At 46.2% G+C, this 121,896-nt stretch overlaps 2 protein-coding genes across 3 annotated transcripts; one reads left to right on the top strand and one right to left on the bottom strand.

Annotated features, from left to right (window-relative positions):
• Positions 1-3,671: 3,671 nt before the first annotated feature.
• cfap100 (cilia and flagella associated protein 100) lies at positions 3,672-71,814 on the bottom strand. The gene is made up of 17 exons (XM_072581757.1): positions 71,743-71,814; positions 66,159-66,210; positions 51,570-51,658; positions 39,789-39,854; positions 33,063-33,163; positions 31,120-31,312; positions 30,592-30,659; positions 21,269-21,432; positions 19,769-19,849; positions 18,715-18,896; positions 17,090-17,174; positions 16,063-16,120; positions 9,886-10,037; positions 8,694-8,829; positions 7,530-7,732; positions 4,911-5,004; positions 3,672-4,045 (listed from the first exon to the last, which is right to left on the bottom strand). The coding sequence occupies exons 2-17, from the start codon at positions 66,200-66,202 to the stop codon at positions 3,929-3,931; spliced, it is 1,833 nt and encodes a 610-aa protein (XP_072437858.1). The 5' UTR covers positions 66,203-66,210; positions 71,743-71,814; the 3' UTR covers positions 3,672-3,928.
• Positions 71,815-100,362: 28,548 nt separating this feature from the next.
• Positions 100,363-112,587, top strand: klf15 (Kruppel like factor 15). 2 transcript variants are annotated; one of them, XM_072581755.1, is made up of 3 exons: positions 100,363-100,477; positions 106,738-107,819; positions 110,451-112,587. In XM_072581755.1, the coding sequence occupies exons 2-3, from the start codon at positions 106,831-106,833 to the stop codon at positions 110,617-110,619; spliced, it is 1,158 nt and encodes a 385-aa protein (XP_072437856.1). In that variant the 5' UTR covers positions 100,363-100,477; positions 106,738-106,830; the 3' UTR covers positions 110,620-112,587. The 2 variants fall into 2 exon arrangements, with proteins under 2 accessions (XP_072437856.1, XP_072437857.1); XM_072581756.1 differs by lacking the exon at positions 100,363-100,477 and adding an exon at positions 105,082-105,138.
• The last annotated feature ends 9,309 nt before the right edge of the window (positions 112,588-121,896 follow it).

Below are 121,896 nucleotides of genomic sequence, written 5' to 3'. Positions count from 1 at the left end.
TCCATACAGTCCCATTTGCCCCATGTGGGGATTGTGAGAAAGAATTCTATTATCCATTCCAGGTGGAAATCCTTTGCTGCAGTCACATTGGGGAGAGACCATTCACCTGCTCCATACGTGGGATGAGATTTTGTCTACCTCTTTTTTTTTTATTAAACAGTGGCTTTATATTTGCTGTTTTCCAATTTGCTGGAACTGTCCCGGAGTCCAGCAAAGTTTTGGAAAATTACCCCAAGTGAAGTATAACTCAGGTGCAGGCCATGGAATCAAGGGCGTCCTGGAGATAAAAAGGGGATACAGGAGTTTACTGAAGAACGAAGTCAGGAGGGTGAAATGGAGGCATGAAATAGCTTTGGTTAAGAAGATTTGGGTGAATTCAAAAAGATTCTTTAATATACTTAAAGTAAAAAGAGCAGCTAGAGAGAGAATAGGACCTGGGGTGACACGGATTAGCACTGCTGTCTCACAGCACCAGGGACACAGGCTCAGTTCCAACTTTGGGTAACTGTGGAGTTTGTATATTCTCCCTGTGTCTACGTGGGTTTCCTCTGGTTACCTCCCATAATCTGAAGATGTGCAGGTTGGTTAAATCAGTCATGCTAAATTGACCATAGTGTTCAGTGATGTGTAGGTTAGGTGCAATAGTCAGGGGTAAATATAAGATAATGGGGAGAGGGATAGGCCTGGGTGGGTTACTCTTCAGAGGGTCGGTGTGGACATGTTGGGTTGAAGGGCCTGTTTCTACACTGTAGGGATTCTATGATTCTAAAAGAATGCTTCAGGTAGTTACGACTTCATGCTGATAGTGCCAATCTAAGATAAAATGACTAGAACAGCATACTGGGTGACTCAGTAGAGATGTTTGGAAACACTAATACAAAGAATAGCATTATAAGCAGTACATGTTAGACCACAATTATTTCAAATCTACAGATCCTTGTGAAAGATTATGGATCTATGGAAAGTAAATGGAGTTTGCATCTTTCAATAGTAGAACATTATCAAGGGCTTGAGTAGTAACTATAGGCTAGTGAGTCTCACTTCTGTTGTGGGCAAAGTCTTAGAGAGAATTGTAAGGGATAGGATTTATGCACATCTGGATAAGAATAATGTGATCAAGGATAGTCAGCATGGTTTTGTGAAGGGCAGGTCATGCCTCACAAACCTTATTGAATTCTTTGAGAAGGTGACTAAGGAGGTGGACGAGGGGAAAGCGGTAGATGTGGTATATATGGATTTTAGTAAGGCGTTTGATAAGGTCCCCCATGGTAGGCTACTGCAGAAAATACAGAGATATGGCATTGAGGGTGAGTTGGAGGTTTGGATTAGGAATTGGCTGGCTGGAAGAAGACAGAGGGTAGTAGTTGATGGCAAAGGTTCATCTTGGAGTGCCGTCACTAGCGGTGTTCCGCAAGGATCTGTTTTGGGACCATTGCTGTTTGTCATTTTTATAAATGATCTGGAGGAAGGGTTAGAAGGTTGGGTGAGCAAGTTTGCGGATGATACGAAAGTCGGAGGAGTTGTAGACAGTGAGGAAGGATGTGGCAGGTTACAGCGGGATATAGTGAAGCTGCAGAGCTGGGCAGAAGGGTGGCAAATGGAGTTCAATGTAGCTAAGTGTGAGGTGATTCACTTTGGTAAGAGTAACAAAAAGATGGGGTACTGGGCTAATGGTCGGATACTTGGTAGTGTGGAAGAGCAGAGGGATCTTGGTGTCCATGTACACAGATCTCTGAAAGTTGCCACCCAGGTAAATAGTGCAGTGAAGAAGGCATATGGCGTACTGGCTTTTATTGGTAGAGTGAATTGAGTTCCGGAGTCCTGAGGTCATGCTGCAGTTGTATAAGACTCTGGTGCGGCCGCATCTGGAATATTGTGTGCAGTTTTGGTCGCCATACTATAGGAAGGATGTGGAGGCACTGGAACGGGTGCAGAGGAGGTTTACCAGGATGTTGCCTGGTATGGTAGGAAGATCCTATGAGGAAAGGCTGAGGCACTTGGGGTTGTTTTCATTGGAGAAAAGAAGGTTTAGGGGTGACTTGATAGAGGTGTACAAGATGATTAGGGGGTTAGATAGGGTTGACAGTGAGAACCTTTTTCCACGTATGGAGTCAGCTATTACAAGGGGGCATAGCTTTAAATTAAGGGGGGGGTAGATATAGGACTGATGTTAGGGGTAGGTTCTTCACTCAGCGAGTCGTAAGTTCATGGAATGCCCTGCCAGTAGCAGTAGTGGACTCTCCCTCTTTATGGGTATTTAAGCGGGCATTGGATAGGTATATGGAGGATAGTGGGTTAGTGTAGGTTAGGTGGGCATTGATCGGCGCAACATCGAGGGCCGAAGGGCCTGTACTGCGCTGTATTCTTCTATGTTCTATGTAGTCCACTCTTTCTCCTAAATATCTCCTGGTCAAGGCATATACCTTTTGAGTCCCTTCCTTCCCCCCCATCCCCCTAATAAAATAGATTCTATTTTGATTTTTGATCGTGCAGAAAGGCTGTGCTTGTCACTGGCCACTCGGGGTGTTTCCTTTCTCCCTGATGGTGGAATATGAATAAAGATTTCTGTGCTCGTTCTTCACTGTGTCCTGCAACTGCACCTGCACATAACATAGGTGCTGGGGAAAAATAAGCCCTACCGCTGTTAGGCAGGAACCCCCCCCCCCCCCCCCCCCCCCCCAAAAAAAACTGCATTCAAGTGGTTAGAGCTGCAGTCACTGGTGATCATATTGTTGATGGAGGGAGTACATAAGAGACCTCTTCACCTTCCAGAGGATTTTTTTTTGCTGGTAAATACAGACTGGTTTGAGCATTCTGAATCATTCCAAAGCAGCAGAGATGAAACGAGCCTGTGCTGAAAAAAAAACCAATTGAACCTACATCTCCACAGAAAGTAGGAAAACATCTGGTTTTGAAACAAGGGACAGTTAATGATGTCACTATATTCCAATACTAGGATGGTGAGTGGCTTGGAGGGGAACTTGCAGGAGGTGCTCCTAGATGGAAGTGGTCATGGATTTGGAAGGTTTTGTCTGAGGATCTGTGGTGAATTTCTGCAGTGCATCTTGTAGATAGTACACAGTGCTGCGAGTGAGCGTTGGTGGTGGAAGGAGTGGATATGGAAATGTTGACTGCAGTTTCAGCATAACATCCCTGCTCTCGTATTCTATGCCCTGGCTAATAAAGGCAAGTATCCTACGTGCCTTTTTACCTATCTTATCTACCTCTGTTGCTGCCTTTAGCAATCTGTCCATATGCACAAGGCCCTTCTGAATTTCAGTACTTTCCAGGGTCCTGCCATTCATCATTTGGTTCATAAAGTCAATGAAAAGTATTTTGACTTGAGTATGTATGAAAGAATGGGATTCAATGTTGACCATGGTATTGAGTGGGATTTTCAAACTCACCTGCACAAAATCTCAATTGATCTTAAATCAGTAGCACATGCACAATCTCACTGATATTGGGATGAATCATTCCTGCAAATTGTTTTTGAATATGCTCTACAATGACATTGATGCCAATCTAAATATAGCAACTCCTGATCCTTCTGCAGCTGATCGTGCTGTGGCCTGTTGTAATGCAGAGTCCTCCTTGTTTGTAGTGATTAAAGCTGGTTTGAAATTGATCTTCTCTGACTCCTCACAAAGAGACAGGAAAATAGTCACATTTATTTCAATCATTTATACTATCTGTGAACACATACTACAAACTCACACTGCTCCATAAACAAGAAAACTAAAACTGCTCAGACTTTATAAAACATTTTGGATGCTTGCAGCTGAGATTGTGCCTGGGGGTTGCAGAGATTTGAAAAGAAACATCATTGGAAACTGTTTGAACTAAAACTCCATTGCAAGCCGTGAGCAGTGGGGAAAGTACACAATGCAGTGATTCCAGTGAGATGCAGAACTTCATAAGCATGGATTTACATGCTGAAGTAATACTCGTTCTCCTCCTTTTCCTTGTCAGTGGTGATCTGGTTCTGTTTCTCCAACTCCTTCATTAAAGGTGGCTTTGATCGATACACAAGTTTCCTCCCGGTCTGTAAAGATGAGCAGAAATTAGTGTCAGAATGCTTAAAGCACTTCAGCCACCTGGCAGTGCCTGCGGTCAGCAGAAATATCAATAACTCCCAGTTTGAGTTTAGATTAGATTACTTACAGTGTGGAAACAGGCCCTACAGCCCAACAAGTCCATACCGACCCGCTGAAGCGCAATCCACCCAGACACATTCCCCTACATTTACCCCTGCCTCTAACACTACGGACAATTTAGCATAGCCAATTCACCTAACCTGCACATTTTTGGACTGTGGGAGGAAACCGGAGCATCCAGAGGAAACCCACGCAGACACGGGGAGAATGTAAACTCCACACAGTCGCCTGAGGCGGGAATTGAACCCGTGTCTCTGGCACTGTGAGGCAGCTGTGTTATGGCTTTGAGACAAATGCCAGGAATTTGAGCAGAATATATCTCAACTGCCACTTGCAGTGTCAGCCTGTCAGAGGGCCAGCTCTGGAGGGATCAGTGACCAAGCTTCACAGATTTAAGGGAAGGTGTAGGAGGTTTAGACAGGATGTGAGGATAATATTTTCACCCAGAGGTTGGTGGGATTCTGGAACTCTGCCTGTTAACGATGGTAGAGGAAGAAACTCTCATTACATTTACCAAGTATTGAAATGTGTACTTGCAATGCCAAGGCATTCAAGACTATGGCTAAATGCTGGAAAATTGGATTAGAATGGTTAGCGAGCTGTTTTTTGACACACCGGCCAGAAGGATTCTTTTCTGTGCTGCAGACCTCTCTGACTCTGAAGTGGGTGTATAACAGGGAACAGAGCTTTAATCAGCTCAGTGGTGAGCATGGGGAGATTGGGGCAAGAAAAGTTCTCTGACATAAACCTGACCTTTTTCTGGTGCTCAGCCTGAGATCTGATCATTGCTCGGTGGATTCGCTCTTCCTGGTGAAGCTTCTCTTCCATCAGTCTCTCCTCCCTTACCCTGTGAGTGAAACAGAATCAGAAAGAACTCAGGATGTGGAGATACCAGTGTTGGACTGGGGTGTACGGGGTGGACAAAGTTACAAATCACACAACACCAGGTTATAGTCCAATAGGTTTAATCGGATGCACACTAGCTTTCGGAGTGCCATTCCTTCAACCACCTGATGAAGGAGTGGCACTCTGAAAGCTAGTGCTTCCAATTAAACCTGTTGGATTATAACCTGGTGTTATGTGATTTTTAATAAAGAACTCAATGTGTGATTCAGACACAGCTGGGGTTGAGCCTGAGGCTGGGCCCTCCTGCTGGTGAGAACAGTCACAGTCCTGCTGAAGGGCTCCATAAGCTTGTGTAATGCCTTCTCCAGGTGTGTATATCACTGGCTCGGCCAGTAATCCCTACTAACCCCTGAGAGGGTGGTGGAGAGCCACCTTCTTGCTCAGCCATTGTAGCAGGCAGTTAAGAGGCAATCCCATTGCTGTGGGACTGGGGTCACAGACTGCAGGCTGGCAACCTGTTGCCAAAAGGAGCAGGATGAATGAGTGAACCAGATGGGCTTTCACAACAAGCCAGCAGCTTCATGGTTAACACCTACTGAAACTAGATGAAAGTGAGGACTGCAGATGCTGGAGATCACAGTCAAGGCTAGAGTGGTGCTGGAAAAGCAGAGCAGATCAGGCAGCATCCAAGGAGCAGGAAAATCAACGTTCCGGGCAAAAGCCCTTCATCAGCCCTCCACAACCATTCATTCCTGATGAAGAGCTCCTGCCCAAAACGTCGATTTTCCTGCTCCTCGGATGCTGCCTGACCTGCTGTGCTTTTCCAGCACCACTCTAATTGAGAATCTGGTTTCCAGCATCTGCAGTCCTCACTTTCTCCTAGTTGATTTTAACCTTACTGCGAATCCTCTTGCAAGGATGTCTACCTTGAGGAAGTTCTCCTCCTCTCTCTATAAAGATCTCAGTGAGTCGCTCTTTCACTGCAACTCCCAGGTCATCTCATTCTTAGTGAAACCAGTCTAGTGTTCCTAGCTCTATACCAGGAGGCCCAGTATAAAATCCCACCAGAACCAGAGGTGTTTCATAATGTCTCTGAATGGGTTGATTAGAAAAGAAAGTGGAAATTTTAATTCCTCAGGTTCAGGGACTTCAAAGACCTTCTTTGGAATTACAAGTCCATGTTAATCCATGTTCCCGGATTGAAAGCCAATAGAGCACAGACCAGGAACTATCCAGAGGTACTCAGTGATTTTCAGATTGCACAGGAGAGCACTCCCTTGGTGATCTCTCTTACCACTCACACTCCTCATCGATATCAACACACAAATTAGAAGCAGAGGATGCCACTGGTCTCTAGAGCCTGATAACTCGGGCATTACTGCCTCTTGGTTGAAGGCTGCAGGTAGTCTCTGTTGGAGGTGACAATACAACCATTATTCAGGCCTCTAGATCTAGACTCCACAACCAGGCAGGAGACTTAAACTCGTCCATGAGATGTTGGTCAGGCATTTATTGCCCATCCATAGTTGCCCCTCAGAGGGTGGGGGGTGAGCTGCCTTCTTGAAACCACTGCAGTCCATGTGCACTTGGTAGACCCACAATGCCCTTGGGGAAGAATTTCTTGGATTTTGACCCAATGATGTGTAGGAATGGTGATATATTTCCAAGTCAGGATGGTGAGTGGTTTGCAGGGGGTGGTGTTCCCATGTAGCTGTTGCCCTTGCCCTTCCAGATGGAAGTGGTTGTGAGTTTGGAAGGTGCTGTCTGAGGATCTTTGGTGAGCTTCTGCAGTGCATCTTGTAGATGGTACACACTGCTGTTACTGAGCATCGGTGGGGGAGGGAGGGGATGCTTGTGAACATGGTGCCAATCAAGTGGGGACTGCTTTATCCTGGATGGTGTCAAACGTCTTGAGTGTTATTGGAGCTGCCCCCATCCAGGCAAGTGGGGAGGATTCGTCACACTCCTGACTTCTGCCTTGTAGATAGTGGACAGGCTTTGGGGAGTCTAAACTCCAGAGAAATTGACCTGTTGACTCAATATGTTCTTGTAAGCAGGGGGTGGGGGGTGGGGGGGGGGGTGTGATAGCTAAATGGTATTAGCCCAGATTATTAATCCAGGGAGCCTAGTTCAAATCCTACCATAACAGATTGAGGAAATTGGACTCAATTAAAAAAAAAATCCAGAATTAAGAGACTAACAATAGCAGTAAAACCATTGTTCTCAGTAAATAACCCACCTGGGTCACTAACGTCCTTTAGGGAAGGAAACTGCCATCCTTGCACAGTCTGGCCTACAGGTAACCTCAGACTCACAGACTCATAATTGTTCTCTGGGTAGTTAGGGATGGGCAATAAATGCCGGTCTAGCCAGTGAGGCTGACATCCCGCAAACCAACACGGAAAAAAAAAATTCCCTGACACCTCAATAATTAACTAGTGAACTTTCACTATTGCAAGTCTATCCTTCCTTTGTTAAAGAGAATAAGACACCATGTTATTGCGTCCTCTTTTCAGGTGTCTCTACCTCATCCTTCTCTCCTTTTCTTTGTTCCTTTGCGCCAATTCCACCTTCTCTCGAGGAAGCTTCTCCAGATTCTCAAACAAATCTTCCAGGTAGTTCTCAATACTGGTCAGCATCTGTAATGTACTCATATTGGCCTCATTCTCACCAATACAGGCTCTGTAAACCTCTCCCACTTTCTGGTCCAGAGCTTCCAGCATTTTATCCTAGGGTAAAGGATGTTTGGGGGTAAATAAACAGCAATGGTCAAGAACATAACAAACAGGAGCCAGATTTTGACCATCCATCCCTTCGAACCCACTCTGCCATGACTGATTTTCTCCCTCAACTCCATCTTTCTATCGCCATATCCCTTGAATCCTTGTGTCAAACATGCAGCCTCTGAATTGAATATACACATTGGTGGAGCATCACTACCCTCTAGGGAGGAAAATGTTAAAGATTCACATGCCTCTGAGTCAAGAGGTTTCTCCTCACTTAGTCCAAAATGGCCACTCCCTTGTTCTGTGACCCAGCGCCAGTGAAGGAATGGTGATATATTTCCAAGTCAGGATGGGGAAGAGCTTGCGGGGGGGTGGGGATGGTGTTCCCATGTATCTGCTGCCCTTGTCCTTCTAGATGGAAGTGGTCATGGGTTTGAAAGGTGCTGTCTGAGGACCTTTTCAAGTTCTTGCAGTAGACAGTACACACTGTGTTACTGAACTTCAGTGGTGGAGGGAGCAGATGTTGAAGATGTTGAATGGCATTCCTTTTTAGACAAACTACCTTGTCCTGGAAGCATTATTCTCACTGATTTGTGGGAATTTTTCGCCCAAGACCATCCCAACTGGAGTGGAATTATCTGCATTTCCCTCAGGTCCAGATGTGTAAACTGTGGAAGGAGCATGTGATAACCTGAATATCCCAGCTCCTGTTCAGTCACCTCAGACCCACAACTCCAGAATGGAAGAGTCATCCTCAATCCTGAGGGACTGTCGAAGGTGTAGGTGGATGACGTGAGCTTCTTGAGCGTTGCTGGCGCAACACTCATTGAAGTGAGTGAGGAGTGTTCCATCCCATTGATGGTTATGGTTGGGGTGAGAGTAGGTGTTTAAGGTGGGGAGAGGGAGGGCTGTGTGCGATGGACGTTTCCCTTGGAAGGCCTGCTCCCAGGGCAAAAGCTCATACCTGATCTTCAATTGTGCTCTGGCTAAAGGAGAACATCTTGGCTTTGAGTTCAAGTTCTGCAGCCCTGCTCTCCTCCTTGGCTACAGCTTCATTCAGCATGTTCAACTGCTGCTTCAGAAAATCTGTCTCACAGTTCCTGCCAAACACAAACAGCAAAATTATCCATCATAGTTCCACAATAAAGCAAAACAGAAAGACTTACCAAACACCTCTCCTCCCAGTAAAACAATTAACAAAGGCCCTACAGGAAACTCCAAAGACAAATTCTGTGTGCGCTGGAGGAATAGCAAGATCCTGGGATGGGTTCAGATGCTTGCTCACTAAATGACAGGGAACAGGGTTCAGAGAGCCCTCAGCTCTTAAACTTTATTGTTGAAGAACAGGAAGGGGCCATTAACTCCTTATACATTTACTGCCATCAATTATATCAAATCACATAGGAGACCGAAACGGGCCATTAGTCCCAATGCTGGTATCAAAGGTTGAGCTTCTTGCTTTGTCTAAATCAACCATCATAACTCTCTATCTCCTTCTCCCTCTAAACTCCCCCTTAAATATCCCTGGAATTCATTTCGACCACTCCCTGTGGGAGAAAGTTCCACATTCCTGGTTAATTTATCTCCTGAATTCACTGTTGGATTTCTTGGTGTCTGCCTTAGATGAACAACTAAAAGAAACGAAATGGAGAAGTCTGCATTGTACAATGCAGTTAGTTAACGAAAGGCTTACCTAACCTAATGAGATAAGTTCCAGCCATCAGGATTAAAAGGCCTGTTGCTAGGAGTGAGCCAGTGTATGGGTGTTCCAGTGTTACAGTAGCAGTGATAGTGTTAACATTAATATAACTTACAGTAATGGGGATTGAGCCTGATAGTTTCACACCAGAACATGGTGTATCTCTGATGTCATGTCAATAACTGCGTAATAAACCCTGTTTCCTTCTAAAGGCTGTGTGTTACACCGCTCCCATTTTCATATCAGTAATGGAGACTGATAACAATAAGAAGGATTGGTGACTGTGCCAGTCTACCCAAGGCAACTCTGATGGTTCTGGTGAATATGACCACAGCACATAACGTGCAGGCTGATGGGTGGAATTCACCAGTGTGTAGGATTGTTTTTGATTCTTCAGTTCTATGTTGCTTCTATAACAGGACGGATGGGGGTTTGAGTGAATGATTGAAACTCTTACATTTTAAGCTGAGCAGTAGCCATGGCCTGTTTGATCTCCTCCACCGCCTCCTCAGTCTCCTGTGAGTTGAGAATGAGCGACAAGTTTTGTTCCTCCAGTTCGGTGTAGATATCCAGGAGCTGCTTGGGTTCCGTGAAGTAAAGTTCCTGTTCCTGCAGCCATCAAATCAGACACACAATGCTGACCCCAGTGAAAGCAAGTCAACACCACAGCATTCACACTTAACACCGAAACATCTTCGAGAAACTCAGCCCATCTGGCAGTGTCTGTAGACAGAAACGGAGTTCACACTTCCGGACAGCATCGTGGCTCAGTGGTTAACACTGCTGCCTCATAGTGCCAGGGACCTGGGTTTGATTCCTGCCGAGGGTGACAGACTGTATGGAGTTTGCATGTTTTTGTCATGTCTGCTCTGGTTTCCTCCCACAATCCAAAGATGTGCAGGTGAATTGGCTATGTGTTAGGTGCATTAGTCAGGAGTAAATATAGGGTAGGCGTCTGGGTGGGTTACTCTTCGGATGGTTGGTGTGGATCCCTTGGGCTGAATCTATTTCTGAACTTTGGTCAGCACGGTGGCGCAGTGGTTAGCATGGCTGCCTCACAGCACCAGGGACCCAGGTTCAATTCCAGCCTCGGGTGACTGTCTGTGTGGAGTTTGCACATTCTCCCCGTGTCTGCATGGGTTTCCTCCGGGTGCACGAGTTTCCCTCCCATGCTCCAAAGATGTGTAGGTTAGGTGCATTAGATAGGGGCAAATAAAGGATAATAGGGTAGGGGAATAGGCTTGGGTGGATTACTTTTCAGAGGGTCAGTGTGGACTTTTTGGGCTGAAGGGCTTGTGTCCACTCTGTAGGGATTCTAAGTATCGACTAAAACACAGCAGCTACAAGAGCAGGTCAAAGGCTGGGAATACTGCAGTGAGTGACTCCCCAAAGCCTGTCCACCATCTACAGGCACCAGTCAGGAGTGTGATAGAATACTCCCCACTTGCCTGGATGGGGGCAGCTCCAACAACACTCAAGAAGCTCGACACCATCCAGGGACAAAGCAGCCGCTTGATTGGCACCACATCCACTCCCTCCACCACCGACGCTCAGTAACAGCAGTGTGTACTGTCTACAAGATGCACTGCAGATATTCACCAAAGATCCTCAGACAGTACCTTCCAAACTCACAATCACTTCCATCTCGAAGGACAAGGGCAGCAGATACATGGGAACACCACCCCCTGCAAGTTCCCCTCCAAGCCACTCATCATCCCAACTTGGAAATATATCACCATTTTTTCAGTATCGCTGGGTCAGAATCCTAGGGCATTGTGGGTCTACCCACAGCACATGGACTGCAGCAGTTCAAGAAGGCAGCTCACCCCCACCTTCTCAAGGGGAAGCTAGGGACGGGCAATAAATGCTGGGCCCAACCAGCAACACCCACATCCCACAGACATGAATAAAAAAATTGCTGTGGAATTCCCTCTCCCAGACGGCGATGCCCGCTGGGACATTGTATAATTTTATGGAGGAAGACAGGCAGATCATTCATCAGTAAATGATTGAAGGGTTATGGAGAACAGGCAGGAAAATGAGATCAGCCATCATCTTATTGAGAGGCAGAGCAGGCTGGAGGGGCTGAATGGCCTCCTCCTGCTCCTAGTGCTTATGTTCTTATGAAACATGAGACTAGACCATTTGGTTCCTCAAGCTTGCTGCATTGTGTTTGTGGCTAAACTGTTACTCTGTCCACTTTTCACTCTATCACCTTACCTATTGATTCTCTGTTAACATATGAAATTATAGGGTAGAGGTGGACAGGATGTTTCCACTGGGGAGAATCTAGTATGAGGGCGCAGTATTTAAAAATCCATTTAAAACAGTTAGGAGGCCATTTTTTTCCCTCTTTGTGACAAAGCTCTTTGGGACTGTCTTCCTGATTGGATGGTGGGAGCAGCAAAGTCCTTGAATATTTTTAAGGGAACAGATGAAAAGATTCTTGTTAAGCACGGAGGTGAAAGGTTATCAGGAATAGAGTCATAGAGACGTACAGCATGGAAACAGACCCTTCGGTCCAACCCATCCATACCGACCAGATATCCCAACCCAATCTAGTCCCACCCGCCAGCACCCGGCCCATATCCCTCCAAACCCTTCCTATTCATAAACCCATCCAGATGCCTTTTAAATGATGCAATTGTACCAGCCTCCACCACTTTCTCTCGCAGCTCATTCCATATCCTTACCACCCTCTGCGTGAAAACGTTGCCTCTTAGGGGTCTTTTGTATCTTTCCCCTCTCACCCTAAGCTACGCCCTCTAATTCTGGACCCCCCCCCCGGCCCCCACCCCAGGGAAAAGACCTTGTCTATTTACCCTATCTATGCCCACATGATAAGGTCACCCCTCAGCATCCTACACTCCAGGGAAAACAGCCCCTGCCTATTCAGCCTTTCCCAATAGCTCAAATCCTCCAACCCTGGCAACATCCTTGTAAATCTATCCTGAGGGATAGGATGTACATGTATTTGGAAAGGGAAGGATTGATTAGGAATAGTCAGCATGGCTTGTATGTGGGAAATCATGTCTCACGAATGTGATTGAGTTTTTTTAAAGATTAACAAAAAGGATTGATGAGGGCAGAGCAGTAGATGTGATCTATATGGACTTCAGTAAGGCGTTTGACAAGGTTCTCCACGGGAGACTGGTTAGCAAGGTTAGATTTTATGGAATACAGAGAGAACTAGCCATTTGGATACAGAACTGGCTCAAAGATAGAAGACAGAGGGTGGTGGTGGAGGGTTGTTTTTTCAGACTGGAGGCCTGTGATCAGTGGAGTGCCACAAAGATCGGTTTTGGGTCCACTACTTTTCATCATTTATATAAATGATTTGGATGTGAGCATAAGAGGTGTAGTTAGTAGGTTTGCAGATGACACCAAAATTGAAGGTGTAGTGGACAGCGAAGAGGGTTACCTCAGATTACAACAGGATCTTGATCAGATGGGCCAATGGGCTGAGAAGTGGCAGATGGAGTTTAATTCAGATAAATGAGGTGCTGCATTTTGGGAAAGCAAATCTTAGTAGGACTTATACACTTAATGGTAAGGTCCGAGGGAGTGTTGCTGAACAAAGAGACCTTGGAGTGCAGGTTCATAGCTCCTTGAAAGTGGAGTCGCAGGTCGATAGGATAGTGAAGAAGGTGTTTGATATGCTTTCCTTTATTGGTCAGAGTGTTGAGTACAGGACTTGGGAGGTCATGTTACGGCTGTACAGGACATTGGTTAGCCACTGTTGGAATATTGCGAGCAATTCTGGTCTCCTTCCTACCTGAAGGATGTTGTGAAACTTGAAAGGGTTCAGAAAAGATTTACAAGAATGTTACCAGGGTTGGAGGATTTGAGCTATGGGGAGAGGCTGAACAGGCTGGGGCTGTTTTCCCTGGAGCGTCGGAGGCTGAGAGGTGACCTCATAGAGGTTTATAAAAATTATGAGGGGCATGGATAGGGTAAATAGACAAAGTCTTTTCCCTGGGGTGGGGGAGTCCAGAACTAGAGGGCATAGGTTTAGGGTGAGAGGGGAAAGATACAAAAGAGACCTAAGGGGCAACTTTTTCACACAGAGGGTGGTACGTGTATGGAATGAGCAGCCAGAGGAAGTGGTGGAGGCTGGTACAATTGCAACATTTAAGAGGCATTTGGATGGGTATGTGAATAGGAAGGGTTTGGAGGGATATGGGTCAGGTGCTGGCAGGTGGGACTAGATTGGGTTGGGATATCTGGTCGGCATGGACAGGTTGGACTGAAGGGTCTGTACAACTCTATGACTCTATGACTTGCCCACCACCGATATCAGGCTCACTGGTCTATAGTTCCCTGGCTTGTCCTTACCACCCTTCTTAAACAGTGGCACCACGTTAGCCAACCTCCAGTCTTCCAGCACCTCACCTGTGACTATCAATGATATAAATATCTCAGCAAGAGGTCAGCAATCACTTCCTTAGCTTCCCACAGAATTCTAGGATACACTTGATCAGGTCCTGGGGATTTATCCACTTTATACGTTTCAAGACATCCAGCACTTTCTCCTCTGTAATATGGTCATCTTTCAAGATGTCACCGTCTATTCCCTACATTCTACATCTTCCATGTCCTTTCCCATAGTAAATACTGATGCAAAATACTCATTTAGTATCTCTCCCATTTCCTGCAGCTCCACACAAAGGCCGCCTTGCTGATCTATGAGGGGGCCTATTCTCTCCCTAGTTACCCTTTTGTCCTTAATATATTTATATAAATCCTTTGGATTCTCCTTAACCCTATTTGCCAAAGCTATCTCATGTCCCCTTTTTGCCCTCCTGATTTCTCTCTTAAGTATACTCCTACTGCCTTTACACTCATCTAAGGATTCACTCAATCTATCCTGTCTATACCTTACATATGCTTCTGTCTTTTTCGCAGGCAGGAATGTGGATTTAAGGTTGCAATCAGGTCAGCCACCATCTTATTGAATGGCAGAGCAGACTGAAGAGCTGACCCTTGCTCCTGATTTGTATGTTCCCATGTGAAAGGGCAAACCAGATTGGGTCCAACTGACCAGCTCTTAAAGGGCTACACTGCACAATATGGGTAGAATGTCCTCCTTCTGTGTTGCATAATTTTATAAAAACACTTGAAGTTGTGTTCCTATATCCGAGGCGCACTGTGTAAAGGCATATTATTGCAGGCTTAATCTGATGGCTGCTCTATGTGATTTCAACTTACTTATAGGTCTGATATCATCAGAAGCCAGGAATGAGTTGAAAGGTTCTGGAATGTGGGCAGGACAGTGGACCTGAAGCCAGGATGAGATCAGTCACAGTTGTAACAAATAGTGCAGCAGACTGGAGGAACTGAATATCTTCTGCCTGTTCCCAGTTCTTACACTCATTATGACTTTCCCTTTCCGTTCTCTATCTCTCTCTCTCTCTCCCTCTCCCTCTCTCTCCCTGCCTCCCTCCTGCCTCTCTATCCTTTTTGATGTATGGAAACCAGAACCATAATCCACAAATCTGACTAAACACAGATTTGATTAAAATTTAGCAGCACATCCTGATTTTTCAATTCTCTCCCTGTAGAAATAAAGCCTAGGGACTGGTTTGATGTTATTACAATATTGTTCCCAGGGTTAGAAGGATCAGTGACCAAAGGGGAGCACAGATTCAAGATAATTCGCCAAAGAGAAGGAAAGAATCACACAACTCTTACAGCATAAAAGGAGGCCATTCAGCCCACTATGTCCATGCTGGTTCTCTGTAAGAGCAACTGACCCAGTCCACCTCTGTCACCTATACCCTGTTGATCCCTAATGCTCTAGTTCACTTTGGAATCAGCCTCCATTACATTCTCAGGCAGTGTACTCCAGTTCCTAAGCACGTTTGTGTGAAAATGTTTTTCCTCGCGTCACCGTTGCTTTTTTTGTGAATTTAGCAAACTCCATTCTGCAGAGAGTAGTGTTCTGGAACACACTGCTTGAAAGAGTAGTGGGGGTAAATTCAAAAGGAACGTTCAAAAGGGAATCGGAGAATTAATTGAATGGAAGAATTTTTAAAAATTCATTCACAGGATCATAGTGTTACTGACTGGCCCCAGGATTTATTGCCCATCCTAATTACCCAGAGGGCAGTTAAGAGTCAACCACATCGCTGTGGGTCTGGAGTCACATGGAGGCCAGACCAGGAAAGAATGGCAGTTTCCTTCCCTAAAGGGAATTAGTGAACTAGTTGGGTTTTTCAAACAAATGATAATGGATTCATGGTCATCATCAGACTCTTACACCCAGATTTTTTATTAAATTAAAATTTCACCATCTGCTGGGGTGGGATTTGAACCCAGGTCCCTCGAACACTAACTGGATTAATAGTATGGTAATCATACCACTAGGCCATGGCTTTCTGGAAGTGATGGTCCAAGTGGCCTCCTTCTTGATTCGCAAGAGGGTGAAAGGTTATTGAGGTGTAATCAGGTCAGCCATGCTCCTATTGATTGGCAGAGCAGGACTGAGCAAACCAGTAGCCAGAGTTCCTGGATCCAATCCAGGGACAAAAAGGAAGCTGACATGAAGGAGATTCCAATGGTGTGGAACAGCCATATTTGGGACTGGTCCTGGGTCGAGAAGGACAGTTTTTGTAGAGGAGTACAGGCTACGTACCTCATCGCTGTCAGACCATTCGGGCTCAGACTCTCTTGTTGGAGGGTGTGCAGAACTCCTTTAGAAGGAACAGAAACAAAGGGTTAACAGCGACACTAACACAAATGGACAAAATCTGCTAACTCCCCCTCAAGTCATCTGTCCATTGTTCTGTAGAAAGTACCACTCCTATGAGTACATAGTTTCTTGAAAGCTGCGTCACAGGTAGACAAGGCGGTGAAGAAGGCATTTATATTGCTGGCTTTCATTGGTCAAGGTATTGAATACAGGAGTTAGGACGATATGTTACAGTTGTATAAGTGACTGGTGAGGCCGCACTCGGAGTATTGTGTACAGTTTGGGCCACCATGTTATAGGAAAGACATGGTTAAACTGGAAAGAGTGCAAAGAAGATTTACAAGAATGTTGCCAGCACTAGTCAGCCTGAGATATAGGGAGAGGTTGGCCAGGATAGGACTTCATCCCTTGGGATGTAGGAGAATGAGGGGTGACCTTATTGAGGTGTATAGAATCACAAAGGACATAGTTAGGACCAATGCAGATAGTCTTTTCCCTAGGATTGGGGAATTGAAAACTAGAGGGCACAGGTTTAAGGTGAGTGGGAAAAGAGTTCGGAAGCTCCTGAGAGGCAACTTCTTCACCCTGAGAGTGGTGTGTATGTGGAATGGGCTGCCAGAGGAAGTGTTTGAGGCAGGTACAACAGCAACAAAAACATTTGGATAGGGACATGGTTGGGAAGGGTTTAGAGGGATATGGACCAAATGCGGGAAATTGGAACCAGCTGAGTGGGCACTGTGGTCAGCATGGACCAGTTTGGGCCGAAGGGCCTGTTTCCATGCTGTATTACTCTGTGATACCTCACTGCTCCTGCCAACAGTATCCATGAACTCTTCACTCCCTACTCAATGCCTACACCTTCTGTTCCAGTTCCTCCTGTAACATTTGGGTGAATTCTTACAATAACAATCCTGCTTCTGTCTGTTTCCCCCAAAGGTATCAATGCTGTCGCCTCGAATAGGAAACTTACTTCCTCCTGTCGAGTAAGGACTTCACGCCCAGTGTCACTGTTCGGATCTCCTGGCTTGACTGGATGTTGGACTTGCTACCATGCCCTAGTCATGACAAGGACCACATGTTAAAAACCCTTCAGAGAGAATCAGAGATCCACACAGCCAAGTAAAGGCCATTTGGCCCAACAACCGTATGAGGTTCAATGTCTTCTCTGGAGGCCACCACAGCAGGTGAAATGTTTCTCTCGAAGCATAATCTGCTTGCTCAGTTCCCTGACCCATCCTGACACCTTTCACAAGGCTGTGACACTTTAGTCCAGTGCTGTAGTTTATTTGAGCAATAAAGCTCAGATGAGGGGTGAGGACAAAGCCCAGGCTGGGCTGTGTGAACATTTGTTAAAAATAAAGCTGGAAATTAAAAAAAGGCAGCTCTCAGGAGAAGTGCCCATGAAACTAACTAACCCTTTTTTTTAAGTCCTGTAAGGATTCTTACCAAACTGCTGCATATCTTCTTATGCCACAGACAGAGTGCCGCACTGTCGGAGGGTTAGTGCCGAGGGAGTGCCGCACTGTCGGAGGGTTAGTGCCGAGGGAGTGCCGCACTGTCGGAGGGTCAGTGCTGAGGGAGTGCCGCACTGTCGGAGTGTCAGTGCTGAGGGAGTGCCGCACTGTCGGAGGGTTAGTGCTGAGGGAGTGCCGCACTGTCGGAGGGTCAGTGCTGAGGGAGTGCCGCACTGTCGGAGGGTCAGTGCTGAGGGAGTGCCGCACTGTCGGAGGGTCAGTGCTGAGGGAGTGCCGCACTGTCGGAGGGTCAGTGCTGAGGGAGTGCCGCACTGTCGGAGGGTCAGTGCTGAGGGAGTGCCGCACTGTCGGAGGGTCAGTGCTGAGGGAGTGCCGCACTGTCGGAAGGCCAGTGCTGAGGGAGTGCCGCACTGTCGGAGGGTCAGTGCTGAGGGAGTGCCGCACTGTCGGAAGGCCAGTGCTGAGGGAGTGCCGCACTGTCGGAGGGTCAGTGCTGAGGGAGTGCCGCACTGTCGGAGGGTCAGTGCTGAGGGAGTGCCACACTGTCTGAGGGAGTGCCGCACTGTCGGAGGGTCAGTGCTGAGGGAGCGCTGCACTGTCGGAGGGTCAGTGCTGAGGAAGTCTGCACTGTCAGAAGGTCAATGCTGAGGGAATGCCACGCTGTTGGAGAGTCAGTGCTGAGTGAGTGACATTGTAAACGTTGTAAAAACCCTATCTGGTTCACTCTTGCCTTGAGGGAAGGAAACTGCCATCTTTACTCCAGATCCACAGCAATGTGGTTGACACTCAGTTCAGGGTAATTAGGGATGGGTGTACTTACCCACATCCCATGCAAGATTAAAAAAAACTGTTTTTGAAAATACAATTTCACTGATTCCCCTGTAATCACTCTCCTACTGACATTCTCCAAAGGGTTTACAAATTCAACCAAAACAGTCTCCCTCCCTCAGAGCAAATCACTGCAGATGCTGGAATTTGTACTGAAACAAAAAATGCTGTAGATCACAGTGGGTCAGACAGCGTCCTTGGAGAGAGAGAAAACTAACGTTTTGAGTCTGGATGACTCTTCATCAGAGCTATCCCATCATTATACTGTTACTGTTCCCATGTGGATACTCACTTCGTAAGGTCGCTGAAGGAATGGATGGTTTCGGAGGGGGTTCCTCAAATTTATCCTGTGACATCTTTGATTCCTTCTTTTTTCTCTCCCTCTCCTCCTTCCATTCTTTGGGAGATACTTTGATCAGAAAGTCCCTGTACACCTGGTAATCCTTCAGTGTCTCTTCAAATTTGACAATATCACTGCCAGATTCAGCAAGAACAAGATCAATACAAACTCAAAGCTTTATACTGGTTCCAGTTCCTACTTCTCAGATGGGATAATGGGAAGATGAACCTAGACAGAAACTTTCTGCCTTTTGGCAGAAGACATCTGCACTCCGCAGTTCAATCCTGCTCCCAATCAGTGCCTTGGTCTCAGGATTCACTGTGAGCTGGTGACTATGTGGCACAACCTAATCCTCGGGTCAATGTTGTAAACCCTTTCCTCAAACACCTTTAGCCAGAACAGCAGAAATGAGGAATTAAAAATCTCACAGCCACAGAGAACAAAACTCAATAAACTCGCAAATGAGGAGAGGAGTAAATTACCTTCAATTTGTAATTAATTTTAAACCAAACCTCAACTCTTTAGCAGATGAAGTTCTCAAGTGAGATTCTGTTAACTGGTGAAGCTCTTTCAAGAAAGGAGGCCATTTAGTCCTTTGTGCGTGTGCTGGCTCTTTGATTGAGCTCCTGAGTTAGTCCCTCACTGAGTTCTTTCCCTGTTGACCTCTGGATGACTTTTTTCAAAATTCTGTATGTTAGTTACAGTGACATCTGCTTAGGCAGCATGTTACAGGTCACGGTTCAGATCAGAGTGTTGCTGGAAAAGCACAGCAGTTCAGGCAGCATCCGAGGAGCAGGAAAATCGGCGTTTCGGGCAAAAGCCCTTCATCAGGAATAGGCGTCACAACAACTCATTGTGCAGATATCCTTTCCCTAAAGGCCCCAATGCACCATTTAAACCCCTCCCCCTGAGATCTTTGACCAATTATCTTCAGCTTATATCCAAATCTGATCCCATACCAATTCAGTGGAAACAGCTTCTCTAGCCAAACTCGACATTGCCTCACTTTTTCACTGCCATCATTTGTGTTGTCACTTTCTTGATTTCAGCTACTTTCTCCAGCTTCAGTTTGGTCTCCTGTTCAGCTCTGAAAACAGAAAACAGAAACCACATTAACCAGAACCTGATAGGACAGCAGAGAGACAGAGAGAGAGAGAGAGAGAGATCCCACCCTCTCAGCCAAATCGGTCTGAAGAAAGAATTTTTCAGACAATAGGATCTCACAGTAACACCGAATCTAGGAGCAGGAGTAGGCCATTCAGCCCTTCAAGTCTGCTCCACCACTTAATACGATCACAGCTGATCATTCAACTCAGTCCCCTGTTCCCACTTAGTTAAAAATCACACAACACTCGGATTGTTTGTTAAGTCTCTCATCTTTCAGAAAGACCATGTTGGTTTTAGTTTGTCCATATGTAAATCGCAAAACTTGTTTTAAAAGTTACATTCTCAAGTGCACTTTAACAATTGGTATCATGTCGGCCCAGATAATGTATTGAAGGTGTTAACTCCCTGTGAGGTTGTCCGTGTCAGGCTGATTCTAATCTAAAAATCAGATTTACCAAATCTTACATGGATTCATGCAGTTTTACAGCAAAGTAAAATGTAATTCTGCAAGTCCAAATTCAGCCCACAAATGTGTATGTGCATGTGGCTGTGTGTTGGGGGGGGGGGGTATGAGTGTCTGTGAGAGGGTGTGTGTGCATGTGAGTGTGAGTGTAAAGGGATTTAAGTCTGTGAGAGTGTTTATGTGTGATTGTATGAGAGAGTCTGAGTGTGTGTGTGTGTGTGTGTGTGGGGGGGGGGGGTGGTGGTGTTAGGAGAGGTGTGTGTGTGTGTCTGTGGTGCACTGGGGTCCTCTGTAGTGTGACATGAACCCAAGGTCCTGGTTGAGGCCCTCCTCATGGGTATCAAACTGAATGGGGATAGCTTGAGAATGTAACTTTTAAAACAGGTTTTGCCATTTTTATATGAAAGAACTGAAACCAACATCGTCATTCTAAAAGATGACAAACAATCGGCTCTTTTTCAATATATGATTTCAGTTACATCACATGGGAAACTTTTGCTACAAATTCTATGTCTTACAATCTTCTCTCCACAATCACCTGATGAAGGAGCAGCGCTCCGAAAGCTACTGCTTCCAAATAAACTTGTTGGACTATAACCTGATGTTGTATGATTTTTAACTTTGTCCAGCCCAGTCCAACACCGGCATCTCCAAATCATGTTCCTACATACTCTTTGATCCCTATAGCCCTAATGACTACTTTTAACTCCTTCTTGAAAACTGCAGCAGTTCAAGAAGGCAGCTCACCCCCCACCTTCTCAAGGGGCAACTAGGGACGGGCAATAAATACTGACCCAGCCAGAGACACCAATATCCCACAGACTTCTAATTTATCGGGAATACTTCTATCACAAACCACCCCTTTGGAGAAAACTTCAGTTTCACTTGAACATGTTGTAAATATTTTATCAGGGGACTATAAGATTACATTCTCACATCCGCATTGCTTCCACAGAGTTCTTGTCATTTTCTTTCAGGAACTCGTCAAACATGGCCGCGTCTTCCTCAAGATACTGCTCAGCCTTCTCCAGTTTCATCTCCTCTGCTGCAGCCACTTCATCCAATTTCCGCATTTCGTCCTTCTTCATGGTCAGTGAGTACTGGACGGGAGTAACCACCCAAGATTCGTTAGGAAACCAGCAAAAGTGGACATCTTCCCAGCCAACACACCCATTTCCATGTGTCTGCTCCTCACTCCTGGTCTTCCCATTGGCATGACCCATTGTGAAGTGGGTGCTGCTCATTGAGTCCCACAACTTCACAATTTGTCCCTTAACTGAACTGAACCAATGAAATCAACTGACCTGATCGACTGCAATTCAGACGCAAAATTAACACACATCAGACTGACAAACAAACTTACAAAGAAGCTGGATTATGAATTACACAACTATTATGAACAAATTTAAACTTTTATCTCATTCACAAATAATCCAAACAAAAACATACAGGTTAACACAAATAGTATAGGTGAGAAATTATATTGCCAGGGAAACTCAGATCTGTCTGACTAGCCCAGATGGCATGAGTAGTGTGCGCTATTCACTCAATTATGCAGTGCCGCACTGTCAGAACGTCAGTACTGAGGGAGTGCCGCACTGTTAGAAGGTCAGTACTGAGGGAGTGCCGCACTGTCAGAACGTCAGTGCTGAGGGAGTGCTGCACTGTTAGAAGGTCAGTACTGAGGGAGTGCCGCACTGTCAGAACGTCAGTACTGAGGGAGTGCCGCACTGTCAGAACGTCAGTACTGAGGGAGTGCCGCACTGTCAGAACGTCAGTGCTGAGGGAGTGCCGCACTGTCAGAACGTCAGTGCTGAGGGAGTGCCGCACTGTCAGAACGTCAGTACTGAGGGAGTGCCGCACTGTCAGAACGTCAGTACTGAGGGAGTGCCGCACTGTCAGAACGTCAGTGCTGAGGGAGTGCCGCACTGTCAGAACGTCAGTGCTGAGGGAGTGCCGCACTGTCAGAACGTCAGTGCTGAGGGAGTGCCGCACTGTCAGAACGTCAGTACTGAGGGAGTGCCGCACTGTTAGAAGGTCAGTACTGAGGGAGTGCCGCACTGTCAGATCGTCAGTACTGAGGGAGTGCTGCACTGTTAGAAGGTCAGTACTGAGGGAGTGCCGCACTGTCAGAACGTCAGTGCTGAGGGAGTGCTGCACTGTTAGAACGTCAGTACTGAGGGAGTGCTGCACTGTTAGAAGGTCAGTACTGAGGGAGTGCCGCACTGTCAGAACGTCAGTACTGAGGGAGTGCTGCACTGTTAGAAGGTCAGTACTGAGGGAGTGCCGCACTGTCAGAACGTCAGTGCTGAGGGAGTGCCGCACTGTCAGAACGTCAGTACTGAGGGAGTGCCGCACTGTCAGAACGTCAGTGCTGAGGGAGTGCCGCACTGTCAGAACGTCAGTACTGAGGGAGTGCCGCACTGTCAGAACGTCAGTGCTGAGGGAGTGCCGCACTGTCAGAACGTCAGTGCTGAGGGAGTGCCGCACTGTCAGAACGTCAGTGCTGAGGGAGTGCCGCACTGTCAGAACGTCAGTACTGAGGGAGTGCCGCACTGTTAGAAGGTCAGTACTGAGGGAGTGCCGCACTGTTAGAAGGTCAGTACTGAGGGAGTGCCGCACTGTCAGAACGTCAGTGCTGAGGGAGTGCTGCACTGTTAGAACGTCAGTACTGAGGGAGTGCTGCACTGTTAGAAGGTCAGTACTGAGGGAGTGCCGCACTGTCAGAACGTCAGTGCTGAGGGAGTGCTGCACTATTAGAAGGTCAGTACTGAGGGAGTGCCGCACTGTCAGAACGTCAGTGCTGAGGGAGTGCTGCACTGTTAGAAGGTCAGTACTGAGGGAGTGCCGCACTGTCAGAACGTCAGTACTGAGGGAGTGCCGCACTGTCAGAACGTCAGTACTGAGGGAGTGCCGCACTGTCAGAACGTCAGTGCTGAGGGAGTGCCGCACTGTCAGAACGTCAGTGCTGAGGGAGTGCCGCACTGTCAGAACGTCAGTACTGAGGGAGTGCCGCACTGTTAGAAGGTCAGTACTGAGGGAGTGCCGCACTGTCAGAACGTCAGTACTGAGGGAGTGCCGCACTGTTAGAAGGTCAGTACTGAGGGAGTGCCGCACTGTCAGAACGTCAGTGCTGAGGGAGTGCTGCACTGTTAGAAGGTCAGTACTGAGGGAGTGCCGCACTGTCAGAACGTCAGTGCTGAGGGAGTGCCGCACTGTTAGAAGGTCAGTACTGAGGGAGTGCCGCACTGTCAGAACGTCAGTACTGAGGGAGTGCCGCACTGTCAGAACGTCAGTACTGAGGGAGTGCCGCACTGTCAGAACGTCAGTGCTGAGGGAGTGCCGCACTGTCAGAACGTCAGTGCTGAGGGAGTGCCGCACTGTCAGAACGTCAGTACTGAGGGAGTGCCGCACTGTTAGAAGGTCAGTACTGAGGGAGTGCCGCACTGTCAGAACGTCAGTACTGAGGGAGTGCTGCACTGTTAGAAGGTCAGTACTGAGGGAGTGCCGCACTGTCAGAACGTCAGTGCTGAGGGAGTGCTGCACTGTTAGAACGTCAGTACTGAGGGAGTGCTGCACTGTTAGAAGGTCAGTACTGAGGGAGTGCCGCACTGTCAGAACGTCAGTACTGAGGGAGTGCTGCACTGTTAGAAGGTTAGTACTGAGGGAGTGCCGCACTGTCAGAACGTCAGTGCTGAGGGAGTGCCGCACTGTCAGAACGTCAGTGCTGAGGGAGTGCCGCACTGTCAGAACGTCAGTACTGAGGGAGTGCCGCACTGTCAGAACGTCAGTACTGAGGGAGTGCTGCACTGTCAGAACGTCAGTGCTGAGGGAGTGCCGCACTGTCAGAACGTCAGTACTGAGGGAGTGCCGCACTGTTAGAAGGTCAGTACTGAGGGAGTGCCGCACCGTCAGAACGTCAGTACTGAGGGAGTGCTGCACTGTTAGAAGGTCAGTACTGAGGGAGTGCCGCACTGTCAGAACGTCAGTGCTGAGGGAGTGCTGCACTGTTAGAACGTCAGTACTGTGGGAGTGCTGCACTGTTAGAAGGTCAGTACTGAGGGAGTGCCGCACTGTCAGAACGTCAGTACTGAGGGAGTGCTGCACTGTTAGAAGGTCAGTACTGAGGGAGTGCCGCACTGTCAGAACGTCAGTGCTGAGGGAGTGCTGCACTGTTAGCAGGTCAGTACTGAGGGAGTGCCGCACTGTCAGAACGTCAGTGCTGAGGGAGTGCTGCACTGTTAGAAGGTCAGTACTGAGGGAGTGCCGCACTGTCAGAACGTCAGTGCTGAGGGAGTGCTGCACTGTTAGAAGGTCAGTACTGAGGGAGTGCCGCACGGTCAGAACGTCAGTGCTGAGGGAGTGCTGCACTGTTAGAAGGTCAGTACTGAGGGAGTGCCGCCCTGTCAGAACGTCAGTGCTGAGGGAGTGCTGCACTGTTAGAAGGTCAGTACTGAGGGAGTGCCGCCCTGTCGGAGGGTCAGTACTGAGGGAGTGCTGCACTGTTAGAAGGTCAGTACTGAGGGAGTGCCGCCCTGTCGGAGGGTCAGTATTGAGGGAGTGCTGCACTGTTAGAAGGTCAGTACTGAGGGAGTGCCGCCCTGTCGGAGGGTCAGTACTGAGGGAGTGCTGCACTGTTAGAAGGTCAGTACTGAGGGAGTGCCGCACTGTCAGAACGTCAGTGCTGAGGGAGTGCCGCACTGTCAGAACGTCAGTACTGAGGGATTGCCGCACTGTCAGAACGTCAGTGCTGAGGGAGTGCCGCACTGTCAGAACGTCAGTGCTGAGGGAGTGCCGCACTGTCAGAACGTCAGTGCTGAGGGAGTGCCGCACTGTCAGAACGTCAGTACTGAGGGAGTGCCGCACTGTCAGAACGTCAGTACTGAGGGAGTGCCGCACTGTCAGAACGTCAGTGCTGAGGGAGTGCTGCACTGTCAGAGGGTTAGTGCTGAGGGAGCACCGTACTGTCGGAGGGTTATTGCTGAGGGAGTGCCACACTGTCAGAACGTCAGTACTGAGGGAGTGCCGCACTGTCAGAACGTCAGTGCTGAGGGAGTGCCGCACTGTCAGAACGTCAGTGCTGAGGGAGTGCCGCACTGTCAGAACGTCAGTGCTGAGGGAGTGCCGCACTGTCAGAACGTCAGTACTGAGGGAGTGCTGCACTGTTAGAAGGTCAGTACTGAGGGAGTGCCGCACTGTCAGAACGTCAGTACTGAGGGAGTGCTGCACTGTTAGAAGGTCAGTACTGAGGGAGTGCCGCACTGTCAGAACGTCAGTGCTGAGGGAGTGCTGCACTGTTAGAACGTCAGTACTGAGGGAGTGCTGCACTGTTAGAAGGTCAGTACTGAGGGAGTGCCGCACTGTCAGAACGTCAGTACTGAGGGAGTGCTGCACTGTTAGAAGGTCAGTACTGAGGGAGCGCCGCACTGTCAGAACGTCAGTGCTGAGGGAGTGCTGCACTGTTAGAAGGTCAGTACTGAGGGAGCGCCGCACTGTCAGAACGTCAGTGCTGAGGGAGTGCTGCACTGTTAGAAGGTCAGTACTGAGGGAGTGCCGCACTGTCAGAACGTCAGTGCTGAGGGAGTGCTGCACTGTTAGAAGGTCAGTGCTGAGGGAGTGCCGCACTGTCAGAACGTCAGTGCTGAGGGAGTGCTGCACTGTTAGAAGGTCAGTACTGAGGGAGTGCCGCACTGTCAGAACGTCAGTGCTGAGGGAGTGCTGCACTGTTAGAAGGTCAGTACTGAGGGAGTGCCGCACTGTCAGAACGTCAGTGCTGAGGGAGTGCTGCACTGTTAGAAGGTCAGTACTGAGGGAGTGCCGCCCTGTCGGAGGGTCAGTACTGAGGGAGTGCTGCACTGTTAGAAGGTCAGTACTGAGGGAGTGCCGCCCTGTCGGAGGGTCAGTACTGAGGGAGTGCTGCACTGTTAGAAGGTCAGTACTGAGGGAGTGCCGCCCTGTCAGAACGTCAGTACTGAGGGAGTGCTGCACTGTTAGAAGGTCAGTACTGAGGGAGTGCCGCCCTGTCGGAGGGTCAGTACTGAGGGAGTGCCGCACTGTCAGAACGTCAGTGCTGAGGGAGTGCTGCACTGTTAGGAGGTCAGTACTGAGGGAGTGCCGCCCTGTCGGAGGGTCAGTACTGAGGGAGCGCTGCACTGTTAGAGGGTCAGTGCTGAGGGAGTGCCACACTGTCAGAGGATCAGTACTGAGGGAGTGCTGCACTGTCAGAGGGTTAGTGCTGAGGGAGCACCGTACTGTCGGAGGGTTATTGCTGAGGGAGTGCCACACTGTCAGAGGGTCAATACTGAGGGAGTGCCACACTGTCAGAGGGTCAATACTGAGGGAGCGCCACACTGTTGGAGGTTCAGTGGTGAGAGAGTGCCGCAATGGCGGAGGATCTGTACTGAAGGAACACTGCACTGTCGGAGGGTCAGTGCTGAGGGAGTGCTGCACTGTCAGACAGTCAGTATTGAGGAAGCGCTTTACTGTCAGAGGGTCAGTGCTGAAGATGTGCTGCACTGTCGGAGGGTCGGTGCTGAGGGAGTGCCGCACTGTCGGAGGGTCAGTGCTGAGGGAGTGCTGCACTGTCAGAGGGTCAGTACTGAGGGAGTGCTGCACTGTCAGAGGGTCAGTACTGACGGAGTGCTGCACTGTCAGAGGGTCAGTACTGATGGAGTGCCGCACTTTCAGAGGGTCAGTGCTGAGGGAGTGCTGCACTGTCAGAGGGTCAGTGCTGAGGGAGTGCTGCACTGTCAGAGGGTCAGTGCTGAGGGAGTGCTGCACTGTCAGAGGGTCAATGCTGAGGGAGTGCTGCAATGTCAGAGGGTCAGTACTGAGTGATTGCACTGTCACAGGGTCAGTGCTGAGGGAGTGGGCACTGTCGGACGGTCAGTACTGAGGGAGTGCCGCACTGTCAGAGAGTCAGTACTGATGGAGTGCTGCACTGTCAGAGGGTCAGTACTGACGGAGTGCTGCACTGTCAGAGGGTCAGTACTGACAGAGTGCAGCACTGTCAGAGGCTCAGTACTGATGGAGTGCTGCACTGTCAGAGGGTCAATGCTGAGGGAGTGCCGCACTGTCAGAGAGTCAGTGCTGAGGGAGTGGCGCAATGTCGGAGGGTTATTTATGAGGGAGTGCAGCACTGTCAGAGGGTCAGTGCTGAGGGAGTGCTGCACTATTAGAGGTTCAGTGGTGAGGGAGTGCCGCACTGTCAGAGGATCAGTACTGAGGGAGTGCTGCACTGTCAGAGGGTCAGTACTGAGGGAGTGCTGCACTGTCAGAGGGTCAGTACTGACGGAGTGCTGCACTGTCAGAGGGTCAGTGCTGATGGAGTGCCGCACTGTCAGAGGGTCAGTGCTGAGGGAGTGCTGCACTGTCAGAGGGTCAGTGCTGAGGGAGTGCTGCACTGTCAGAGGGTCAATGCTGAGGGAGTGCTGCAATGTCAGAGGGTCAGTACTGAGTGATTGCACTGTCACAGGGTCAGTGCTGAGGGAGTGGGCACTGTCGGAGGGTCAGTACTGATGGAGTGCTGCACTGTCAGAGGGTCAGTACTGACGTAGTGCTGCACTGTCAGAGGGTCAGTACTGACAGTGTGCAGCACTGTCAGAGGCTCAGTACTGATGGAGTGCTGCACTGTCAGAGGGTCAATGCTGAGGGAGTGCCGCACTGTCAGAGGGTCAGTGCTGAGGGAGCCCCGCACTGTCAGAGGGTCAGTGCTGAGGGAGCCCCGCACTGTCAGAGGTTCAGTGCTGAGGGAGCCCCGCACTGTCAGAGGGTCAGTACTGTGGGACATTAGTGAACCATATGGACGTTTACAAATCAGCAATTGTTACATTGTCACTTTTAGACTGGCATTTTATTCCAGGTCTCTATTGAATTTAAATTTCACCAACTGATTTGAGCCCATGTTTGTAGAAGGTTAGCCTGGATTCTGGGTGACTGGTGCAGTCCATGTGCCACTGTCCCCTCTTTATCCCTCAATCAACACAAGGTTATCAGTCACTGTGTCATTGCTGTACCTGGGACCTTGCTGGGCATGATTTGGCTTCTTTTCTTAAAGTATTTCACTGTTTGGAACATCTGCAAGTCATGAATGGCCCTATATAAATGCAAACCTTTCACTCATCATGGTCAGTCACAATTGAGTCCAGTCAATGCTGTACGTTTCCTCTAAAGGTGACGAATGCAAGTTGAAGGATCAAAGTCTCCACTGTGTGGCAGTGTTAAGGTTGGAATGGTCTAAAATGGCACAAGGGTAACTTGATTTGCGACATTAAGTTTGATTTTGAAGAGGCAATGTGACAGACGTGGAGGACTGAGTGAGGAGATGGCCCTGCAACTTTTCGCATTGGGACAGAATGAGCTGAATAAAAAAAATGTTTCCAGTGACATGAACGGGTGGCACGGTGGCACAGTGGTTAGCACTGCGGCCTCACAGCGCCAGAGTCCCAGGTTCAATTCCTGCCTCAGGCAACTGTCTGTGTGGAGTTTGCACATTCTCCCCTTGTCTGCATGGGTTTGCTCCGGGTGCTCCGGTTTCCTCCCACGGTCCAAAAATGTGCAGGTCAGGTGAATTGGCCATGCTAAATTGCCCGTAGTATTAGGTAAATGTAGGGGAATGGGTCTGGGTGGGTTGCTCTTTGGAGGGTCGGTGTGCACTTGTTGGGCCGAACAGCCTGTTTCCACACTGTAAGTAATCTAATCTAAGAGGGCAAAGATTGATGGTAATTTGTAAAAAGAAAACAGGAAAAGAGGGAGCAGTGGAAGAAGATGCAAATGATACCTCTCAAAATGAAATTGAGTAAATAATTGTTAAAAAAGGGAAGGAAAATGGTGCATCAGTAAGGAGAGGGCAGAGGGAGTGAAAGCCAGGAGATAGAGGCTGGCACAAGCATAATGGGCCAAATGGCCTCCTGTGCTTTGACAGTCTATGGAAGTATGACAAGTGTTGTTCGAATACAATGTAGATACTCGGAAGAAGACACTGAGGGACAAGGAGTTTTGTACTTTGATAGGAACCAAGAGCAAAATAGGATTAAATAAATATGAGTGTGTGTGTGAGCAAGAGAGAGAGACAGAGACAGAGACAGAGAGAAAGGGGGAGGGAAGGAGACAGACAGAAACAAGAAATGGAAATGGAGAAAGTGTCGCAACTGGTGACAAAGGGAAAGGGTTCAACAGTGAGAGAAGAAACAAATGTAACTGGCAAAACAAAGACAGAAAAGGAAACTTCTCAAGTAAAATAAACCTCAGGGTTTTGAGAAGGTTTGTAGCACTGGTTGTGGATATGATTATTGGTTTGCCCACTGAGTTGATAGGTTTGTATGCAGACGTTTGGTCACCCTGCTGGGTAACACCATTAGTGCACCTTCCGGTGAAATTTGTTGTACTATTCCGCTCATTATTTATCTGACCCAGTCTGTTGTGGTGGTTGTGTCATTTCTGGTCCTGCTCCTCAGTGGCTCGTACAGAGGATCCGTCTCTAAATGTCTGTTGATAGTGTTCTGGGTTGAGAACCAGGCCTCTAGAAATCCCTGCGTGTGTCTTTAGTTAGTTTGTCCCAAGATGGTTACGTTATCCCAGTCGAATTGATGGCCCTCCTTGTCTGAGTGTATGGAGATGAGTGAGAATTGGTCATGTCGTTTACTGCCAGTTGGTGTTTGTATCTAGTCTCCTTCCAGTCTGTCTGATGTAGTGTTTGTGGCAGTCACTGCATGGAGTTTTGTACATGACGTTGGATCTGTACATTACGGGTATAGGGTCTTTCGTCCCTGACAGCAGTTGGCATAGTGTGGCTCTGGGTTTGTGTGCTACCATAATCCCGAGTGGTCGTGGGAATCTCGTTGTCATTTCCGAGATGTTCTTCCTGTGAGGTAGGGTGACCAGTGTCTTGGGCTGTACTGTGTCTTCTTGACCTTGTTTGTTCCATAGACATTGGCAGCCGAAGCTGATTGAGTATCTGTCTTTTGCAAAAACTTTGTGGAGCTGTTCCAAGCCAAGGTATACAGGAAGACAACCCACACAGACCAAATCCTTAATTTCAAGAGCAACCATCCCAGTTGCCCACAAACAGAGCTGTGTCAGAACACTATTCCAACAAGTAATAACACACTGCAGCATCCCGGAAATATGCAAAAATGAAGAACACCTCCACAAAGCTTTTGCAAACAACAGATACCGAATCAGTTTTGGCAGCCAATGCCTATCGGCGGGCAAACCAACAATAGCAAAATAAATCTTATTTCCAGACTAATTAGTGTTACCTGTAAGATAAACATCTCTCTTTTCTTGTTGATATAATCATTCAATGTTTCTTTCTCAATCTGACGATCTGAAATGACACAAATTTATAACTGACCTACTGCAACTGATAGAGAGAGGAGGGAGAGATGGGGAGATGCAAATAGAGACAGAGACATACAGAGGAAGCAGGTTGGAGGCACACTGAGACAAACAGAGACAGAAAGATAGAGAGAAAGGGAGACACGGGGAGGCACAAAAGGAAAGGCTGAGCCTCTTTCTTTGTCTAAATCCAGCACTGTAACCCTCTATCCCCTTCTCCCTCTAAATTCCCTGGAATATTCAGTTCAACCACTCCCTGTGGGATTCTGGATTAGTGGTGCTAGAAGAGCACAGCAGTTCAGGCAGCATCCAAGTAGCTTCGAAATCGACGTTTCGGGCAAAAGCCCTTCATCAGGAATAAAAGGGAGCAAGTTTCACAGTTCTAGGAGTGTTTGATTCAGAAAGATAGAAATACAGAATTCTGACAATCAGGGATGAACGGGCAGTACCTCTCGTGACTTTGACCTTCCACGAAGGATCACTTTTGAGAGCAGACAACTTTTTAATGTTGGCCTGATGCTCAGCCTCTGAATCCTCCTTTGGTTCTTCCTCCACCTTTTGTGGGCTGCCAAATTTTGCATTAACTCGAGCTGCGTAGGTGACTTTCTCATGAATCTTGAGTTTCTTCTGTTCATTTTGTTCCTGGAGATCAGGATCAAACAGGAAGTGTAGGGGAAAATGGTAGCGTTAGTGCGGAGTTTATTGTTTAACTCTGGACTTGTGTGCTTTTCACAAGCGTGATCATAGAATCATTGAGTGACACAGGCCATCCAGCCCATCATTTTCAACTTCTTTTTGATCAGTCACTGGAGAACATTCATAACAGCTCAGAAACAGGATTAGATCTTGGGACCACTTTATCCTGCTCAGCATATCAATACAATCTTAGTTGACTTTCTACCTCAACTCCCACCCTACAATCCCCTACACTCTAATCACATCCTCAGAATGTCCCAGAGTCCATCCCTGGGAATATCCTGTCATACCGGCAGGACTGACCCAGCAGAGGTGGTGTCACAGTGATGTACAGTTGGGAGGGGTTGACATGGGGTCTTCAGCATTGACTCCAGATCACATAATGCCACATAAAACCCTCCTAGCCTACCCCTAGGCGATGAATCAGCGCCCCTCCATTTTGGACAACATTTGGAGGAAGCATCGAGGGTGGCAAGGACTCAAAATGCACTCTGAGTAGGAGATTTTAATGTCCATTATCAAGAATAGCTCGGCAGCAGCACTACTGATCGAGCTGGTCGGGTCCTAAAGGATATAGCTGCTAGAGGTGGTAAGGGATCCAATAAGAGGAACCATCCACTTGTCATCTCCCTCACTATTGAAACTGGTTTGGAACTGATCTATTAAAGATGCAGCTTGGTAAAAATGGACCAGACAATTTACTTTTGCATGTTCATTCCAGCCATCGACTTTTCTGTTGGAATGATGAAAGTGAGGACTGCAGATGCTGGAGATCAGAGTCAAGATTAGAGTGGTGCTGGAAAAGCACAGCAGGTCAGGCAGCATCCGAGGAGCAGGAAAATCAATATTTCGGGCAAAAGCCCTTCATCAGGAAATCTGCTGGAATGCTGACTGATCTATCGTAGGACTCCAGCATTTACCCGGCTTTATCCTTCTCATAAATAAAAGGTCAGAGCAGCTGCTGGAGGTTTGAATCACAAACAGAAAGTGCTGGAGAAGCTCAACTGGTCCAGCAGCACCTGGACAGAGGGACACAGGCTATGACTCTTTGTCGTACAGCATTTTCTGTTTTTAATTATTACTTAGAGGCGCTTAGAAAAGGTGAATGACAAAGGTCTTTTCTCTAGGGTGGGGAGTTCAAAACTAGGGAGCATTTTTAAGGTGACAGGAGAAGATTTAAAACAGGGAAATTTTGTTTCAACACAGTGTGTGGGTTGTCTGTGGAATGAACCTCCAGAGAAAGTGATAGATGCAGGAACAGTTACAACATTTAAAAGACATTTGAATAAGTTCACAAATAGGAAAGATTTAGAGGGATATGGGCCAAGTGCAGGCAGGTGGGACTAGTTTACTTTGGGAACATGGTCAGTGTGGACTAGTTGAACCGAAGGATCTGTTTCCGTGCTGTATGATTCTTTGATTTACTGTTTTCTGGGGCTCAGTTAGCTCAGTTGGCTGGATGGCTGGTTTGCAATACAGAGGGGCACTAAAAGAGTGCAGTCACTTCCTGTACTGGCTGAGGTTACCATGAAGGACTCTCCTTCCTAACACTCTCCCTCACTTGAGACATGGTGACCCTCAGGTTCAACCACCAAAACATCATCTCTCTCTATGGTCTGGTAAGACTATGGTGACTTTACATGGTTTGCCAAACTGCTTTGTAAGTCCTTCCTTGTAGAATGCATTAAAATATTACCTTTTTCTTCCGTTCTCTCTCAATATCACGAAGGACAAAGATATCACAGTCTTGAGGGATCTTGAAAGGGTTACGTCTCTCATTCAGGAAGGCTGGGCATGCTGTAGAGAAAATCATAACTGTTTCACTTTGGGTAGAATATTACTCATCTTCCTTTTTAAAATCTCTTGTTCACAAGCAATTAACATAATAATTTGCAATTCCTCAGCAGCTTTCTCAACCCCATGATGACCAGAACACATCACTGACAAACAATGACTACTGAACAGAAGGCTCTGTTATAATGTAGTAAGCATGGCAGCCAGTTTGGGCACCACGGTGATAATGAGCTGATACTGACACTGTTTGAAAAGTGACTTTTGGAGGTACACCAGGAATAGCTCCACTTCTCTTCTTTGAAGCAGGAATTATGATTTCTATTACTTCCAAATTAGGGGGCAGACAGGGCCAAAGTTTAAGATCCCAAATGAAAAATGGCATCTCTGGCAGTGCAGCACCCACTCAGTACTTCATTGGGAGGATCACAACTGCAAGATTTGATCTTTTGCTGTCCCTGTCCTGGGAGTGTTTGTTGGACAGTGTAGAGGAAGCTTTACTCTGTATCTAACCCCGTAATGTCCCTGTTCTGGGAGCGTTTGATGGGGACAATGTAGAGTGAGTTTTACTCTATAACTAACCCAACAAAGAGTAACGGAAATTTACAGCCCAGGAATAGGCCCTTCGGCCCTCCAAGCACGAGCTGATCCAAATTCACTGTCTAAACCTAACGTCCAATTCCTAAGCATCTGTATCCCTCTGCTCCCCACCAAGACATGCATCTGCCCAGACATACCTTAAATGAATCTACCGTACCTGCCTCTACTACCTCTGCTGGCAACGTGTTCCAGGCACCTACCACCCTCTGTGTGAAGTATCCCCCTTAAACCTTTCATCTCTCATTTTGAAAGCGTGATCTCTTGTTATTGAATCCCTCACCCTGGGAAAAAGCTTATCTCCATCCACTCTGTCTATGCCCTTCATGATTTTATAAACCTCAATCAGGTCCCCCCTCAATCTCCTTTTTTCTAATGAAAACAAACCTAACCCACTCAACCTTTCTTCATAGCTAGCACCTTCCATACCAGGCAACATCCTCATAAATCTTCTCTGCTCCCTCTCCAAAGTGTCCACATCCTTTTGGTAATGTGGCGACCAGAACTGTACACAGTATTCTAAATGCAGCCGAACCAATGTCTTGTACAGTTTTAACATGACCTGCCAGCTCTTATACTCAATACCCCGTCCAATGAAGGCAAGTATACTATATGCCTTCTTGACCACTCTATCCACCCGCACAGCAACCTTCAGGGTACAATGGACCTGAACTCCCAGATCTCTCTACTCATTAACCTTTCCCAAGGCTCTTCTGTTTACAGTATAGTTCGCTCTAGAATTAGACTTCCCAAAATGCATCACCTCACATTTGCCTGGATTGTACTCCATCTGCCACTTTTCCGGCCAACTCTCCAGTCTATCTATATCCTCCTGTATTCTCTGACCGTTCCTTATGCTTTCTGCTATTCCACCAATCTTCGTGTCATCTGCAAACTCGCTGATCATACCAACAGTGCCCTCTTCCAGATCATTTATGTATATTACAAACAACAGTGGCCCCAACACTGACCCCTGTGGAACACCACTGGTCACCTTTCTCCATTTCGAGAAACTCCCTTCAACTACTACTCTCTGTCTCCTGTTGCTCAACCAGTTCTTTATCCACCGAGCTAGAACACCCTGCACATCATGTGACTTCACTTTCTCCATTAATCTACCACGGGGAACTTTATCAAATGCCTTACTAAAGTCCATGTTTCTGACATCTACAGCCCTTCCTTCATCTATCTACTTGGTCACTTCCTCAACAAACTCTATTAAGTTGGCAAGACACAATCTACCCCCACAAAACCATGTTGCCTATCACTGATAAGTCCATTCTTTTCCAAATATAAATAGATTTTATCCCTCCTTGAAAGTGGAGTCGCAGGTAGATAGGATAGTGAAGAAGGCGTTTGGTATGCTTTCCATTATTGGTCAGAGTATTGAGTACAGGAGTTGGGAGGTCATGTTGCAGCGGTACAGGACATTGGTTAGGCCACTGTTGGAATATTGTGTGCAATTCTGGTCTCCTTTCTATCGGAAAGATGTTGTGAAACTTGAAAGGGTTCAGAAAAGATTTACAAGGATGTTGCCAGGGTTGGAGGATCTGAGCTACAGGGAGAGGCTGAACAGGCTGGGGCTGTTTTCCCTGGAGCATCAGAGGCTGAGGGGTGACCTTATAGAGGTTCACAAAATAATGAGGGGCATGGATAGGATAAATAGACAAAGTCTTTTCCCTGGGGTGGGGGAGTCCAGAACTAGAGGGCATAGGTTTAGGGTGAGAGGGGAAAGATATAAAAGAGACCTAAGGGGCAACTTTTTCATGCAGAGGGTGGTACATGTATGGAATGAGCTGCCAGAGGATGTGGTGGAGGCTGGTACAATTGCAACATTTAAGAGGCATTTGGATGGGTATATGAATAGGAAGGGTTTGGAGGGATATGGGCTGGGTGCTGGCAGGTGGGACTAGATTGAGTTGGGATATCTGGTCAGCATGGACGGGTTGGACTGAAGGGTCTCTTTCCATGCTGTACATCTTTATGACTCTATGACTCATTATCTTCTCCAGCAACTTTTCCACCACTGACATCAGGCTCACTGGTCTGTAGTTACCCGGAATATCCCTACTACCCTTCTTGTACAGGGCGACAACATGAACAACCTTCCAGTCCTCCGGCACCTCACCTGTATTTAAGGATGCCACAAAGATATCTGTCAGGGCCCCAGCTATTTCCTTTCTCGCCTCCCTCAGCAACCTGGGATAGATCCCATCCGGTCTTGGGGATTTGCCCACCTTAACATCCTTTAGCCTACCCAACACATCTTCTCTCCTTATGTCAATGTGACCCAGAATAAACAAATTTCTATCTCTAATCTCAGCATTCATCACCTCCTGTTCCTCAGTAAACACTGATGCAAAGTAATCACCGAGAAACTCACCCATTTGCTCAGGTTTGACACACAACCTCCTTCCTTATCTTTTAGTGGACCAACCCTTTCTCTAGTTACCCTCTTGCTTCTTATATATGATTCTCCTTAATTCTACTCATTAAAGTTATTTCATGACCCCTTTTAGCCTGCTTGATTCCTCGTTTAAGATTGATCCTACTCTCCCGATATTCCTCAAGGCCCATAAGTCAAGCTGCCTAGACCTTATGTACGCTTCCCTTTTCCTCTTGGCTGGTTGTACAATTTCTCCTGTCATCCACGGTTCATGAATCTTGCCTTTCCTATCCCTTGTTTTCAAAGGGACATGTCTATCCTGCACTATCTTTAAACTATCTTTGAAAGCCTCCCACATCTCAAATATGGACTTTCCTTCAAATAGCTGTGTCCAATCCACTTGCCCAGCTCCTACCTAATGTTGATATAATTGGCCTTGACATAATCTCCACATGAGGAAGGATGTGATTGCCCTGGAGGAGGTGTAGAGGTGATTCACCAGGATATTGCCTGGGATGGAACATTTCAGCGATGAAGAGAGACTAATTAAGTTCAAGTTGTTTTCTTTGGAGTAGAGAAGCTTTGGTGGGGGGGGGAGGGCCTGATGGAGGTATATAGGCTTATGAGGGGCATGGATAGAGTGGATAGGAAGCAGCTGTTCCCCTTAGTTGAAGGATCAATAAGAAGGGGGCATAATTTTAACTTGAAAGACAGGAGGTTTAGGAGGGATTTGAGGGAAAAATTGTTTCACCAGAGAGTATTGGGAACCTGGAATGAACTGCCTAGTTGAGGCAGGAAACCTCACAACTTTTAGAAAGTATTTACATGTGCATATTTAAGGCTATCTGCCAGGCGCGGGAAAGTGGGTCAAGTGTAGAAAGATTGCTACAGACTCAATGGGCTGAAAAGCATCTCCTGTGCTGTATGACCACAATGGTCGGCTACAAAAACAGTTCAGAGGCTAGGGCTGGCTATATTGTCTCATTATTAAAAAAAAACAAGAGGGAAGGATTGACTGGGCAGTTATAGGCCAGTCCAAAAATCCTCAGTAGTGGTGAAAATTAAAAAAATTTTTTTGTTTGTAATTCACTTGTGTAATGTGGACATTGCTGGCTATCCCTAATTGCCCTTGAAAATAATCCTGAGGGATAGAATACATCTTCACTTGGAGAGACACGGCTTATTTGGGAGTGTCCAGCACATATTTGTTAAGAGAAGGTTGGTTTGACAAATTTAATTGAATATTTTCAGGAGATGCCAGCAAACACTGATCAGGGTAATGTGTTTAGCAACGCTTTGGGTAATGTCCCTCATGGCAGACTGGTTAAGGGAGTAAAAGGGCCAATGGAATCCAAAGCAAAGAGGGATGTTGGATTCAAAACTGACTGAGAGGCAAGAAGCAGAGGGTAATGGTAATAGATTGTTTCTGTGACTAGTAGTCTGTTTCCAGTGGGATTCCAACATTGGTTAGGCCACTTTTGGAGTACTGCATGCAATTCTGGTCTCCTTCTTATCGGAAATATGTTGTGAAACTTGAAAGGGTTCAGAAAAAAATTACAAGGACGTTGCCAGGGTTGGAGGATTTAAGCTATAGGGAGAGGTTGAATAGACTGGGGCTATTTTCCCTGGAGCATCGGAGGCTGAGGGGTGACCTTATAGAGGTTTATAAAATCATGAGGGGCACGGATAGGGTAAATAGACATGGTCCTTTCCCTGGGGTCGGGGAGTCCAGAATTAGAGGGCATAGATTCAGGGTGAGAGGGGAAAGATATGAAAGGGACCTATGGGGCAAAGATGGAGCATGTATGGAATGAGCTGCCAGAGGAAGTGATGCAGACTGGTACAATTGCAACATTTAAAAGGCATCTGATGGGAATATGAATAGGAAGGGTTTAAAGGGATATGGGCCGGGTGCTGGCAGGTGGGACTAGATTGGGTTGGGATATCTGTTCAGCACGGACGAATTGGACCGAAGGGTCTGTTTCCGTGCTGTACATCTCTCTATGATTCTATGACTCAGGGCTTGGTGCTGGGCCCTCACTGTTTCTGGTGTCCATTCACTATTTGATCCTGAATGTCGGGGTTATGATAAAGAAGCTGGAGGATGACATGAGAATTAGAAGGGTCTTTAATAATGAGCAGAATAGCTGTAAACTGCAGGAGGCTATCAGAAGACAGTTCAGGGGGGCAAGGCAATGGCAAGTGAAATTCAACCTCAAAAAGTGAGGTAATGCACTCAGGGAGGGCTAACAAAATAAGGGATCACACTGTGAATAGTAGGACCCTGGAAAGTTCTGATAAACAAATGGACCTTAGTGTGCATATCAACAGATTTCTGAAGTTGGCAGAGCAGGTAGATAAGTGATTAAGCAGACTTCTAGGATAATTGGATAGTGTGAATCGCTAGGGTATTGTCCCCAGAGTGGGGGAGTCCAAAACTAGAAGACATAGGTTTAAGGTGAGAGGGGAAAGATTTAAAAAAGACCTGAGGGCAACATTTTCATGCAGAGGGTGGGATGTGTATGGAATGAGTTGCCAGAGGAAGGGGTGGAGGCTGATACAATTACAGCATTTAAAAGGCATCCGGATAGGTATATGAATAGGAAAGGCTTAGAGGAATATGGGCCGGGTATTGGCAAGTGAGACTAGGTCAGATTGGGATCTCTGGTTGGCACAGTCGAGGTGCACCTAAGGTCTGTTTCCATCCTGTTTGACTTTATGACTCAATGAATACTGCAGCAAGTAACTCACCTCTTGACTCCTCAAAGCCTGTTCCAGTAAGGTCCAGAAGCACAAGTCAGACGTGTGATGGAATCCTCCCCACTGGGCCTGGATGGGTGCAACTCCAACAACACTCAAGAAGCTCGACACCATCCAGTACAAAGCAGTCCTTAAATTTCCCTTCCTAACACCAAATGGACCACAGCAATTCAAGGAGTCAGCTCCTGACCACCTTCTCAAGGGCAATTAGGGATCCACAATAAATGTTGCCTCTTTGCAGCAATGCAGCTTATGAAGAATTAGAAAATAAAACTGATAGGTACAGTTGCTAGCACTGCTGCCTCACAGCGCCAGAGACCCGGGTTCAATTCCCGCCTCAGGCGACTGTCTGTGTGGAGTTTGCACATTCTCCCCGTGTCTGTGTGGGTTTCCTCTGGGTGCTCCGGTTTCCTCCCACAGTCCAAAGATGTGCAGGCCAGGTGAATTGGCCATGCTAAATTGCCCGTAGTGTTAGGTAAGGGGTAGATGTAGGGGTATGGGTGGGTTGCGCTTCGGTGGGGCAGTGTGGACTTGTTGGGCCGAAGGGCCTGTTTCCACACTGTAAGTAATCTAATCTAATCTAATCTAATCTAATCTAAATTTAAGTCAGTTTTGTTCTGAATTCATAAATATCCTGACTCCAGCTTTTTTAATACCCTTTCCCACCTATGACTAGTTATGAAAACAATGCAAAACCTCAGTAATTAAATAATGTATATAAAATGATACACTGTAGAAAGATACCATTCTGCCCATCCATGCCTTGCTATCTTATGAAAGAACACTTCCACACAGTTGCAATCAGTTGTAATATTTGGTAATTCACAGGCACCAAGAATGAATCTTCAGAACACTGACTATCGGAGTGAGCAGCAAGTGTGGAATTACCTGAATCGGGATCCTGTTCACTCTCAGCAGAGGGTTTTCTAGGCTGTTGAGAGTCAGTCTGTGATGCTAAATAAGTAGAAAAGGTAATTATTGTGGGAGAACAAATGCTGCATTTGCAGGAAGAACAAAATCTTATTTTTAAAAATCTGACATGAAATGTATTTGTACAAATCACTAAAGAGCAAGAGCAAAGGCAATGTGCACCAATTGGATCTCACACATAGGGGCAGCATGTCTAAGCTAAAAGGTCAGGTCATTTTGATGTTGCAGAGGGATCTTTACTCTGTATCTGACCCTGTGCTGTCCCTGTCATAGGACTGTTTCATGGGGTACAGTGTAGAGGAAGCATCACCCTGTATCTAACGCTGTGCTGTCTCCTATCCTGGGAGTGGTTGATGGGGACAACGTAGAGGGAACCTTACTCTCTAAAGGTAATCTTAGACTGGGTACTGTGTAATGAGAAGGTAATCATCGATCTAGATCTGTGAGACACCTTGGGGATGAGCGATAGGATTTTGTATCAAGATGAAGAGTGAGATAGTTGAATTGAAGACTAGGGTGCTGAATCTTAATAAAGGAAACTGTGAAGATATGAGGCGGGAGTTGGTCTTGATGGATTGGGGAGAGTTACTTAAAGGGTTGACAATGGATAGGCAACAGCAAACATTCAAGAAATGCATGGGGGATCTGCAACAACTGTTTATTCTTATCTAGCACAAAGGCAAATGGTAATAGGGTGAAGTGCGACATAGACAGGATGCAGAGCTGGGCTGAGAAATGGCAGATGGAGTTCAACCTGGATAAATGCGAAGTGATGCATTTTGCAAGGTTGAACGTGAATACTGAATATAAGATTAAAGTCAGGATTCTTGGCAATGTGGAGGAGCAGCATGATCTTGGTGTTCAAGTACATAGATCCCTCAAAGTTGCCACCCAAGTGGATAAGGTTGCTAAGAAAGCATACGGTGTTTTGGCTTTCATTAACAGGGGGATCAAGTTTAAGAGCTGCGAGGTTTTGCTGCAGCTCTACAAAACCCTGGTCAGACCACACTAGGAATATTGTGTCCAGTTTTGGTCGCCCTATTATAGGAAAGGTGCAGAGGCTTTGGAGAGGGTACAAAGAAGGTTTACCAGGGTGCTGCCTCGACTGGAGGGCTTGTCTTACGAAGAGAGGTTGACTAAGCTCAGACTTTTCTCTCTGGAAAGAAGGAGGAAGAGAGGTGAACTAATCGAGGCGTACAAGGTAATGGGAGGCATAAATAGAGTCGAAAACCAGAGACTTTTCCCCAGGGCAGGATTGACTGGCACGAGGGGTCATAGTTTTAAGGTGTTAGGAAGAAGGTATAGAGGAAACGTCAAAGGTAGATTCTTAACGCAGAGTGTTGTGAATGCATGGAATGCGTTGCCAGTGGTGGTGGTGAAAGCAGAGTCATTAAGGACATTTAAGCGACTGTTGGGCATGCACATGGACAGCAGTGAGTTGAGGGGTGCATAGGTTAGGTTCTTTTATTTTAGATTAGGATTAATCCTTGGCACAACATTGTGGGCCGAAGGTCCTGTTCTGTGCTGTACTTTTCTATGTTCTATGTTCTAAGGTAGGAGTTTCAAGGTGAATAGTAGAGCCTTAAGGAGTGTAGCAGAATAGAGGGATCTTGGAGTTTAGGTATATGGTTCTCTGGAAGTGGAATCACAAGTATATAGGGCAATGAAGAACCCTCCCCTCCCGGCACCTTCCCCGGCTACTGCAGGAATTGCAAAACCTGCGTCCACACCTCCCTCCTCAGCTCTGTCCAAGGCCCAAAGGAGCCTTCCCTATCCATCAGAGTTTTACCTGCATTTTCACACATCTCATTTATTGTATCCGTTGCTCCCGATGAGGTCTCCTCTACATAGGGGAGATGCCTACTCGCAGAGCTCTTCAGAGACATCCCCAGGACACCCACACCAAACAATCCCATTACCCCTTGGCCAAACACTTCAACTGCCCCTCTCACTCCGCCAAGGACATGCAGGTCCTGGGCCTCCTCTATTGCCACTCCCTTACCACCCGACGCCTGGAGGAAGAACGCCTCATCTTACACCTCAGGACCCTCCAACCCTATGGCATCATTGTGGATTTCAACAGTTTCCTCATTTCTCCTCCACCCACCTTACCCATTTCCAACCATCCAACTCGACACCGCCCTTTCGACCTGTCCTATCTGTCCATCTTCCTTCCCACCTATCCGCTCCAACCTCCTCTCTAGTCTATCACCATCATCCCCACCTCCACCTACCTATTGCACTCTCAGTTACCTTCCCCCCCCCAGCGCCACACCCCTCCCATTTATCTCTCCACCCCCAAGGCTCACAGCTCCATTCCTGGTAAAGGGCTTTTGGCCGAAACGTCGATTCTCCTGCTCCTCAGATGCTGCCTGACCTGCTGTGCTTTTCCAGCACCACACTCTAGACTCTAACCTCCAGTACCTGCAGTCTTCACTTTCACCTAGGGCAATGAAGAAAGCTTTTGGCACACTAGCCTTCATCAGGCAGGGCACTGAGTATCGAAGTTGGGAAGTTATGTTACAGTTGTACAGGATGTTGGTGAGGCTGCACTTGGAGTATTGTGTTCGGTTTTGGTCACCTTGCTACAGGAAGGATGTTGTTAAACTGGAAAGAATGCAGAAGAAATTTACAAGGATGTTGCCAGGAATCAATGGTCTGAGTTATAGCTGGAGTTTAGACAAGCTGTGACATTTTTCTTTAGAGCACAAGAGACTGAGAGGGTCCTTATTGAAGTGTATAAGATCATGAGAGGCATGGATAGGGTAAATGTACTCAGTCTTTTCCCAGAGTTGGGGAATCGAGGACGAGAGGGCAGTTTAAGGTTAAGGTTAGAGGGGAAAGAATAAATGGGAACCTGAGGGGCAACATTTTTTACACAGAGGGTGGTACGCATATGGAATAAGCTGCCAGTGGAGTGGTTGAGGCGCATACATTACTAACATTTAAAATACATTTGAACAAACCCATGGATAGGAAAGGTTTAGAAGGACATGGGCCCAGTGCAGGGAAATGGGGTTAGCGTGGATGGACATTTTAGTCTGCAAGGATCAGTTTGGGCCAAAGGGCTTGTCTCCATGCTGTAGGACTATATGGCTATGTTTCACAAATCCTGCAGAAGAGATTATTGTGCAAGAGTGAAGCACATGGGATTGGGGGATGGATTGGAAGCTGGTTGACAGAAAGGAAACAAAGATTAGGAATGGATGTAGGTTTGCTCGCTGAGCTGCAATATTCATTTTCAGATGTTTCACCACCGTACTAGGTAATTTCTTCAGTGAGCCTCCAGACGAAACACTGCTGATGTTTCCTGTTTTCTATTTATATGTTTGGGTTTCCTTAGGTTAGTGATGTCATTTCCTGTGGTGATGTCATTTCCCGCTCTTTTTCTCAGGGGGTAGTAAATAGTGCTCAAGTCAATGTGTTTGTTAATATTCCGGTTGGAGTGCCATGCTTCTAGGAATTCTCGTGCATCTCTGTTTGGCTTGTACCAGGATGGATGTGTTGTCCCAGTCAAAGTTGTGTCCTTCCTCATCGGTATGTAAGGATACTAATGAGAGAGGGTCATGAGGTTTTGTGACTAGTTAATGTTCTTGTCTTCTCAAAGCTCGCTAACACCCACGGGCGCAATATGCTAAGACTGGCCCAAAAATGGGAAATGAATGCCAACTGACAGAGTGCCACCCGCGAACAGCTGTACTTCCTGCACGAATGTCTAAGAAAACAGATACTACCAAAATGTCTTAAATACAAATTTCCCTTTAACACCAATAGCAGAGCAAAACGGCTGCAGAATGCTTACAGAAATAATTAATGATGCCCACAAAAGTCTCTGTAAATACAACTGGGAAATTTTACACCAAAAGTCTTGACTCACTCATGCAACAGACCATGAATGGACAGACACAGTACAACAAGCCATAGATATTAGACAGCGACAAACACAGAAAATGAAAAAAAAACTAGACCTGCAGAAAAAACTAGACAAACTTACACAAAGTAACAACACAGAAAACACAGAAGCATGGATAAAAAAAACTTATCTGACTGACCCTTAACAGACACTGAAAAAGCTGTTTTAGTAAGAGGATTAAATTACAACTTCCAGGATGCGGACAAGAAAGATTTCTTAGCAGCATTAGAAACAACACTGAAAGACAACCAACTCACAGAAGAAACCCAGCAAACCATCAGACAGGTAGTCGCACCAACATTAAGCAGGAAAAAGGAAGGAAACACACTCAATACACAAGAAAGGAAAACACTAGAAAGACGAAAAATAGATAAAAGCGTTGTTATCCTACCTGCAGATAAAGGATGCTTGACAATCATTTTAAATCAAAGAGATTACACTGAAAAAGCAAACGCACTATTTATAAATACCAACACTTACCAACAAGTGATGATAGACCCAATCCTACAACTAGAGAACCGAATCACAGCCCTACTCAAAAAAACTTCAGATATCTGGTGAAATAAATAAGATCGACTTCCAAAAAATGAAACCAGATGGATCCAACATACCACGCGTCTATGGATGGGTACCCAATGAACACGAGGTAAAAACAATGACTGCAGATGCTGGAAACCAGATTCTGTATTAGTGGTGCTGGAAGAGCACAGCAGTTCAGGCAGCATCTCAGGAGCAGCGAAATCGATGTTTCGGGCAAAAGCCCTTCATCAGGAATAAAGGCAGTTAGCCTGAAGCGTGGAGAGATAAGCTAGAGGAGGGTGGGGGTGGGGAGAAAGTAGCATAGAGTACAATAGGTGAGTGGGGGAGGGGATGAAGGTGATAGGTCGAATGTGCACGACATGGTTGAAGAGCTTCAGGGTAGAGGAAATGACCTGGGAGTTGCATGCCTTGAAGAAGTTTTCCTCCTCTCCCTACAAGAAAACGCTTCAGGCTCTCTGCCTTTATTCCTGATGAAGGGCTTTTGCCCGAAACGTCGCTGCTCCTCGGATGCTGCCTGAACTGCTGTGCTCTTCCAGCACCACTAATCCAGAATCTGGTTTCCAGCATCTGCAGTCATTGTTTTTACCTCATTGACTTTAACCCTACTGCGAATCCTCTTGCAAGGATGCCTGCCTTGAAGAATGATTTGGAGATGCCGGTGTTGGACTGGGGTGTACAAAGTTAAAAATCATACAGCACCAGGTTATAATCCAACAGGTTTAATTGGAAGCATACTAGCTTTCGGAGCGACGCTCCTTCATCAGGTGATTGTGGAGGGCTCGATCGTAACACAGAATTTATAGCAAAAATTTGCAGTGTGATGTAACTGAAATTATACATTGAAAAATTGATTGTTAAGCCTTTCATCTGTTAGAATACAGTGATAGTTTCACTTCTTTCACGTGTAAATCACTAAACCTTTTTTTTTAAGTTGCATTCTTGGGTTAGCTGTTAACAATGGTGATAGATAGACAATATGTTGAAGGTGTTAGCCCCCTGTGTTCTCTGTCTATGACCTGATGTTTAGATTGATTCTAATCTAAAATGTGAGACAACAGAGTTTTACATAAATTCATGCAGTTTTTGAGCTCAGAGTTCTACATGAATGTATGCAGTTTTTGAGCAAAGTGCAATGTAACTCTGCAAGTGCAATGTAAAATTCTGTTATCTCACTTTTTAGATTAGAATCAATCTAAACATCAGACCATAGACAGAGAACACAGGGGGCTAACACCTTCAACATATTGTCTAGCTATCACCATTGTTAACAGCTAACCCGAGAATGCAATTTTTAAAAAAATTTTTGTGATTTACATATGAAAGAAGTGAAACTATCACTGTATTCGAACAGATGAAAGGCTTAACAATCAATTTTTCAATGTATAATTCCAGTTACATCACACTGCAAATTTTTGCTATAAAGTCTGTGTTGCGATCGAGCCCTCCTAATCTTTAGCAAGTTTTGAGAAAGTTTTGAGGAGTGTCGCTCCGAAAGCTAGTGTGCTTCCAATTAAACCTGTTGGACAATAACCTGGTGTTGTGTGATTTTTAACGTTGCCTTGAAGAAGTTTTCCTCCTCTCTCTACAAGAATCTCAGGGAGTCCCTCTCCCATTGCAAATCCCAGGTCATTTCCTCTGCCCTGAAGCTCTTCAACCATGTCGTGAAACAAACTTGCTACCACAGCCACATTTGACCTATCACCTTCATCCCCTCCCCCACTCACCTATTGTACTCTATGCTACTTTCTCCCCACCCCCACCCCCCTCTAGCTTATCTCTCCACGCTTCAGGCTCTCTGCCTTTATTCCTGAAGGGCTTTTGCCCGAAACGTCGATTTCGAAGCTCCTTGGATGCTGCCTGAACTGCTGTGCTCTTCCAGCACCACTAATCCAGGACCCAATGAATACAGTCTGCCGATTTCTCAACAACAAACCCAAACAAGCAGACAAAACACGTCCAGAAACCCTAGCCACTCTCCCCTACATCAAAGACATCTCGGAAATGACTGCCAGACTACTCAGACTCCTTGGCATCATGGTAGCCCACAAACCCAACAACACACGAAAACAGCAGCTAATGAACTTGAAAGACCCCTGTACAGACAATTAGCAACACTAATGTCATTGACAAAATACCGTGCAAGAACTGTAACAAACACTACATTGGACAAACAAGCAGAAAACTAACCACCGGGATACATGAACATCAACTAGCCACAAAACGACATGACCCACTCTCGCTACCTGACACACAGGTAAGGAAGGACACCACTTCGACTGGGACAACACATCCGTCCTAGGATAAGCCAAACAGAGACATGCGTGAGAACTTCTAGAAGCATGGCATTCCAACCAGAACGCGAACAACAAACGTATTGACTTGGACCACGTTTATCAACCCCCGAGAAAAAGAATAGGAAATGACATCACCACAGGAAATGATATCACCAACCCAAAGAAACCCAAACATATAAATAGAAAGCAGGAAACACCAGCAGTGCTTCGTCCGAAGGCTCAGTGGACATGTTACCTAGCATGAGCTGAAAAATGTGTTGCTGGAAAAGCGCAGCAGGTCAGGCAGCATCCAAGGAGCAGGAGAATCGACGTTTCGGGCATAAGCCCTTTTTTCCTGAAGAAGGGCTTATGCCCAAAACGTTGATTCTCCTGACCTGACCTGCTGCGCTTTTCCAGCAACACATTTTTTAGCTCTGATCTCCAGCATCTGCAGTCGTCACTTTCTCCATGTTACCTAGCATGGTGACGAAACATCTGAAAATGAACCTTCCCATTCAGTGAACAAACCTACATCCAGAACCTCAACTTCAGATACAAATTTTCTCAAAACTTGCTAAAGATTAGGAATTAATGGGTCCTTTTCAAATTGGCAGGCAGTAACTAATGGGGTGCCACAGGGATTGGTGCTGGAACACCAGCTATTCACAATATAGATTAATGATTTGGATGAGGGAATAAAATGTAACATCTCAAAGTTTGCAGACGATACCAAGTTGAGTGGGATGGTAAACTGTGACAAGAATGCAGAGATCCTCCAGTATGATCTGGATAGGTTTGGTGAGTGGGCAAATCAATGGCAGATGCAGTATAAATTGGATAAATGTGAGGTTATTCACTTTGGAAGCAAAAACACGAAGGCAGATTACTATCTGAATGGCTGTAAATTGGGAGAGGAGAGTGTGCAGTGGGACCTGGGTGTCCTTGTGTACCAGTCACTGAAGGTGAGCATGCAGGGGCAGCAGGTGGGAAAGAAGGCAAATGGGATGTTGACCTTCATTGCAAGAGGTTTCGAGTACAGGAGCAGGGATGTGCTGTTGTAGTTATACAGGGCCTTGGTGAGGCCACACCTAGAATATTGTGGGCAGTTTTGGTCTCCTTTTCTGAGGAAGAATGCTCTTGCTCTTGAGGGGATGTAGCAAAGACTTACCAGGCTGATTCTGGGGATGGTGGGACTGACTGGGTTAGGATTGTTTTCACTGGACAGAAGTGGGTATTGCAGATGCTGGAGATTAGAGTCAAGATTAGTGTGGTGCTGGAAAAGCACAGCAGGTCAGGCAGCATCTGAGGAGAAGGAATATCTTGATGAAGGGCTTTTGCCTGAAACGTTGATTTTCCTGCTCCTTGGATGCTGCCTGACCTGCTGTGCTTTTCTAGCAGCACACCAGTCTTGACTTTGTTTCCACTGGAGTTCAGACAAATGAGGGGGATCTCATGGAGACTTACAGATGTCTGACAGGACTAGACAGGCTAGACACAGGGAGGATATTCCTGATGGTGAGTGCATCCAGAACCAGGGATCACAGTCTGAAGATTTGGGGTGGACCATTTAGTACGGATATGAGGAGACATTACCCAAAGAGTGGTAAGCCTGTGGAATTCATTACCACAGGAAATGGTTGACACCAAAATATTAAATGTATTCAAGTGGTTGCTAGATATAGCACTTGGGGTGAACGGGATCACAGGTTCTGGGGAGAAAGCAGGTTTAAGCTGTTGAGTTGGACAATCAGCCATGATCGCGATGAATGGCAGAGCAGGCTCGAAGGGCTGAATGGCCACCTCCTGCTCCTATCCTCTATGTTTCTATGTATCTAACCACATGCTGTTCCTGTCCTGGGAATGTTTGATGGGGACAGTGCGGAGAGAGCTTTATGCTACATCTAACCCGTGCTGTCCCTTCCTGGAAGTGATTGGTGGGGACAGTGTAGAGGCAGTTTAACTCAGACACTCATGCGCGGAATTAATTACATTGATTATAATGGGAATAACCAAAAAGATTAAGGAAAGCATACCTATTGGAATGCCTTGACCGTTTTTAATGTCAGCTGACTGTATCTCAGAGGCTGCGCTTGGAGATGCCTCCTCCATGGAGAGTTATCTAAAAAGAACCAACAGACACTGAAATTCAGAGTGAATTTTGAAAAGATTTTTAGCTCAGGTTGAGGTTCTGGATGTGGGTTTGCTCGCTGAGCTGGAAGGTTTATTTCCAGACGTTTCGTCACCATACTACGGAACATCATCAGTGGGTGTCTGGCGAAGCGGTGTAACACTTACTGCACAGTCTCTGTCCCTGAGCAAGGATGGGGGGATACTTACTGCACAGTCACTGTCCCTGGGTAAGGGGGTGGGTGCACTTACTGAACAGTCTCTGTCCCTGGGTAAGGGGGTGGGTGCACTTACTGCACAGTCACTGTCCCTGGGTAAGGGGGTGGGTGCACTTACTGCACAGTCTCTGTCCCTGGGTGAAGGATGGGGGCACTTATTACACAGTCTCTTTCCCTAGGTGGGGGACACTTGCTGCACAGTCTCTGTCCCAGGGTGGGGGACACTTACTGCACAGTCTCTGTCCAGGGGTAAGGGACTTACTGCACAGTCTCTGTCCCTGGGTGAGGGGTGGGGGCACTTATTACACAGTCTCTGTCCCTGGTTGGGGGGGTCTTACTGCACAGTCTCTGTCCCTGGGTGGGGGACACTTACTGCACAGTCTCTTTCCCTGGGAGAGGGGTGGGGGCACTTATTGCACAGTCTCTGTCCCTGGGTAAGGGGGTGGGGGGCACTTACTGCACAGTCTCTGTCGCTGGGTAAGGTGATGGGGTCAGTTACTGCACAGTCTCAGTCCCTGGGTAAGGAGGTGGGGTCAGTTACTGCACAGTCTCAGTCCCTGGGTGGAAGGTGGGGGCACTTATTGCACTGTCTCTTTCCCTAGGTGGGGACACTTACTGTACAGTCTCTGTCCCTGGGTGAGGGGGTGGGGACACTGATTGCACAGTCTCTGTCCCTGGGTGAGGGGGTGGGGACACTTACTGCACAGTCTCTGTCCCTGGGTAAAGGGGTGGGGGCAGTTACTGCACAGTCTCTTTCCCTGGGTGAGGGGTGGGGACACTGATTGCACAGTCTCTGTCCCTGGGTGAGGGGGTGGGGACACTGATTGCACAGTCTCTGTCCCTTGGTGAGGGGGTGGGGGCACTTATTGCACAGTCTCTGTCCCTGGGTGAGAGGGTTGGGACACTGATTGCACAGTCTCTGTCCCTGGGTGAGGGGGTGGGGACACTGATTGCACAGTCTCTGTCCCTGGGTGAGGGGGTGGGGACACTGATTGCACAGTCTCTGTCCCTGGGTGAGGGGGTGGGGACACTGATTGCACAGTCTCTGACCCTGGGTGAAGGGGTGGGGTCACTTATTGCACAGTCTCTGTCCCTGGGTGAAGGGGTGGGGTCACTTATTGCACAGTCTCTGTCCCTGTGTGAGGGGGTGGGGTCACTTATTGCACAGCCTCTGTCCCTGGGTGAGGGGGTGGGGACACTGATTGCACAGTCTCTGTCCCTGGGTGAGGGGGTGGGGACACTGATTGCACAGTCTCTGTCCCTGGGTGAGGGGGTGGGGACACTGATTGCACAGTCTCTGTCCCTGTGTGAGGGGGTGGGGGACACTGATTGCACAGTCTCTGTCCCTGGGTGAGGGGGTGGGGACACTGATTGCAAGGTCTCTGTCCCTGGGTGAGGGGGTGGGGACACTGATTGCACAGTCTCTGTCCCTGGGTGAGGGGGTGGGGACACTGATTGCACAGTCTCTGTCCCTGGGTGAGGGGGTGGGGACACTGATTGCACAGTCTCTGTCCCTGGGTGAGGGGGTGGGGACACTGATTGCACAGTCTCTGTCCCTGGGTGAGGGGGTGGGGACACTGATTGCACAGTCTCTGTCCCTGGGTGAGGGGGTGGGGACACTGATTGCACAGTCTCTGTCCCTGGGTGAGGGGTGGGGACACTGATTGCACAGTCTCTGTCCCTGGGTGAGGGGGTGGGGACACTGATTGCACAGTCTCTGTCCCTGGGTGAGGGGTGGGGACCCTGATTGCACAGTCTCTGTCCCTGGGTGAGGGGGTGGGGGACACTGCTGCACAGTCTCTGTCCCTGGGTGAGGGGGTGGGGGACACTGCTGCACAGTCTCTGTCCCTGGGTGAGGGGGTGGGGACACTGCTGCACAGTCTCTGTCCCTGGGTGAGGGGGTGGGGGACACTGCTGCACAGTCTCTGTCCCTGGGTGAGGGGGTGGGGACACTGCTGCACAGTCTCTGTCCCTGGGTGAGGGGGGTGGGGACACTGATTGCACAGTCTCTGTCCCTGGGTGAGGGGGTGGGGACACTGATTGCACAGTCTCTGTCCCTGGGTGAGGGGGTGGGGACACTGCTGCACAGTCTCTGTCCCTGGGTGAGGGGGTGGGGGCACTGATTGCACAGTCTCTGTCCCTGGGTGAGGGGGTGGGGACACTGATTGCACAGTCTCTGTCCCTGGGTGAGGGGGTGGGGACACTGCTGCACAGTCTCTGTCCCTGGGTGAGGGGGTGGGGGCACTGATTGCACAGTCTCTGTCCCTGGGTGAGGGGGTGGGGACACTGATTGCACAGTCTCTGTCCCTGGGTGAGGGGGTGGGGACACTGATTGCACAGTCTCTGTCCCTGGGTGAGGGGGTGGGGACACTGCTGCACAGTCTCTGTCCCTGGGTGAGGGGGTGGGGGCACTGATTGCACAGTCTCTGTCCCTGGGTGAGGGGGTGGGGACACTGCTGCACAGTCTCTGTCCCTGGGTGAGGGGGTGGGGACACTGCTGCACAGTCTCTGTCCCTGGGTGAGGGGGTGGGGGCACTGATTGCACAGTCTCTGTCCCTGGGTGAGGGGGTGGGGACACTGCTGCACAGTCTCTGTCCCTGGGTGAGGGGGTGGGGGCACTGATTGCACAGTCTCTGTCCCTGGGTGAGGGGGTGGGGGAGGTACTTACTGTGTCCTTCTCGCGCTCGCTGCCAGCGGGCTCTGGCTCCGTTCCCATGGTAACCGATGGTACACCGTCGCCTGGCAACAGCGGGCCACCTGGAAACATGTTATTTTTATAAAGTTGACATCTCTCGGTCTGTTTAATCCAAAAGTCAATCCCCCCCGAGTCTCCCCGTGAAATAATACCCCCCCTCACAGAGATCTATTACCCTCCCCCGCGGTGCGCAGGCGCGGGGTCAAAGGGCGGCTCAGGGCTTGTGGAGGTTGCTCCGCCTCCCCAGCGCGGTACCCCCCACCCCCCACCCCCTCACACACCCAGAGACACACCCCCTCACAGAGACATACATCCCCCTCACACACCCTCACAGACATACACCCCCCCCCTCACACACCCAGAGACACACCCCCTCACAGAGACATACATCCCCCTCACAGAGACATACACCCCCCCTCACACACCCAGAGACACACACCCTCACAGAGACATACACCCCCCCTCACACACCCAGAGACACACACCCTCACAGAGACATACACCCCCCCTCACACACCCAGAGACACACACCCTCACAGAGACATACACCCCCCCTCACACACCCAGAGACACACACCCTCACAGAGACATACACCCCCCCTCACACACCCAGAGACACACACCCTCACAGACATACACCCCCCCTCACACACCCAGAGACACACCCCCTCACAGAGACATACACCCCCCCTCACACACCCAGAGACACACCCCCTCACACACACCCTCACAGAGACATACACCCCCCCTCACACACCCAGAGACACACCCCCTCACACACACCCTCACAGAGACATACCCCCCCTCACACACCCAGAGACACACACCCTCACAGACATACACCCCCCCTCACACACCCAGAGACACACACCCTCACAGAGACATACACCCCCCCGAGACACACCCAGAGACACACACCCTCACAGACATACACCCCCCTCACACACACACACACACACCCAGAGACACACCCTCTCACACACCCTCTCTCACACACCCAGAGACACACCCCCTCTCACACACACATACACACCCCCTCACAGATATACACCCCCCCTCACACACTCCCCAGAGACACACACACACACACCCAGAGACACACACCCTCACAGACATACACCACCCCTCACACATCCAGAGAGACACCCCCTCACAAACACCCTCACAGAGACATACACCCCCTCACAGAGACATACATCCCCCTCACACACCCTCACAGAGACATACACACCCCCCAGACACACACCCAGAGACACACCCCCTCACACACACACAGAGACACAACCCCCACACACACCCAGAGATACACACCCCCAGACACACACCCTCACAGAGACACACACTCAGAGATACACCCCCTCACAGAGACATACACCCTCCTCACACACTCAGAAACACACCCCCCAGACACACACCCAGAGACACACCCCCTCACACACACCCTCACAGAGACACACCCCCTCACACACAACCACCCAGCGACACACACACACACCTACCCAGAGACACCCCCTCACACACAACCTCACAGAGACACCCTGCCGGAAACACCCTCTCACCCCCTTCTGGACACATCCCCTCACACACACACCCTCACATCCACCCTCCCAGAGACACCACCCTCACACACCCCCTCTTAGAGACACCCCCTCACACACCCCCTCACATCCAACCTCCCAGAGATATCCCCTCATACGCCCCCACCCAGTGACAACCCCCTCACACACACACCCAGAGACACCCCCTCACACACACCCTCTCAGAGAAACACCCCCTCATACACACCCTCCCAGACACACTTTCCACACACCCTTCCAGACACATCCCCTCATACACACCTTCCCAGAGACAACCCCTCACATACACACACCCAAAGACAACCCCTCATACACACCCTCCTAGAGACACCCACTCACACACACCGACACCCCTTTACACACCCTCCCGGACACACTCCCCTCACACACATCCTCCTGGACACACCCCCTCACACACACCCTCCCAGACACACTCCCCTCACACACATCATCCTGGACAAACCTCCTCACACATACCCTCCCAGAGACACCCCCACACACACACACCTTCCCCGACACACCCCTTCACACACGCCTTCCAATACAGTGCCCTCCCCTCCAAACATACTGACGCACAACACCACCAAATATACCCAAACCCCAAAACGCACTCTCAATTCCCTAACACCCCACCAAACATAATCCCATTTAACACCCCCATCTCTCCAAACACATCTCTACCACCCCAAACACACCAAGTCCCTAACACCTGCGCAAACAACACCCCCATACCCCCAAAACAACAACCCCATCTGCCTACTGTACCTCACCAGTATTCCTGCCACCCCTCCTTTCCTCTTCTCTCCCCCATCTTCCGTACCCTCTGATACGCCATTCTCCACACTCTGCCTCTTCAGTGCCTCTCTCCTCCAGATATGTAGAGAGATCTCAGACATATGTAAGAATAATTAGGTTGTAATAGTAGGTAATTTTAATTTTCCAAACGTTGATGAGGACTACCACAGAGTTTGTTAAATGTGTTCAAGAAAATTCTCTTTATCAATATGTAAATGTTCCTAGAAGAGAGTGGGCAAAACTTGACCTTCGCTTGGGTAATAAGTCAGGGCAAATGACTAAAGTGATAATAGGGGAAACACTTTAGGTCTAGTGATCATAAATCTATTAGTTTTATAATAGTAACAGAAAAGGATAAGGTAAAAACAATGACTGCAGATGCTGAAAATCAAATACTGGATTAGTGGTGCTGGAAGAGCACAGCAGTTCAGGCAGCATCCAACGAGCAGCGAAATCAACGTTTCGGGCAAAAGCCCTTCATCAGGAAAAATTGATTGGAGTAGACTGTTTGCAGGTAAAGGGAAATGTGATAATTGGAAGGTTCTAGATGTAAGTTTGCTCACTGAGCTGAAAAATTCATTTTCAGAAGTTTTGTCACCATACTAGGTAACATCATCAGTGAGCTTCAGATGAAGCTCTGGTGTTAGTGACCCGCTTTCTTTTTGTGTTTAGATTTTTCTCAAAAATTGCTAATTGGAAGGTTTTCAAACGTTTGATAACTAGAGGTCAAAGTCATGTTCCTGTTAGAGTGAAAAATAAGGCTGATAGATTTGAGAACAATGGCTGAATAAAGATATTGAGAATCTGGTCAAGAAAAAAACAAGAATCATAGGTTTGGTCAACTAGGTTCAAATGAATCTCTTGAGCAGTATGAAGAGTGTAGAGGTATTCTTAAGAGGGAAATCAGGAAGGCAAAGAGAGGATATGAGATAGATTTGGCAGATAAGGATAATCAAAAGAGATTCCACAAGTACGTTAAGAGTGAGGGAGCAGAGGGAGAGAGTAGGCCTCTTGAAGATCAAAGAGGTCATCTTTGTGTTGAATTTAAGAGGAGATGGGAGAGAAATTAATATTTTGTACCCATTTTACTGTGGAAAAAGAAATGGAAGCTAGAGAACTGGGAAATAAATATTGATAGTTTGAAAACCATTCACATTACAGAAAAGAGGAAGTGCTTGAGGTTTGAGAAAAAAATAAAGGTAGATAAATCTCCGGGACTTGATCTAGAGTATTCCAGGACATTGTGGCAAGTTAGGGAGGAAAATATGGGGCCTGTTGCAGACATATTTGCTTCATCCATAATTACGGGTGAGGTCTCCTTGTTTAAGAAGGGATATAAGGAGAAGCCTGAGAACTTTAGACCCATGATTCTGACTTTGATGGTTGGTAATTTGTTGGAGGTGATTCTGAAACATAGAACTTATATGCATTTGGAGAGGTAAGGATTGATTGGAAATAGTCAATATGGTTTTGTGCATGGGAAATCATGTCTCAAAAACTTGATTGAGTTTTTTGAGGAAGTAACCAAGAAGATTAATGAGCATAGAGTGAAAGGCGTTGTTTACTTAGACATTAGTAAATCCTTTGACAAAGTTCCACGTGGTAAACTAATTAGTAAAGTTAGATCTTGTGGGATTCAGGCTGAGTTTCCCTGTTGGATACAAAATTGGGTAACAGCAGGAAACAGAGAGTGATGGTGGAGGATTGTTTATTTGGACTAGGCCTGTTACCAGCAGTGTTCAACAGTGATCGTTGCTGGGTTTGCTTTCATTTGTCGTTTATATAAATGATTTAGATGAAAATATAAAAGATATGGTTAGTAGGTTTGTGCGGATGACACCAAAATTGGTGGTATACTGGACAGTGAAAAAGGTTATCTGTGATTACAAAGAGATCTTGAACAATTTGGTCAGTGAGCTGAGGAATGGCAGATGGGGTTTAATTTGGATAAATGCGAGGTATTGTATTTTGGTAATATAAACCAGGGCAAGATTTATACAATTAAAAGTAGAGTCTGAGTAGTGTTGTAGAACAGAGAGACCCTGGGGTTCAGACACATAATTCTTTGAAGTTTATGTCATGTGTAGACAGAGTGGTTAAGAAGGTGTTTAGCATGCTTGCCTTCATTGGTGTAGGGGTGCCAGTATTGGACTGGAGTGGAAAAGGTTAAAACTCACACAACAGCAGGTTATAGTCCAACAAGTTTATTTGAAATCACAAGCTTTTGGAGTACTGCTCCTACATCAGGTGAAGGGCCTGAGGAATGGTCATCAGAGATGAAACATTAACTCTGATTCCCCTTCACAGATGCTGCCAGCTCTGCTGAGCTTTGCCAGCAAATTCTGTTTTTGTTTTTAGTTACAGCATTAGCGGTTCTGTCAGATTTTCTTTGAGTATCGGAGTCGGGGGTGTCATGTTGAAGGTGTACAGGACATAGGTGAAACCTCTTCTGGAGTATAGTGTCCAATTCTGGTTGCCCTGTTATAGTGAGGATATTATTAACCTGGAGAGGGTTAAGGAAAGATTTCAATCATCATAGAACCCCTGCAGTGTGGAAATAGGCCATTTGGCCCAACAAATCCATACCGACCCACCAAAGATTAACCCACCCAGACCCGTTCCCCTACCCTATTACTCTACCTTTCCCCTGATTAAGGCACCTAACCTACACATTCCTGAACACTATGGGCAATTTAGCATGGTCAATCCACCCTAACCTACACATCTTTGGATTGTGGGAGAAAGCCAGAGCACCCGGAGGAAACCCATGCAGACATGGGGAGAATGTGCAAACTCCACACGGACAGTCACCTGAGACTGGAATCGAACCCAAGTCCCTAGTGCTGTGAAGTAGTAGTGCTAACCACTGAGCCACCATGCCACCCCAATTTGTCACGCTGTTGCGGGAAATGGAGGGTTTAAGTTATAAGGAGAGGCTGGATAGTTGGAGTGTGTGAGGTTAAGGAGTGACTTTAAAGAAGTTTATAAAATTGTGAGGGGCATAGATAAGGTGAATGGCAGTTGTCTGTTCTCTAGGGTGTGAGATTTCAAGGCTAGGGGCATATTGCTGAGGTGAGAGGAGAAAGATTTTAAAAATACATGAGGGACAGCTTTTTTATGTAGAGTGTGGTTCATGTGTGGAATGAACTTCCAGAGGAAGTGGTTGATCCAAGAATAGTTAGAACATTTAAACGACGTTTGGATAAGTACATGAATAAGAAATGTTTGGAGGGATGAAGGCCAAGTGCAGGCAGTTGGGACAAGTTTAGTTCGGGATCATGGTCAACATGGACAGTTTGGATCGAATGGTCTGTTTCCATGCTGTATGACTCGATGGTCTTATAGCCTTTTACTCTTGCCCCTCTCTCTTTCTACCTCTTCTGTTTGCCACCTCAACCCCTCTTCTCTCTCATTCCCCCTTTTCTCTCACTCCTCTTCTCACAACCCCACTTCTCTCGCACCCCCCCTCCTAGGTCCACCCACCTTCTCCTTCCCTGCCCTGCATATTGGACATATAGCTGCAAGTAAATTTTCATCCAGGGATTTTAAAACAGTTTTGTAGGAACAAGACCAAGTTTCAAATATCAAACTTAGAAACACATTAACTGTTTGCATTGGTGTCGAGTCTACAGATATTTTCTAATCAAACTATTCCAAAGTGTTATCACACACCTTGGGCTTCCTGGTTCAGATATAGGGACACTACCACTGCCACAAGAGCCCAAACATAATAAACCAATCAATCACACACCGGATGATAAGCAGATTTTGAACCCAGGTCCAACAGGGCATTACCTGGTTCTTTGGATTAGTACTTGAGTGATAATACCATTTGGCTGTCACCTCCCCAGACTGTCACTGTAGTAAAAAGATTTCAACATTGTTCACCTGACTGTGGCTCAGACAATAGTTAGCTCTGGTACATAAGGGATACGTTTGAGCAAATGAAAAACATCCTGGGCAAAGGAAATTTAATGATAGCACATTTTATAATTTAATGGCACCACAGAGTTTTTTATGATCAGTTGAATAGATATTGAAGCATAGGTTTAATCATTGTGTAAAGAGAGAGAGTGTAGCAGAGATGAATTCCAGACCTCAGCCACAGTCACCAGTTCTGGGCCAAAGTAAATTTAGAATTTATGTAAAGCCAGTGTTGAAGGTGTACAGAGGTTTGTAGGGTCTAATGGAGGTTTCAGAGAGAGGGATATCAGGCCTGCTGGAAGTTATAGAGAGAGGGGTGTTGAAGGAAGTTACAGAGATGGGGAGGACCACGGGTGCTGGAAGAGGTTACAGAGTTTGGGAAGTTTGTCAGGATTGGAGGAGATTACAGATTTAGGGAGGGTTTTGTGGGTCTGGGGGGAGGTTTCAGAGATAGAAGTGTCGGGGTAAGAGGAGGTAACAGAGATAAGATTGTATGATTTAGAGGCATTTACAGAGATGGGGAGGACTGTTGGACTGGAGGAGGTTTCAGAGAGAGTTACCAAGATGTAGATACTATTCCTTTTACAATATAATCCATCGTGCATGATATGATGTAAAACAATGCATTTGCAAAAGTTAGAAGAAAGCCAATGACTAAGGGGTTGGAGGAATTGGATTATGCAGAGTGATTCTCTAAATTGGACACATTCTCACAGGAAGTGTAATGAATAATAGATAATACAGTTATAGATTTGAAAGGGACAGTGTTGGCTATAACAAGCTATCAACCTCATTCAGAATAGTAAAACCGGGTAATGCAGCCTCTACTTAACGGAGAGATGTTCTGAATTAAACTGAGTCAACAACGTCACGTTACATAGCTTCAATCTATGGAGCAGGTTCTTCTTCTTCATAGGAGCAGTTAGATTGATTTATTCATTATATAGATTTCTTTCAGAAAGTGTAGAAGAAGCATCTAAAACCGTGGTGTACCTGCTCTGGGAGTGTTTGATAGGAACAGTGTCGAGGGAGTTTTACTTGTAGTTTAAAAGAGCAAAGGAATCTTTTGTTGTATCTAACCCCTTGTTTTCATCAGGCTGGTATTTGTATACTTTGAAAGAGTTAATATCTTCAACCGTATTAAACAAAATGTACAAGGCTACATGTAACAAAATACGATTTAGTTTTCCATGCTGCTTCACTCTTTGTTTTGTTTCTAATATTTCAGTTCATGTGCTGAAGCAGTTCAGATAAGCCTGAATAGTGACCACGGTTATGTTTCAGCCTTCGTCCAAACGTGGTCGCCAGCCTTACTTAGCACCGCAAGAAGCAAAACGACGACGTTTGGAACGATACCGTTTGCGGAGGAAGCAAATGATTAATATTGGCATAGAGATTGATCGCTGGCAGCAGCTGAAATTGGAATTGGGTTTTGAGAAAGATGCTTGTTTGGCTAAATTCCTTTTGGATTATTACAGGTCTCATATTTATTCATGTATTGTTTCTTTATCAACTGTCAAGTTCACCAAATGTTTATGATGCATGAAGTAAATGGAACAAGACAAATATTTTGTAAAATGCAGTCACCTTTTTCTTCTTTCTATAGGGCCCATCATGTTTCTACAACATTATATTTGGATCCAAAAGGAAGGGGAGAGCTTGTTCACCACAGAAGTTAGTAATTACAAACTTATATATTGATTGACTAGTGTTGTGTCCTAGGCGAAAGTGAAGACTGAAGATGCTGGAGATCAGAGTCAAGATTAGAGTGGTGCTGGAAAAGCACAGTACATGAGGCAGCACCTGAGGAGCAGGAAAATTGATGTTTCGGGCAAAAGCCCTTCATCAGGAATGAGGCTGGGAGCCTTGGGGGTGGAGAGACAAATGGGAGGGGATTGTGGCTGGGTAGAAGGTAGCTAAGAGTACAATAGGTAGATGGGGGTGGGGATAAAGGTAATAGGTTGGAGAGGAGGGTGGAGTGGATTGATGGGAAGGAAGATTGACAGGTAGGACAGGTCATGAGGATGGTGCTGAGCTGGCAGGTTGGAACTGGGGTAAGGTGGGGGGAGGGGAAATGAGGAAACTGTTGTGTCCTGCACGTTATTTAAACCCTCCCAGTGCTAAATCTTCATATCTTCAATGTATGTGGCCATTGCTGGCTGGGCCGTATTTTGTTACTCATCCCTAACTGCCATTGAGAAGGTGATGGTGAATTGCCTTCTTGAACTGCTGCAATCCTTTGTTGCAGGTAGACCCACAAAGCTGGTAAGGAAGAATTCCAGGATATTGACCTAACAATACTGAAGGAACAACAATATATTTCCCTGTCAGGATGGTGTGTGGTTTGGAGAAGAAGCTGCAGGTAATGGTATTCCCATGTATCTGCTGCCCTTCTTCTACATGGTAGTCTGTGGATTTGAAAGGTATTATTGAAGACACATCTGTGACTTGCTGCTGTGCATCTCATAATTCTCGCACACTGCCGCCACTGTCTATTGTTGGAGGAGGGAGTTAATGTTGAAGGTATTGGAAAATGTTCTAAGTTACGTAGCACTGAGAGGTTCTTCACATACCAATCAGCCTGCTACTGCATTGTTTTCTAATTCAGAAGCTGCTGCATGTGAACCTCAGGTCTGGCAACAGAAAGAAAAGGTAACATTGGTGTTCGGTAGGTTGCCAATCCAGGAGCTGCTTTTTCCTGGATGATGCTGAGCTTCTTGAGTGTTATCAGACTCAACCAGGAAACTGGTAAATGTTCCATCACAATCTGGACTTGTGCCTTTTATAAGTTGGAAGCACTGAATCCTCAACAGAAGCAAAGAGTCTTTAGAAAAAATATAGTGTTGGAAAAGTTCAGCAGGTCTGGCAGGATTTGTGGGAAGAGAAACTGTTTATTCATTGAGTCCAAAATGACTATTGCTTGGAACTGAAGACTGAGGAGGATGTATTCAGAAGAAGAGTCATTTTGAACTGGACGCATTAACTCTATCTCTCTCTGAAGGACACCAGGCACTGACAGTATCAAGATAGAGGTAGGTACAGTGGATCAATGAGTATTCCTGCATACAAAAAGCTCTATATTCTAGTCCAATTTCAATTAATTATCCACAGAGTAATGGGTAAATTTCATTGCATGGATTGCTTGTAGCAAATTCGTATGTAAATTCTAACTGCACATAAACACACATGATTTTATATTTTTTAGTGCAAGATGAAAGCTGTAATACATCATCTACATCCTCCAGGGAAAATCAAAGTGAACAACGTATCCAATCTTCACTGATGATTAAATTTCCTCAGAGAACACCTCCACAATTGTCAGCTGAAGGGTATGTTTCTCTAAATCACGGTGGATGTTAATACTCAAAACATATTGGATAATGATTCATGTGCAATGTTGGCAAAGATTCATTTTAGCATTACTGCTTCAGCATGAGTAAGTGCATTGGAAAGTTGACTGTCATCTTTACATTTCTACCTCCAAAGATTTTTCTCCTTCCTCTCTCAAGCCACAGCCTTTTCCAACTGTGGCTCCATGGATAATGCTCCCTCTTGCCACCATAGAGTCATAGAGATGTACAGCATGGAAACAGACCCTTCAGTCCAACCCGTCCATGCCGACCAGATATCCCAACCCAATCTAGTCCCACCTGCCAGCACCCGGCCCATATCCCTCCAAACCCTTCCTATTCATAAACCCATCCAAATGTTTCTTAAATGCTGCAATTGTACCAGCCTCCAACACTTCCTCTGGCAGCCCATTCCACACACGTACCACCCTCTGTGTGAAAAAATTGACCTTCAGTCTCTTTTATATCTTTCCCCTCTCACCCTAAACCTATGCCCTCTAGTTCTGGACTCACCACCCCTCCCCCCCCACCCCAAGGAAAAGACTTTGTCTATTTGTCCTATCCATGCCCTTCACAATTTTGTAAACCTCTATGAGGTCACCCCTCAACTTCCAATGCTCCAGGGAAAACAGCCCCAGCTTGTTCAGCCTCTCCCTATAGCTCAAATCCTCCAACCCTGGCAACATCCTTGTAAATCTTTTCTGAACCCTTTCAAGTTTCACAACATCTTTCCGATAGGAAGGAGTCCAGAATTGCAGGCAATATTCCAACAGTGGCCTAACCAATGTCCTGTACAGCTGCAACATGACCTCCCAACTCATGTACTCAATACTCTGACCAATAAAAGAAAGCATACCAAACACCTTCTTCACTATCCTATCTACCTGCGACTCCACTTTCAAGGAGCTATGGACCTGCACTCCAAGGTCTCTTTGTTCAGCAACACTCCCTGGGACCTTACCATTAAGTGTATAAGTCCTGCTAAGATTTGCTTTCCCAACTCCATCTACCACTTCTCAGTCATAAGATTATGCTTTCAAGTCCTGTTCCAGGGACCTGAGCACAGAATCCTAGGCTAACATCCCCAGTGCCATACTGAGGGTGCTGTCAGTTGTTGATACTGCTGTCTTTTGGTTGAAGGGTCAAACTGAGGCTCTTCTTGCTTCCCCAGGTGGATGTAAAGATCCCACAGCCGCTATCTTGAAGGAGCAAAGTGAGGCTCCTTAATGTCCTTAAACTATATTTTCCATTCGATCAGCATAACAGACTATCTGAGCATTATCATCTTGCTGTTTTGAGTCAGCGTTTTGAGTCCAGTGATCCTTCTTTAGAACCTCTTCAATCAACAAAACATGTCTCTCGCTCTCTCTCTAACTGTCTCTTGCTCTCTCATGCTCTCTCTCTTGTCCTCCCTGCCCTCTCTGGATGTCCTCTGTAAGGGTTTCTTGAATGAAAGCAAGCTGTGGTACTGCGCTTAGTGAGACACAGCTATCAGCTGTACTTCAAGGTTTATGCATGGTCATACTTTTCTGCATGAAGCTGGTCACTGTTCAGAAGCACAACGTGTGATTGTTATTCCTCATCCCTAGCTTGCAGAGTCAGCTGTAACATGGGGCTCATTCATTTGATTAAGTATTGGATGGTAATCTCATCAGCTCTGTGTGGCACCTATAGTCCACGTAAAGACCAATTTTGTTTTAAAGAGAATCATATTTAGAGTTAATGGCTGAAAAGAGTGATTAACTATTTTGTGTTTTAAGATTTTTACCATGACTTTGCATTATTCATAAAGGCAGAGGCATGGTGAAGCACAAGACCATTAAACCGTTGTCCATTGTCATAAATTCACCAATGAGGAAGTTGCTCCCCGGCTATGGTGAAAGGCAACGTAGTTCAGACAATGGGAGGATTTAAAATTGATAAGGAGGCGATATTGGACAGGGCGTCCGTACTTAAAGTTGACAAGGCACTAGGACTGGAAGTTGACATTTTACTAACCAAGCACTCTACTCCCTATTCATCTGTTACCACCCCCCTGGCATCCTTACCTAGAACCCTACCTCTTACTCATTTCACATCCTATCATTGGCAATGTATTCCCATCCAGTTGGCATCCGGCACCCTACTCAGATGTCACATCAGGTATCCGACCTACCTCTGGCTCCTTACCCCTTCCTAGCTGTCATCATGCCTTGCATTGGAACATTGACTGTCATCTTTACATTTCTTGCATCCAACCCCCTACTTACATGACACCCTACCTCTACCCAGCTGGCACCCTAGCATCACACTTGCCTGATGTACACTTGCTTTGACAGCAGTGTCAAAGTAGATGTCAGGACCTTTACAGTTCAGAATATGCTAGCTGACTGCTGTGAAAAGGGGCCATGGTTTGCCCTTTTCTGACAGTTCTATACAACAAGAGAACTGTCGGAATGGATGTAGAGCTCCGCATTTCTGAGGAAACCCTCAGTGGAACCTCCTGTCAGAAATATGAACCTCCCTTAAAAGGATATGTTGAGAACTTCCCAATTTTGTCAGTAGCTCTCAGATGTTCGTAAGAAGGATTTTGCAAGGTCTACACTGTCTATTGTTGTCACTTCTGATGCTTGAGTCCATGCATTTGGCCCAACCAGTTTAATTCCTTCTTGAAGGAACTCAATGGTTTGCTTGGCCATTTTAGAGGGCTGTTCTTAAGTCACAAGTAGGACACGCCAGATAAGGACAGCAGATTTCCTTCCCTAATGGACATAAGTGAATTTATGACAATGGACAATGGTTTAATGGTCTTCATTAGACTCTTAATTGAGACCTTTATTGAATTCAAAGTCCATCATCTGCAATAGTGATATTTAAGCCTCAGTCTCCAGAACATTATCTTGATCACTACATTATATCCTTCCCATTTGTTATTCCTCTGAATTTATTATTTATAATTATTAATGGTTGTATGAATGAGTTTTGATTCACTTTCCGAACGTTTAATTTTCCATGCAATTTTTTGCTTTTTATGGTCTACATTTTTCTCCCTTCTTTCAAAATTGTCGATTGATGCTGTGTTTCAACCCAATGGCATCAGTAAGCTCAGAGTATCAGCCTAATTGTAGAGGGCCTCACAGATGAGACAGACGCAGTCCTCACCCAATTCCCACAACTCTGTCAGTTCAACAGGTTGTGATGTGAAACAGGAACCATGGCTGATCTTCTGCTCAAGATTCAATCGTACATCTGGAATTAAACCTGAACCTCCATCTATATTGCTACCAAGCGATAAAGCATGTTTACTCACTTGAGTTATAGTATTAATTTGTTGTTTATCCATTCTGGATGAGGACATAATTGGCTGGGCCAGCATTTATAACTCATTCATAATTGCCCTTCAGAAGGTGGTGGTGAGCTGCCTTGTTTTATTGCTGATGTCCATGTGGTGTAGGTACATCCATAAGACTGTTCAGAAGGAAGTCCCATTATATTGATCAAGTAGCAGTGAGATAACTGATATAGCTGCAAGTCAGGATGATGTGTGAAAAAAGGGCAAACTTGCAAGTGCTGGTGTTGACATGCATCTGTTGCCATTGTTCATTTAGCTGGTAGCAATCGTTGGTTTGGAAATTGCTGTCAGAGGAGCTTGAGTGGTTTATTGTTGTGCATCTTGTAAATGGTGCACATTTTTGTCACTTTGCCTATTTGAAACACAAGGCTGTCAGTCAGTAATGCAAATGTAGCATCTTTAGTGTGGTAAAATATTCCATAGCCATCACAGGAACATTGTTACAGTAAAATTAATTCCAAACTACATAAGTATCTGTTTGCAGCAGTGAACAAAAGTAAATCACAGAATTGTTACAGCTGAGAAGGAGGCCATTCAACCCATCATGTCTGTACCAACAAACCAGGAACAAGCAATGGACACAAATACTAAAAGATTAGCCATTTGGAGGAGGATACACAAAGAGGTGCAGGACCATGGAAAGATTTAGGGAATAAAAGAGGATGGATCTTTTAAATTGAGGCCTTGACTGACCGGGAGCAATATATGTCAGTGAATGCAGAAAGTGCTAGGTAAATGGATTTGCTGCGAGTGAAAATGAACATTAGCACTATATTGGAGTCAAGGTTGATGTTGACTGGGTTTAGCATTGATAAAGTATGGAACTGGAAAAAGCACACCAGGTCAAACAGAGGAGCAGGGGAGTTGACATTTCAGATCAGAACCTATCTTCAGGATATGGGAGGGGGAAGAGGGCTGAGAAATAAATAGGGAAGGGGATGGGGCTAAGGCGAAGGTAGGTACGATGGCGATAGGTGGATGCAGGTAGGAGGTGATTGTGATTGGTCAGTGGGACCTTACATATTAGCAGGATGCTACAAGGTACATTTATTCTTGCAGTTTATCCACTGCTGATAGTGACACAGACACGGAGCATGGTAAAGATGGTATGGAGTTTGTCGAAGATTCTATGGATGTGACTGAATATCTCCTGCCAGAGAAGTAAGTATATTTATCCTTATTTACCTTTATTCATTCATTCCTGTTGTGTAAAGATCCCCAGCAGGGACATTTCTTACTCATCCTTATTCCAGACTCTCAGAAACATGCAATCTACCTTTGTTAACATCTACAGAAAGTACTGGAAATGTTCAACAGACCAGATATCATCTGTAGGAGAAGACATACATTTATAATCCAGGTCAATGATCAGTCATCAGCCATTTCCAGACCATTAAACTGAAGCACTAACTTCCTTTCACCACTGCTTCCTGACTTGCTGCGTATTAACGATGTTTTCTGTTTTTAATTTCAGATTTTCAACATTCATAACTTGTTTCTTTTTGTTGACATCTAAATTCCTTTTCTAATAATACTTGAACTTTCCTGGAACACCAATTCATGAAGACAAGACAGACACCAGTACCTGCTCCCCTGTGACATTGCTTGCATTGGGTCTGAGATTTCCATGGAATGACCTGCAATTCAGAATGTTTTAAATACAGTTAAACAATGCATTTACCAAGAACAGAAAACCTAATGTCTGCTAATTGAATGCTGTTCAATTGCTGTTGAAAGCTTAAAGTCTTAACTCCTGGTTTTCTTTAAAACATGTCAGTTGGTAAGTGACATAGAATGTACATCATAAAATCAAGCTTAGAAAGTCAGTGTTGGTGTTCATACATCACACTGGTGTCCACTTACTCCTGCTCATTTAACTTAAAACCATAACATGTAGAATATTCAGTTCTTCATATCTTCTTCACCATTCAAAAAGATCATGGCTGATCTCCATTCCACTTTCCTGCCTTTTTTTCCCAGAATCCTTGATGCCTTCACTGTTGAAAAATCTACCTACCTTGAATGTACCAAACGACCCAGCCTCAACAGCTCCCTGCAGTAAAGATTCCATAGATTCACTACTTTCAATTATGATGCAATTAGGCAAGATTTAAGATGCATAGGATGGGGAAGGAAACCACAAGGGATGGACACACTTGAAATGTGGAGCTCATTCAAGGAACAGGTACTGTGGGTCCTTGATATGTATATATCTATTAGGCAGGGAGGTAGTTGTCAAGAGGAAGAGAAAGAAGTTGAAGCTCTTGTCAAGAGGAAGAAGAAGGCCTTTTTGAGGATGAGGCATGAAGGCTCAGTTCGGGGGCTTGAGAATTATAAGTTAGCCAGAATAGATCTAAAGAGAGAGCTCAGAAGAGCCAGGAGGGGACATGAGAAGTTGTTGGCAGATAGGATCGAGGAAAACCCCAAGGCCTTCTATAGATATATCAGGAATAAAAGAATGACCAGGGTGAGATCAGGGCCAATCAAGGATAGTAGTGGAAGTTGTGTGTAGATCTAAGGACATGGGGAAGTGCTTAATAAATCCTTTTCATCAGTATTCACATTGGAAAAGAGCAATGTTAATGGGAATACAGAGACATAGGCTACAAGATTAGATGGGATTGAGGTTGACAAAGAGGAGATGTTAGCAATTTTGGAAGATCCGAAAATAGATAAGACCCCTGGGCTGGATGGGATTTATCCTCGGATTCTCTGGGAAGCCAGGGAGGAGATTGCCGAGCCTTTGGCTTTGATCTTTATGTCATCATTGTCAACAGGAGTAGTGCCAGAAGACTGAAGGATAGCAAATGTTGTTCCCTTGTTTAAGGAGGGGAGTCGAGACAACCCTGGTAATTATAGACCAGTGAGCATTCAGTTTTGGGTAAGGTGTTTGAAAAGGTTATAAGAGAAAGAATTTATAATCATCTGGAAAGGAATCATTTGATTAGGGATAGTCAACATGGTTTTGTAAAGGGTAGGTCATGCCTCACTAACCTTATTGAGTTCTTTCAGAAGGTGACAAAACAGGTGGATGTAGGTAAAGTGGTTTATGTTGTGGATATGGACTTCAGTAAGGCATTTGGTAAGGTTTCACACGATAGACTATTGCACAAAATACAGAGTTTCGGGATTGAAAGTGATTTAGTGAATTGGTTCAGACATTGGCTAGCTGAAAGAAGACAAGATGATGGTTGATGGGAAATGTTCATCCTGGAGCTCAGTTACCAGTGGTGTGCTGCAAGGATCTGTTTTGGGGCTACTGCTGTTTGTCATTTTTATAAGTTATCTGGATGTCAGCTTAGAAGGATGGGTTAGTAAATTTGCAGATGACACTAAGGTAGGCAGAGTTGTGGACAGTGGTGAAGGATGTTGTGGGTTACAGATAGACATAGATAAGATGCAGAGCTGGGCTGAGAGGTGGCTAATGGAGGTTAACGCGGAAAAGTGTGAGGTAGTTCACGTCGGAAGAAGTAACAGGAATGCAGAGTACTCAGCTAATGGTAAAATTCTTGGCAGTGTAGATGAACAGAGAGATCTCCGTGTCCAGGTGCATAAATCCCTGAAAGTTACCACGTTGGTTGATAGGGTTGTTAAGACGGCATATGGTGTGTTGGCATTTATTGGTAGGGGATTGAGTTTTAGAGCCACAAGGTCATACTTCAGCTGTACAAGACATGGGTAAGGCCACACCTGGAGTATTGTGTGCAGTTCTGGTCACCGCATTATAGGAAGGATGTGGAAGCTTTGGAAAGGGTTCAGAGGAGATTTACCAGGATTTTACTTGGTATGGAGGGAAGGTCTTACAAGGAGAAAATGAGGAACTGAGGCTGTTTTCGTTGGAGAGAAGAAGGTTGAGAGATGACTTAATCGAGACGTATAAGATAATCAGAGGGTTAGATTGGATGGACAGTGAGAGCCTTTTTCTTTGGATGGTGAAGGTTAACATGAAGGTACATAGCTTTAAATTGAGGGGTAATAGATTGAGGACAGATATTAGGGGTAGTTTCTTCACTCAGACAGTAGTCACGGCGTGGAACGGCCTATCTGCAACAGTAGAAGACTCGTCAACATTTAGGGCATTTAAATGGGCATTGAACATATATATGGATAATAATGGAACAGTGTAGGTTAGATGGACATCAGATTAATTTCACAGGTCGGCGCAACATTGAGGGCTGGAGGGCCTGCACTGCACTGTAACTTTCTGTGTTCTTGCAGAGGACAGTCTTCTTCATCTGTGTTATAAATGGCTAACCCCTTATTCTGAGATGATGCCCCCTGGTGGTCCAAGGCTCTCACAAGGGGAAACAATCTTTCCAACCTCTATCCTATCAAGCCCCCCCCCCAAGAATCTTGAATTTTTCAATAAGTCTACCTCTCATTCTTCTAAATCCCTTTGGGTATAGGCTGAGCTGACTCCTCATAACTGGGTACAGAGAAACTATTTTATCAGTCTAATGAACCTCCTCTGGACTTCCTCTAATGCCGAAACAACCAGTCCCTGGGTTGCAAATGGGTTCTGTTCCTGGGTCCGTTTGCAAGTCGATTTGTATGCAAGTCGGAACACGATGCAGAACCATATAAAGCAGCCTTTCAAAAATGTTCCAGTGTCACATATTTAAAATTACACACCTGCATTCATAAGTATGAGCATTCATAAGTTGAACATTTTACATTGCACTCCCCACCCCATATATCTTCCCTTAGGTGAAAGGACCAAAACTGTTGACAGTACTCCAGCTGTGGTCTGATTGATGTCTTACCTATATTCATAAAACCTCCTAGCTTTTATACTGTACTCCCTTTGAAATGAAGACCAACATTTTATTTGCCTTTCCTATTGCTCACTGAACTTGAATGCTAGCTTTTTGTGATTCATGCACAAATCACTCTGTTTTGTAGCTTTCTGCTCCTAATTCTTCATGCCAAAGTACATTATATTTCATCTACCAGGTTGCATGACGTGTCTATGTTACTCTGCAGACTCTTTGTGTCATCCTCATTACTTACCTTCCAATGTCATAGAGTCATAGAGATGTACAGCGAGGAAACAGACCCTTCGGTCCAACTCATCCATGCCGACCAGATATCCCAACCCAATCTAGTCCCACCTGCCAGCACCCGGCCCATATCCCTCCAAACCCTTCCTATTCATATACCCATCCAAATGCCTCTTAAATGTTGCAATTGTACCAGCCTTCACCACATCCTCTGGCAGCTCATTCCATACACATACCACCCTCTCTGTGAAACTGTTGCCCCTTAGGTCTCTTTTATATCTTTCCTCTCTCACCCTAAACCTATACCCTCTAGTTCTGGACTCCCCGATCCTGTGGAAAAGATTTTGCCTATTTACCCTATTCATGCCCCTCATAATTTTGTAAACCTCTATAAGGTCACCCCTCAGCCTCCGATGGTCCAGGGAAAACAGCTCCAGCCTGTTCAGCCTCTCCCTATAGCTCAAATCTCCAACCTGGCAACAGGGTTGTAAATCTTTTCTGAATCCTTTCAAGTTTCACAACATCTTTCTGATAGGAAGGAGTCCAGAATTGAATGCAATATTCCAACAGTGGCCTAACCAATGTCCTGTACACCCGCAACATGACCTCCCAACCCCTGTACTCAATACTCTGACCAATAAAGAAAAGCATACCAAACACCTTCTTCACTATCCTATCTACCTGTGACTCCACTTTCCAGGAGCTATGAACCTGCACTCTAAGGTCTCTTTGTTCAGCAACACTCCCTAGGACCTTACCATTAAGTGTATAAGTCCTGCTAAGATTTCCCAAAATGCAGCACCTTGCCTTTATCTGAATTAAACTCCATCTGCCACCTCTCAGCCCATTGACCCATCTGATCAAGATCCTGTTGTAATCTGAGGTAACCTTCTTTGCTATCCACTGCACCTCAAATTTTGGTATCATCTGCATGTACTTTTGTGTCATTTGTAAACTTCTTTATAGTGCATTCACACCCCTCATCAAAGTCATTAATGTATATAAAATCAATATTGTCGTCCCAGCACTGATCCCTGTGGCACTCCATTAGTTAATGATTGCCACCCTGAAAATGCCTCCCCTTCTCCCAACTCTCTGTCTTCTTATTTAGCCAGTTCTCAGTCAATCCTGATGTAGTGTCTCCAACACCATGGTAGCCTAATGTGTTTTACCTTATCAAACACATTCCAAAAATCCAAATATATCCGCTGCTTCCCCTTTATCAAACTTGTTGAAAGAATTCAAGTAAATCTGTTAGGCAAGATTTCCCCTCATTGCTGCTATGGGGCTCACCATCCCAAAGTCTCGCCCCATGACCTCACTTGGATGGTTACAATCCAGAGTTTGAAAATCCCTGATCAATACTATTCTCTTCAATCATAAGTGGTAGTGAGTTTAAAATTCTGCCCCAATCTCTTGATGAAGGTTCTGAATTTCTTGTTGCATTTATTGGTGACTATCTTATATTTTTGTCCCCAACTCTTATTCTTTATATATATTTGACATGTGAATTACAGTTGTAAATAACATCTCTGATTTCTGAACAGCTGCATAAATACTAAGCTAATGGACTGCACAGTTGAAGAAGAGGTATTAAATATCATTAACAATAAAATAGTGCCTGAGGAAGAAGAATCTGTCCAAGTTCCAGTGGCTTTGACACCCAACAAGAGTGTATGTAGCATGAGGACCGGTATTGTCTACGATACATGTCTTATGTCCCTAGCTAAGAAAGCATTTTCAAGGTGTGAGCATCTCAACTGCAAAGGTAAAATAGATTTGGAACTGCACATTGTAGCAACAGCTATGAAAGTTGTGAGCCATTGCTGCCATGGACACAAATCTGTCTGGTGGTCACAACCATTGCTCAAAGGTGTCCCTGCTGGCAATACTCTGCTGGTGTCAAGCATAGTTTTATCAGGAAATAACTATCGGAAAATTGCTCTAATGTTCAAATTCCTAAATATGCGTCTGGTTAGTTATCAGTCATTCTTCAAGACTCAAAAGTCGTATGTTCAGCCATCAGTGACAAATTTCTGGAAGAAGATGCAGGGAAAACTTTTTCTGGAGCTCACGCATCCCCTTGTGGTATTAGGGGATCAAAGCAACAACAGCTGTATCTCTTCAGAGCGATACCTCACTTATACAATGATGGACAATTGTACTCACAAGATCCTTGACGTTCAAGTGATCGATGCCAGAGAAGGAGCCAGGAGACTGAGAAATTTGGAAACCTCTGCGTTCCGACGTGCCTTCCAGTGGTTGGTGAAGAATAATCTCGATGTTTCTGAGATAGTTACAGATGCAGATCCTCAGCTTTTGTCAACGATAAGTAAGTGTCCATGATGTGAGAAAATAAGAAGGAATGATCTGTTCAATAGAGTCATAGTGTCATAGAACTGTACAGCATGGAAACAGACCCGATTCTCCATCCTTGATCTCCCACCGTAAAACTCCCCAATGAGCTTACCCCTGCTATGCTTTAAATTCTCCAGTTTCCCCCCTATCCCTCCTCATGCTCTCTCTCACCTCACTCTCCAAGAGAACCTGATTTCTCAACCCCATTCCCACTAAACTGCAACCACATAACAATTTATCCTAACAAATCTCCTTTGCTCAATAGTGAATAACCCCAACTTTTCCATCCTAAACATGTGACTGAAATCCCTCATCCCTACCACCATTTTCGTAAATTGCTATACCCTCTCAAGAATCCTCACATTCTTCCTCAAGTGGGCTGACCAGTACTAGACATAATATTAATCATCTATCTGTCACTTTGTTGTCAGGCTGCTTGTTCGCTATCCAGTCTTTGAGGCACTGCAGTTTGTTCCAGCTAAACATTGGACAGACAATTCCCTGTGGCACCTATCTGAGAGAAGAATATGGGGGTGGAGTGAGCTATTGAGCTGCCATCTCTCTTACTGAAGAACAGTTCACAAGTGCTATTCATCCTCCAGCACTTTGCTTAAGTGATCTTTCTTCAATAAGATTAATTTGCAGTTAAAGTAGTATATTGTCCCAAGGTATTTCACAGGAGCATTATCAGACACAATGGACAGCGAACCTCCTAAAGACACATTAGGATAGATGTTCATAAAATTGGCAGGTTTCATAATCGTGGTTTAATGTTTTTCTCTATTTGTGTTTAGAGTCAGTATATCCAAACGTTCTTCACCAGTTAGATCTCTGGCACGGAATCAGAGCTGTCCATGAGAGGATAAGCAAGGTAATTTAATATCAACCAGTATTTATCTCTTTAGTCATGAAGGAACTTAGCATTAAGCCCTCTACTGTCAGTTAGCACCATAGAAATGATATGGTACAGAAGCAGACCCTTCAGTCCAGCTTGTCCATGCCAATTCAAAGACACCCAATGACCTTTCTAATCCCATCTTCCTGTACACAGCCCATAGCCCTGCAACATAGAACACTTTTTGAAAGAATCTAGGGTCTCTGCTTTCACCACCACCTCAGGCAGTAATTTCCAAACACTTGCTACCGTTTATGGAAAATAAAAAAATCATCATATGTCCTCTTAGCCTTCTGCCACTTAGCTTGAATCTATGACCCCTGGTTTTTGAACTCTCTGCTGAGGGAAAACAGTACCTCCTGTCTACTCTATCTCCAACCCTCTCAATTTTGTGTTTCAGTCAAGGACAGCACAGTGGTTCAGTGGTTAGCACTGCTGCCTCAAGTTTGATTCCAGCCTCTGGCGACTGTCTGTGTGGAGTTTGTACATTTTCCCTCTGTCTGCGTGGGTTTCCTCCCACAGTTCAAAAATGTGCAGGTGAGGTGGATTCACCATGCTAAATTGCCCATAGTGTCCAGGGATATGCAGGCCAAGTGGATTAACCATGGGAAATGCAGGTTTAGAGGGATAGAGTGGGTCTGCGTGGGATGCTCTTCGCAGGATCAGTGTAGATTCAATGGACCAAATGGCCATTGGGATTCTATGATTCTGTTACCCCTCAACTTTCTCTATTCCAAGATATCAACCCCTACCTCTCCAATCTCTCCTCATAACTACAGTTCTCTCTTGTCAATCTTCTCTGCGCTCTCTCCAGAGCAATTACATCCTTCCTGTAAGTCATATCATAGTTGATATGTTGCTCAATTGCATTTACTTTCCTTTACTCCTTATCCCTTCATAGCCTTATTAAGTCATGAAGATGTTGTTTGTGACCTGGCATACACTCTTTTGAGGCAGAGATTTCCAGACTTCATTATTTTCTGTATGAAAAAATGCTTTTAAAAAAGTGCTTCACCCGGAAAGGTCTGATGTATTTAAGATTTCAATTGGATTGAGTGTGTGCAGTTGTTGTTTAGGTGTGGCGATACTATGTCTTTAAGAGGTAAATTTTGTCCTGGAGTTTTTGTGAATAAAGGTTGAGATAGTCGTGGTGAGCAGTCTGCTGCAAAGCCAAGAAAGTAAACAGCTTGTGAGGCCTTGGTGTTATTTTTAGTCAGAGCAGTCGAAGCAACTTGAATGGGTAGAGCCAAGCTCGCACAGAACCAAGATATACTTTTGTTTTTAGGTTTCACTAGCAGTTGCTGCTGGGGTATTGAAGCTGGATGTGGAAGCTATTTTTCCCCTCTCTATCACAGCTTAAAAAAAAGCTTCCTGATACTAGAATTGCATGTGAGACAAACAATTTTTCTGAATTTGCCTTTGCTAAGTATGTGTTTATGGGATATTACTATGTTGGAACAGATGTATTTAGTAGTTAAATAATCTAATATTCTTTTAAGTTTTCCAGTAAAATTATTTCTTCCAATTCTTCTATCTTTTTGTTGCTTTTTAACTAATGCATATGAATAAAGTGTTTTGCTTCAAGACTGGTAATTTGATTAATCGAATTGCATTCAGAATGCAACGCCTGACACATGCCTTTAAAATAAGAGAAAGTTTGGGTCTCAGCTACCTTCTTAATATTTTGAAGAGGTTTGGTCTGGTCTACAACATTAAGAAAGTGTAGACTGATTTAGTTCATAGCTGAAATGGAGGAGAAAGTGAGGACTGCAGATGCTGGAGATCAGAACTGAACAGGAGAATCCCCTTCTCCTTGGATGCTGCCTGACCTGCTGCGCTTTTCCAGCAACACATTTTCACCTTCATAGCTGAAATCTACAATTAAAGTTATGGAGTTGTAAAAGTCAAGCAGGGTTTGTTCAACAGTTCCAATAAAAGGCCAGCTAAATCTTGGATTTGGTGCTTGGCAACGAACCATGCCAGGTGTCAGATCTCTCAGTGTGAGCATTTCAGTGACAGTGATCACAAAGCCCTGATATTTACTATATTTATGAAGAGGGATAGGAGCAGATGGTATGGAAAAATATTTAATTGGGGGAGGGGGAATTACAATGCTATTAGGCAGGAACTGGGGTGCCTAGATTGGGAACAGATGTTCTCAGGGAAATGCACAACTGAAATGTGGAGTTTGTTTAGGAAGCACTTGCTACAAGTGCTGGATTGGTTTGTCCCACTGAGGCAAGGAAGGGATGGTAGGGTGAAGGAACCTTGGGTGACAACGGATGTGGAACATCTAGTTAAGAGGAAGAAGGAAGCTTACTTCAGGTTGAGGAGTCAAGGATCAGACAGGGCTTTAGAGGGTTACAAGATAGCCAGGAAGGAAGTGAAGAATGGACTTAGGAGAGCTAGAAGGGGGCATGAGAAAGCTTTAGCGGGTAGGATTATGGAAAACCCTAACGCATTCTACACTAATGTGAGGAACAAGAGGATGGACAGCATGAGGATAGGGCTGATCAGGCATAGGGGAACTTGTGGCTGGAGTCAGAGGAGGTAGGGGAGGTCCTTAATGAATACTTTGCTTCAGTATTCACTACTGAGTGGGACCTTGATGTTTCTGAGAACAGCATGAAACAGCTGATATGCTCGAACAGGTTGATGTTAGGAAGGAGGATGTGCTGGACATTTTAAAAAACCTAAGGATAGAAACAAATCAATCCCCTCGGCCAGACGGGATATACCCTAGATTACTACAGGAAGCAGTGGAAGAGATTCCTGGGTGTTTGGCAATGATCTTTGCATCCTCACTGTCCACTGGAGTAGTACCAGATGACTGGAGGGTGGTAAGTGTTATTCTCTTGTTCAAGAAAGGGAATATGGATAATCCTGGGAATTACAGACCAGTCAGTCTTTATCTCTGCGGTGTGCAAAGTATTGGAGAGGATTCTGAGAGATGGGATTTATGATTACTTGGAAATTCATAGTTTGATTAGAGATAGTCAGTATGGCTTTGTGAGGGACAGGTCATGCCTCACAAACCTTATTAAATTCTTTGAGGATGTGACAAAACACATTGAAGGTAGAGCAGTGGATGTGATGTACATGGATTTTAGCAAAACACTTGATGAGGTTCCCCATGAGATCTTTCTGAAAGCAAGGAGAGATCGCTTCTGGGACCTCTGTTCTTTGTGATTTTTATAAATGACTTGGATGAGGAGGTGGAAGGGTGGGTTAGTAAGTTTGCTGATGACACGAAGGTTGGTGGAGTTGTGGATGGTGTGAAGGCGACAAGACATTGACAGGATGCAGAACTGGGCTGATATGTGGCAGATGTACTTCAACCTGAAAAAGTGTGAAGTGATTTCATTTTGGAGGGTTGAATTTGAATTTGAATGCAGAATCCAGGGTTAAAGGCAGGATTCTTGGCAGTGTAGAGGAAAAGAGGGATCTTGGGGTCCATGTCCATAGATCCTTCAAAATTACCACCCAAGTTGATAGGATTGTTAAGAAGGTGTATGGTGTGTTGGCTTTCATTAGCAGGGGGATTGAGTTTAAGAGCTGTGGGGTTATGCTGCAGCTGCATAGAATCCTAGTTAGACCGCACTTGGAATATTGTGTTCAGTTCTGGTCACCTCATTATAGGAAAGATGTGGAAGCTTTAGAGAGGGTGTAGAGGAGATTTCCCAGGATGCTGCCTGGACTGGAGGGTGTGTCTTATGGAGAAAGGTTGGGGGAGCTAGGGCTTTTCTCATTGGAGTGAAGAAGGATGAGAGGTGTCTTGATAGAGGGGTACAAGGTGATGAGAGGCAGAGATAGTGAATAGCCAGAGCCATTTTCCCATGGTGGAAATGTCTGTTATAAGGGAGCATAATTTTCAGGTAATTGGGGGAAGGTTTAGGGGAGATGTCAGAGGTAGGTTCTTTACACAGGGAGTGGGGGATGCATGGGATGCAGTGCCAGCGGTGTAGTAGAGTCGGATACATTACGGACTTTTAAGTGACTCTTGGATAGGCACATGGAAGTTAGTACAATTCAGGGTATATAGGTTAGTCTGATCTTAGAGTAAGATAAAAGGCTGGCACAACATCGAGGGCCGAAGGGCCTGTTCCGTTCTACATACTAAATCAAACTTGAGCCTGCTGAAAGTTAGTCCTCATTAAATTAATCAGATAGGCCTTTTGTTTTAAGAGCATATAAATTCACCTCGCAAATTCAGTTTAACCTAGGACTCAGATGTGGGGTTAATGGGGAAGAAAGTTTCCATTTTATTTTGCATAAGTCCAGTTTAGTTTGTAGTGTGCATTAAACTGAAACCTACAGGTAGTGTCAGCTCAGTCAAGAGAATGATCTACAATCAGGAAACCAGGATGTTGAACGGTTTGGGCAGATATCAAACATACTCAAAGAAGGAAGTCACTTGTGGGAGTAAATCACATACTCCCTATCAATAACCACATGACGGGGTGAAGCACAAAAGAAGAAATAATGAGAGCTTGTCTGAAAAGCATAGTGATAAATAAGGGAGATTTTAATCTAGTTATAGAATGTTTTAGATTAGATTACTTACAGTGTGGAAACAGGCCCTTCGGCCCAACAAGTCCAGACCGACCCTCCGAAGAGCAACCCACCCAGACCCATTCCCCTTCCTTTTCCCCCTTCACCTAACACTATGGGTAATTTAGCGTGGCCAATTCACCTAACCTGCACATTTTTGGACTGTGGGAGGAAACCGGAGCACCTGGAGGAAACCCACACAGACACGGGGAGAATATGCAAACTCCGCACTGACAGTTGCCCAAGGTGGGAATTAAACCCGGGTCCCTGGCGCTGTGAGGTAGCAGTGCTAACCACTGAGCCACCATGCTGCCCCAAAGGGACAGTTTTCAGTTTTTTGGAACAGCAGGTTCTGGAGCCAGAATAGCGTACACTAGACCTGGTACAGTGCAATGAGAGAGGATTAATTAAAGATCTCAAAGCGAAGGCACCCCTACATGTAAGCAGCCATAATAAGATTGAACTTTACATTCAGCTTGAGGGAGAAAGGAGTAGGTCCAAGATTATTTTTGAATTTCAATAAGAGCAATTAAGGGGGCATGAAAGCAGAGGTGACGAAAGTGAATTGGCAAATAAGCTTAAAGGATAGGTCAATAGAGATGCAATAGTAGACATTTAAGGAGACACTTTTGAGACACTCTCAGACACTGTTTGGAGTACTATACACAGTATTGGTCACCTTAATTAAGGATGGATGTAAATGTATTGGAGGCTAGTCAGAGAAGCTTTACTAGAATATTAATGGAATGGGCAAATTGTTTTCTAAGGAAAGATTGGAGAGGCTAGGCTTATATCTGCTGGAGTTTAGAGGAATAAGAGACAACTTAATTGAAGCATATAAAATCCTGAAGGCTCTTGACAAGATAGAGGAGTCTATAATTAGGTGCCACTGTTTAAAAGTCAGAGGTATCCCATTTAAACTGAGAATAGGCAATTTTGATTTCTTCTCGTGGTCATGAGTCTTTGGAGCACTGTCCTTAAAATGTGGTGGAAGCAGTGCTCTTGAATATTATAAGGCAGATGTGGATTGATCTGTGTTAAGCAAAGTGTTAAATGATTATCAAGGATTAGCAGGAATATGGATTTGAGTTTACGACCAATTCAGCCATGATGTTAGTGAATGGCAGAGCAGGCATAGGAACTGCATTGACTATTACTGCTCCTGATCCATATGATTGTATGTAACTTCTTAATCTGCATTCTTCCAGTAGAGGGAATAGTTTTCTCCACATCCGCCCTATCAAACCTCTGTCTTGGCTAAACACCTCAATCAGGTCACCCCTTAATCTTCTAAACCTGAGGGACTCAAACTGAGGTTATATGTGACCATGCTGCCAAAATCGTTTTGTTATGAGTGCTATCTGAGAGCAGGTTGGCATACTGTAGGATGCTTTCCTGATGAAGACCTTATGCTCGAAACGTCAATGCTCCTGCCTCTCGGATGCTGCCTGACCGGTTGTGCTTTTCCAGCACCACACTCCCGATACTTTAGGATGCATCCAGAATGGTGCCTGCGACATTTTGTTAATTTCCCCATGATGATGAGGAAGTAGTCAAATTTTGAATCTTTTCACCTTCCTGTTAGTCTTTTATCATGTGATTTGGTGGCACACCATGAGCCTGGATTCTTTACAGGCTAGATGAGAGGAAGACAAACCTCAAGACTTCCTTCAGATTTCAAAGTACCATTTATTTTACGTATTAATACTAAACACTTATTAGACAATTACATTAGTGAGGAGTAGTCTATCGGGATGTTGCCAGGATTGGAGGGTTAGAGCTATAGGGAGAGTTTAATGGACTGGGGCTGTTTTCCCTGGAGCATTGGAGGCTGAGGGGATGACCTTATAAAATCTTGAGGGGCATCGATAAGATAAATAGACAAGGTCTTTGCCCCGGAGTGGGGGAGTCCAGAACTAGAATGCATAGGTTTAAGATGAGAGGGGAAAGATATAAAAGGGACTTAAGGGGCAACCTTTTCATGCAGAGGGTGATGCACGTATGGAATGAGTTGCCAGAGGAAGTGGTGAAGGTTAGTACAATTACAGCATTTAGATTAGATTCCCTTCAGTGTGGAAACATGCCCTTCGGCCCAACAAGTCCACACCAACCCTCTGAAGAGCAACCCACTCAGACCCATTCCCCTACATTTACCCCTAATACCACGGGCAATTTAGCACGGCCAATTCACCTAACATGCACATCTTTGGACTGTGGGAGGAAACCGGAGCACCCGGAGGGAACCCACACAGACATGAGGAGAATGTGCAAACTTCGTGCCTGAGGCGGGAATTGAACCCGGGTCCCTGGCGCTGTGAGGCAGCAGTGCTAACCACTGAGCCACCGTGCCGCCCCTTTAAAAGGCATCTGGATGGGTATATGAATAGGAAGGGTTTAGAGGAATATGGGCCAAATATTGGCAAATGGGACTAGATTAATTTAGATATCTGGGTTGCATGGACGAGTCGGACCGAACGGTCTGTTTCCGTGCTGTACATCTCTATGACTGTATATCCATTAGCTCTCAGTGTATTAGTCTTTATAATTTCTCAACCAGCGTGATAGGTGAATTCAATAATTGTCAGTCTTTTCTTGTACAAAATTTCTTATTTTCCTGTTTCATATGAAAGATCAGAGAGCTTAGCTCTTAGTAGCTGTGCAGCTTTCTAATGCTTATCCTGTTTTCCAGGTAGTGGCTTCCAGTGACAACACAGACCTACAGCCGTGGATTAGTGACATCATAAAACACTTCATATACTGTTGCCAACATAGTAATGGTGATGTAAACACCTTGATGGTGCGAGTCACGAGTGTATGGGAATAATGGGGTGAAGTATTATTTGGAATTGGAATGAGGGCAGGCTGTGATTCACACAAGATACTGATTCAGCAGGACTCTTTCGATTCAGTACTGTATTCAATCAGATCTCATTTTGACTGTTAAAAGGACCTTTGTCTGTAGTGTGGGGGTCACTAATTGGTGGAGGAGATGCAAACCCACCCGGAAGGGTGAACAAGATCTGCTTAACTATCATCATTTGAATTATTTAGAACATAGCGCAGAACAGACCCTTCAGCCCTCAATGTTGTGCTGACCTGTGAACTGTTCTCAGCTCGTCCCCCTACACTATCCCAAAATTATCCATGTGCTTATCGAAGGATTGTTTAAATTCCCAGCTCTTTTTAAAAAAAGCTTGCAGAAGTCAGTGAGCATTGAAACTGCTCTACTTTCTCACTTTGATTGACAGAGCAGATGGTCCAGCATTTATTCTATAATTATTTGTTGACATTTCCCCAAGGACACTTTATGAATGCTTTGCTGATTTCCAAATGCTATAGTTATCTCAGCAAAGAGAAGGGTGTTTGAGTTCACAATTTGAATGATAGGTTAAACAATCTATTAAAGGATTAACTGGCTTTGACCTGAGGTCAGGAGCTTATTAATAAGAAATTAAGCATTTATAGTCATAGTTGAAATGTGTTGCTGGAAAAGCGCAGCAGGTCAGGCAGCATCCAAGGAACAGGAGAATCGACGTTTCGGGCATGAGCCCTTCTTCAGGACGTCGATTCTCCTGTTCCTTGGATGCTGCCTGACCTGCTGCGCCTTTCCAGCAACAAATTTTCAACTCTGATCTCCAGTGTCTGCAGTCCTCACTTTCTCCACTTAGAGTCATAGAGATGTACAGCATGGAAACAGACCCTTCGGTCCAACCCATCCATGCCGACCAGATATCCCAACCCAATCTAGTCCCACCTGACAGCACCCGGCCCATATACCTCCAAACCCTTCCTATTCATATACCCATCCAAATGCCTCTTAAATGCTGCAAAAGTACCAGCCTCCACCACATCCTCTGGCAGCTCATTCCATACACGTGCCACCCTCTGTGTGAAAAAGTTGCCCCTTAGGTCTCTTTTATGTCTTTCCCCTCTCACCCTAAACCAATGCCCTCTAGTTCTGGACTCCCTGGCCCCAGGGAAAAGACTTTGTCTATTTATCCTATCCATGCCCCTCATAATTTTGTAATCCTCTATAAGGTCACCCCTCAGCCTCCAACGCTCCAGGGAAAACAGCCCCAGACTGTTCAGCCTCTCCCTATAGCTCAAATCCTCCAACCCTGGCAACATTCTTGTAAATCTTTTCTGAGACTTAAAAATTGTTTGAATGGGCTTTCATGGTGTAATTTAAAGAAGCAAATCTGTGGAATGATCTCTTTGATAGATTTTAAGTTCATCTCCACTTGGCTTCTGAGCTGTATTTATGGTGGATACTGAGAGAGGTGGCTAAAAGATGTGATGTGTTGGGGTGCAGGCATGACTTGCCATGAGTTGGTATGGTGGGAATAAGGGACAATGGAAAGTGAATGAAATGCTTTCCAATGAGCCCACATCAGTGCACACTTGGCTCTCCCAGGATCACCTGCACACTGTTTCCAGGGCTGCTGGGTACTTCCATAATCCTACAAACTCCTAGTGGATCGTGGTTCAGCTAAGCTTCTGGAATGTTGGGGAATCCTGGGATCAGTTGCTCAGTAACAGGTTAGTGCCTTCAGGAGCAAAAAGGGGGTGGGGAGGAACTCATGGTGTCTTTGAAAATCTGAACTGAATGCCTGTCATTAAAGGCTCGGTGGCGCAGCATCCTGCATCACATAGTGAACGTACACGAGTGGCAGCTTGGTGATGGCTCCACTACAGCATCCTGTGAGCATGGCCATCTCACAGACAAGGAAATCAAGGACAAGCAGTGGCTAACAGCAGGTTCACCTGCCCATCATGCTCTTCGTGAAGTGGTCTACGATAAATGGCTCACCTCCCACCTCAACTATTTTGTCCAAGCTAGGTTTGTTTCTTTACTGCCTTTTTAGTGGGTGAGCTGAAATCCTTGAGTGTATGGTGGATGCTTGTTCACTATTGAGAACATTTTTCACATTCTTCAATGTTTTAATAACTCTTTCAGGGTCACCAATGAACTGGAGTCATTTAACAATCACATACAAATGTATGCTGCACAAAACTTCACATATGAGTAAGTACAAGTCAACTAAATACTCATAATTTTATATTTATCAGTGAGGTTATGTGGAGATATTTAAAAGAAACAATTGGTTTCTTTGAGCAGAGAAGGTTAGGGGGAGGTTTAACACAGCCATTGAAAATTGAGTGATTTTCAGTAGAGGAAACATCTGCAGGGCTGTTGAGAAAGAGTGGGGATGTGGGGCTGATTGGGTAGCTCTTTCAAAGAGCTAGTACTGGCTCGATGGGCTGAATCACCTTCTCCTGTGCTGTACAGTTCCATAAACTTGTTCTAACCCTGTGCATCATTCAATAACACAGTAATGCGGAAGCTGCTGATGGAAGTTTGTTTACAGATTTACTGAATGACGATAAATGTTATAAAGGAGCTGCATGAGTAACCACCAGTACTGTACTTAAGAGGGAGCCAGCTGCATTTACAGTGTCACAAAAGTATGTTGCTTACAGTGGCGTATAAAAAATCAGTTTGGATTACAGTTACATTCAGATATGACAAGTACTTTAATTAAGGAGAATCCTATAAATGGTAATGAGATGAATGACCACTGCATGGGCTGGTAGCAAGTGGCCTGCTCTGGTCCAATTGTTGCAAATAGAATCATCTAAGGTCTATAACTCTGATAATCTGCAATTTGTACAGGTTAACAGCTGCTCTCCAAGGGTTAAAAAAAACACAAGAAATGAGAGGCATTGTTCCTTTAACTAAGATTTTTAGATTTATCTTATTGAAGTATGTTTTATTTATTTGTTTACGAAATGTGGATGTTACTGGCAAGGCCACTATTTATTGCCCCTCCCTAATTGCCTTCCATCTGAGTGGTTTGCTCGGTCATTTCAGTGGGCAGTTAAGGGTATGAACTAAACCCATTGCTGTGGGGGTGGAGTCACATGTAGGTCAAGTTGGACAAGGACAGCAGATTTCCTTCCCTATAAAGAGCATTAGTGAACCAGATGATGACAACAATTGATAGTTTCATAGTCACCATCACTGAGACTAGCTCCATATTCCAGATTTATTAATTGAATTGAAATTCTACTAGTTGCCATTATAGAATTTGAACTGGTATCCTCAGACCATTAGCCTTGGTCTCTGGGTTGCTAGCCCAGTGATTACTACTATGTCCCCTCCCATTCTTACCTTACAAAGAGGTTTTAAATATGAACATTTTACTTAATTATGAATCAGTGTGGTAGGCAGTCAGTAGTGTTCATTGCCAACTTGCTTTCTCTGCTCTAAGTCGACTGGTTAACTACTTCATTGGTTTTCTCCTGTAGCTATGACGATTACCAAGTGCGTACCTTGCTGGCAGCAATTGATTATAATGCGCATGTTGATCGTGAATACCAACGTAATGCTGATGGTGAAATTGTGTAAGTAGGTAATAAATAAGGAGAGAGGGAAACTGGGTATAACCAGTGCAATCCAGTAGTGGTCTTTACTCCTTTGATCCAAGCCGATATTGAAACTGTTGATTCATGGCGTGCTTCGCTGCAGCCACTGTGATGTAGGGACATCCAAAATGCTGTTCAGGGAGGGAATTCCAACACTTTAACCCAGCAACACTGAAGGAGCAACAATATAATTCCAAAACTGAGTGGTGTGTAACTTTTAGGGGAATTGGTAAGTGGTGGTATTTCTTGTCCTTCTAGTTGGTAGGGTTCTCTGGTTTGGAAGGTGCTATCACAAGGGCTGGGTGAGTTTTTGCAATGCATCTCGTAGAGGGCTGCTACCAATCTTTGGTGGTATAGGGAGTGAAAGTTAAAGATGGTAATTGTGGTGCCAGTCAAGTGGGCTGATTTGTCCTAGGTGTTGATAGCTTCTTGAGTGTTGTTGGAGTTGCATCAAAAAGTGGAAAAACACAGTCGGTCAGACAGCATCTGAGGAGCAGAAGAGTTGACGTTTTGAGCATAAGCTCTTCATCAGGAATGTTGAGGATGCACCCATCCAGGCAAGTGGAGTATATCCCATCACACTCCTGACTCTGTGCCTTGTAGATGGCGCACAGGTATTGGTGGGACAGAAGGTGAGCTATTCACTACAGGATTCCCCGCCCTGTGACATGGCTAGTCCAAGTGGGTGATTCAATGATGGCAATGCCATTGAATGTCAAAGGGAGAAGGTTAATTCCTTCTTCTTGGAAATGGTTTTTGCTTGGCTCTTGTTTAGTGCAAATATTACAGTGACTCTGGTCAGTGGGCAGCACCTTCATTAGCCATTGTATTCATCAAGGATTGCTCCCTGTTCATAGGCAGTGTCAAAGGGCATTCTGCCTGTTGACTAAGCGCCTCTCTCTTTCTCTCAGATATCACAGGATGTACTCAAAACGGCGAAACCACTGGAGAGCCGTTCCCACAAAGGTCCAGAAACATTACCATCATTTTGAGGAGCTGAGAGAGGACATGGTGAAAGCAGTACTGTCGAAGGATACTGTCCGACAACTGCCCAGGGGTTTCAGAACAAAACGCAGGAGGGTTCCAACCTAGCTAAACAAATCAACGTGCTGAAGATCAAATGAAGATTGACAGAAGAAAGTGTGATGTAAAGGAAAGAGAAGTGCCTATGGTTGATATTTTGATTTTTGTACTGTTTATATGAAAAGTTTTATTTATTATAGCATTAAATATACACTCTGTCTTGCAATACAGAACCCCTGAACTGACTCGGTCCACCTGCAGTTTGTGAATGCCTTCTTTTGATTTCCGGTTGCCACAGCATACTGTTTTGCCTTGTGCATATCTCAAAAACGATATGGAGGAGCCGGTGTTGGACATGGGGTGGACAAAGTTAAAAATCGCACAACACAAGGTTACAGTCCAACAGGTTTGTTTAGAAGCACTAGCTTTCAGCTACCTGATGAAGGAGCAGTGCTCCAAAAGCTCGTAAGTCCAAATAAACCAGTTGGTCTATAACATGGTGTTGCGTGATTTTTTTAAATGATATCTCAGAAAGGGGAGTGTGAGTTCCACAAATCATTAAGGGTGGGTTTTGTGAGCCCATTTGCCATAATGACTGTGGTAACGGTGCAGCATCAGTGTGAAAATGTGAGAATCCCGTTACCAACATTCTGAGTGTCTCTGCACCAGCCACAGTCCTCCCACACTCCTCTTCCCCGATTCTGTTCTTCAGTTACACTAATTATTTCCCCTTTTCCCATTTCCTATGTCAATGTAGAATGCAACTAAATGGGACAGATTGGATACTATAGGCTTGTAATGATTCTTGTAGCCACAAGACCATTAAAGCCAGGATCCTTGCTGAGAACACAAAAGGACAGCATGATTCTGTCAATGATCCACAATTCCACTGCAATACTGGGATATAATCTTCATGTTTTACATTTCATTCTTGTGTTGGAGGAATTAGGGGGTTTTACAAAATACGTATATTTTGCAATATACCAGAGATGAGGCAAATTATAAACTTCAGAAAGATTGTGAAGGCAAATGGTGTAAAAAGAATTTCCTCACTGGGATTGTGGTCCTTACAATTTAAAGAGACTGCATTTGGACATTAACCCACACCAATAACCTGCTACCCTTCAGCCACCCTGTGTGAGACATGAGTTAGCAGCTTACTCAGCATGTGAAGTATAGCTGCTTAGATCCAGCTACCTGGTATCCTGTGACAGTGTTCAATCACTAATAGTAACAATATATTAACTTGTTATCAAATTAGTAAATGCATTTAAAACATTATAGTCATGATATTCTAAAATTTGTCAGTGAGGCCAAATCATCACAAGAGTTTCTTGTATACTGTGTCTAGTTCTCTGAAGCTTGAAGGTTTTTCATGCTGGATTATGGAACACAGGTTAAGTCAGTTACTTCATAGTTAATGTTGAGTACAGTTCCCTCAATATTGATCAACAATTTGCCTCAGCCGCCAAACTCAGGATACCAGCTCCTCCTTCATGGTAGGAGTTTAGAATGCAGATTCCATTTGGGCCTTCCAATTCTTTGTCAGTCTTTATTCTCAATGTGAGCAAACAGACCCCAATCCCATTTACCCACTTTCTTCCCATTGTTTTTCAATTCCTTTTCCTTCATTCCCCTCCCGTTTAGTCCAGGCCTTGAATGTGGACAGTGGTTTGGCTTTAGTCATTGACTGTGAGAGTGAATCCCACAGTGTTCAGAATGTGAGGGAGTCTGTCCTACTCTTAAATCTCTGATAATTAATCTTGTGCCTTTTGTCTAATGTTGCAGATCACTTGACCAACATCACTGAAAATAGACTGTCCAGTCATTGGTCCTATTGCAATTAGTGGGATCTTTCTGTGCACAGATTCACTGCTGCATTTCCTTTTTTATAACATTACTTGATATTGAAGAGTACTTTACTTTCCCTCAAACTTTGGGGTATCTTGAAGTGGTGAAAATACTATAAAAGTGCACGTTTTTCATTCACTCTGTGGTTAATGTCGGTCATTTTCTAATGGACCAGCAGGTGTCACCAAACTTCCAATTGTATTTGTGTGAAAATTGGCAGGACAAAAAAGATAAGTTGGCATGTGGCTGTTTGACTGTTCTCTTACTTTTCAGTCCAAGTTGATGAAGGATTTGAGTGCATAGCTGTGAACGATGCACACATTGTCAGAGAGAGTGAAGAACTGTCGAAGATAGTAAGAATGTGGAGGTACTTTTGGAGAGCTATAGACAATGAAAGAGAGGTGAGGCAGTGTTAGAAGGATTGAGGAATGTACATTTGGTGAACTTGTGTCTCCATAACCGAGAAACCAATAACCTCACCATTACTGACTGAGCTGGCCAAGCCCTGGAGGACATAGCTGTTAAACTGTGGCTGTGATAAGTGGAAGGAGAACTGACACCAGGATAAAACCTAGTTTATACAGAATATAGAATTCCTACAGTGTGGAAACAGGCCCTTCAGCCCAACAAGTCCACGCTGACCTGCAAAGAGTATCCCGCCCAACCTATTCCCCATTGCTCTACATTTACCCCTGACCCATGCACCTAACCTGCACATCCCTGAACACTGTGGGCAATTTAGCATAGCCAATTCACCTAACCTGCACATTTTTGGATTGTGGGAGGAAACTGGAGCACCCAGAGAAAACCCACGCAGACACGGGGAGAATGTGCAAACTCCACACAGACAGGATTTGAACCTGGGTCCCTGGCACTGTGAGGCGGCAGTGATAAACATTGAGCCACTGTGCCGCCCCGGTTTACAATAGCCTCACCAATCGACCTTTTCCAGATGCATCTGTTCTTGGCAGTACTGGTAACAGTGACATCAGTATCTCCTTGTGGAGACCATTGCATTTTCACACTGAGCATATGCTCCATCATGTGTGTCATGACCACTCTGTGAAATGGGGGAGAGATTCAAACACATCCAGCAACTCAAACCATGGCATCCAGGAGGCACTGTGAGCCATCAGAGCTCCAGAATTCTACTGTCAGCTCAATGCTTGGCATGTCTCCTACTCTTATCATTACCATCAGGCTGGTTCAATGAGGAGTATAGGAGAGCACTGTAAGGTGCCAATGTGGTTAAAATATAATACAGGTTACAGCATATGATAGACAGAATGAAGCAATCCCACAACTAATTGATGAAAGAGTGATAAGGATGTGGTGAAAGTTCTCAGGATCACAAGTGCCAGCCCTAAATACTGAGTGCTGTACTTGCATACTTACGTTTTTGTGATTGATGCACCCCAACATGCAAATCAGTCTGCACCGTGACTGCAGAAGATACAGGGATATTTTGATTTTCTTGTGCGTGTATCATAGAAAAAAAAGACTACAGCTACAGCAAGTAATTAAGACGAATAGGATGCTGCCATTTATTACAAAAGGAATTGAATGTGTAAGTAAAAATGTTATGCTGCAGCTATACAAGGCATTGGTGAGATCATATCTTCAATACTGTGCAGTTTTGGTCTCCTTATTTAGGGAAGGATGTAAATACACTGGAGATGGTTCAGAGGCAGTCAATGAGATTATTACTCAGAACGAGTGGGTTGTTTTATGAGGAAATATTGGGCGGCACAGTGGCACAGTGGTTAGCACTGCGGCCTCACAGCGCCAGACACCTGGGTTCAATTCCTGCCTCAGGCGACTGACTGTGTGGAGTTTGCACATTCTCCCTGTGTCTGTGTGGGTTTCCTCTGGGTGCTCTGGTTTCCTCCCACAGTCCAAAGATGTGCAGGTCAGGTGAATTGGCCATGCTAAATTGCCCATAGTGTAAGGTGACGCGGTAAGTGTAGGGGAATGGGTCTGGGTGGGTTGCACTTTGGCGGGTCGGTATAGACTTGTTGGGCCAAAGGGTCTGTTTCCACACTGTTAGTAATCTAATCCAAGACTGCATTTGTTTTCTCTGGAGTTTAGTAAAGCAAGGGGTGACTTGATTGAAGCATATAGGATCCTGAGTGGCCTTGACAAGGTGGACATGGAAAGGATGTTTCCTTTTGTGGATCCTGAATGAGGTTGGGGGAGGGTGGGTATTGTTTTAAAATTAGGGTTCACTTTTTTAGGACAGAGATGAGAATTTTGTTTTTCTTAGGGATGTGTGTGACTTTTGAGCTGTGCCTCGGATGATGGTAGAGGTGAATCATTGAATATTTTTAAGGCAAGGTTTGTTTGGCAGGGAATCAAATTTTATCAAGTTGCATTAACTCACTGCTAATCTGCTGAGTCTGGGTTGCATGAAGACCATTCCTGATTTTTGCAGCCTTGATTTGAGCATGAAAGCTGAACATCAGAGGTGATGTGGCATCAGGGCCATATTCTACCAAGTATGGAATCAAGAAGCACCGTTGACAAAAGTGAAGCCAATGGGAATTGGAGGAAACCTCCCCTCTGGTTGAAGTCACACCAAGCATAAAGGAAAATGGTTACAATTGTTGGAGGTCAGTCATCTCAGTTCTGGGGTATCTCTGCAGGAGTTCCTCAGGCTAGTGTCCTTGGCCCAACCACCTTCAGCTGCCTCATCAATGACCTTCATAAGATCTAAAGCAGGGATGTTTACAGATGACTGCATAATTCCTAGCACCATTTGTGAATCCTCAGATACTGAGGCAGTCTGTGTCCATATACAACAAAACTAAGACAACATTTATGCTTTGGCTGAGAAGTGGAGAGTATGTTTTACACCCTAAATTCAGATAATAATCATCAACAAGTGAGAATCTTAACCATCAGCCCTTGTCATCCAATAGAATTACCATCACTGAATTTTCTCTAATCAACATCTGGTGGGTTACCAGTGGCATACAGTCTTACAACATGGTCCAACTCGTCCATGCTGACCAAGTATCCTAAACTGAACTAGTCCCATTTGCCTGTGTTTGGTCCATGTCCCTCTAAACTCTTTCTATTCATGTACCTGTCTTTTAAATGTATCCAGCTCTACCACTTCCTCTGGCAGCTCATTCCATGCATGCACTACCCTGTGTGAAAAAGTTGCCCCTTAGGTCCTTTTTCAATCTTGCCCCTCTCATCTTAAATCTAGTTTTGGAATCTCCTACACTTGAAAAAAGATCTTGGCTATTCACCTCATCTATGCCTCTCATGATTTTCTAAAATTCTATAAGGTCACCCCTCAGCCTCTTAGTCTCCAGAGAAGTTTATCTAAGAGGCTGAGGGGTGACCTTATAGATTGACCTTATAGGGTGGTGGGGTGGCACGGTGGCACAGTGGTTAGCACTGTTGCCTCACAGCGCCAGAGACCCGGGTTCAATTCTGTGTGGAGTTTGCACATTCTCCCCGTGTCTGCGTGGGTTTCCTCTGGGTACTCCGGTTTCCTCCCACAGTCCAAAGATGTGCAGGTCAGGTGAATTGGCCACGCTAAATTGCCCATAGTGTTAGGTGAAGGGGTAAATGTAGGGGAATGGATCTGGGTGGGTTGCTCTTTGGCGGGTCGGTGTGGACTTGTTGGGCCGAAGAGTCTGTTTCCACACTGTAAGTAATCTAATCTCAGAAAAAGTCCAGCCTCTCCTCATAACTCAAGCCCTCCAGTCTCAGCAACATCGTTGCAAAGTTTTTTATGCCCTTTCTAGTTAAACAACATCCTTCCTATAGCTGGGCGACCAAAATTGTATGTAGTGATCTAAAAGTGGCCTCACCAATATCCTGCACAGCTGCAACATTACGTCCCAAGTCCTATACCCAATGATCTGACTGATGAAGGCAAGTATGCAAATGCTTTCACCACCCTGTCGACCAGCCAAGTCACTTTCAAGGAACTATGCACCTGCATCCCTAACTACCTCTATTCAACAATGCTCTCCAGGGCCTCCCATTAACTGTTTCAGTCCTACTCTGGTCTGTCTTACCAAATTGCAGCACCTTGCATCTGTCTAAACTCCATCTGCCACTTCTTGGCCCAGAAGCCCCTCTGATCAAGAGTTTTATCTTAGATAACCTTCTTCACAGTCCGCTGTTACCACCAATTTAGTTTAGTCTGCAAACTTACTAACCATACTTCCTATATTTTCATCCAAGTTGTTGATATAAATGACAAACAACAGTGGACCCAGAACTAATCTCTGTGGCACACCACTGGTCACAGGCCTCCAGTCTGAATAGCAACACTCCACCACACGCCCGTCTTCTACCATCAAGTCAATTTTGTGTCCAATTGGCTATGTCTCCCTGCATCCCATGTGATCTAACCTTACTAACCAGTCTACCGTTCTGGAACTTGACAAAAGCCTTGCAAAAGACCATGTAGACAATGTCTGCCACTCTGCCTTTGTTTCTGGTCAGTGACCAGAAACTGAACTGGACTCACCATATAAACACTGTCATCAAGAGCAGATCGGAGGCTTGGAATCGTACAGCGAGAAACTCACCACTTTACTCCCTAAAACTTGCCCACCATCTACAAGACACAAGTCAGGAGTGTGTTGGAATACTCCCCACTTGCCCGGATGGGTACAGCTCTAACAGCAGTCAGGAAGCTTGACACCATCCACCACCAATGCTCAGTAGCAGCAGTGTGTGCCAAGTACATTTTGCATTGCAGAAATTTACCAGAGATCCTTAGCACCTTCCAAACTCACAACCACTTCCATGGAGGAGGACAAGAGCAGCAGATACATGGGATCACTGCCCCCTGCAATTTCCCCTTCAAACGACTCACCGTCCTGACTGGGAAATATATCGCCATTCCTACACTTGCTGGATCAAAGTCCTGAAATAAACTGGTCACTCATTCTTACCTAGTACCTGGTCTGTATAGCCTTGCAGGAAACAGCACTTCAAGTGCAGATTGAGACAGATGTTTCTGCCTTAGACACCAAGCTCAGCAACCATTTGCTGACACCCACCACTGTCTGGGTGAAAACACTTTTCCTCATGTCTCCTCTCATCCTCCTGCAAATCCTTCTGTAAACCTGTGTCGCAGTAACTAGATTAGAGTGGTGCTGGAAAAGCACAGCAGTTCAGACAGCATCCAAGGAGCAGGAAACTCGACGTTTCAGGAAAAAGCCCTTCATCAGGAATACAGTGACTAACCTCTCTGCTGGAGGAAACAGGTCAACCCTGTCCTTTCTGTCCAAGCCACTCATTATTTTGTATTCCTCAGTTAAGACGCCTTCAGCCTCCTCCAGTCTAAGGGAAACCCCAGACTATCCAACCTTTCTCACTGCTGCAATTTACAAACTCTGATAACATTCTTGTAAAACTCCTCAGTACATTCTCCATCACAATTATCTCCTCCCTGTAATGTGGTGACCATGTAGTAGACAAACCTTCAGAGGTGGCCTGACCAGTGGTTCATGTAGTTCTCGCATTACATTCCTGCGTGTGTATTCAGTACCTTGCCCAATGAAGCTAATCATCTCATGTGTCTTCTTTACCACTTGTCTATGTGTCCTGTTACCTTCAGTGACCCACGGGCATGTACTCCAAGGTACATGATTTCCTCTACCCCTCTCAATCCCCTTTTGTTATTTGTGAAATTGATTTATTTTTGTCTTTATTAATGTATAACCTCACTCTTCTAGATTGAATTACATTTGCCATGTTTCCAGCCACTCAACCAAACAGTTGGTAACACCCTTTTCACTCCACAAGCTACACTATTTTTTGTGTTGTCTACAAATTTTCCAGTCATGCCTTCTATGTTTAAATCTAAATCATTAAAACATACCTGAAACAGCAAGGGACCTGACACTGTGAGCCCTGTGAAACACCATAGGAAGCTGTTTTCCATTTGGCAAACAAATCCAATCACCATGACCATTAGTCACTGAGCCAGAAATTCAACTCCCCACACTCCCCTGCATCCCATCGGCTTTACCTTCTCTGACCAATTTAGGGTGCCACAGTAAACCTCGGGTAACATGCCAATCAAGAGAAATGTCTGCAACCTGACTGTCACAATCAGATTGTACAAGAGTGAAACTATCCTGTAATCTTCACCAGCACAGGAGCTCCCAGGTACCCAACAACCAACCAGGTAATTGTGAAATAGTGGCACATTTTAACATCAAGGGACCTTATGCACAGTAAGCTCCCAAAACAGCAAAGAAGCCAAACATGATGTCTTACAATGATAAATAATTGGTCAAAGCACTGGAATAATAACACCCCTCTTCCAATAGCGACTGCAGGATATATGGGAGCCATCTCAACATAATATTTGATCAATAAGATGGTCCCTCTGACAGTGCGGCACTCCCTCAGCACTGACCCTGTGACAGTGCAGCATTCCCTCAGCACTGACCCTCCGACAGTGCAGCACTCCCTCAGCACCGACCCTCTGACAGTGCAGTGCTCCTTCAGTACTAACCGTCCGACAGTGCAGCACTCCCTCAGCACTGACCCTCCGATAGTGCAGTGCTTCTTCAGCACTGACCCTCCGACAGTGCAGCACTCCACCAGCATTGACCCTCTGACAGTGCAGCACTCCCTCAGCACTGACCCTCCGATAGTGCAGTGCTTCTTCAGCACTGACCCTCCGACAGTGCAGCACTCCACCAGCATTGACCCTCTGACAGTGCAACACTCCCTCAGCACTGACCCTCCGACAGCGCAGCGCTCCTTCAGTACTAACCCTCCGACAGTGCAGCATTCCCTCAGCACTAACCCTCCGACAGTGCGGCACTCTCTCAGCACTGACCCTCCGACAGTGCAGCGCTCCCTCAGCACTGACCCTCCGACAGTGTGTCACTCCCTCAGCACTGACCCTCCGACAGTGCGGCACTCTCTCAGCACTGACCCTCCGACAGTGCTGCGCTCCTTCAGTACTGACCCTCTGACAGTGCCGCACTCCCTCAGCATTGACCCTATGATAGTGCCGCACTCCCTCAGTACTGACCCTCCGACAGTGCGGCACTCCCTCAGCACTGACGCTCCAACAGTGAAGCACTCCCTCAGCACTGACCCTCTGACAGTGCCGCACTCCCTCAGTACTGACCCTCTGACAGTGCAGCACTGACCCTCCGACAGTGCAGCACTCCCTCAGCACTAACCCTCTGACAGTGCAGCGCTCCTTCAGCATTGACCCTCTGACAGTGCAGTGCTCCCTTCGTACTGACCCTCTGACAGTGCCGCACTCCCTCAGTACTGACCCTCTGACAGTGCAGCACTGACCCTCCGACAGTGCAGCACTCCCTCAGCACTAACCCTCTGACAGTGCAGCGCTCCTTCAGCATTGACCCTCTGACAGTGCAGCGCTCCCTTCGTACTGACCCTCTGACAGTGCAGCGCTTCTTCAGCACTGACCCTCCGACAGTGCAGCACTCCACCAGCATTGACCCTCTGACAGTGCAGCGCTCCCTTCGTACTGACCCTCTGACAGTGCAGCGCTCCTTCAGCACTGACCCTCCGACAGTGCAGCACTCCCTCAGCACTGACCCTCTGACAGTGCAGCGCTCCCTTCGTACTGACCCTCCGACAGTGCGGCTCTCCCTCAGCGTTGAGACTGTGGTACTGGAAAAGCACAACAGGTCAGGCAGCATCCAAGGAGCAGGAGAATCGATGTCTCAGGCATAAGCTTTTCATCAGGAATCCCTCAGTACTGACCCTCCAATGGTGCAGCACCACCTCAGCACTGACCCTCTGACAGTGCGGCATTCCCTCCATACTGACACTCCCTCAGTAGTGACCCTCCCAGCCTCTATTCTGTACCCCATCAAACATTCGCAGGACAAGGACAGCATGGGGTTAGATACAGAGCAAGGCTCCCTTTACATTGACCCCATCAAACACTCCCAGGACAGAGACAGCACAGGGTTAGGTATCGAGTAAAACTCTCTCCACTATGTCCCCATTCAACACTCCCACGGAAGATTAGACATAACTTTCATTCTGCACATCCCAACCAGATGACAATTTTGGTATGATAAATCAAACTGAGTGAATCTGCTTGTAACTGATAAACAGAAGGAAATGTTTTGTCTGATTAGATGTTAAGTTTGAAAACCTCATCCAATATGTTTCTCAGATTGCCATTGTAATTATTTATACCACCATGTTGTAAAAGATATCATCAATATTATCTCCTGTGGCAATGACATTCCATTCATGCCCGAACTTGTCCGTCAGAGTTAGCGTTATTCAATAACTCAGACAACACTCGCTGCAAACATCAAACACTATTGCAGTCCCCCGGTGAGCAATTCAGCTTCTTCCGAAGTTCTTCCTGAGGAAGCTGTTATATCTCTTGCCAAGTCTGAAACAATGGGACAAGGACAGGCAAGGTCCAAGAGTGAACACCAATTGGCAAAGGAAACATAAATATGCATTTCTGTGTCAGCTTTTACAATCTCAGTCAATGCAGAACATTTGGACTTACAATTTCCATATGGGAAATGGAACAACCAATGTGTGCACAGTCAGATCCCACAGTGTAAATGATAACTTGTTTCTCTGTCACTGATGGTTCAGGGATAATCATTGGCCTAGAACTCTGAAATGTACTTCCTAATGGTCTTTTATAGAAACCCTACAGTGTAGAAACAGGTCATTTGGCCCAACAAGTCCACACCGACCCTCTGAAGAGTATCCCATCCAGACCCATTCCCTGCCATTTTACATTTCCCCTGACTAATGCACTTAACCCACACATCCCTGAACACTATCAGCAATTTAGTATTGGCAATTCACCTAACCTGCACTTTTTTGGACTGTGAGAGCAAATCAGATCACCCAGAGGAAACCCACACAGACACTTGGAGAATGTGCAAACTCCACACAGACAGACACCCAAGGCTGGAATCAAACCCAGGTCCCTGGCACTGTGAGGCAGCAATGCTAACCACTGAGCCACAGTGTAGTCCTGGAGTCTTCTCTGGAGTTTTGTCATGAGAAGGCAAATGAAGCCCCAAAAGTTGGCATTACCTCAGTATTCCACTTGGGAGTTTGAGATGATGCATACATAGTATTTTATAGATGCATTGAAATACAGAGATAAAGATCAGGAATGGCCTTTTGAGCTTGCTCTGCCATTCAAACCTTTTCTGGCTGATCCTCGACCTCAGTGCCATATTCCCACTTTCTCCCCATTTCCCTTGACGCTGAACATTTATTCAGTGCTTCCTTAAATATAGTCTCTGGTAGAGAATTCCAAAGATTCACTCCCCTGTGAGTGAAGAAATGGTTTCTCAACCCAGTCTGAAATGACCTATCTGTATCCTGAGACCATGTTTGTGGTTCTAGTCTCCCCCCACCCAGGGGATCACCCTCCCTAAATCTCATCTTTCCAAACCTGTTAGAATTTAATACTTTTCATCTTCTAAACGCTAGTAAATACAGGCCCAGACAAACCAATCTCTCCTCATACAACATTCCTGTCATCTCTGGTATCAGCCTAGTGAATATCCACTGCACTCCCTCGATGACAAGTATAAATTATTTTTGTTTACATTTAACACCAGCTTGATTCTAAAGTAGACCAATATTAATTGATATATTTTTGGCAGGCTTTAACAATATTTACTCAAGGAAGTTGTGAAAGTTCTGATCCAAGAAGTGATTATGTGTCTCAGATTGACATTCTTGAGCTGATATAGTCTGAGTAAGAACGAACTTTGAAAAATGTACCAGAGAGAGTCGATAAATAATACCAATCAATTAGACAGGGTCGTGTAAATTATAGAAGAAGGGCTCATGCCCGAAACGTCGATTCTCCTGTTCCTTTGATGCTGCCTGACCTGCTGCGCTTTTCCAGCAACACATTTTCAGCTCTGATCTCCAGCATCTGCAGTCCTCACTTTCTCCTCGTGTAAATTATTACTAACTATTACTTTATTACTCAACAACTAACCCAGAGATTGTCAGTGCAAATTCCCTCGAGTTGCAAAACTCAATAAAAATAATCACAAAGCTGCCAGATTGAAAGCCCAACTGATGTTCTTTAGAATCACACAATCACAAAATAGTTACATTACAGAAGGAGTCTATTCAGCCCACCATGCCTGTTCTATCCCATGAGTGCCAATCTCATGCCTTTCCCCATATGCCTGCACAGCATTTCAATCCTAATAACCATCTAATGCCCCTTGAATCCACAACTGAACCTGCCTCCACTACATTTCCAGCCAATGCATTCCAAGTGAATCACTGAGTGAAAAAGATTTTTCTCAAATCATCCTTGCTTCTTTTGCGCATCACAATCAGGGAGGGAAATCTGCTGTCTTTACCCGGTCTGGGCCTATAGGTGACCCAACAGCCCACACCAATGCGGTTGGTGGTGAACTGCCTGTGGAAACAGTTTATGAGGATACTCGGTTGTATTGCTCCGTCTCGATCAGCCTCAACAGGACCCAAGATGAAAAACACCATCCTCACTATGACGAGCCAACTAGAGGATGGCAAATTAATGCCACCTTTGCCAGTGGTACTTCACATCTCACTGTGATATTGTGATGGAAATCAGGGACCTGCTATTTCCAAAGTCATCACTAAAGTTTATTAAGGTACACAGAGTCTCTAAGTTACCCACCTGATAGACTCAGAGTTTCTGTATGACTAGTCATTCCAAACAAATAGTAGCCTCATTCCTGCTCCTTGGATGCTGCCTGACCTGCTGCGCTTTTCCAGCAACACATTTTCAGCTCTGATCGCCAGCATCTGCAGTCCTCACTTTCTCCTCGAAAATAGTAGCTAACGACAAATAAACGTCTATGACCATTTTACAGAAAACTCCTTTATATCCCCCTCAGAGAGAGAGAGAGAGAGAGAGAGAAAGAGAAAACAGGCAGTTCCTCAGTTTAATTTCTCGTCTGACCGAACCTCCAAGAATGCAGAATGCCATCTATACTGCTTTCAGTCGGGAAGTTGTACTCAAGAATCTGCTGTGGGTCTTGAACCCTTACCCTTCAAACACTGCCAGCAAACACATGAACTAACTGATTCAGCATGACAGCAACCCCTCACCCCTGAAACTTCTGTTCCCCTACTTGAGAAGAATTAATTTCTTTCAATCAACATTACTGACTGCGTTAATCTCTCTCTGAACTTGTTGATCAGTTCAGCCATTAATCTTTGATACTCAAGAGGATACAGGCCAAACTGTGTAATCTGTCTTTGTAAATTAAGTCTCTCAGCCCTGGGATTATTCTGATAAATCAGCCTGGCTCCCTTTCTAAAGCCAATCTCTCCTTCCTGACTGGTGGGGTCCAGAGTTGAATGGACTCTGTTCTAATCTTCAGAAGGGAAAGAATTGTCCCCACTTTTAATGCAGAGAACAAGAAGTCATAGAATCCCTGCAGTGCCGAAAGAGGCCATTTGGCCCATTGAGTCTGCACTGACTCTCCAAAGAGCATCCCATGCAGACCCCTACCCTATCTCTGTCACCCCACATTTACCAATCCTATCCAGCCTACACATCCCTGGAGCAATCAAATATGGTAAATCCACCCTGACCTGCACACCTTTGGACTGTGGGAGGAAACCAGAGCACCCGGAGGAAACCCACGCAGACACGGGGAGAATGTGCAAACTCCACACAGACCGAGGCTGGAATCGAACCCAGGTCCCTGGCTGTAAGGTCAGAAAAACTCATGTTTCAAAGAAGGGTCAAAAACATTAACTCTGTTACTCTCTTCACAGGCACTGTCAGACCTGCTGAATTTCTCCAGCACTTTGTGTTTGATGTCTTGAAATACTGGGGATGAAGATGTTACAGAAAAATCAGAGTGCAGGGGAATATGTCCAATACAGGTGGGAGGGATCAGTGACAGCTGGGAGGATATCTCAGGAGAGAATGGGTGTGAGTGACAGAGAGTACAAGATCATTAAATACACACTTGTTTGAAAGGATCAATATCAGATTCATTCCTAATAACATTTTAAATAATCAAATGTTTATGTTGTGAAAGTCTTGCAATTGCCACAGATTAGGAGTTACCAATCAGAGGGACAGAAGGGATTTGTTGGGAATGATTAGTTTTGGAATGAAGATCAAGTAAAATCTGATCCTTCACACTCTCCTGACCAGTGTCAGTCTCAGCCTATCAGATGTACTGATACCAATCCCACTCCATTTCCTAACTGGAAGCTCAGATACAATGAGGAAACTGTAGCCTGTTCCCAATCTCACACCTTCCAGCCGGCCGCAACTCAGACATTACTCTGTGGCATTACTTACCACAGAATCCAAGATTAAAGTCTTCGCATTTTTTCAACAAACAGAGCTGTCGGCCCATTGTGTCTTCACTGGTCATCAAATATCCATCAATTCTAACCCCATTTTCCAGTATTTGGCCTGTACATGAGGAGGAATTTCTCCAGCCAGAGGGCGGGGAATCTGTGGAACACATTGGAGGCCAAGTCACTGAGTGTCATTAAGACACAGATAGATCAGTTCCTGATTAGTAACAGGATTGAGGGTGACAGGGAGAAGGCAGGAGAATGGGGTTGAGAAATGTATCAGCCATGATGGAATAGTGGAGCATACTCGATGGGCCGAATGGCCTAAATCTGCTCCTATATCTTATGGTCTTATAGTTGCCTTGTATGCTCTTGGCATTTCAAATGCTCATCTAAAAACATCTTAAATATTTTGAGAGTTCCTGCATTGACCACCATTTCAGGCAGATTCCCATCATCTTTCAAGTCCAGAGACCCGACTTCAGAGCTCTTTTTGTTTGGATCAATTTGGATTTCTGTGGACAGGAGTAATTGGGGATGGGCAATAAATTCTGGCCTTGCCAATAATTACTTTCAAAATAGGTTCGAACCCTGAGGTGAGCCGAAGTTCTTATAGACACAAGTCAGTTAATTCTGGAGTTCTGGCAATGCCTGTGATGGGCACACACACAGTGGATGAACAACCAAAGAAGGGTCACTAGGCTCAAAAGTGTTTCTGTCTCCCCACAGACGCTGCCAGACCTACTGAACCTTACCAGTTCTTTCTGTTATTGAATGAATGCCAAAGTACCTTCTCACGGATAATTTCCTGTTTCCCCCTAGCCACTGTCAGAGGGAATCCAGCAGTAGCAGAGTAAATATACATACACACACACATAAACACACAGACACACACACATACATACACACACACACACGCTCTCACAAACAGAGACACACAGATGCACACACATGTATAAAGACACACACACACATAGAGACACACAGACACATATAGAGACACACAGATGCACACACATGTATAGAGTCTCTCTCTCTCTCTCTCTCACACACACACACACACACACACAGCATTCCCTGATGGTTTCCTTGTGCAGAGGCTGTGAATGGCTGATCACATCAGAAAGGAATGGGAAGCACTCATTCTGAGCTGAACTTGGAGAGTGGGAGCTGTCAGCAGAGAACGCACACAATTCCTGAGAGTAATGAGTCACAAGCTGTGTACAGCTGAGCCAGTATATTGTGATTATTCTTTCTTTCTCTCTGTTGCAAACTAAACATGAAAGAAGAATGTTTTGAAAGGTTGTGTGGACCAGCCCCCACGTAGGATGCCAGACCAATGAGAGTAGAGTCATTAGGCGAGCCTCCCCCATGTAGTGCCTTGTGTTTTCTTGAGCAATGAGAGAGCTCAGTCTGCAGTCACATGTGGACAGAGTGAATCCTCTAACACTGTACACACAAGCTACAGCTAGAGCCGGCTTCAATGACACATTGCTTCAGGTAGGTCACAGCCCACTCTTCATGCAACTCACTTTGATTTTGCAAAGTGACCCATGGTCCCCAGTGGAGGTTTTGTTTTGACAGTTTCACTGATCAGTGACAGATCACTTTCTGAATGCTGTCACTTTCTCTCAGTGTTTCAGAAACTTTGTGCGCCTTGGAATTATTCCTTTCCTTCCCCGTCTTCTTCATTTCTCACGCCCTCCCACCCCTGCACTGTCGGTGAATTTGCCGAGTTTGGCTCCAACTGACAGTCCTGGCTGGGGAAATGGAGTTGGGAGGGTTACTGTCGGTCAAACTGATATGGGGCCAGTTTGGGGAACAGAGAGAGAGAGAGAGAGAAACAGACAGGTACAGGGAAGGGAAGAGAGAGAGAGAGAGAGAGATCGGAATGGGAGAGAGAGATTGGAATGGGAGAGAGAGAGAGACAGAGACAGAGAAGGGAAGAGAGAGAGAGAGAGAAAAATGGGAATGGGAGAGAGAGAGAGACAGGGAAGGTAGGGGAGCAAAAAAGTGAGAATAATGAGAGAGACAGAGAGGTCGAGGAGGGAAATGGAAAGGGAGAGGGGGAGAGAGGAGAGAGAGGGAGAAAAGATGGAAGGGAAGCACAGTGTGAGAGAGAATGTGGGGGGTGTGAGGGGAGTGAGGGGGGAGTGTGGGGAGTGAGGGGGGAGTGTGGGGGGTGTGAGGGGGGAGTGTTGGATGAGTGAGCGGGGAGTGTGGGGTGAGTGTGGGGGGCTGTGAGGGGGGAGTGGGGAATGAGGGGAGTGGGGAGTGAGGAGGGTGTGAGGGGGGAGTGTGGAGGTATGTGAGGGGTGAGTGTGGGGGGTGTGAGGGGGAGTGTGGGGGGTGTGAGGGGGGTGTGTGATGGGTGAGTGTGGGGGATGTGAGGGGGGTGTGTGGGGGGAGGGTGGGAGTGTGAGGAGGGGGTGTGAGGGGGGAGTGTGGGGGGTGTGAGGTGGGAGTGTGGGGTGAGTGGGGGGGTGTGTGAGGGGTGAGTGTGGGGGCTGTGAGGGGGGAGTGGGGAGTGTGGGGTGAGTGTGGTGGGACTGTGGGGTGAGTGAGGGGGGTGTGTGGGGTGAGTAAGGGGGGAGTGTGGGGTGAATGAGGGGGTGAGTGTGGGGGGTGTGAGGGGGAGTGTGTGGGGTCTGAGGTGGGTGTGTGGGGGTATGTGGTGAGTGAGGGGGGAGTGGGGTGAGTGAGGGGGGATTGTGGGGTGACAGTGGGGGTGTGAGGTGGGAGTGTGGAAGTTGCGAGGGGTGAGTATGGAGTGCGTGAGGGGAAGTGTAGGGTGAGTGAGGGAGGAGTGTGGGGTGAGTGTGGGCGGAGTGGGGTGAGTGAGGGGGGAGTGTGGGGTGACAGTGGGGGGTGTGAGGGGGAGTGTGGAAGGTTTGAGGGGGAAGTGTGGAGGGGGTGAGAGGGAGTGTAGGGTGAGTGAGGGAGGAGTGTGGGGTGAGTGTGGGGGCTGTGATGGAGGAGTGGGGAGTGAGGGGAGTGGGGTGTGAGGGGGTGTGAGGAGGGAGTGTGGGGGATGTGAGGGGGAATGTGGAGGATGTGAGGGGGAGTGTGGAGTGAGTGAGGGGGAGTGTGGGGGGTGTGAAGGGGGAGCAGGGAGTGAGTGAGTGGGGAGTGGGAGTGATGGGGGAGTGTGGGGGTGAGTGGGGGGGAGTGTGGGGTGAGTGGGGGGAGTGTGGGGTGAGTGTGAGGGGTGTGAGGGGGGAGTGGGGAGTGAGGGGAGTGTGGGGGGGAGCGTGGGGTGAATGAGGGGGGAGTGTGGGAGTTGTGAGGGGGGAGTGTGGGGTGAGTGAGGGGGGAGTGTGGGGGGTGTGAGGGGGAGGGTGGGGGGTATGGCGGGAGGGTGGGTGAGTGAGGGGGGAGTGTGGGGGTGTGAGGGGGGAGTGTGGGGGTGTGAGGGGGAGGGGGAGTGTGGGGGGTGTGAGGGGTGTGTGTGGGGGTGTGAGGGGAAAGGGGAGAGTAAGGGGGGAGTGTGGGGGTGTGAGGGGGAGTGTGGGGGAGTGTGGGGTGAGTGTGGGGGGTGTGAGGGGGAGTGGGGAGTGAGGGCAGTGTGAGGAGGGTGAGGGGGGAGCATGGGGTGAATGAGGGGGGAGCGTGGGGGTGTGAGGGGAGGGGGGAGTGTGGGAGGTGTGAGGGGTGCGTGTGGGGGTGTGAGGGGGGAGTGTTGGAGGTGTGAGGGGGTGGGGAGACTAAGGGGGGAGTGTGGGAGGTGTGAGGGAGGAGGGACACGAGAGGAGGAGAGGGGGGGGGAAGGGTAGATGAGGAAGGGAGAGGAGAAGTGGAGAGTGTCAGGGAGAGAGAGCAGGGAGAGACAGAGTGAGCCAGGTAGAGAGGGAGAAGGAAGGGGAGAGTGAGAGCGTGGTCACTCAGGATGCATTTCTCTAAAGTCTAACATTGGAACCGTTGATGATCTTGGTTTGGATTCTATGACTTTTACAACCTTTTAAATAATGTTTATGGACAGTTTTTAAATGACGGGAAGGTTTCAGAGCTGTGCAAGGTCCAACCTTCTCGGCAGGGTGCAAACATATGACAGTTGAGGCCAGAAACTTATTGATATTCGTTAGACCCTGACACAGCATCACACCGTCCCGCTCCCCGCCACAGCCCCCACCCCCCCCCAGTACTCTCTCAGATTCCAACATTATTAACTGGATAACAACTTCTCTTTGACTCTGAGGCACTGATTGTGACAGAGGGCCCTGAAAACCAGGCCACTGAGTGTACTTAAAACAGAGATCAATAGGTTCCTGACTACAAGGGGGTCAAGGGTTACAGGGAGAAGGCTGGAGAATGGGGTTAAGAAACAATTTGGCCATAATCGAATGACGGAGCAGAGTCGATGGGCTGAAAGGCCTAATCCTATATCTTACAGCCACTGAGTAGTTTTCCTCTCTTGTACAACCTTTTGGGAAAGAAGAGATCAAACGCGTGATAGACCAATTTAGGGTAGACCATTGAAAACAAAACTTCTAAATATTTCACACCAGGACTGTGAACAATGAAGCTACTGAGATTGCTGCTCAGTCTGACTGACATGTTCCCCAGAACCAGACCCCACTCAGTGATATTGTGCCGATGGGTTGGAAGGTTCTGGATCAAGTCCCCCTCCAAGGCCTGAGCACCGTGCTGACGATCTAGTGACAATGAGGGAGTACTGCACTCAGTCAGAAGATCTGCTCCTCAGATGAAATGTCACGCCCCAGCTCAATGTGTAAGATCCAGGGTACCATCCTGCAGAGGAGAAGGGAGTTCAGGATATTGTGGGACAGTCAACATCGCCAAAGCAGATCCCTGAGTCATTACCCCGTGACTGTTTGTGGGAGCGTGCTGTGTACATTCCCTCCATTACAACAGAATTTCAAAATGTCTCAGGAAGGAGCTTTGAGGCACCAGCTGCTCATTTGGATTTTAGTTTCCAGGTGGCCTCGTCAGTCATATCCTCACTGCTGACTGGATAAGAGAAGCAGGAATTCCCAAGTTACACAGTGTGCTGTGCCTGGTCCCAGTCCACCTGGGGAGAGAACACAGTGGCCACTACCTGGGCCAACAGGAGGACTGCAGACAATGGATCCCAGCTGGAATTTCAACATGCATGGGCTGCCATATTGACGGTAGATATGGGGCTGGCAAGGTGACTGAAAAAAACAACACCAGGTCTTGGATAAAGAGAAGACCCAAGGTTTTATGAATCAAAATCCAAACCCTTTGAGAGGAAGGAGCAGAGAATCTCAGCAGGAGGGTCAGATTCTGCCTCCAGTGCTCTCCCCCTGTCACTGACTCATCCCACAGCCCTGTGTACACTCTCCCCCTGTCACTGACCCCTCCCACAGCCCTGTGTACACTCTCCCCCTGTCACTGACCCCTCCCACAGCCCTGTGTACACTCTCCCCCTGTCACTGACCCCTCCCACAGCCCTGTGTACACTCTCCCCCTGTGTACACTCTCCCCCATCACTGACCCCTCCCACCATTTCATTATCAAAATATTCTTCATCACAAGAGCCTTCATGTTAAACTATTGAATATTTGACCCCATCTGAGCTACAGCATTGAGCTCTGAGCAGGAGTCCTGCACTACCCTGTTTTTACAGCCTGGCTATAATGACAATGATCATCATGCAGATCAAATGTGCAGATCAAAGCCTTGTATGGACTCTCTAAGGCTTTCCTTTTTTTCCAGCCTGCTATTCAGTTCCCTTTTGGGAGTCTTTCTGTTTCCGCCACCTTTCCCAACAACACAGTAACCTGATGAGATCGCTTCCCTGCACCTCGCTTTCAGTTCTTTGCCAATCACCTTAAATCTGTTTGACCTGTGAGGCCCTCCACTGCTGAATAGCCTGTAGGTATCCAGTGCTTCAGTTCAGCCAGAAAAACAGTATAGTGGACAGTGAGAAGGTCTGCTGAAGTATTTGGAGATATTCAAGGAAGAGAATGAACAATGAACAAACACAAACAGTGTGGTTAGGATCTGATCACACTGAGACTCACATCTTGTGACTTTGACTCTGGTGTGCTGTGAGGACAGGTCCCGTCCCCTGTCACTGGGCTTTTTATGGCACTGTGCAAATGATTCACATTCTCCTTGCTGCAGTCAGCTGACACCGAGCAGATCAGATACAGACTGAGGCAGGACGTGTGCAATAGGTGAATTCCTCAGAGCACTTCACATAGTGAGACTGTGCTGTCCCTGTCCTGGGAGTGTTTGATGGGGACAGTGTAGAGGGAGCTTTACTCTGTATCTAACCCCGTGCAGTCCGTGTCTTGGGAATGTTTGATGGGGACAGTAGAGAGGGAGCTTTACTCTGTATCTAACCCCATGCTGTCCCTGTCCTGGGAGTGTTTGATGGGGACAGTGTAGAGGGAGCTTTACTCTGTATCTAACCCCGTGCAGTCCGTGTCTTGGGAATGTTTGATGGGGACAGTAGAGAGGGAGCTTTACTCTGTATCTAACCCCATGCTGTCCCTGTCCTGGGAGTGTTTGATAGGGACAGTGTAGAGGGAGCTTTACTCTGTATCTAACCCCGTGCAGTCCGTGTCTTGGGAATGTTTGATGGGGACAGTATAGAGGGAGCTTTACTCTGTATCTAACCCCATGCTGTCCCTGTCCTGGGAGTGTTTGATGGGGACAGTGTAGAGGGAGCTTTACTCTGTATCTAACCCCGTGCTGTCCCTGTCCTGGGAGTGTTTGATGGGGACAGTGTAGGGAGAGCTTTACTCTGTATCTAACCCCGTGCTGTCCCTGTCCTGGGAGTGTTTGATGGGGACAGTATAGAGGGAGCTTTACTCTGTATCTAACCCCATGCTGTCCCTGTCCTGGGAGTGTTTGATGGGGGACAGTGTAGAGAGAGCTTTACGCTGTATCTAACCCCGTGCTGTCCCTGTCCTGTGAATGTTTGATGGGGACAGTGTAGAGGAAGCTTTACTCTGTATCTAATCCCGTGCTGTCCCTGTCCTGGGAGTGTTTGATGGGGACAGTGTAGAGGGAGCTTTACTCTGTATCTAACCCCGTGCAGTCCGTGTCTTGGGAATGTTTGATGGGGACAGTATAGAGGGAGCTTTACTCTGTATCTAACCCCATGCTGTCCCTGTCCTGGGAGTGTTTGATGGGGACAGTGTAGAGGGAGCTTTACTCTGTATCTAACCCCATGCTGTCCCTGTCCTGGGAGTGTTTGATGGGGACAGTGTAGAGGGAGCTTTACTCTGTATCTAACCCCGTGCTGTCCCTGTCCTGGGAGTGTTTGATGGGGACAGTATAGAGGGAGCTTTACTCTGTATCTAACCCCGTGCAGTCCGTGTCTTGGGAATGTTTGATGGGGACAGTATAGAGGGAGCTTTACTCCGTATCTAACCCCATGCTGTCCCTGTCCTGGGAGTGTTTGATGGGGGACAGTGTAGAGAGAGCTTTACTCTGTATCTAACCCCGTGCTGTCCCTGTCCTGTGAATGTTTGATGGGGACAGTGTAGAGGGAGCTTTACTCTGTATCTAACCCCGTGCTGTCCCTGTCCTGGGAGTGTTTGATGGGGGACAGTGTAGAGAGAGCTTTACGCTGTATCTAACCCCGGCTGTCCCTGTCTTGGGGGTGTTTGATGGGAGGACAGTGTAGAGGGAGCTTTACTCCGTATCTAACCCCGTGCCATCCCTGCCCTTAGTGAACATAAACAATGTGAAATAGGTTTGTGTGTTTCAAGTGGGATCCTGTTGTGTAGTTGAAATGTAAATATAGATCTTCTTTTGTTTATTAGGCGCTGGGTCCAATTGGTTTCCTGTGGGTGTGAGCCCAGATCGTGGGTGATCTCATTGGTCCATCATTGATCTACATCACTCTACAGGCAGCCATGGTGGATCACCTGCTGTCCAATAAGAGCCACTTCCTGCCGCTGGGTTACCATGGCGGTAAGATGATGGAGAGCTGCAGTTACCGGATGTTACCATCTCCTGTGTCTGAGGATGATAGTGACTGCTCCAGTTCCTGCTCCTGCTCCAGCCCTGACTCCTTGGTGCTGAACTCCAGCTCCCGGAGCTCCTCCAGCAGCCACAGTGGAGACAGCATCATCGATTACCTGCTTTCCCAGGCTTCCATGAGGAGCTTCCCAACTCCGGCTTGGGACCAGAAGGCTGGTCATCCCGTCATCAAGGAGGAAGCTGTGGAATTTCCCAGCTTTGGGGCAGAGAGGGATGCGTTGCGGCCATTCCAGCCAACCCTGGAGGAAATTGAAGAATTCCTTGAGGAGAACATGGAGGTGGATTCAAAGGATGAACCCAAAAGTGAAGTGACCGAGGGGACAAGCGATGATCCCGGCTCCTCCATCATGCTGCAGGGCAAAGTGATCTCTATGCAAGCCAAGTCGGAAATGAAAGATGTGAGGAATACTGAACAGGCATTGACACCTGGCGGGGCCATCCCAGTCCTTGTTCAGCTGCAACCGGTGAAGCAGGAGCAGGGCAGTGAGGGTCACCCACACCCTCGAACTGACCTGAAGGTCGCTCAATTCCTTGTCAACATTCAGGGGCAAACCTTTACCCTGGTGCCTCAGCTTGTGCAGTCGTCCAGTCTGAACTGCTCCCGTCAGTACGTGAGAATCGCGCCGGTCCCTGTTGCTGCCAAGCCCATGGCTGGAGCTGTGGAAGGTTCCCAGGGCCAAGGTGCCCTCCTCCTGGGCCACAAGTTTCCAAAAGGGACCCCAGCAGAACTTCTGAAAATGCACAAGTGCACCTTCCCCGGTTGCACCAAGATGTACACCAAGAGCAGCCATCTGAAAGCTCATTTAAGGAGACATACAGGAGAGAAGCCATTTGCCTGCACTTGGCCTGGGTGTGGATGGAGGTCAGTTTGATAATTCTGTTATAAATAAGAATTTCTGTCACATCTTTCACCACCTCATGACACCTCGGAGCATTTCATAATAAATAAAGTAATTGACACTGATCTAGTCCTTCATAAACAGCAACATGACCCGGAGCAGATTAGATTCCCTACAGTCTGGAAACAGGCCCTTCAGCCCCACAAGTCCACACCCACCCTCTGAAGAGTAACCAACCCCAGACCCATTTCCCTTTGACTAACGCTCCTATGGGTAACTTAGCATGACCAATTCACCTGACCTGCACATCTTTGGACTGTGGGAGGAAGCCAGTGCACCTGGAGGGAACCCACACAGACATGGGGAGAATGTACAAACCCCACACAGACAGTTGCCCAAGACTGGAATTGAACTGGTGCTGTGAGGCAGCAGTGTTAACCACTGAGGCACCGTGCTGCCCCAGATAACCTGTGGGTATTGACTGGGGCTAAAAGATTGGCCAGAAAACTAAGCAGAACAGCCTGATCCTCTTTGACCTTTGTATTTATCCATTCATGGGACCTGGGTGTCGCCAGAGGGCAATTAGGAACCAACTTGCTGTGGGCCTGGAGTCACATATGGGCCAGACTGAGAATAGAGAGTGGGAGAGAAACACTCCCACAGAAATTTACCAGCCTGTTGGAGTCTCTCCCAGGGTCAGTGATTGAGACAGAAATTGGTGTCAACGTCAATACACAGAGGGAATAAATCATAAAAATGCAGAAAATTCTAGAAGGACCACACAAGGCAAATACAGGAAGGATGTTCCTGATGACCAGGAAGCCCAGAACCTGGGAGCACAGTCTCAGGAGATTGGTGAGCCATTGGGACTGAGCTGAGGGGAAATGTCTTTGCCCAGAGAGTGGGGAGTGGGTGGGATTCACTGCCACAGGAAGTGTGGTCTCGGCTGTAGAAAACTCATCAGTGAATCTGTGCACAGCATGATCCCACACGCAACAGCATCATGATGCCCTGGTAATCCGTTTTGGTGATTTCAATTGAGGAATCTAGCAGTTAATTGAGAAGTAAAGAAGAATTTAAAAAGAAGCATATTATCTAAATGGGGAGAGGTTACTGAGCTGCAGGGAGATCTGGGGCTTCTGGTCGATGAATCATGAAGGTTGGTATACAGGTGCAGCAAGTCATCCAGAAACTAACAGAATGTTAACATTTATCACAAGTAGACAGGCAGGAGGCTGGAAGAACACAGCAAGCCAGGCAGCGTCAGGAGGTGGAGAAGTCAACGTTTCAGGTGTAACCCTTCTTCAGGGCTGGGGGTGGGTGGGGGGGGGAGGGGGAGCTGCAGATAAAGGGGGTGGGGGCGCAGGGTGGTGAGGTGGGGATAGGTGAAGACAGGTAGAGGATATGACCTGGTTGGTCAATGGGAGGAATGAATCCAGTTGGTGGCTGGGAGGAGCGGAGGGAGGGGGAGGGGCTGGGAAGGGAAACAAGGCAAACTGAATATGAAAATAAAAAGGTCATATTTTAGTTATACATGGCTCTAGGGAGATCACATCGGGAGGACTGTGTATAGTTTGTTCACCTTATTCATGGAAGAATTTAATTCCTAGCTTGTATGTTTGTGTTTTTGAGGGCAGATTAAAGGTTTATGAGGGTCTGAAGCAAGACCAGGGATAGGTCAAGAGAGAAGGTCAGAATAAATGAGGAGCTCAGTGATTGGATGGAGGCAGGAGAGATGAAATGACCAAAGTAAAGATGGTAAAAAGGAACAGGAATCACATCTGGAGACAGTGTACAGAGCAACCGAACGTTTGTGGGCAAATTACAATATTTAAGATTCATGAAAACATGCTTTGATTAAAATTTGTTATTTATTTTGGCATTTATTGTCAATCCCCTCATGGTTGGTGCTGTCCTCTCTGTCAGTTTCACTCTTCCCATCTGGGTACCCCCTCAGTCCTTACTGTGTTAAAATTAAATCCCATTACTCCAAGTATGTAACAGGAGGCCATTCAGCCCCTCTGTTTGTGGTGCTGTAGGCGAACCAAGTGGCAGTTCTTGAATTTCTCACTGCCCCTGTCAGTCTCTGCAGCCCTCCCTCCTTCCCCACCTCAGTTTCATCTGTAAGGACAGTGAATGAGGGCCCTTCAGTCATCATTCTGACACAGTTCCCTGCTCTGCTTCTATATTCCATTAATCTGCACAGGTTTCTTAATCCCTTGGCCCAACAAACAAAAAAAAACTTGTTCTTAATTTTTATGCTTCTGTGAGTTCTGTGTTTCCTAACATTGCAGTTGAATAGCATGGCTTGAATTTTCAAGCATACCCCCCCCCCCCCCCCCCCCCCCCCCCGCAAAAGATTGGGTGGACTGCCTGAACCAACTCGGAGTTCATCTCTCGCCATTGCACCCATTGGACCCCTTTGATCATCTGAAACAGCTCAGACAGGTCACTCACTCAGGTTGTTTGGGTTGAGGGATTACAAAACTAATCTTTGCAATTTGTCCTCATAATCGGAGCCTTTAACCTTAGAGACTGAACCCTGCAGCTTCGAGTGAGGACTGGGGTGAAACGGGGTCATGGCAAGTGGAGATGGTTGGCTATTGAGATGTTAGTGGTGAATGACGGCTTAATTGCTTGGTATGTTATTTCAGGTTCTCAAGGTCAGATGAACTCTCCAGACACAGGAGATCGCATTCTGGAGTCAAGCCGTACCAGTGTGCCATCTGTGAGAAGAGGTTTGCTCGCAGTGACCACCTTTCCAAACACATCAAGGTCCACCGCTTTCCCAGAACTGGTCGGACAGCCCGGCCTGTGAACTGAACAGACTGAACACTGACCCAGCTGTAAGGGCTGCCTATGGAAACTACAGGTGAATGGGAGCAGGGGGTGGACATGGAGCCAGGACAGAGACGCACCGTTCCATTCAAGCCCATTGCAGGATGTCTGCACCTTGACCTCCTTAGAAGTGGCTGGCCTGAATGTAATTAACCCTTTGGTGCCAAAGCTGCTGAGAGATGACAGATTCAAGATGGCCAGACCCAACTACCCAAACTTTAACCTCAGGTCACTGTCCCAGCCACACCGTGTGAATCTCACATCGAAAGGTGTCCAGCTACTGTGTTCCTCACTGTCACTTCTCCTGTTACTCTGCGTGGATGTGTAGGGCGATTAAAAGCCCTTTGTCCCCTCTGAACCGCGGGTGAGACTCCATTTCAGTGCCTGAGCTATGACTCCTCCAAGTGGCACTTCTCCATGTAGACTGAAGGTTATTTACTGGATACTGTTTGCGACATGTTGTCTATGAGATGTGTAAATAAGCCAGCGAACGTTCACCCTCTCACATCATTTTAAATGTGTGACTTATTTTCCTTTTTAGGAAAGCAAGTATATCTCAAATTTATCAGACTATATGAAAAAAAAAGTAAGGCAGGATAGGGAGAGATTGATCAGACAGCTCAATCACCAAGGCTCCTCAGCTAGGGATGGGTATTAAATGCTGATCCCAGCCAGCAATGCTCACATGAACAATAACTCCAAGATATAGATTTTTTTTTATTTAGGAATGTAGTCAAAGCCACTCTCTCAGCAAGCCTGAGTACCTATGAAAAGGTTTCACTTCCCACTCACCTCAGCAATTATTTGCTCACCACAGTGATCCCGCAGTGAGCCCCAGCTGTCACAGGGAATGTCTTCCACAATCTCCACACCGAGGCATAAGGCATGGATTCAAGTCTCACTGCAGAAACACAAGCCTGACTGTTTCAGTGCTGAGGGAGTGCCTCGCTGTCGGAGGGTCAGTGCTGAGGGAGTGCCGCACTGTCGGAGGGTCAGTGCTGAGGGAGTGCCACACTGTTGGAGGGTCAGTGCTGAGGGAGTGCCGCACTGTCGGAGAGTCACTGCTGAGGGAGTGCCTCGCTGTCAGAGGGTCAGTGCTGAGGGACTGCCACACTGTCGGAGGGTCAGTGCTGAGGGAGTGCCGCCCTGTCGGAGGGTCAGTGCTGAGGGAGTGCCGCCCTGTCGGAGGGTCAGTGCTGAGGGAGTGTCGCACTGTCAGAGGGTCAGTGCTGAGGGAGTGCAGCACTGTCGGAGGGTCAGTGCTGAGGGAGTGCAGCACTGTCGGAGGGTCAGTGCTGAGGGAGTGCCGCACTGTCGGAGGGTCAGTGCTGAGGGAGTGCTGCACTGTCAGGGGGTCAGTGCTGAGGGAGTGTCGCACTGTCAGGGGGTCAGTGCTGAGGGAGTGCAGCACTGTTGGATGTGTATTTTTGACTATTTAAAATCAAGCATGAGAGTTATTTTCAGTTCCCTGTTTATTCCCCAGCCAGTTCCACTGAAACAGCTAATCCAGTCATTATCACCTCACTGTGTTTGGGATCTTGCTGTGTTAAAAATGGCTGCAATGTTTCCTATTTACAAGTGCAACTACTTTTTAAAAAAAACACTTCATTTTGGCTGTGACACAAATTGGATCGTCATGAATTTGTGTTGGGCGCTTTATACATGCAGGCCTTCATGAAGTTAAAAGAAGTCAGTTTGGCTAAAACTGATTAATGAATTTTCTGATTAATGAAAATTAACTGAATTTTCTCAGTGACCAGCTGTTCTGTTTTGTGTTGATCAGCATCTGGCACCACCTCAGCTCGTTATATTTTGATTCCAGCCACAAATCATGAGATTTATTGAATTCAATTTCATAATTTGACAAAATGACATTTGAAGTCACAAATTGAAAGTATGTCAAAAAGATCAGGAGAGCTGAAAAATGTGTTGCTGGAAAAGCGCAGCAGGTCAGGCAGCATCCAAGGAGCAGGAGAATCAACGTTTTGGGCATAAGCCCTTCTTCAGGAACCACCGTATCCAGATTCCTGAAGAAGGGCTTATGCCCAAAACGTTGATTCTCCTGCTCCTTGGATGCTGCCTGACCTGCTGCGCTTTTCCAGCAACACATTTTCAGCTCTGATCTCCAGCATCTGCAGTCCTCACTTTCTCCAAGAAGATCAAGAGAATTTCATTCACCATAGTGTTTTTGTCCTGGATCCAATCTATAACTTGTTCATTCACGTGATTTTGGTGTCACTGGCTGGGCCCAGTATTTATTGCCCGTCCCTAGTTACCCCTTGAGAAGATGGGGGTGAGCTGCCTTCTTGACCCACTGCAGTCCATGTGCTGTGGGTTGACCCACAATGCCCTTTGGGTGGGAATTCCAGGATTCTGACCAAGCGACACTGAAGGAACGGCGATATATTTCCAAGTCGGGATGGTGGGTGGTTTGGAGGGGATCTTGCAGGGGGTGAGTATTCCCATGTATCTGCTGCCCTTGTCCTTCTAGATGGAAGTGGTCGTTGGTTTGGAAGGTGCTGTCTAAAGGACCTTGGTGAGTAACCCATTTCTGTTGGGACCATTGTGCGATTCCTGATTCCCTTCAGTATCTGACAGAGTTTGGGTGTTCTAAATCTTACCTGGAATTTGGAAATCCTCAAATCATATTGCCACCTTGTTCAGTTCTCACTCAGGATTGTTATCCAATCCTGGCCAACCAATCATAAGACCCTAAGATATAGGAATAGAACTAGGCCATTTGGCCCATCGAGTCTGCTCCGCCATTCGATCACTGCCGATCTGTTTCTCTACCCCATTCTCCTGCCTTCTTCCTATAACCCTTGATCCCTTTACTAATGGAGAACCAATCTATCTCTGTCTTAAACACACTCAGTGACTTGGCCTCCACAGCCCTCTGTAGCAATGATTCCCCACCCTTTGGCTGAAGAAATTCCTCCTCATCTCAGTCCTAAAGGGTTGTCCCTTCACCCTGAGGCTGTGCCCTATGGTCCTAGTCTCTCCTACTGTTGGAAACATCTTCTCCATATCCACCAGAAAATGTCCCACCTCGCGCAGAGTATGTCGCCTGGATTTGAAGATGGCACATTCTCAACTAATCTGGGGAAATTACATCTCAGTCTGTAGTCCCTCAGGAGGTGATGGGGAGAGGATAATCAACTGGAGAATCGAGGGTTACAGGGAAAATGCAGGAAAGTGGACCTAAGGAATGTTGGATTAGCCACCATCCTATTGAATGGTGCAGCAGGTTTAAGGGTCCAAATGGCCTATTCCTAGAATCCTTACATTGAGGAAATAGATCCTTCAGCCCAACAAGCCCACACTGACCCTCCGAAGAGTAACCCACCCAGACCCATTCCGCTACTACTCTACATTTACCCCGACTAATGCACCTAACCTACAAATCCCTGAACTCTATGGGCAATTTAGCACAGCCAACTCTGCACATTTGGATTGTAGGAGGAAACCGGAGCATCCGGAGGAAACCCACGCAGACACGGAGAGAATATGCAAACTCCACACGGACAGTCGCCTGAGGCTGGGATTGAACTTGGCACTGTGAGGCAGTGGTGGTAACCACTGAGCCACTGTGCCTGTTCCTATTTCACATGGTTTTATAATATTGATTCACTCACGTGTAATTTGAAAGATTTCTCCCATATCATTACGATTTGGGATAGACAGAGTACGATGTGGTGTGTGGGACCTGCTCACGAGAGACCAGTGTTTCCAAATCTCTGCCCCAACCCCACTGGGGCTTTACCCTTCCTCATGTCTGGCTCAATAGTGGATTTGTTGTTAGAGTCTGGTCACAATGATTCCATCTCCAGATGGGGAGAAAATGAATTTCTTGCCCAGAAAATATGACATTCCTGAAATTGGGAATGCTTGTGTATGTGATGATGGATATTGTCCTTAATGAAGGAGTGATCTGTGCTGTGTCCTCACAGCCACCGTGTACACCCCTTCGATGGCTGGAGACCTTCTTCCCAGGTATCCTCTCTGATGTCAAGGCAGCACAGTGGCTCAGTGGTTAGCACTACTGCCTCATGGTACCAGGGACCCAGGTTCGATTCCAGCCTCGGGCAACTGTTTGTGTGGAGTTTGCACATTCTCCCCATGTCTGTGTGGGTTTCCTCTGGGTGCTCCAGTTTCTTCCCACAAACCAAAAATGTGCAGATTAGGTGAATTGGCCATGCTAAATTGCCCATTGTGTTTGGGGATGTGTAGTATAGATGCATTATTCAGGGGTAAATGTAGAGTAGTCGGGGAACGGGTCTGAACGGGTTACTCTTCAGAGGGTCAGTGTGTACATGCTGGCCAAATGGCCTTTTTACACATTGTAGGAATTCTAATTCCCCAACTCAGGAACCTTCAGATGAATCTGCATCTCTCCACCTGGATCCAGACAAGGCTTAATCCCATAAAATGGATTTCTGGATGGTTCATAACATGAACCTCCAATCATCCTGCAGTCCCACTCTCCTCTTTCCAACATCAGTTCCCCAAAGCTCATCTGGGAAATCTGACCCTTTAACCACTTGATTCTAAAGTCAAGCAATATTTTCTCTTAACTTTTAACAAAGTGTTCAGCATAGTGGGCATAGTGGGCGGCACGGTGGCACGGTGGTTAGCACTGCTGCCTCACAGCGCCAGAGACCCGGTTTCAATTCCCGCCTCAGGCGACTGACTGTGTGGAGTTTGCACGTTCTCCCCGTGTCTGCGTGGGTTTCCTCCAGGTGCTCCGGTTTCCTCCCACAGTCCAAAGATGTGCAGGTCAGGTGAATTGGCCTTGCTAAATTGCCCATAGTGTTAGGTAAGGGGTAAATGTAGATGTAGGGGTATGGGTGGGTTACGCTTCGGCGGGGCGGTGTGGACTTGTTGGGCCGAAGGGCCTGTTTCCACACTGTAAGTAATCTAATCTAATCTAATAAACAGTTGCTGTTAAGAGGATATAATCTTCTTGGGTTGTTTTGCTTCTAACATTGTCCCAAAGATTAATCTTCCAATTCCTGGAGCCTTCAGGACAAATCTAAAGCCAAACTTAAAAATGTCCCTAAAATGTAAAATATTTAGGTGAGGCTTTCACTGAGATCACAAAAGCAAAATACTGTGGATGCTGGGAATTCAAACTTGGAAGAGGAAATGCTGGAGATACTCAGTGAGGCCAGGCAGTATCTGTGGAGGAAAACAGGATAAAGGTTTCAGGATGTTATCTGACAATAGAAACTAGTAATTGAATTTACTCCCTTTAATTGAGAATAATATGTGGAAGTGAGTGAGTTGCACTGCAAACAGCTTTATGCAGAGACAGCTTACATCCAGACATATCTCTTAGACCCTGCAGCTCCCAGGGTTAAACTTTGATTGTGTTATTGTCAGGATTGGAGGCGATGCTGGTTTGTTTTGTGTGGCATGGTTTTGGTAATATAACTATTGGCACACTCACTGGGGAGGAGTCCCATGCTCTTCATTGAAAGAGAGATTTTTACATCCATCTAAGAATGGTCATGTTTCGCTCACAGGCCAGTCCCTCTGACAGTGCAGCACTCCCTCGTCACTGCACTACACATGTCAGCCTGGAGTATGGCCTCAGGTCTCTGGATGTGGGGCTTGAACCAATAACCTTCTGGAGTGAGTGTGGAGAGATGTTTCTGTCAGATCCCCTCACTTGTTCTTCTGTTTCTGTGCTGTTGCTCCCACGTAGTCTCCCATGCTGTTCCCATCTCCTGTCTGGATCTCACCAGTTTCTCTTGTGTGATTTGGTGCCAGTGAGAGGATAGGATAACATTCAGCTCGGACAACATCTAGACAATACCAGCCTTATTGTTGTCCCTGTAGTGGCTGGAAAATGGTTGTTAATTTCGTAACTTATACACATCAGAGAGCAGCCTATATAAATATTTAGCAGTGTGTTAATTTTGACACAGTACATTATTTTTAATGTAACAGATCTTGTTTGCATCCTATGAATGTGTGTGTACATATCCTGTATCCAGCTAGTCTCTATATAGTTAAACTATTTGACATTTCTCTCTGATTATGTAAATCTTGTCATTTGTGTGATGTACATAAAAAATTCCATATATTTTCTTTTGTTCCATAAAATGTACAGCATATACTTTAAAAGGAATAACATTAAATTCTGACTATGAGAGAGTTTCTAATTAATTGCTTCTTACAATGTTGGAATTGGTATTTGATGGGCTCAACAACTTTGGGCATTGTAACTGTCATCACTACAACGCTCAGGTGCACACTTGACTTTCTATCATCATCCTCTCTGTTTATCCTCCAAGACAAATCATCTGGCACGTTGGATTCCATCAGGGTGAGAGCACCCAGAGGGACCCTGCTGTGAAGGGGGAAGGATACCACAGATAATTGATTTTTGGGTGATTTGCAATTTCAGGATCTTTCCTCCTCGTGTTTTCTCTCCATTTCTGAGTCTTTGCTTTTGAGATTTCTGAACCTGGCTGCACCAACTGCAGAGATTTTGACTGGCATTTAATGGAATTCAAAGTTGGAATTCTGACAATTAAGCCTTGCTCGTATGTTTGTAACAATATCATGTCTTTGTAACAATGTTGTGTGTTTGTAACAATGTCATGTATTTGTAACAATGTTGCATCTTTCTAACAATGTGTATTTGTAACATTGTCATGTGTTTGTAATAATGTCGTGTGTTTGTAACAATGTTGTGTGTTTGTAATAAGGTGTCTTCGTAACAATGTGTGTTTGTAACAATGTCGTGTGTTTGTAATAATGTGTCGTTATAACAATGTCATGTCTTTGTAACAATGTTGTGTCTTTGTAACAATGTTCGTGTGTTTGTAACAGTATTCAAGGTTGTGTGTTTGTAACATTGTCATGTGTTTGTAACAATATTGTGTGTTTGTAATATTGTGTATTTGTAACAATGTCATCTGTTTGTAACAATATAATGTCTTTGTAATAATGTTGTGTCTTTGTAACAATGTGTGTTTGTAACAATATTGTGTGTCTGGAACAATAAGCAAACCAAGGACAACACTGAGTCCTTGGTTGCTTAGAATCATATCATAGAATCCCTACAGTGTGGAAACAGGCCCATTGGCCCAAAAAGTCCATACCAACCCTCCGAAGAGTATCCCATCCAAACCTACAGTTTACCCCTGACTAATGCACCTAACTTACTCATCCCTGAGCACTATGGGCAATTTAGCATGGCCACTTCACCTAACCCACATATATTTGGACTGTGGGAGGAAACTGAGCACCTGAAGGAAACTCACAAAGACACAGGGAGAACGTACAAACTCCAGACAGACAGTCACCTGAGGCTGGAATCGGACCCAGGTTCCTGGTGCCGTGAGGTAGCAGTGCTAACCACTGAGCCACCATGCCGCCCCAATGAGTGACCCACTGGAAAGACTCCACAGACTCTCACAAAAAACTGAAGGATGAAAGTAGAACAAGGGGGCACAGCCTCAAAATAAGGGGGAGCAGATTTCAGACGGAGCTGAAAAAAAACTTCATCCAAAGAGTGTTAGAATTGCTTGCCCAGTGAAGTGGTTGAGGCTACCTTATTGAATGATTTTAAAGCAACAATGGATGGGTTTTTGAACATAGAGTCATAGAGTCATAGAGATGTACAGCATGGAAACAGACCCTTCGGTCCAACCCGTCCATACCGAACAGATAATCCGACCCAATCTAGTCCCACCTGCCACCACCCGGCCCATATCCCTCCAAACCCTTCCTATTCATATACCCATCCAAATGCTTCTTAAATGTTGCAATTGTACCAACCTCCACCACATCCTCTGGCAGCTCATTCTACACATGTACCACCCTCTGTGTGAAAATGTTGCCCCCTAGTCTCTTTTATATCTTTTCCCTCTCACCCTAAACCTATGCTCTCTAGTTCTGGACTCCCCAACCCCAGGGAAAAGACTTTGTCTATTTATCCTACCCATGCCCCTCATAATTTTGTAAACCTCTATAAGGTCACCCCTCAGCCTCCCACTCTCCAGGGAAAACAGCCCCAGCCTGTTCAGCGTCTCCCTATAGCTCAAATCCTCCAACCCTGGCAATATTCTTGTAAATCTTTTCTGAACCCTTTCAAGTTTCACAACATCTTTCCAATAGGAAGGAGACCAGAATTGCACGCAATATTCCAACAGTGGCCTAACCAATGTCCTGTACAGCCGCAACATGACCTCCCAACTCCTGTACTCAATGCTCTGACCAATAAAGGAAAGCATATCAAACGCCTTCTTCACTATCCTATCTACCTGTGACTCCACTTTTAAGGAGCTATGAACCTGCACTCCAAGGTCTCTTTGTTCAGCAACACTCCCCAGGACCTTACCATTAAGTGTATAAGTCCTGCTAAGACTTGCTTTCCCAAAATGCAGCACCTGGCATTTATCTGAATTAAACTCCATCTGCCACTTCTCAACCCATTGGCCCATCTGATCAAGATCCTGTTGTAATCTGAGGTAACACTCTTCGCTGTCCACTACACCTCCAATTTTGGTGTCATCTGCAAACTTACTAACTGTACCTCTTATGCTCACATCAAAATCATTTATATAAATGACAAAAAGTAGAGGACCCAGTACCGATACTTGTGGCACTCCACTGGTCACAGGCCTCCAGTCTGAAAAACAACCCTCCACTACCACCCTCTGTCTTCTACCTTTGGGCCAGCTCTGTATCCAAATGACTAGTTCTCCCTGTATTCCATGAGTTCTAACCTTGCTAATCACTCTCCCATGGGGAACCTTGTCGAACACCTTACTGAAGTCCATATAGATCACATCTACTGCTCTGCTCTCATCAATCTTCTTTGTTGCTTCTTCAAAAAACTCAATCAAGTTTGTGAGACATGATTTCCCACACACAAAGCCATGTTGACCATCCCTAATCAGTCCTTGCCTTTCCAAATACATGTACATCCTGTCCCTCAGGATTCCCTACAACAACTTGCCCACCACGGACGTGAGGCTCACTGGTCTATAGTTCCCTGGCTTGTCTTTACCGCCCTTCTTAAACAGTGGCACCACGTTTGCCAACCTCCAGTCTTCCGGCACCTCACCTGTGACTATTGATGATACAAACATCTCAGCAAGAGGCCCAGCAATCACTTCTCTAGCTTCCCATAGAGTTCTCGGGTGCACCTGATCAGTAGCTCGGGATTTATCCACCTTTAACCGTTTCAAGACATCCAGCACTTCCTCCTCTGTAATCTGGACATTTTACAAGGTGTCACCATCTATTTCCCTACAGTCTATATCTTCCATATCCTTTTCCACAGTAAATACTGATGCAAAATATTCATTTCGTATCTCCCCCATTTTCTGTGGCTCCACACAAAGTAAAGCAAGTAATGGTTATGGTGAGAGGGCTGGTAAGTGGAACTGAGGCCATGATCTTATTGAATGGTAGAGCAGGCTCGAGGGGCCAGATGGCCTACTCCTGCTCCTAATTCTGATGTTCTTATGTTGGTCTGAGCTCAGACACCAGCTATCCCAAATGCTGCCTCTGGTTACTGACTGTCAGGCATTTCAGCCATGTCACCACGTTGGCACTATGCCAAGATGGTATGGGTACTTGGTATTGCTGGGTTGTGTTAGCACTTCAGCATCTGCAGGCATCATGTGAGCTCCCAAAGGTTTTCAAGGGGGAGAGTTTGAGCTTCTTGGTATGAAGCTGGTCTACATTGCAGGTCCCTGGTGTGTCGAGCTGAGTTGTCAGGATTACTGCTCGATGGAGTTTCAGATTGGTCTAAAGGCTGAGTCCTCTGGGACCCAGATTGAGGGTGAAAGTTTACTAAAGGTGACCCTTGCTTTGACTCTCCTTGCCTTCGCCTTAATCAACAGAGACAGCTTATGAGAGAGTGTGCTTCTGAGATAAATGGTCTTATCTTCTGCTGAGAGGTTGAGGACTGAGGACTAGGGCTGGAGAAGGGACACTCCTGGAGAAGGCTGGGGCATTACTGCATTTCTCTTTGTGTTGATCATAATGTCAAAAGCAGGTCACGACCCTCTTCTGCGAGCTCGCAAAGGGGACGACAAAGGGGAATGTCCTTCACATCTTGGGATGTCCCAAACTGTTTCCTCACCAACTCCATCATGGGAAACGAGACAACCAATTTCTGCACAGTAAGATCCCACAAAGAGGAGTTTGCGAGTAACCAGGTCTCAATTAATCTCAGAAGTGATATGGCACAGATAAAGGCCATTTGGCCCATCAGAGGAAGGGGAAGCTATCCATAGTGGACACCATTTGTGCTGTTGGAGGAAATCTGAACATATAAAACATCAGCCATCTGGAGTGACTCGTTCAGAATTCACCCCCCCACTTCCTTCCCCAACAAGCACAAGCTCATCCAAAACTCCATGACTGATAACAAACACCTTCACACTCGTTACCGGAATACTCACTGATATCCATTGGCTCCTGTCCCACACAAACCTCTTTAATTAAATTCTCACCCTCAGGATCAAGTCTCTCTGTGGTCTTACCCTTTCCTATAACTGCATGGTTCCTTTCCATCACACAAGCCAACCTTCTATCCATTGACGCCATCTACACTTCTCGTTGCCATGGTAAGGCAGCCAACACCATCAAAGGCCCCTCCCACCCCAGTTGTAACCTCTTCCAACCTTTCCATCAGGCAGAAGATCCAAAAGCTTAAACACAAGTACCGACAGGTTCAAGAACAACTTCCTCCCCGCTAGATTTATTTTAGTTATTAGATTTCTGAATAGACCTCTCAAATTTTAAATTTAATGTTCTCCTCACTTTCTGTGCACCTTCTCTGCTGCTGTAACATTGTATTCATCGCTCTGTTCTATCACCCTAATGCACTTTATAGACAATAGACAATAGACAATAGGTGCAGGAGTAGGCCATTCTGCCCTTCGAGACTACACCACTATTCAATATGATCATAGCTGATCATCCTTAATCAGTATCCTGTTCCTGCCTTATCCCCATAATCCTTGATTCTATTATCCTTGAGAGCTCTATCCAACTCTTTCTTAAATGAATCCAGAGACTGGGCCTCCACTGCCCTCTGGGGTAGAGCATTCCACACAGCCACCACTCTCTGGGTGAAGAAGTTTCTCCTCATCTCTGTCCTAAATGGTCTACTCCCGTATTTTTGTCTGGTCTGATCTGCCTGTACTGCACGCAAAACCAAACTTTTCACTGTACTGAGGTACGCGACAATAATAAATCAAATTAAATTAAATCAAACATTCTTTGTTAGCC

This window comes from Chiloscyllium punctatum, chromosome 12 (assembly GCF_047496795.1).
Source record: "Chiloscyllium punctatum isolate Juve2018m chromosome 12, sChiPun1.3, whole genome shotgun sequence".
NCBI lineage: Eukaryota > Metazoa > Chordata > Chondrichthyes > Orectolobiformes > Hemiscylliidae > Chiloscyllium > Chiloscyllium punctatum.
The sequence above is the reverse complement of the archived record's forward strand: the minus strand, read 5'-3'. Positions and strand labels throughout refer to the sequence as shown.

What these genes read in the sequence shown, in the direction of transcription:
- cfap100 (XM_072581757.1), bottom strand. Translation starts at nt 66,202, where the DNA reads ATGGAAATCTCAGACCCAATGCAAGCAATGTCACAGGGGAGCAG. An exon ending in TGAACAGGATCCCGATTCAG is followed by an intron (nt 33,164 to 39,788) that starts GTAATTCCACAC and finishes TTTTCTCTACAG; the next exon opens with CATGCCCAGCCTTCCTGAAT. An exon ending in TCCTTCAGCGACCTTACGAA is followed by an intron (nt 17,175 to 18,714) that starts GTGAGTATCCAC and finishes TGTCATGACTAG; the next exon opens with GGCATGGTAGCAAGTCCAAC.
- klf15 (XM_072581755.1), top strand. Translation starts at nt 106,831, where the DNA reads ATGGTGGATCACCTGCTGTCCAATAAGAGCCACTTCCTGCCGCTGGGT. An exon ending in TGGCCTGGGTGTGGATGGAG is followed by an intron (nt 107,820 to 110,450) that starts GTCAGTTTGATA and finishes ATGTTATTTCAG; the next exon opens with GTTCTCAAGGTCAGATGAAC.